Genomic DNA, 132134 nt, shown 5'->3' on the forward strand with positions numbered 1-132134 from the left:
TTAGGAAAATAACTCTTAACAAATTTAAAATAAAACCGCCTAAAAGTACAAAATAAAATAGGATAGAATTCATTAGTATACCTTGATAAAGAAGCTTGTGTAGCTTTGAAACCGGTTGGTACAAAAAAGCAATTGGTTAAAAATAAAGTTGTTTAATATATTTATTTATTTTATCACAATATTATTTGAAAGCATCACGACTATTTGTACCATTCATGGATGAGGATACAAAAATGTGTTTTTAGTAAAAAAAAAAACAAAAATGCCTTTGCCATAAAAAAATGCGGAAGTTCATCCCTACGGAAAATTACATATAAAAATTCGGTAAAAATTAGAGCATTCAATTGTACGGTGAAGTTTCTAAAAAATGTAGGAATAAAATAATAAAAATGAGCTGGTCTGAACGACGGCACTTTATCTTCCGAATCAGCCAATGATAAAAGAGTTGTGATAGATTTCCGGCTTACAGTAAGTCAACTGACCAATTAACAGAACTCCGAATAATTGAAAAAATACGAAACTTTTAAAAATCATAGCGCTGATATTACTCGTATTCGTCTTTTTTTTAAATCGTCTTAGTTTAGTATCGTCCAATGACAAACAATTTTTTTTTTAAATACTGAAATTCTTCACTACACCATGAATTAATAAATAATATTTTTTAAACACGGGGTGGAAATCTTATTACTTTTAATCACACGTCGTATAAAAATTGAACAATGATAGATGTTAAAATACGGTCAACACGTTTGCATATCATGCAACAGATCTTCCGCTTGGTTCTGAACATGGTTGACATGAAATATTGATTTAAAAAGTAATTTCAAAAACCTTTTTTTTTTTTTTTAATAAACTTTATAAAAGGTACATGTTTTTTAAAATTCTATACAGATCTACTTTCATACATCTAGTAAATGTTATTACTGTAACACTCCAGAAAAAAAGACTAACTTTTGTGCTTAGAGAGTAGTTGTACTGTTATAGTAGATGTATATACTCTAAGGTTATAGTTGTTTATTTATAAGAGTTTATATAATTTTGACTATATAAGTATATGAGAAAAAAAACATAGAATATATGAAGAAAAAAACATAAAATAATAATACATTTATACTAATTAACATTTAATACAGTTTTTACACGTCTTTAAATTTACTCAAAATTTATTTATTGATAAATTATTTTTAACAATGCAATATTCCATCGTACCATGACTGGCACTTGAAGCGTAAAACTGATCATATTACTTTCATATAACTCATAAATGACATACGCAGTGATTATTTTACCAATACAATCAATACCCATTGGAATATTAACAGAATGGTGAATATGCGTGGAGTTATCACTTAAGCTGGGTTACACTGATGGGACAATACAATATACAGGACAATCTTATCTTATCTTATCTTAGCTCATTGAACAGTCTCAAATGGACTAGACAGGACAATGAGACAATACAGCAATTTGAAAATGAAACGCGACGACTTCACACGCAGAGTAATTTTTAAATTACAAAACCTTAAAAAATCATAGCCCTGATAAGATACATAAGAATAATAATGTTTTTCTGTAAGCTTAGTTTGATAGTCTACCAACAGAAAAAAAACAGTAAAATATCTAAAGAACTTCCTTATTGTTGTAGGACGAGCTGAATAATAAAATTCGCGGGAGCAACACGCACGCGCGAATCAAGTGGTTTTTGTCCTACTGTCCTATCCATGCGCGGTAGTGGGAGTTATAAATTAACCTGCGGAGATAGTCTACCTGTCTTTCTCTAGGGCAATGTCTTGGTCCATTGTCCTGTCCTATAAATTTCTGTTCCCATAAGGAAAAAATTTTACGATGTTGGGACAGGACAATATTGTCTTGTCCTTAAGTTAACGCTACTTCAAACCAATGACAGGTAAAAAAAACCTATAAATAATTCGGTTTCAATATCTCCTTCTCAGAGAGGTTCTCCATTTAATTGAAATATCTGTTATTGATAAAAAAATATTCTGTGTGAAAACACAAATGTTTATTTTTGTTTTTTATTTACTTTATAAAATATCTGTCACTGAACTTCTAAGCGGCTGGACCGATTTTTGTGAATTTTTTGTGTATGTTTAAGTGAGTCCCTGGATGGTTTAGAATCACACTTGGACCCTGTAGGTGAAATGTTAAACTCAATGTCAAATATCACTTAGTATATAGTTAAGCTAAAATTCGAATATCGAAAAAACGTTTACTGAACCAGCTAATTGCAGTCAAGCCAACGTTTGGGAAGAACGACGTCTGTCGGATCTGTTAGTTGTATATACAAAAGTAATTTAAGATTATACACATAGTTTAAATAACTATAGTAGGGACAATTTAATAGGTCACATTTGACACTTCATAAAAATTCAACAACATAACCTTGTAAGGCGGGAATAATTTTTTTTTCGAATTTAGAACCGCACAATGAGGAATTCCACTGTTTTATATATATTTTTTTCTATTAGCGTACTATTTAACTAAGCGAATTTTTTTTTTTTGTGCGTTATTTAAAAATATATTATTTTTTAAAGTTACATTTATCAAATACCGCGCCAAATGACTGTAATCAGTGTGTCACTTTTCAGTAGTGACGTCATGAAACGGTTGGCGTTCTTTCTTTCACTGACCTGACAAGAATCTATGGAATATTGCTTTGATTACTTCATTTAGTTGATCGTAATTTGCTCATTTCTATGTTATGGTTGTTTTTACGAACGTTTCGATTTAGAAAAACCTAGAAAGTTGACATAATCTCTGGTTGAAATGTCCAATTATACTCTATTTTTCTATGGTCAAAACGTTCCTGACAAAGTGCGGGGGCTTTAAAGCGGAAACCGGAAATACTACACGTAGATATAAGGAGTGACGTCATTATTTACGATTTTAAAATGAATAATATTTTTAACATTTTTTATTTATTTTTGCGTGCGTTTTTTGATATTTCATCCTACTCTAAATTTTTTAAATATTCACGTGTACATGAACACATTTTTAAAATTTAATTTCGGGTTGTGCTGGAATTCCTCATTGCTTAATTTTTTTCAATTACGATTACATATTTATCTTAAGAATGACAAAAGAAGGTAACTTTACGATTTACTTTCACTAATAAACCATTCTGAACATAATTAACCTTTTCTGTTCTAAACGTCGTTACAATGTTGCATCAGTGAACTTTTTTTCCTTTTAAACACTAGGGATGTTACCCAGAAAAATCGAATGTTGATAATTTTGTTAAATTTACTTATCTTATTTTGTTCCTTAAATTTACGATAGAAAATAATACTGGGGTAGGGATTCGACTTATGATTTTTTGATTGAAATTACAGTTCCTATAAGTACTTTTTCATAGTAACTGAATTCAATTCACATATATTATGCTTGAAGTCCGAATCGATGCATTCACTCAATCGATGTTTTTAAGCAGGTACCTCACTATGAAGCTAAAACCGACAAATGTCAAATGAGACCTATTAAATTGGCCCTACAATAAGTCGCAAATCTTCGCATGACGGGCCGGGCCTCCGTAATGAATAAAGGCTCGCCGGTAATCCCGTTCACCGCCAACGGGGGCGTGGGATCATAAATATTATCCAAATAACCGAAGAATGACGCGCCACGCGCACAGTTAGCCCGTCGCGTGCGTCGCTCGCGTCGCCCGAGGTGTAGCGGTGACACCGAATAATAGGTGCATATTTTTTCTGCCATTTCAATATTCTTCCTTGGCGGACTAATCTGGCGCCACGTGTAGATAAACCGACGCGCGCCCGAAGCTTACAAGTCGATAAAAATACATGTCAATTTATTCATTTCGCAACCGCGTTGTTGACATAAATATCGTGGCTGTGCTCTCATTATTATTACATACCATCATTTTTATTTTTTTATTTTAATAGATTTGCGGACCAAGTCCATTTTAAATACATAGTATATCGAAAACAATCATATACAGTAAAACAAAACTAGAAACGCTACAATAAAAAGATAAAACAAAGACAAATCAGTACATTGGACGAGCATTATGAGATCCAGGGCCGCGATTACAAACGCTAACTCAATCGGTACATATCGAGACCGTATAAACTAAAATCAATATTTATGTATCAAAAATTGCATATTTGTCTGAAAATTCTAAGAATCTTCGTCGATAATCTATAATTGAACATTTTGAGAAAAAAAATGTAGATATGTTCTATTTTTCGTTCTTCTAAAACTTAATTATATTTTTTTAGATAAAATTGAAGATATTTTTTTACTTCGCATTAGAATATTGACCCAGGGCCCCGATTACAACGGAAAGTTCTCATTTATCTTCAATTTTATCTACAAGTTAAATTAAGTTTTCTGTATGAAAAGCAGAATATGCATACATCTTTTTCTTTTAAACATGTTCAATTATAGGTTACCGAGGAAGATACTTTAAAATTTTTATGCAAATATACTCATTTTCGTACACAATTATCGGTTTTTCTTTATAGACAGTCGACGATAACTCTGTTAACTTCTCATTGTGATTGGAGCCCAGGGCCGCGATTACAAACGGTATCTTCATCGGTAATCGGACAATATAAACCAACATTGATATTTATGTACGAAAATGTGTATATTTCTAAAAAATTGGAAGTATCTTTATCGGTAATCTGTAATTGAACATGTCTGTTTAAAAAAAAACCCATGCATACAAAACTTAATTTTTCTTTGCAGATAAAATTTAAGATAAATGTTAATTCCCCGGGCTTAGGTTGATTATAGCTTTGAGGAATTTATTGAGCACTATCAATATTTTTAAAAGTTTATTAAAGATTTAATTTACAATCAAAATAATTCAGATCCTAATTTTAGTTAACAAATCTGATCATTCTGTGTAGAGGCGCCTGGAAACCAGAGGTAGTCTTATTGTGAACGAGGAACAGAATTTAATTATTTCTGAGTTTACGCAAAGGAACATTAAGAGGTTTTTGTTGGAAAATAGTTAAAATCGACATCATCATCATTATTTTATTATTATTACTTTTACGTTTAAGATGACATTCGTGACAGTGAAAAAAGCCAGAATTGTATATTAAGTCCTCTCTGCCTACCCTAACGTGAAAATGGCGTGATGGTAATATCAGTGTCCAGAAGTAATAATAAGCTTATTTTAATGAAAGAAGCACAATAAAAAAAGCCAGGGAAAAAAATGTTAATGAATATTTTTGAAGATGCACCTATATAATGTAAGAGGGGCCCAATTTTGATTTTTTATTGTATATTACAAATAACTTAATCATCATATCCCTATTGGTACCCAGTGGCGCATATGGCACTACATTAGCATTCCAATTACAGCGTGTCAAGATCGATTTGATTACAGATAAGGTAAAGTGCCGGTCCAGGGACAATTAAATATTGCACCTACAAAACCAATATTTTACTACTCGCCTGTCGACATTCGAGCCCGAGACCTCAGTACGGTATGCGAACGCGTCAACTACTGCACCACGAGGCGGACTTATCTCCATTCGATTATCTTTTTCGGAATTTTTCTATTCAAAAATACTCGTCCAGGGTGCGAGTTCAATTTCACAATCAGAACTGTATTTTTTATCCGCCCGGAAAATTTATGTGATAATGTTTTCATAATCTACCAACACACATAATACAAATACATGTGATACCTCATGAGTGCCTTGAAAACGTTAATCTGTTTTAAAATTTTAGATTTTAATCTAGGTAAAATGATTTTTTTATGAATTGACACTGACACAAATGATTTGACTTTTACTGCTTGCCTGTGTTTTCACAATCTAGATAAAACTGCCATAGTACGGCAAAAAAACTAATCGTGTAATCACCTCCTTTGTTTATAAGAGCATCCTCGTCGTTACAATATATAAATACATAGGTGCCTCAAAGGTATCTCTGCCGAGTATCACACAAGGTTCGAAATAGTTTAATCGGAACTATCGAGGCGAATTAAGTTGATTGAAACTGATATCCATTTGATGGGGGTCAGGAAAAAATATTAAATCACGTACGGCCCGCTTATGGCAAGGTGCCAAAATCTCAAAGCGGGCACTGCAAGCCGGGAACGCTTCGCTTTCGATAAATTGCGATTTCGATAAAGGGGTAGTATTTTTGTATGCATTAGCGCACCCTTTAAGTTAAACGTTCAGTAGCGATATAATCTTTCGCATTTAGCGCCACGCGACCTGCCGGTGTGTAAATGAAGCTAAATGCAACCATCAGGGGACGATTTATTCGCCAGCAAAATGAATTGTGAAATGCCGCGAGTGTGGGAACGCTCGTAGCTTATAGGAGCACGCTGTCAGGTGGAATATCAACTTTATTGTTTGACTAAGCTGATAGATAGCGACGCCTTAAACCCTGGATTAGGTCATGCGCGGTAGGAAATATTTATATTCATTGTGACGTAAATTTCTTTCCCGAGTACTCTCGAATAACGTGAAAAATAGATTAGTAATATGGATTTTTTAAAGATAATTGCGAGTCAAAAGAAGTACGTGGAACAAAATATTTAGGAACTACAAGGGCATATTGAACTTAAAACTCACGTTTTGTCACAACAGTGAGTTTGTGAACGCCGTATAACAGAAATATCAAGAACAAAATCAGAACAGTGTAAGTATTTTTTTTTAATGCTTTCAACAAAAGCCTGAAAGACATTATGACGGACAGCAAATTTACGACACTGGGCAAAGATAAAAAACAGTACTTCGCGACCAAAGAAAAAAACAAATTACGAACAAAAACACTATAATTTTCTGGCCCTTAGGGGCTTAGGCTTAGGCTATACAACTTTTTGAGTATGGATATATCGGTAAGCAAAATAAAAAACAATGTTTTCAAAACTCTAGTCGATAAATGGATTACTAAAAGGACTAGACAGGAAGCTGAAGAATATGTTTCTTATATCAAAATATATATTTTTCTTAAAGTCCCTTATCATTTTATTAATGTAGGTAAATTTTCAAATCTTTTTTCATATTTCTTTTGAATTTTTACACCTATAATACTTTGATGTGACTTGAGAATTGGTGTGAAAGTATGTACTATTATGTATTAAATAAATAATACACTGACACTCCGGAACGTGCCTGTGGGCCAGTGGAGTGGCTACACCCATAAATAAAATGGAAATGATATTGAATGTATATATTGTGTAAACGTTTTTTTACAAACTACGTGTTTGTATTATATATTGGATAAAATAAAATAAATTTTTAAAACTGAAAAATATTGTAATAATTACAAAATGGTTTTATTGAATAGAGTGGTTTCTAAAATAGTACAAAATTCATTATCAAAGTAATTTTAAAGAAACCCTCAACATTTAATATGGAAAATCTTTATAAATGATTTAAAGTTCACACAGTAGACACTACGTACAAAATAAATTTCATTTTACAAATTTACAAAGAAGAAAATATAAACGAATTTGAGATAAATAGTCACTCAGATACCAAAAGATTACAAAAATTCCTGAATTCCACACAAGTCATGGTCAAAAAAAAAATTGTTTTCAAAAGAATAAAAAATTGTAATAATCTCCCCAATGAATTAAAAACTTTGAAAACCAATATATCTCTTAATAAATTTAAAGATTTTGTTTGAACACAGCATTCTATTATAATGAGTTTCACTGTATTATTCTTTTCTGTTTTCCCCTTTTTTTGTTTTTTTTTCTCAGGTCTCTACACTCGAAATTCTATAATTTCAAATTACTAAATAACTATAACAATTTATGTCATCCTCCAAGCACAAGAGCGAGTCTCTTTTTTGGAAAGTGACAGTCTTCTTCTTCTTCTGCAGCCTTATTCTTTCCACTGCTGGATAAAGGCCTCTTCCAAACGTCTCCATTCCTTCCTATCACCCGCTTTCATCATCCACGTTTTACCGGCAATAGAGGCAATGTCGTCGACCCATCTTTTCTGTGGCCTTCCAACACTTCTTTTGTTTGCCCACGGTCTCCACTTTATTATTCTGGGTGTCCACCTGCCATCATTTTGCCTCACTAAGTGTCCTGCCCACTGCCATTTCAATTTCGCTGCACGATCCATGATATCCACGACTCCAGTTCGGCGACTTACTTCTTCATTTCTTATTTTGTCTCTTAGACATACACCGAGCATCTGTCTTTCCATGGATCGTTGCGTGCATTTTAATTTCTGGATACTTTTTTGTGTTTTAGACATGGTTTCTAGTTCGTATGTTGTCACCGGCAATATGCACGATTCATATACTTCTCTTTTCAAGCATATAGGGACTTGTTTATTTTCAAAAATATATTTAAGTTTGCCGAAAACAGCCCAACTTAGCCCTTTTCTTCTTGGTAACTCCGCTATCTGGTTATCTTTACCAAGTTTGACTTTGTGTCCTAGATAAATATATTCATCAACCACTTCGATTTTATTATCGTTAGTGAAAATGTCTCGTCCTGTTGAACTCATAATCTTCGTTTTATGAATGTTCATTTCCAAACCAATCCTTTTTGAAGCCTCATATAGTTCTATAATCATTACGCCTAGTTCATCCATGTATTTACTTATGACCACTATATCATCTGCGAATCTGAGGTGACTCAGGTACATGCCATCGATCTTTACACCCTTATTTTCCCAATTGTTACAGTAATAAGATTAATTAAATATATAATAGTAGATTGTAATAGAAAAAAACATATATTATTTCATGTAACTATATTAATCAATAATTAAAACAATCTGGGAGAGGGATAGTATAAATATATTAAAAATAAGAAGCGCCACTTAAACGGTTTTATCATGAGAAATAGTTTGATAAAAGAGAATGAGGACCATCAAGATAAACTAAATATAATCAGGTAAATCAAAATTTCTTTTGATCTTCTTAAAGTTTAAGACTATCGAAGGACGTTCATGGTCAAATGAATAAAGGTATAGAAGCTATAGGGTTGAAGGCTTAGATAAACGCGTGTTGCGTTCCATTCTCTTTGCTCTGCCTTATGAGGAAATAAGGGAAGCTGAACTTTTAAAGCTAAGATAAATTTTATATCACCAGTCTCTAAAATAAGTTTTTATGCGTCAACACTTAATTCCCCAAAAAATAAATAGATCTAGCCAAAGTGTACAAGAATATTTTTATTGCAAATCATGGCTAGCGCAGATACATTATTTTTCATAGCTCTAACAACTTATTCCTTGGATATTATGATAGAGATTTATTATTTGAGTTTATTACTTTTTATTAGTTTATTAATTACGGCAAATAAAGCAAATTTGAAAATATGATTTTTTTATTATATTTATGTATTTATACTTTTAGAATATTGTATTATTTTTTTTTATACAGAATAATGTTCCCTCATTGAGGTGTCCCGTGCCGAAGGAAACATTTTGCAATAAATGTAATGAAATATGCCTTAAATTAGTTATTTAACAAAGTTAAGATAATGAGAAAATAAAACGTACTTAACCTAATTATCATAGTAAACCTAAGAAGCAAAATAAAGTAAAATAATCATAAAAAAAACAATAATTTCATATAAACTTGCAGACAAAATTTCATAATCACGAAACAATGTTTTACCTATTTGTCTTGATCCACTCATCGATACGTGTGCAACCCACCTCCACTATCCATTTCTTAATAGCTATTTTATATTTAGAGTACTCACTAATTGTCGTTATGGACAAAGGAAGTAGATTGTACACTTTAACCGAGTAATAGGCCAATTCTCTTTGACCGAAAGTTTTATTCATTTTTAATTGTTTTTGCAGCATCAGGATGGAGTATCTAGTAACTTTTGTATTTGTGCAATGAGTTATGGAAGGTAGAGAATAATGTTTGTGTGCGTACAGTAACGGAGCTTTTACATAAAGTTGTTTTACAGATGAAATGTACCGAGGGAGCTAGTTCTGATTGGGACTAATTATAAACTAAAGATAATTTTTATTAAAGCTTTTTGTGCAATGATTTTTGTTTGATCAATGTGTAATTTGCGCATCCCCACTGTTTATGGCATATACCTAAACATTTTTCCATTTTCAAGAGTCTTGTGGTCTACTAATCTTTACTCGATTTCTTTTCATTTGATTTTCCACCAGAGTAACCGCTAAATAAATTTTAATACAAAATAATATAATAAATGTCAATCCTTCCCAATTTAACGATGTCATATGGAATTGGGCGTTACCGATACGTCTGGAATAGGCCAATCAGTGTGAGAAATAGTACGCAAATTTACGAAATTTAACGTAAAATTGACTAAATGGATAGACAGTATAGACATCCAAGGGGACAAACGCTATTTTCATCGGTATATACTGAGACGATAGACTTAACTTAATTAACTGTACTATCTCTATCTTCCTCGGTATGCTCTACCGATTTGTCATCTCTGACGTCATATGATCAAATTCTACCAATAGGTAAGCGCGGAAACTTTACTCTGGGTTCAATGCTCAATTGAAATTAGAGTATTTCTTTTTTATATTTTTAATAGGCTTTCGTGATGAAAAATAGAATCTTCAAAGCGATTATATACTCAAAAAAATCCAAATCCAAGCAGAAAATGCTCGATTGATCATGATATTCCGATGACTTTTGACAATCACTAAGACGGTATGCTTGATCTTTGTCAGTATTTATCTACTGAGGTATTACAAAGCCAACTCTTTTGATAGCTCGTACACACAGGAAGATAGTACGAGTAAAAAATATAATAACAGTCATATTTTTTTTTTTTGGTTTCAATATTTTTACAGCTAGATGCAGCATCTAGCCACATTACCTCTTTATCTAAACATTCGGATTCGGATTCAACAGTGATGTCTGAATTTAATTCTACTTCAAAATTTACTTATTTTTATATTTTATTTTACATAAGCCTTTCAGAAAAAAATGGGCACCTCAGAACGATTTAAAAATTGAATAAATTACAATGAAAGCTAAAATTGCTCGGTGGAACAAATTTTCGGCACTTTTAATGAGTACATACGTGTACCGTAGGGTACTAGACCTCTCGGTCCATACCGATGTACATACCTCAAAACTTAAAGATAGAGCGTCGGTAGTGTATCTTCGTAATCGCTCGGAAGAAATTATCTTCAACTATGACCTCATAATGAATCTATGTCACTTTAGTACGTAGATATGTGTACCGTGACGTACGCTTCCCATTATTATATATCTATGTACCTACCCAAAATTTGATGATACAGCGTCGGTAGCAACAGCTCGGGAAAATTTATCTTTAACTATGACGTCATGGTGAAAGTATGGTATCTTTATTTTCCTATTGTAATCGCGGCCCAGGTGTACTTATAAAATACTAATGATTTCAACCCAATTCAATTATTTGCATTTCAGAATACAATCTTGTAATTTCAATAAGTCATGTTTGCTTTGGCTCCCGTGCTCATCATAGTTCTGTACTTTTGTGTGTTTGCATATTATATTTAAAAAATGAATAATCACAACTGATTAAACGATTTTTATCGCTGTTTAATATATTTTTCCCGTCTAGCCAATGAATTGCCGAGTAAACAATTGAAGCGACTATGTCCACTGCTCCAGCAACGTAAAAATTCATTACTCGACATACATCGAGTGCTTTAGCAAATATCTGATAATTGAGTTATATTGCAATAAATGTTAGCTGAAGTTCAGTACAAGGAGATAAGCTTTATTGTTTAGACACACGATTTTTTTTGGAGAATATACGTATTTTTTCTATAATTGCAGAACAACACAAGAGTTGACTACTTTACTATGATCATTGATCAATATACTTATTACCTTAGAAATTCACAAAATTTCAACAACACCAACCAATATTGCAATCAGTAATATATTCCATTAATTGCTATTTTTATTTACAGTTTAAAATATAATATAGGCACCTACCACTGAATAGATAATTAACATATCTGTGGTACCTACCAAGAAAATATTTAGAATAAATGTTTCTACAAATCTATTATTTATTTATATTATACTAGCTGAACCCGGCCACGCTTCGCTGTGGCTTTGTCTGATATTAATTATTAGGGGAGTAAATAAAAATAGTTAAGCAACTTTACATTTACCGAGAAAACGCATTGCTTAATTTAATATCTTAATTTTCTGTGCCTATGTTGTAGAATATGAGGAAATACAATGTTCTGTAAAAAAATTGAGTCAATCCATCTATTACTTTCCGAGATTTGCCACAAACATACAGAACCTAAATTTATATAAATACGAGCTGAACTCGGCAATACTTTGCTATTGCTAGATTTGAGTGCTTGCAAATAGCTTAAATGAACACAATCGAATGTTTGGTATCAATTATTGTATTTAGTCGAAATTAGAAATGTACGTATACATTATAATGTTTGTGTTTTGGTTTAGATAAATTATGAGGACAGAGAATTTTGATAAATAGGTGTGCGCATTTTTTTTTAAAACGTTTATAGGAACACGCCAATTGTAAATATCTATAATGTGTAAAAAAAAAGCTCTGCGCTTGTTTGGACATGAAGAGCGAATGGACAACGAAAGAACGGCTAAAAATATTTACAATTCGAATGTTCATGGATCCAGAAATATCGGAATAATCGGCGCGCGTGCTTAAGAAGATCTAGAGGAAGCGAAATCTGAATGCAAATATAGAGTGATGTGGCGTTCTATCCTCTCTGCCTACCCTTACAGGGAAGCAGCGTGATAGTTTGTTGTAAAAAAAAACATTCCTCTAGTGGCATAATTCAGAGAGAAAATACGTGAATACGTTTGTATGAAGAAAAGTCGGACCATGTTTCCTCCTAAGATTAAACATAATTAAGTATACTAAAAATTTACTAAAATATCTTTAGTAAAAACCATTCGGATAAACGTAAAAAAAATGTTGAAACTTTTCATTGGTAAAGTAGGTACTTGTTTATGAGTGATAGGTGATTTGGTTCAGCCAGATGAATCTCACCAACATCATAAAGGTTTCAGCTCCTTTACTTCACAAAAGTCAACGGATGGAAGAGTTGAGGAAATGTGGATGTTCAAACATGGGCAGAATGGTGAATGTTACACAGTGTGTAAAGTGGCCACTTAAACCAGCCAATGACAGGTCATAAGCCCTGTAAATGCCTAGACTTCCATATTCCCTTCTCAAAACGTTTTCCCTCTCTGTTGAAATAAATTTAAATATGAACAACTCCCTAGGGAGAAAGTCCAGCCGGTCTGCAAGCATTTGGACCTCCTCAAACATTGTTCTTTCAAATATCTGAACTTCAGAATATTCTGTCTTTTGCTTTAGGTAACCACGTTTAAATTTTGTTTTAACACAGTCTTTTTAAAGTTAAAGTGTTAATCTGTCGATCATTAAAAAAAAAAATTTACATTTTCAAGAAAACTTTTTTCCAAATGTAACACATTTCTAATAACGTTATAGTACAGTTTATCTAACTAGGTGAAACCTGTTTTAAATCAGTGTTATTTTTTACAGAAAAAAAATATTTACTAAACGAGATCAATAATGTAACAAACTGACGGTTTAAGCTATTTTTCGCAATGCTCCCTTCGTAATTATAATAGCCATTTTTTTACAAATTTAATAAGTTTTAACTACTGAAAAATTTTGCAAACATCGAGTAATATATTAAGATTTTGGGACCTAAAATTTGAAACCTTCTGTAAATATAAATAAATAAATAAAGGTGTGCGATAAATTAAAATATATTATATATGCTATTCAGTCCACCAAGCTTTTGGCTAGGTCGTTGGGTTTCTTTCTTTTTGTAAATACTTGATACCCACTGTAAATACAATGAATGGTTCCGAAATGTATTGGCCACTTCCAAACTACCAAAGTTACCACTTACTGACTCATCTCGCCCTGTCCGTTTAGCAAATATCAAATATTTTATAACATGGGGAGGATGGAATCATGCTGAGTATACAGAATGCATACCCGAAAACAACTGGACGATAGCTGGCACTTGAGCACATGGCATTTTTTATTAATAAATCGATTTGTTTTAAAAACCCAGTTTTTCCCTAAAATGCTGTTTTCTGATATCTAAGCAATATTCGCCTCGTGATACATGGATACCCCAGAGTACATAAAATGAAAGAATGCCAGTTAAAAAATATGTTACAACATCTTTGTATTATAGGGTTGCTACAAAACACGATTTCAATCCGTTTTAAGGTTTTCGTGAATATCAAATAAAAGGCATTCCGACCTCAAGAGCTTTCTAATAAAGGGGTATGTTTACAAACCTTGTAGGAAGGGAAAAAAACAATTCAATCGTACTCGTGGCGAACTCTGCCTTTATGATTTCTAGAACTCTATATTTGTACTTTTGATATTTCAGTTTTGGTTCTCGGCAATTTGATATTTTCTAGTGACCGACTTATGTTTCGGTTTCAGTTCGGTTTTAGTTTGGATTCAGTCAGTTTCAGCCGTAGTTTCAGGTTTTTCTCAAAAATTGGCCGACACTTCGGTGTTACAAACTGTTACGTTTAAATTACATGTACTTATAACATTAAATAGCAATCAAATTTATGCCTTTTATTGCATTGTGTGTTATGGTTAACATTGGGTTTACCAATAAAAACGACTAATTTTGGGGGTTTTGAAGTGCCTTTTAACTTATTTCAATAAGTTTCGGTTACGGTTTTAGCCAAAACTAGAGTAAAAACCAAAATTTACTTGTCAGTTAAAAATCTCGTTTTGGTCGGCCACTTGTTTTTTTTAAATAAAAAAAAAATACGATGATAAAGGTAACGCAGCCTACGTTATATTTAAATATTAATAAAATATCTAAAAGCGCATTCGAAAAAAAATATTCACTCTTTTACACAGTATTGTGCGAACTAATGAAATAAGAGTATTTTTGTCATTTTTTACTTATAACAACACTCAAATGTCAATTTGACAGTTGTTTGGCGCCAAAAAGTATGACTTACAGTTCATTAATCCTTTGGGAGCTCATACTGGTATTTGTTGGTGTACTATCTGTTGTTTTTTTTTCTCAATAAAGGACTAATTTTATAAATTGCTTGCATATTAAACAGTGTTTTTGACTTAATTTAAATCATGGATATCCCGCCGAGGAAAGGGGAAGAGATTATACCTATATATTATATATAAGTGAACATACATCAATAACTCATAAAGAGTTTGCAAATGAATATTTTGTGATTCAGGGAGCAGTGAGAGAAACCGGGTCAGTCGAAGCAAAGATAATTGGGAAATGTGGATGAACCGGAAAACTAGTGTCCGAGATGAAATATCTTTAATCAGAAATAGTAAGCTAAACCCCAGAAAAACAAGTTGCGAACTTCAACGAGATTTGGAAGCCACTAGGGTGATGATACACGACTCAACAGCACGAAGAAGACTCTTTAATTGAGTACTTGTTGTCCTGATGATGGGGCTGTATTTCAACAGAACTTAGCTCCTTGTCACGTTTATGCGTAAGTATTTCAATGATAAAATGATAACTGGTTTAGACTGGCCTGGAAATTCACTTGACCTTAATCCTATAGATAATTTGTGGGTGATTTGTATATCTAGGATAAAAAAGTTGGACTGCACCACCAAGATTAAGATGATAGAAACTGTCGTTCAGATGTGGTTTTGAGATGACAGAATAAAATACAATTGCCGAAATTTAATTGATTTCATGCCAAATCGTGTTCAGGCTGTTATAAAAGCAAAAAGAGGACACACATCCTATTAAATACAACATATTTTATGATTGAACGTCACCTGTAACTCAAAATATGAATAAAAAACGTATTTTATAATTACACGGAATTTTATTCCATTTAATCACACAATTAGAATAAAACTAAAAACAATTTTATTATATATGGTGTCATTCAAATGGAGTACGAATGTACTTAAACTGTTTGAAAATTACGAAACGGGTGATTAATAAATTAATATATACGAGCAGCATGTATATAAAAATAATCATGGCAATAGCGTTTAGTTTTGATTATTATTTTATCTTTTTAATCCGAGTTTTATATTTTTGATATTTTTTGTCAAATGCATACACCAAAATACTTAACAAAATATATTATTTACCACGAATCAGCACCGGGATTAAACTAGATTTACCAGAATTCACTGGAATCGTTACCGCAGCATAACCACTCGCTATTAAAAAAAATATATTTATTATGTCATTGCTTATCTCGAAAGTAAATGAAACGAAAAAAGCATGAAAAAATGGATTTAATAATGAATTAAAATATCATTCGATACCTGCGTTAGAGATATTCTAATCCTGTCATAAATTATACCTGGAAATACGGTCCATTTCACACAGCGGTAAAATTCACACAGCTCAATAATATAACCGAAGGTGAATTGATATTTATGGCATTCTAATTCTTTTTTTAACAAAATTAATTTATTTAATGCCAGGAAAACGCAACGAGGTAACTAATCTCCGCTTGACTTGCTTTTGGAGGATTTTCACCTAAGAGTAGTCCCTGAATAAATTTTAAATAAATACTTAAAAAAATAATAAACGTCAATCCACCCTAAGTTTACCGTGCCGTGTAGATTTTGACGATTCGTGTTAGTTGGGCCTACGTGTTCAATATTGCGCGGTATTGAATTTACACAGACGATATTACCTTATAAAAGATCTTTACAATCTCTGAATCTTTTGAAACAGTTTTCAGCCTAATTAAATTCAGTGAAAAGATTTTTAAATTAGATAAACTAAAATTCACTTAATTTAAATCGAATACTGTTATCGGACCAGCCCCTAGTATTGACAACTTTTTTTAAACTTATTTAACTGAATTGAATCTTTTTAATTTTGAGGTGTTTTTTAACGAGCATTCAGAATAAACGTGTCATAAAATGTGGTCACATTAGTATCAGTGGTCATATTATGTTGCAAAGGATAGGAGTTATCTCCATAGTCGACAGCAACAAGTGAAAATTAAATCCTCATTTTCTTACCCGCACTCCGCTCCCAGTGGCGTTCCTCGGGGATTGTATATTAGGCCGTTTCTTTATACAAAAATGTAAATGATCTAGATGACCATTTAACACTAGGGTGCCGTACCTACTTGACAATTATATACCACTTCATAATATTTTGGATACATATTTTTTATAATAAATATACTTTAAAAACACAATGCTTGTTAACGGTAAGTTCTCAAATTAGCCAATAATGCAGCATTTTACTAATGTAAACAATTAATTTTATATTTTAGACGAAATTTCTGCGCGTTGTCATTACGACTATGGCAGCCTTATTTCGCGTATTCATGATTTATACGTAAATTGAAATGTCTTCGCTCGCTTAAAGCAGTCAATTTATCACATTCCGTAGCAGTTCATAACGGTCGTTTTTCGTTTCCTCAAAAAAGTGAAACAACAAAAATAAAGTGAATAATAAATAATTTAAAAAAATAAACCAACTTTGTTTTAAACCGCTATTTTTTTGTATTTATCTCATATACGTTTCATATCCTTACAAGACGAAAAAACTTGATTTATAAGCTTTATATGTAGCATAATAATTAGTAAATATTGATATAAAAAATAGTTAAGTATTCTTTGATAAAAATGCTTAAATACCTTTGAAACTGGTAGGTAGAAAAAGTGCTTGGGTGAAAAATCGTTGATATGTGTTAATATTTTCGGGGTGAGAAAAAATGCGTTTGCGCAATGATGGCAGATGCGGAAAAGAACAGTATGCCGCCAAACAAACTACAGCAGACAAAAATCCTTAGTTGAAGAAGATAGGAAAGGGAATCAGGGACAGGAATCCGGATGCTATCACCAAGTCCTGGGTGGTTTTTCCCTTTTTGATGAACACAGCATTTTCACCATAGTTATTTGCGGTGCGGCGGTCATAAGATATAAAGGTGTTCAGATGCGGGTAGATGATTATAGGGCGAGCAGATGCGGACAGATGAAATTATGAACATGCGGTAGTTGACAAAAATTATCAAGAAGAAAAAATTTGGTTGTTGATGTTGATTGCTATGGAAATAGAAAATTGTGCTCATAGCAACCGTAGCTACCCATGGCCATAGAGACGAGGAGAATAAACAAACATTGAAAGTTTGGAGATCACAGGATGGGTAGGATCCACCTCCATCCTCTGGCGGTCCATCCAAATACAAACAATTCAATCCCACCAACCACTCGCGCAACCAAATTGGTTGAAAACAAAGTTGTTTTTTTTTAAAAATTGTTTTATGATGAATAACCACAGAGTTAAAACATTTATTGAATAATAATCATTGTTTCATATAACGCGTTTGTGTTTTGACTCCCTTGTCACTATTTGTCAATAAACGAGATCTTCAATTATAATTTAAACTATTACCATTACATTAAAAGCATCTAAAATTGGTTTAATGTCTAGTAGGATTGGTTTGGTATCTTCATTACATGAAAGTGATATTTGTGCAGTTCGAATGAGGGGATTTGCGAGTTTAAAGAGTAATTTTTATTGCGATTAATTTGAAATGTTGCGCGGACAAAGTACATTTTCAAAATCCACTAATTATTTTTTTGGGAGTGTGTATTTACCAATAAAACTATTTCACAATCATCAGCATCATCACCATACCTCTATCTTAACTCAATTGTGCGTAAGGCACTGCATTACTATTTACTATCATTATTCCATAGCCAGCTTATTCGAAAAATTAACCTCGAGCTGTTATTTAAAGTTTGCAAATAATTTAAAAACATTTCATATACAGAAAGTTTGAATCATCTACTGTCTTGGCGTATTAAAAATAAAATATGTCTTCACCAGAAATGACGTTCAATTATTTTCACAGAATTAGTTGCTAATTCCATAAACTTTCCTTATGTAATTGCCGGTAGTGTATTTTGCAGGTCAAATAATGTAAAAAATCCTTTAGTTTGTTTTTGACAAAACGTGTAACTATTGAACACATCCTGAGAGTTAGACAATGTTGATAATAAGGATCTGTCAAAAGACACACCCGTGATTTAAAAAAAATGAACTAATTATAACTCAGTGCGGTTAACGTGTTACCAGTTATTTGGAATTTGCGTTTGTAATCTGGATATCGCACTATCAGGGGTGGTATTTCAAAAGCTCTCGCGGCCGTAAAAAACGCTTTTATAGATAAATATACAACGTTAATTCACATTGTTTATATGAAATATTTTTCTTTTTTAAAATATATTGTCTATGCACTTTTTTTATTCAAACAGCTCAACACGGTTTTAAGTATTTTTCGAGCGTTCGGTATAGCAGCGCTGGTTTAAAATTAATTAATTTAAAAGTGTTCAACATTTATTTATTTAATATACTGCATACAAAATGACCTAAGATGACGTGGTTAAACGAGGTGTGTTCAGAAAATAACGGGATTCGTTTGAGGGTTTGGAGAGTCCAATTGCCATTTTTTTTTAATGTACATGCCTCTAAAGTACATGCCTCTAAAGTATACTAAAATTTTCAGCTGTATTTATTGTTCACTTGGCCTGTGGCAGCCGCTAAAGTTAGACACGTTCGGCGTGCTCGGCGTGCTCAGCGATTTTCGTCTTGGCGATCCAGAATGCCTCCACCGGGACGATTGAGCCTTAGTTTTGACGTCATATCCGTAAACCTATGTTTTGTCGCCAGCTATAACACGTTTTAGTAATTCTCCATCGCCATTGACTTCATTTAGTAACACCTGAGCAACTTCTATTCGCCGCTGTTTTTGTTCAAAATTTAAAAGAGTTGGAACAAATTTTGCTACCACGCGTTTTATACCCAAAACATACGAAAAAATTTCATGGCACAAGCCAATCGAAACGATACGCCAAAATCACCCGTGACTCTCTGATTGTGATCCGGCGATCGTTCATAACCATTTAATTAACTTTTTCCACATTTATATCGGTTGTTGAAGTGCTGGGGCGTCCGGGCCGTTCTCATCTTCAACGTCTTCAAGGCCATCTTGGAAACGCTTATACCACTCGTAAACTCATATCAGACTCTAGCTAGTCCTTTGATAACATTTCACACACTTTGTTTCATTTTTATTCGATACAAATTCTTTTATCCAATTTTTTTAAACAAACGAAAATCGCCGAGCTCGTTAAAACACGTCACACCTTAGCGGCTGCCACAGACAAAGTAAACAATGAATACAGCTAAAAAATAATATAACTAAATATAATAATAGTATACTTCAAGGGTATGTATAGAAACATATTTTTAAAAAGTTGACAATCCGCTGCCCTAGTTCTATATATTTAACAGGCCATTTTACAAATTGTATAAGACACTTTATTTGTAAGTCAAATCAGTAAGTGGAGGAGATTGGCACTCAAAAAATGCTGAAAATACTGTTAAATAACAAAAAAAAGAATGATTGTTTAGGTACATGGACGCGTAATAAGATAATGAACATATTGGCATTCATAACTCAATTTTTAAAAAAGGTCTATTGAACATACAAGAACTAGGGCAGCGAATCGGACTTTCCAAACCCGCAAAATTTTTAAATCCCTGCCATTTTCTGAACACACTTCGTAAATTATGATTTCTCTAATTGTTTAAGGTTTATTTATTTGAGTTTGTTGATTTTATCACTTGTAAAAACCAATGTAGGTACGTAGGTATATTTAATTTTGTGTTACCGTGTATTCTATAAAAGGCGGTTAGCTGTGTACGAGTAAATTATAAAATAAAATTTAAAAATAAACTACACACCATTATTGAATAAAAAGGCGACTTGAAGATATCGATTCTAACACAAACTAATTTTATTACTATTGTTTATTCTATTACATAAGAACATTTTGATGGACTGTTTATTGTTAAGATCATCGTTCGGATACCAAAACGCCGCACTGGAAACTGACTTTAGTCCTAATTTTGCAGTACTGGTTACGTATTTTAATACTTTTGACCGCATACAGATGAATGGTCATTTGATATTCAATGATGTTGATGTATATAACACAAATGCTTATTTGCTCAAGTAGGTATTTAATGTTTTAAATAACGATTTTTAATTTTTCTTTACGTGTCTTTTCGACTTTAACTTTATACCTTATTTTCGTTTCTTTTTCTTTACATCTTTATTTACATATGTCATGTTTATCAAAAATGCCTTTTAGGCGTATGTATATATGTAAATAAATATAAATAATTTAAGCGTAAGACTGATCTGATGTATATTATCCATAGTTATAATAGTTTGTGAACTAAGTATATTTTCTCTAAATTTGTTTTTGTTGGATCTATATTTATTTATTTTGTTTATTTTATTAACATAAACGGCAAATTTGCCTTTTACAAACATTTATAATACTACATATTTGGCGGTTTATATTATGCATGTTTACCTGTTTTAAGATAGAAACGTTTTCGAAGATGTTCCAAGATAGATGCATGTCAAACTAGGTATACCAATGAAGTGCCCTATGCACCACCGGGTGCGGATAGGGATAAGATAATATGATGAATATCAATTTCCCCTTTTTCATTAAAGTTGTATTAAATTCTCCTACGTTCAAGACGGCCTTACATCTCACTCCCGCAGTTAGCGGGGAAGTTTCGGAGTTGGACCGAAATGGGACGGGGGTGGCTGGCTGCGAGCAGAATAATAGCCCCCGCGGGGGAACTAGATAGAGGCAATTAGAAGGATCCCCACTGACAAGCGGAGAGCGCATGTGCCCAGTGCGTGACGTATCTTCCTATCAAAGACTTAGTGAACTGTGATCGAGATTTCACTCTCCAAAGGGCATTTGTTTACCGATTAATCCGTCCATCCTCCCTTGTTTTGAATGACGTTATTGTGTAGAACGGCGTACGTCTGCCGCCTGCCGGCTTTAGACACAGTTACCGCCTCTACCCCCTTTTGCCGTTTGAGATTAAACTTTTCGGCTTCAAACGTGTGAATCAAATATATTTATACAAATCTGAGGGCTTTTTATTTGAGTTTTTTATTTCTGTTTGATTGTCGATTGACTTTCGATTTACTTATGTTTGTTATATTTATTGGGAAAGTTGAAAAAATGATACATGTATTGGCATTATTTTAAGAATGTACAATTCTTCGTAAATATGGTGTATTTTTTAGATTTACAAGTAAGTTATTTTCAAGATTGACAGATATTTCAACCGAAATGGAAAAACTCTTTGAAAAGCAAATATAAAACGCATTAGCTTGCTTTAGTAACACTGTACACACTGTGTAATATTTACTATTGTGCTATGTTTGAATATCCATATTTTGGCAATACTTCCATATGTAGATTTCGGAGAAGTAAAATAGCTGAATTCTGTATCCGGGTGAATGAAGTATACAATTTTATGAGTGAAATAGAACCAGAATCCTGGAAGAGTGTTTTTGACTCGTTAAATATTACAAGTTAAAAATCTTGAAAAGAGAAATCGCGTAGAGTACAGTCCGCCTCGTAGTGTACAGGTTGTTTGATTCCTGGGAGGGTCAACATGGAATATATATTGAACGTAGTTATGCAGAAAGCAGCCAGCCCGCAATTTTAAAATAATGAGATATTTATGTAATCGGGTAAAGTACGGTCAATTCTTTGTTCTACTAAAACAGCCAGATCGCTTTTATACAAAAAAAATTATCACCTTCTGAAAATTCTGTCCATCACAAAAACGGCATTTCTCAATTTGCAGAAAACACCCACAGCACATGAAAAATCTTACGGTCCTTTAAAAATCATAAAAACTGGTAAAATACATATTAAGATTATTGTTTGTAATGTAAAAAAAACTTATATATTTAATGTTTTTCATTTGTCAAAGCCAAAAACTTTTTCACAATGGTGCTATTATCTCAGTTTCACATTTGTATAACTGGCTGCTTTCTGCATACCTACGTTCTATTAGTAAGGTAGTTTACCTGAAGGCCGATATGGAAAAATTGCGGAAAATATGGTTTCACAGTGTATTATTTCACTGTCCTTGGACTAGACGTAAAGCATGAGACTGATCATCTTACCTTCGTGTATCAAACGACAAGATACGCTGCGATCGGAGTTGACCAATCCAATACCTCATGAAGTTCAGGTCTGTATATAATGTAAAAAAATAACCTAATATTGATTTAATGAAAAAAACATAACATTTGAGGGCTGTATTTGAATTTAACATAACTGTTTTCAAACCCGGCTAAATCCATCATTTTTTGTTTTTGAGCAAATCACAAAATGATTCAATAATAGTTTCAACTTTTTTTAATTTCAAATTTTTATTATAAATAGTTAATATGTTTTATGTACAGATCGATTAATAAAGCTGGCGCGTTCATAAAACTAACGCATTCAAAATCGTGATTTTAAAAAGATTGTATTCAATTTTAACCAAATGAAAAATAAAACAATGCTTTAAAAAAATGTAATAAATATACTTACTAATATATTTTTACATTTTTGTTGAATATTTCGTATTCATCATAAATTACAAAAATTAAAACAATGTCATTAAATGTTAACCACAAGTTATATTTTTATGGTAGTTTGTTTAAAGTGTAGGTACAAATAATAATGTTTATTGTTTATCAATAGGTGCGTGTAAACATGTTATCCAATGTACTCTTAAGTTGTACCATGCATTTTATTTTCTCTGTATTAATTATTATTATAATGAACACAAAATATTTAATAAAAAAATTTACTTGTTTAAAAATAAATATGCGACCTTTTATTGATGTATATTATGTTTTTTTTTCCATAAACACAACCCTCTAATGCAAAACATTTTTTTAAAACATAGCACATTTGAATAAAATTTGATATTAAAGTTTTTTAAATCAAGATTCCATTCATTAAAAATTCGTTTGTGTAAGTTTTGCGAACGCACCAACACTAGATAATAAACCTATGCATACGCGGCTAGATTAAATGAGAAAGTATTTTAATAAACCAGTGTTTTTAATCCAAAGCTGAATACCCATACATTTTATATGTACCATTATATTTTTACTATTAAGAATCGCAGCAAAATTCAGACGAGCGCAGGAGCACCTGGTGCATTTTTTTTATCACAATATCATTAACAACAAACAAACCAATAGTTGTCTCTGTCACGCTCATAAGCGCGTCTGAGTGCGAGAGAAACAGATATTATTTTCATAATTCGTATGCCGTGTGATGTCATACCATGAGTTTATTCACAGATACAAGCCCAATGTGTAAATGTAATATTCGCGCCAGCTCTTCCTAACAGACCAGTAATTAGTGATGAAATAATTATGGTTATGTTAAGAAACAATAGTGAAATAATTAATTTAATTAATTTTGGAGATTTCCAACTTTGGAATACTCCGATAATTTGAAATTCAAATTTCCACAATTAAAGCCGTATTTTGTACTGAAAATGTTATAATTACTGTAAACAATTATATTCTAAGTAATGTTTAATACATATCTCACTTTTTAAAGATTTTTTCGATTTTGCAAGTTGACAAGTTAGACTTCAAATATAAAAAAATCCACCTTCTCTAGCCACTTCCAAGAAACGCATGAAACATTACTATATATATTCAGAAACCTAAACTCAAAGTATTTTTATCATTCTAAAAAAATATATTTTATCCCTTTTGTTTCCTTGGTTCTTTTTTCTCTCTCATTCCAAACTAATTATCTTATTCCACATTCCTCGTCCTTTAATATGTAAAACATAATGTACTTTTTTAAAGTTTATATTAATATGCCTTATCTCCCCAGTAAAAAAAGCTGTTTTTTAAAATTAGTTTGTTTTTTTTTCATGGATGTATTTTTTGATTTATATTTTCGTTTTTTAGTACAAATTTTGTACTGTAAGGAATGTAGGTATTTTGTTGGTATCGACAATATATCTACAGTCGTCTGCATACCCACACAGCTTGGCAATTCATTCTAGATTTGTCTCTTCTAGTAAATAGTCGCTCTCTAACCTCAGTAATATTAACTATTTATTATTGACATCAATCAACCGTACCAAGTCTTATTACTGATATTCTGCACCACCATAGGGTATAACATTGACCAACTCTTTTTTTTTGACGTCTGTTTTTTGGTTGGCTGGAAGATATTGCTTTTAGCAATAATTCCGCCGAAGTACTTATTATTTTACCTGGAGTTTTAAATAAATAATAATACCCTCATCTTTTAGTTTGTTACTAGGAGTAGCCATGGAGTCGAAAACACTCGTTCACTGTTTTGGTTCAGTTTCACATTTCACATATAGATTACAGAATCCTGATTAAAATTATTTTATAGGTCGTTAAATTGGTCGAGCGATATTGGCAACTTTTTAGTTGTGGCCGACTTAGGGTGGGGTCTGGAGAGGTGGAGAGGGGAGAGAGCATATTGCCGCCACGTGTCACGAATCGGTCACGTGACCCGTACAAAGGGATCCACACACTCCCATAAAGGGTATTACACGTATATCTGCCTCCATCTGTGAACCAGTATTGAACCTGTACATGCGGACAATATTAAGGTAAGAAAAACCTTCATCGATCGCCATCGATCATTTAGTGCAAGTGGGTACTTTACTTATTTTATTTTCCTAGGAAAACAAACAGTGGTTCGGGTTACGCTACTTAAACACAAAGAATCGGCTTGTGGTCCCGTGGCTAGTGTTGCAAACTCACGGGCCAAAAGTCCGAGGTTCAAATTCCACTATACCCTAACTTGATTTCCATTTTCTAATAGTGAGTTGTTTAAACTCGTTGAATATGGCCACAAATTTTTTAATATTTCGGAAAATTATAAGAACGTTAGTATATATATATATTTTTTAAACAATTTATAAGTGAAATATATGTACAGTATTATTTTTAGAGCACACAAACGTATATATTGATGTGTGCGCTATTTCAAGATTCAAAATAAAAAAATAATAATGCCTGCCGTGCAATGAGGAAGTTCCGCCCTACGGGAAATCGTAAACAAAAAATGTAAATAACAAAATATGTAAAGATTAGAGAATTAACAATGTTTTACGTACATCAAAATGTTTGTAGACAGGCTGGATTTCCTACTTAGGGAGGATATTTAGATCTAAATCTGCTGCAACAGAGAGGGAATAAATTTATTTGGCACCCTGAAGCCTAAGACTGATCTCACATTCTATGAAACAAAATTGATCTAGAAATGCTGTAATTGGAGTGCCCTATGTACCGCTGGATGCGGATAGGAAAGTGACGATGATGAATGTGTCAAATACGTACAAATAGTAAATGAAACTAAAAAATAATGTTTACGTTGAAATCAAATTATAACATAAGAAAGCATAACGATTTTTTTACAAAAAAATGTATCCACTGTAGATTGCAGAAACCTGTTATTTTAATCAACGATTATAAATTGCTTTTCAAGTTAACTCAAATAACTGAAGATGTATACGTATAAAAGTATATTTATTTATTTTGAATACAAACAGATGTACAGGTTAAATGATTATAAATAGGAACTAAAAAAAATGTATACTCGTATATAAAAATAGTAGGGCCTGCCATCCAAAACACGTATTCACTTAATTATACTTAATGAAAGTGACGATGGTTTAAACTGTATTAAAAATAAATATACTAAAAATTAAAATAAAATAAATATGGACAAAACGAAGAGAGTCCCAGTGAGGTCACATTATTTTATTTTTAATCATTGTTTGTAATGGAAAAAAACGAAATAAAAAATAAAAAATTGGGAAGGAAAAGAAGGAGATTGATGAAGAGTGGTGGAGGATGAATAAAGAAATAGGGGATCGGAAAGATGCATTTGATTTGATGATGAGAAATAACGAGAAAAAAAGACAAAACGTCTATTTTCTGTTATTCTGAATCAAGCCCATTAGTTTTTTTTATCTATTATATGGAGTAGTGTCAAATATATCAAGTTGGATAATTTATTTAATTCCATTTTTGTGAAAAATCACCTCAAGGGCGCTGTACAGTTAATATCCTAACATGTCTTGCAGCTACAGAGTGCATGGACGTGAACGGTTGGGATTCTAGCTCCTCGCTTCCAAGTACGATCGACCTTAATAACAACAGATACGAGCTAGATAACAGAGCGCACGGACAATCAGAATTTTAGACCCCAAATACAAAATTTGATGGTTGATAACATTTCGATATGGACATACTGATCGTGTCTTCAATGAAGCGGTTTCAAGCAAAATAAGAAAAGCCCCATACTTTTGTCACATATTCCGCACTTAGAAGTATGGCCTTCTCCAACTTAAAACGGCAGGAAAGAAAGAGGGCAGACCGGGTATGGGACGGAAAAGAGCATCATGGCTCAGAAATCTTAGACAGTGGTTCGATGTACCGGTTGCAGCAGCGCTGATTAGACAGGCCCAGGATTGTGATGAATCCAGAATAATACTCGCTAGCCTCCGGTAGGAGCGACAACAAATGGAAGGTAGATTACCAAACGTCTTGCAGTCACAAAGTGCATGAACGCGGAATTTTAGCAATTGTGAAAAATTGCAAAAACTTTTTTTTCAAATAAATATCTGTCAGAGTGGTAAATTTGTTGAGTGTTAATGATTATAATTAAACAATAAAAACTAAATAAATAAAACACTGTATGTACATTTATACACACATATAAAATAATTTATTAACCAAACAGTATTTCCGACTGCATACAAGAGTAGATTCCATTGTTGTTTTAAAAATCAATAGTCGGTTTTATTTTATTTTATTGCTCGCGTGTTCCTGATTTTTTACAGTAGGTAGGGTACCTTACGAGTTTGAGTGGCACTATTCATAGCGTAGATGAAAAAAGGAATAATATGTGTGTGTAAACAAATATAATGCACATTAGCTCTCTTATTGCTGAAGCGTAAAGCACGCAAAAATATCATCGGAAGTAGAATGCAACCGGCCCTCTATCCTCTTCAAGTACCCCTGCAGCTCGGTGGGATTCATCGTTCAATAAAATGTAGGGAAGCAGTCCAATTGTACCTACTTACATTGTATGGTATTACGTACTTTATTGGTTCATCCTATTCTTATGGTATTTATTGTGGTATATTAAAAAATAGCAATGCTTCAGTTTATTTTTTTAAACAGGAATACTCGTGATATTTTAACTCGTACACCGTTTGTAAATCAATCAGTGTTTATACTTTTACGGATATTTACTATCAAGATTTTTGTAAGAGTAAGTAAATGTATTATCATATTGAAAACATTAACTTTGTGGTCAAAAATTTTACTAAATCTAAATATTTTTATACTACCACTTACCGACTTTTCTATGTCTACCCGTCACTTCAATTAAACACCAATCAAACCAACATGCAAAACCCACCATACACCTTCACCATAGTTGCAAATTAAATCGACGTTTTGAAAGACTCGATAGATTAAGAAAAAGTTTCATGCCAGTAGACTCATAATTGTCTCTTGTGATTTCTAATTTGTAATTTTTCTTATAAATTTAAATAAATTATCGTATCAACCAAATTATCGTAAAAATCTGCTAAATAGCTGATTTGATACGATTTATATGAGTAACATATGACGGAGACCATGATATAATCAAAAAGCAGTAAAGTGTTTTAAGGGTAAATATGTTTTCAAAATCAGATGTAGCTCTGCTAATGAAGCCAAGGAGTTTAAGAGATTTATGATATAATTAATGTGTTGAAAATTAAGTTTGGTGTCTTGAATCACTTCAAGATCTTTTATTGAATTTACAATGGAAAGGATTTTTTTATTAAGTTTATAATCCACGGAAATATTTTTTTTAGTTCTACCGTAAGAAATTACGTTGCATTAGTTGATATTTAATTCAAGAAAATAATCAATATCATCTTAAAGTGTAATTCAGTCACCATAGTTTTAAATTATTAGGCAGAGATATGACAATATAATTAACAAATCAATCAAAAAGAAGGGGGACTAGCTGAGCACCTTGCATTACACTACAAGTAACCATAAAACTCTTTGAGGTGAAATTATCAATCATGACACTTTGTTTTCTTTTGAAGAGGTGGGATTTTAGAAACGATAGGAAAGGGTCTTAAATGTCAAGAGCGTAAAGTTTAGTATGTAAAAATTTATGATCGACTTTGTCAAAGCCTTTAGAGAAGTCAGTATAGAGTGCGTCAAATTGTAGATTATTTTCAAATGCTTCAAAAATTATGTTGGTAAATAAAAGTTGTATTATTAAATTCGTAGTTGTTGAAATAGTAATAACATAGTAAATGGAAGTAGATTAGTATAAATTATAAAATGGTATCAGTACCTACTGCCTAATCCAGGAAAAATGAAGTTAAACAGACATGTAAATGAATAAGAAATGTATTTATTTTTTATGTATTTATCTTAAGAAAAGTCAATAAAGTACTGATTTTTTAATTTGGCTCAAAGTATTTTATACGGTGGCGCCAATTTTCAAAATCAAGCATAAAAAATCAATGGTGTTTTGGTACAGAGTAAACTAAAAGTAACTGTTACCTACATGTCTACTAAAAATAATCCATGTTGGAAAGTATTTTTGATAGATTGAACCTCCGACGTAAGATCATACTTTAGTTGCGTAAATTTACGTTCATAATGCCGAAATATTTTTGTGATAAATTGACAAGTTACCATAGCTAACTATTTATCCTCAGAGTAGTCAAGGTAAATCGATATTTTTTCCTAATATTTGTAGTTTAGGTATAAAATTGCTTACAACAATGTCTGGATTTAGGGCAAAGTAAGTAGGTATACTAGGCAGGCGCAAAATTACCTAAGTTAACCGGACCTAATTTTGTACAAATGTTTGCAAATAAGTAGGGGATTACCCGCTTTTGAGAGTTTATTCAAATGTTTTAAATCAAAGGGATTAAACTCTTTTACCTTACAAAAATCCACGTATCAAAGAATTGAAATAAATATATGTTCAAATATAAGCGGAATTAACCAGTCAATGTATCTACAACTAACCACAGTGCACACTCGCCTATGAGGAGAATTCATATGTTTGCAAACGAATACGCAAATGATATAGATATATTTAATACAACACTTTTGAATTTTTAAAGGCAGTGTATCAATTTATTATCTCCAAATTTAATTACTTAAATAATACTATGTTGTTTTATATGGAATACATTTTATTAACTTATATCGTATTCTTAATTTTTATTTTTCTACACTCTTCTAATTTTAAGATTCTTTTAATATAACCGATGGGAAAAAATGAACTTCTGTTCTCTCTATTGGAATATGTACCATATATAAGATTAGTTTTATATATTTTCTTTTTCTTTTTCTTATTGCTTCATTTTCATTTTTTTGCTACTTTTGTGTGAAATGTGTCTGTTCTTTATATAAATAATATGTAAAACATGTAAAAGCCAACAAGGCGTTTAGATAAAATAAACAAACAAAAATTTCAGATCATAAGCCTCATAAATGCCTCGAATTCAATATTCCCTTTCAAAAGCACGGTAATATTACTTTTTATAAAACCTTGTCATAGTGCTTGATAAATTCAAGTTTTTTTGCATATTCAAACGAGAATGCAGAAACATACCTCATTTCATTTGATTTAAAACCTTTGCGCCCGTGCAATTATTGCTCACGTGTTTAATACTACATGGCTTTACTGAAATAAAGGCTGAAGTCTGTGACCCCCCAAAGTCGATGTCGGATTCGACACACGTGACGGGACGAATGGATGAGGAGTGGGGGCACGGAACGCCTAAGGGCGGAGTCACGCTCGGCGCGACGCCCTCCGCCGCGACGCCGTCATTCTACCGGCAAACTTAGATCGGACGAACGGGCGCCCAATCAGTCATTCAAAAAGCGATTCGAACATCGTATATCGGTCTCACAGTCGATGTTTCACATTCGTAGTGTCTGACGTTTCATATTTCATACTCAATTGCATTAACTCAACGTGGTTTTAATATAATGTGTAATTAATTAATAATTTCTCACCCAATGAGTTAATGGTGTCTTCACAAGTGACAGTTTTGTGGACCAGAGGATTGCGGGCATAAAAGTGACATCTTATATGTGTTAACATGTTGGAGTTTTATCCTAATTTGAATATCAACTTCCTACACGGATCTGCCGGTCCGGCGTCACATCCTGGTGATTTGACAGCAGGTGTGCACATCATTTTTAAATAAATTATTTTAGCAGACAGCCAATATTAATTGTATAACGATGTTCGGTAATTGTATAAAAGATCGAAGTTGTTCACGCACTTAAGTAAAAATAATTGAAGCTCATATTGCCAAAACTGAATTATAAATCGAAAACGATTTTGTTAAAAAAATCAACAATGTCAAATGTTTATTAACCAACAAGCGCATTCGCCTATTTAGTAATTTTTAAGACTGGTTAATCGCTTACAATATTTTAAACTTAAATAAATATTTTTATTTTTATTTATGAATTTATTGCAAAAAATAATATACATACTTAATAACAGGGAATCTATATAAAATCAATTAATGTAAATGTTCTTAATTTTTTAATTGTTTAATTTTTTATTTATTTTATTATTTTGTTTTGCATTTTTTGTTTCTTTTTTATGTTATTTTGTAAACTTGCCAAACACAAAACCCAGACTCTTTTTTGGCAAGTTCAACCTTAAGTGTGCCAATTTTTTTTACTGAATGTTTTGTTTTTTTATGCTTATTTACTTTATATTTATTTTATTTTATTTGGGAAATCAACAGTTCTACATACATATTTATAGTAAACAAACATATATAGTGTATAAACTCAGAATTAATAACAGATTTCCACATAGTATACAAAGTTTGTAAAGAAAATACATTACATATTAAATAAATACATGTACTCGTAAATATTTTTTAATAATCAAAGAATTTTTTATATTTATTTTAAGAACATTAAGTTACTGTAAATTGGGCGGGATTAGGACAAGAATGCTTGAAGAGAGGATAAGGAGGGAAAGGGAGATGTACATATTTATTATTATAATGTCTAATGCTAATATTTAAAAGTTTTAGGATATGATAACACCAGATGAGTATTTTAATACACAGGTATAGGGGTAGAAATTTTCTCTAAATCTAAATATAATTCATTTACCTGATTCGAATTTATTTTCAATTTATTTGTTTACGTATTTGAATAATTATTTATACTAACATATTACAACAGAGATGAAGAACATTTGAGAGAAGGTAATATAGCAGTCTAGGCATATACAGGGCTTATGACCTGTCAATGGCTGGTTTAAGTAGCCACTTTACACACTGTGTAACATTCACCATTCTGTCCATATTTGAACATCTTTATTCCTTCAATTCTTTCATCTGTTGATGTTTGTGAAGTTAAAGAGCTGAAACCTTTATTTATGCGAGTGAGATTCATCTAATTTAATTATTTCACCTACATACTAGGCAATGCCTGAAAATGTGGACAAACTCAAACTATTGTCGAATTATTTAAACCTTAAAGAAAAATAATTATCTCAAATTATACGCGATACGGGAACATTTTATTATTAATTTTTAAATTAGGTACTGTGGTACAAGTAGAACGTATAATTACACCGGTAATAATTATTATTATTTATAAGATTTATATTTGTTTTTTTGACATCATTGAATTCTTTATTAGTTAATTTTGTATGTTCAACAATTGCTAGGTTGATTAATTTATCCTAAGGATAATTATGAGTAAGGCACTGTATTAGTGCCGACACTTAGTAATTCTAATAATTACACAAAAAATATTTTATGGACTATTAATTAATGCCAAACTTAATTTATAAACAGGTACAAATATCTCTACAAGTACAAATAACAATGTACAAATAGCTTATCATCGCAAATATTCGTGTATTTATGCGTAAGGTACTTTGTTTTATTAACACCACGATGTACAAATAGGTACCTAACAAATGATATGTTATTTATTGGCTTTTACCTATATTTTATTCCTAGTTTTGCTATAAAATAGTAAATGCTTTGTTAAAATGCTCCTTAATCTTCGATCTGTTCGTTATTTCAAACCAAAAAAAGTTTTTTATGAAGAAATTAGATTTAAAAAAAATAAAATAAAATAAAACAGTATTTTGTAAATTAAAATTTTATACCTTTGATTTTAAAAATAAATAAAACAAAACCCTGTTTTGTTTATTAAGAGATAATAATAGTGTTGAGAGATATTTTAACAAAGATTGAGAAGGGAACAAAGTTTCGGCATATACAGGGGTTTTTGAAAAAAAGAGAAATATGTTTTTCACTTTTTGATCTGAAATTTTCCTCTTTTTGTTTATGATTTGTTTAAACCAATTAAATTTTTAGTTATACGTCGACCGGTTTTGAGGTCGCTACCGCATCGTTAGGTTTTATACTGACTTAGAATCACTCGCGTTACTTTAAACATATAACGCGATATTTCACTGTCAGTTTTTTTTTTTGAGTTTTTACTTTGTTGGCCGAAGGTACTCGCCAATGGTACCTATAATTTTGAAATACAATGGTTTTTTTTTGTTACATATATGACATTTTACATTTATTTGTTTATAATTTGTACAAAACCACATTTATTTTTCGTTATATGTTGACCGGTCCCAAGAGTACCACCTCATCATCAAGATTTATACTAACTTAGAATCTCTCGAAACCGGTCAACGTGTAATTAAAGGTCAAAGTGGTTTATACAAATTTATAAACAAATAAATGATTTACATGATTGTTTACTGTCAGCGTCTGGCCTAACCCTTTGCTTGCCGACGGTACAATTTTGTCCGCTGTAAAATAACTTATATAATATCTCTTATATGAGAATGCAATTGCTGTAACTAATCACTATTTGTAAATATTTAGTAGTTTTTTAGTAGTTTCAGCCATTTTATTTGGTTGTATAAAATAAGTACTTCTTTACAAACCTCAACATGAAAATTATATTAGCAAGTAATTCCTTTAAAAAAAAAAACTATTTTATGGTTCGGTTATAATGAGGGTTCTTATTTATTTTTGGTCAATAACGTATTGAAAAAATATTAACTTTTTATATTGCAATTCGCTGACAGTACAAATTTGTACCACTTTTTTTTTATATGAGGTGTTTAAAAAAAACAAGAATAACACGTTATTTTTTTACGCTATAAATTACATAATTCAAAAAGAAAAAGTTTAAAAACTCTACTAAATCCAAAATCTATGTTTAGGGATCAAAGGGTTTAGTGATCACTGTAAAACTAACCATTTTGCCTATGTTTGACAATTGATAATTCCTACATTTATTATTTTGTGAAGTAAACAACATACGTTCAGTAACGTGCAACTATAGAATTAGGAATAGTTTAGAAACCGCATACGCGCATCAAATAGAAATCGACTAAACTACCCTTATATAAGTAGTTTTACGTTTTGACCCATTGGTGTATTTTTGTAGACGTCGCTCAGTACGCAACTCGCGATTCGAATTCAACTATGGCGTTTTGTGTCGTTTTAAAGTGTAGAAATACTGCTGGTATCTTAAAGAAACAAAATGGGATCACATTTCATGTATAAATAGCAAATGCATGTGTAAATAGCAAATGCATGTGTAAGTAGCAAATGCATTACTTAAAATTGAATTATTTTTTCATCTGTCAGATTGTCAATGAAAACGAAAAATTTGGTGGAGAATATTTTGAGTATTTCCAAATGTTTGCGGACTGGTTGGATTTCCTCCCTAGGGAGTTATTTTATTTATTTATACTTTTACAATGTTTCTATTCTTTTTTTGTACAGAATATTGTCCCCTCACTAGGGTGTCCCGTGCCGAGGGAAACATTTTACAATAAGTGAAACATGCCTTAAATTAGCTATTTAACAATATTTACATAATAATAAAGTTAAAACGGAATTAATCTAATTAATCTAATTAACCTATTTATCATTAATATAATAAGCGATGTAAACTAAGATAATCATAAAAAACATAACTATATTCAAATAGACTTGTGGATCATATTTCATAAACATTACGCAAATTTTCACCTATTTTGCTTGATCCACTGATCGATCCGTGCGCAACCCACCTCCACTATCCATTTCTTAATAGCAATTTTACATTGTGAGTACTTACTAATTGTCCTTATGTGGATAATGGAAGTAGATTGTACACTTTAACCGAGTAGTAGACCAATCCTCTTTGACCGAAGGTTGTATTAATTTTTCATTGTTTTTTTCAGCATAAGGGTGGAGTATCTAGCTACTCTTGCATTTGTGAAAGTATTGAATTTAGATCTTAATTTGTTGCAACAGCGAGGGAATACCTTTTGAGAAGGAAATATGAGAGTCTAGGCATTTATGACTTGTCATTGGCTGGTTAAAATGGTCACACAAAACACTCACTAACATTCACTATCTGCCCATGTTTAAACATTCACATTTCCTCTACTCTTCCATCTGTCGACTTTTGTGAAGCGAAAAAGCTGAAACCTTTGTCATGTGGGTGAAATTTATCCGGCTGAACTTCTTTAACTACAGCAGGTCATAAGCCCGGTAAATGTTTAGACTTCCATATTTCCCTTACAAAATGTTTTCCTCTCTGTTGCAATAAATTAGTCAATACTGTATTCTTGATATTTGTTTTTTCCTTTATTCCCCGGACTGAACGCGAAAAGAACGACGCGTCGGAAATGCTCGCTTTCGTCTACTTGACATTTGCTATTTTATCTATGGACGATATCTTGTAGAGGAGAAAATTTTCTTTCGGATGACGTTAACCATTTTAGTTAACTTGAGGTGCTCATTTTTTAGTTGAAAAAAAAAACGTACACAACTACTGTCACCACTTAATACATGCAAGCAAGATAGACAATCCATGCCGAAATTTCGATCACCCATCACATCGTCAGACGCAGTGGTTGTAAACCCTTTTATATTTGTAAATGAAGGAAAACTTTTTAAAAATGATTCTCGTACAGCGAGGCGCATTAATTTTAATATTTTTTTTAATCCACTTTATTATATTTGTTTCTTGTTGATTATTTATTTAAACGTTGAACATTTATAAAAACCCTAGAACCCTCATTGCAAATTCAACTTACCAAACAATAACGAAAGTTTCTTGACTATTAGCATTCTATTTTTATTTTTTTCATAGTTTGTTTTTGTTACTGACGTAGGTGCTTACTTTTGAATAATTTTGAACTACGAGTATTTTAGTTTTTTTTTTCTTTGTTTTATAAAACTTATATGGGGTTGCTTCTCAGAGTAATAATGCGTAACCTAGAGAAGAGTCCAAACGTAGGAAAACTATTCTATGACTATTGGGTATTAAGTTAGCTACTCAGGTCGATAATTGCCAAATGGATATTAATTTGTATTGTAAATACTTTTAAATACGTACCTGTGTATTTATTATTGCAGGGTTATTCCAATTTCTTTTTCTGAAATTCACCTATATTTTTTTATAAAACTGTAAATACATGTGTGTGTTTATTTTTTTATTTCTTTATTCATTTTATTCACAATATACTTATGTTACATTTATGGAGAAATAAATCCCACCTCCATGGAACCAAAGTCCTGTGTTGAGTTTGTTTGTTTGTCCGTCACATCTCCGAAACGGTGAGTCGTAGCGGCCTGAAATTTGAACACGTCATTTTAGATGTGATTTAAGGTTAATATTGCTATTTTTGAGTAAAATTTGAATCGACCTCTACTCTATAAAAACTCAAACTTTATATGGATGCCCCAACTGTCATTATCAACAGTAAGCATAATTTAATTCACAACATTATCTCCTGAATTGAGAAAAAATAGTATCTGAAGTAAATATGTTGATGTAAGGAAAGTTTTAAAGCAGCATAATACATGTGTCGAGACAATTAATGCCAAAAATCAATTTAAATCATGGGAAAATATTCGAAATCAATTTACTGTGAAAACTGTCTCCTTTAACTTCTTTGACGCTCCTACTGCTGCATTCAAACATTCTGCAATTCACCATAGTCGATTTTTATTTATTATAAGGTAAATATCCAAGTTATGTATGTACAAACAAAGCCAAGCACAGCTACAAAAGCATCCAATCGAACCGTTATGTTTATGTTGTCAAATAAAAACAAAATGGCCACCAATTGGTTGCTAACCAACAAACCAACATCGCTTGCGTTCTATGAAACATAGTGATAGGGCTTCTTTCTAGGTTACGCATTATTACTCTGAGGGTTGCTCCATTTAAATCTGATGATCTGGTGTTAACTAATTTTATATTTAAAATATACCGACTTTTTCATATCTTTTGTATATTGATATACATATGCGTACATTTATATTTTTCTTTTTATACTCGTGTTTTAATTTTTGTATATCTAACTAACTCATATTTTTTTATTTTATATTGTAAAAGCCACTTGTGCCGTATAATAAATAAATAAATTTGTTCCATAAAACGCAGGTACACACACATAGTTAATTCTATTAAAATCAATAGAAAACTTCTTTTTTTTAACCATATTTTTTTTTCTGCAGACCTAATTGAAGCTTAGCACGTATTCTACACAATTTATAATACAGGAACGTTGTTGAAAAATCACAAAGATAAAGTCCCTAAAAATTATTTAATAAAACTACCAATATCGCAATGATTGCGATTCAACTTACATTGGAAAAAATAAAAGAAACTTTAATATTAAAGTAAAAGAACTGATGGAAATGATATAAATGTAAGATAGTTAGATTATCAATAATAAAAACACTGGATTAAAAGTTCTGAATGTTGGAAAAAAATATCAAAATTAGACAATTTGGAAATCTTAGAAAATAAAAAGGCGGTTCATAATAAGAAAACAATAATAAATAACCAAATAAACAATATTTCCTTTAGTCCACTCCTGTCAAGTATTAAAGATCGTATCCATCTCACTTCACCCTTCCCATCTTCACAAGATCAACATCACTGCAAAGTCTTGACTTATTAGCTCCATATGTGTCGATGTAATATACATATATTATTGATTACTGTTGAAGTAAAGTAGGATGGAATTAATTAGTTGAGTATACCTTGATAAAAAAGCTTGCGTGGCTTTGGAACCGATCGGTAGAAAAATTAATAATAAATAAATAAGACAAGTTTTTATAAACAAAGTTGTTTTATATTTATTTTATTATAATGAATAACCACAAAGTTAGTGATTCAAATATAAATTTTATAATTAATTCTGTTCAAATCAATATGTACACTTTGATACGTTGCGCGTCGTCCTAACCTGACTCGAAAACGTAATACATGTTAAAGTTAATATTACTTGATTGGTACTCGCTCATTATCGAATGAAATTACTATTTCAATCAATATAATATAAAACGTGTGTGCAGAGAAACATTACCCTTAACCGTAACATCTGAATTATATATTTTTATTGAAAAAAAAAAACATTAGTAGTTAGTAGGTATAATATGTGTACTGGAATTAGTGGCATTGTTAAAAACCTGATTTAGCAGATTGAGTTTTTCTGCTGACGTTTCTTGGTGGAACTGCATTTTAATTATAATAATAAAAATACGTACATAGTTTCATTCCACTGCTAAAAAAGTGTAGTAGAACTGTAAAAATATTTTTTAAATTATTATAATTCCTGTTTTAAAGCAATTGTAGTTGCAAGGGGTAAAAAAGGTATTATTATAAGAAAGGTACTTATTAAACTACATTGAAAGCTAAATTATATTAATATTAATATTATCCACGACAATATAAACACCATACAATACAATGATAAGGAGGATAAAATATATGTATAAATATATATGTGTATGTATGTATGTATGTATGTATGTATGTATGTATGTATGTATGTATGTTTATGTAAGGGTGTTCATTTATATGTGTGTGTATATATGTATGAATATGTGTGTATGTGCGTGTATGTATGTGTGTATGTGTATAAATGTTTATAAGGGTGCACACGTGTGTGTATGTATATGGAAATATATAAATAAACATGAATGTTAGTCTGCCTTAGCACGGGTCTTCTTCTACTAGGCATTACTTTATAATATACATGTACAAAAAAAAAAAACAATAATATAAAGATAATTAAAAGAAAATTGTTACCCTTAAGATAATTTTATATTTACATAATTTTACAAAAAAAACGTAAATAAACAGTAATAATAAGTACACCTGTAAAACTTATTTAGTACAAGAAATGTTCTATTGGAATATTACAACAGAGATGGAGAACATTTCAGTGCAAGAAATGCAGAAGTCTAGGCATTTACAGGGCTCACTTTAAACACTGTGTGACTATGTTTAAACATCAATATTTCTTTAATTCTTACATCTGTTGATTTTTGTGATGTTAAAGAGCTAAAGCGACTTCATAATCTCCATCGGTTTTAAAACATACCCGTATCTTAGTCTGGACACTCACTTACACGTGTTAATGTTTCGAGTGTCCTGACGAAGATACGGGTATGTCTCGAAACAGGTTAACATTAAGAAGTCCGTAAATGGTTATAATGCTAATATCTTTAGTAAACTTTTAATTCGTCGGAACATTGAATTAATTACAATTTGTTTTTCATAGACGGCACAGTGAAGAGGGAACTTGGTGTGGATTGCTGTTCAGCATGTGGCCGGCCCATTCAGGACCGCTACATCGTCAGAGTAGGGGAATCCTCCTACCACGAGCGCTGCATGACATGCTGCGCCTGCGGAGTCTTCCTGGAGTATTCTTGTTTCATGAGGGACGACAAACCATACTGCAAGAATGACTATGACAGGTATGACAGGTTACTGCTGATCGAAAATCCTAAGAAGTTAGCATTTTTGTGAAGAAACCTGTCCTGGAGTACTGCAATGCAATTAGAGGCAGTGGTTATATCGACGGGCCCCAACTTCCCGTGAATCGAATTGTTTTTTAATTTAAACGAGAGTGAAAGCGAAAACAATACTTAGTCAAGATTTTCAGCCGAAATTGGATCCAAATTTCGACCGAAACCGAGACTTATTTAAATAAGTTAAAAGTCACTTCAAAACACCCAAAGTTAAGCGTTATTGTTAAACTTTACGAGTTTATTAAAATAAATAAATAAAAGGCATAAATTAAATGAGTAAATATAATTATTTTTGCGTTTTTTGTTTCGGAGTTATATTATACATGTCTCTTTTATTCAACAGTTATTCAATGTACACTATGGAAACATTAACTTATTAACTGTAAATAAATTACAAAAATATAAGTATCAAAGGTCACGCGGCCGAGTCGCGAGCTATAAGATGCACCCGAGTACAGCCGAACGTTATCCGACACATCCCGATCGCAGGTTTCGGCCAATTATAGCTAACTTTATTTGCTGAAACTGGCTGAATCCGAAACTTCGGTCGGTCACTAGTTATTTGTTTTTATCATTAAATCTGACATAAGTTTTTTTTTCTTTTAGGCCTGACCCTGACGCGACGACAAATTTTTAATAATTTATATTACATTTTTCTAGGAATTCCATTTTGTGGAATATGTTAAACTAGATAGGCTCGAAAGTGTCTCACATCGAACCATCTAATTTAACAATTAAATAAGTATATTTTAGTTAAATTTTGGGTAAGAAAATCGAACTGCCAAGTGTCAAACGGCTAATCTCGCTCCAAACTAGATAACATTTGTTTCGAGTCAAATAAAGAAAAGAACCTTTGTTTTGTATTCGCTTAGTTAACCCTTTTAGACCTTAATTAAATCCAGTGAACATAAAAAATATTCTTTTATTCTGTGCTTACTAAAATTAATTGAAAATTTTTCGTATTTTTAATATTTTTTTATCTGTATACCTAAGAAATTATTTAAAGTTCATTTTTATAAACAATGGGTCTTAAACAAATAATCAACCGACAAATTAGTTAAGAATGTGTTATAACATTACAATATATGTTTATTATGTTGAATCAATTTAATTTTACTGAAATTAGTTTAAAACTTCCCGTACATATCATTTATAAAGACGACAGGAATTCGCCCCAAAACAAACAGAGAAATAATTAGATGTAGATAAAAAAAAAATAAAGACATACCTAGGGGTTCCAGGGCCCCGATCACAATGGGAAGTTAACATTTATCTTCAATTAGAAAAGCAAAATATGGATATTTTTTTTTCTCTAAACATGTTCAATTATAGTTTACCGACGAACATACTTTAAATTTTCATGCAAATATACTCATTTTCATTAAAAAATATCAGTTTTTTCTTTATAGACATTCTAATATAACTCTGCTAACTTCCCACTGTAATCAGTGCCCAGTAATTGAAAAAACAAACTCGGCCCTTTTGGACTTTGGTAGGTTTAATTAGTTTTAATTAGATTCCTAACACACCAAATGCAAGCAATGCTTCTGTACCAGTATTCTCACTTCAACTCTCAATAATTGTTGATTGTGCTTTAGGTAATTGACCGAGTATTTTCACAGAATTAGCCTCTCCATACCAATTAAATATGTTTTGGGTTGGTTGTGAAGTATATTTGTTTCCGTCGATTTAACGTCATTGCGTTATTTATTACTTGCTTGTACAGATAGTAGATACTGAGTTTCAAATAATTTTTATGCAATCTGCATTTGATCCCATTTTGGAGCCTCTGTATAATCTGAGAAACATCCTGCGAAACTTCAATTTTTATGATTTGCGTAGGTTGATATGCATATTTTAGTACATCAAATCAATCAATAATGTGTTCCTCCTTCATTATTTTACAACAAATTAGATCAACATAAAAAAACCCCAAAAGGTAAATTCTGTTTATCGTAGGCTTGCGAGTATGTACGTAGATTTATTATTAATAAGTACATATGTATGCATTTTTAATGATATAAGAAGTAAAATAAAAAATAATACAAATAAAACCAAGTCAATAAACATACCCAAAATATTTTAAAAAAGAAATGATGTATATCGTAGGCATGCGAGTATGTGTATTCATCATTAATGAGTATCTAAACATTAAATGTCAACATAAGTTTTGTTTGTTTTTTTTCAAAATGAAGAGTACACAATAAAAAAAAATACAACGAATCAGTCAACAATGTATCCTTCTTCATTATTTTACAATAAATTAGTCAATAACTCAAAGAATCTTATGTAAAATGCAAATATCGCAAGCCGTTTTGTTTTTTCGATTGAACGCGAACAGATAGAGGTGTCGGAAAATGGTCTTAGGCAATAAGTGGCATGACAGGCGGGAAATTCACAAGCCAACAACTCTCTACGGCAAGTCATCTGTTTCACTAAAAAAATCAACTGGTCAACTGTATCAACCATCATGAAAGTTTAGTGTGTTGTTCAGTACAATAAAAATATGGGTTCCGTGGGTAAAGTGGGTGTGATGTTTAGTAATCTGCCGTGCAAAATAAAATTAATAAACTGGTACAGGAAAGTCCCTTTTAATAAAGCTGCTCTATCCTAAACGAACTTTTTTTACCTATATGAATCCGTTACAACAAATGAAGTTCCACTACCAGACTTTATGTTAAAAGTTATTCAATAAATAAAGGCACCTTCCATCTGTTTCTCGATCTGATAACTCAAAAGAGAGTGATAAAAATATAACTATTAAAACATTCACCTAGCACATTAATACATTCTAGACCCTATCGAAGATGCTGAGGTTGTTCGCTGTCACAACATACATATTTCTAAAAAACGAAAAGTGATAATAAAAATGTGTAACGTTTCTCATTGTGTAATGCAATGTTTGTCTTATTACATCACCTAAATTATTATTCATATTTAACTTTGTGGTCAAACATTTTACTAAATGTTATTAAATATTTAACCACTTAGCAACTATTCTATGCCTACCGGTTTCGAGACGTATCCGTCTCTTCAATTAAACACCAATTAAACCAACATGCAAAGCCCACTATACACACCTTCACCATAGCTGTTGCACAAAAATATAAAACCAACAGACTGGCATTTCAAGAAGCAACCATTGAAAGTAAGGTGATCAGTCTAACGCTTCAGGTACCAGTCAAGGAAAAATGACATATTGGAGTTTTTTTTTAATCAAATAAATTAAATCAGTATTTTACATCCACCTTGATTACACGATTACAATGGGGAGTTAACATTTTTTTTCTTCTCACCATGTTTAACTATACGTTACCAACGAAGATACTTTAAATGTTCATGCAAATATAGTCATTTTCGTTCAAAAATGTCGATTTTTCTTTACAGACAGTTGAAGATAACTCTGTTAACTTCTCATTGTATTCGGGGCCCAGGAATCGAACGTGGTAGGCGAATGCGCAAATCACTGCGCTACAAAGCGGACGTATATCCACTCGATTTCCTATTTCAAGATTTTTACCAGAGTGCTGCCATCGTGTCGAAAACTCTCGTCCAGGGTCCTGGTTCTTTTTCACGCACAGAACTGTAATCTTAATCCGTCTAGAAACATTTACTGAATGCTTAACTTAAATCTAATTATCATCTAAAACCAAGGACTTAGTCTTACTAAGGGCGAATGAATTATATAGTAAGATACGAGAGTTCTCGATGGCAATCGATGTGTATAACTTTTTCAACTGTCTACTCTTAAGTCTGCTCTAAGGGGAGAAAATTCACTCGTAGGTCAGCATTTGATTTAGGCATAGGAAAACTTGTCGAAATCCAAAATGTTGATAGTTGTGACGTCAAGATTCGTGACAATGTTCAAAAATTTGAATGGTCAGGAACAAATAAACATAAATCGTGACGTATTAGGGGCGTGGCCAATGGAATGGCCGTTTTTGCGCTAATTCAAAATTACAAATTAAAAAATGGTTTTCGTGCTACTAATGAATAGCAAAAAAAAATTAAAAATTTAAAAAAAAAATTGCCGGGCAGTATTTCATAGACCTTTAATACTACTCTAATGTTTTTTTTTTAAAAGTCATATTTTCCTAATGCGAATCATCGACAGTTCCAATCATTTCAGATCTCAAATAAAATCTCACATCTGTCGTTAATTTTCAATCAGAAAATATATGTCACTTTAGCTTAGTTAGAATGTAAGTTTACGTATAAAATTGTTAAGCGACCTTAGGGTGATTTTTGAGGAGATATAAATCAGGCAAATATTATTATTAACTGTAAAAATTCTAAAGTGTAGGGTGGATACTTATCTTCATAAAATCACCCGGGGAATTCAACTTCAAATATATCGTCCTTATGAAGCCGTGGCTTTCGTATCTTTCGATTGTGACCGCCCGGCCCTCCTGATCGATAGTCCAGACCAGAGGTAAATAATAATTGGCACACGGACTATAATAAACGAATTATGAAATCAGGCGAAAGTGCAAATCTGAGACAGGTATAATTGATTATATTAAGAAAGGGTCACTGAGATGGTTTGGTCTTGTTGAACAAATGGACGAAATGGTAAAACAGATATACATGGCGAGAAAGAACGGTAACCAGATAAACCAAAATCTTAAGTTTGGTTTTGTCAAAAGCAGACACAACCGAATGGCATGTATGACAAGATGTATGCATGTGAAAGAAGCGAGGATTTTATGTCAGGATAGATGTGTGGCGGTCCATCCTCATGTTTGTAGTAGCTACAATACAGTGGTGTTTTAGAGCCCGACCGCGAAACTTCTGAGGAACATTCCTTATGGTAAACTTTTTTTTTAAATCTAGTATTTTAAAGAAAACAAGGTTTTCAGTTTTTTTTTAAATTTGGAAATGGAGTAAATCCAAAATTTCTTAGACTTGCAACCCTTCCACTACCCAGCCGCTTCCCTTGTCCGCGTCCGGTGCGTATCGCCTCGTTTATCAAATACGTTTTTATATTTTTTTTAATGTAGGGGGTGGGTAGGGATTTGTGGAAGAGATGCTAGTCCAAAGAATTGAAGGTTTACTCCATTTCCAAATTATATAAATAAAAAAAAACACGAAAACCATGTATATTCCGACAATATTTTACATTTGAAGTGTACCTACCGATTTGTCGGCCTCGAGGTGTAATGATCAGCGCGTTTGCCTACCATGCAAGTGGTCTCGGGTTTGATCCCGACATGGTTGATAAAAAATATTTATTTAAATGGGTGTTTTTACACAAAAAATATTTCATAGTCCCTGGACTGGTACCCGAAGCGTGAGACTGATCATCTTACCTGAATGTAACAAAAATTAATAAGATAAAAGTAGAGGAGAACAAACGTAGGAAAACCATTATATGACTATTGGGTATTGAGTTAGCTATAGTTTGCAGCAAAACAATGGGCCGTACTCAGGTCGAGAATTGCCAAATAAATATTAATTTACATTGTAATTACTTTTAAATATGTACCTGTGTATTTATCATTGCAGGGTTATTCCAATCTATTTTTCTATGATTCGCCTATATTTATTTTATAAAACTGAAAATACGTGTTTGTGTTTATTTATTTTTTTATTTGTTCATTTTATTCACAATATGTTTATGTTATGTTTATTGAGACATAAATCTCAACTCCATGGGACCAAAGTCCTGTGTTGAGTTTGTTTGTTTGTCCGTCACATCTCCGAAATGGCGAGTCGTAGCGGCCTGAAATTTAGACACGTTATTTAAGATGTGATTTTAAGGTTAACGTTGCCATTTTCGACTAATCGACCTCTAGTCGATAAAAACTCAAAGTTTATATGGATGCCTAGTGCGGTCCTGACATATTTCCCATAAGCAACTATCATATTCAACTGTAAACATACTTTAATTCACAAATGTATCCCCTAACTTGAGAAAAAATAGTATCTGAAGTAAATATGTTGATATAAGGAAAGTTTTTAAGCAACATAATACACGTGTCGTGACAATAAATGCCAAAAATCAATGTAAGTCATGGGAAAATATTCGGAATCAATTACCTGTGAAAACTGACTCCTTTGACACCTTTGACGCTCCTAATGCTGCAACCAAACATACTACAATTTACCATAGTCGATTTTTATTTATTATAAGGTAAATATCCAAATTATTTACAAACAAAACCTAGCACAGCGACAAAAGCATCCGATAGAACCGTTATGCCTATGTTGTCAAACAAACAAAATGGCCGCCAATTTGTTGCTAACCAACATCGCTTGCGTGCATTATTACTCTGAGATATGTACCTACTTTAGATACACTGTCATTATCTCGATATCTGAATATTGATATTTATTATATTCTTCCATTTTTGTTAGGATAATCCGATTTGCTACCCCTGGTCTAGACCTTATTGATCGAAAGCATCTAAGCAACAGTCTCAGTCAACAGCGAACGTATCTTTTACCTATGTATTACGAATATTACATAGGAATATATAAAGTAAACTGGACACCCCACCGTAGGCGTAGGTAAGGTGCACGCGAATATGGGGCCTCGGACGACAAACTAATCAATCCTTATTTATTAGTGGCACATCTCACCTGTGTTGATTGCAAATTTTGTAAAGTCGCACATCATGCTGCAATGCGTTTCCTAGTAGGCGGAATAATTTGGTAGAATCTCCCCACATCAATTTGGGTTTTAGCTTGTGAAAGTACTCTCTCCGCATACTCGAAAACCGTTTTAAAGACCACGGGTCTTCCTATCGGTTTCGCCCATACTGAAATATAATAAACGAGTTTTTAGTTTCAATTGATAAACCGTAATTTATTTATCATCTATATACGCCCAGAAGGCTTTAACACTACGGGTATAAAATTAAAAGTTAAGCGTTTTGTGGAATAACAAGTTGACATGTAGATAATTACCTAATAAAAACCTTTTTTTTATGGAACGAATCTCTTTTGTATAAGGATAAAATGCTGCATAAAAGTAAATAGTTACATGAAAACAGTTTTAGTAAAAAAAAAGTTTACAGTAGGTATTATTTAAGGAAAGGTAATTTTAATTCAATATCTACCGCTTTCATTGCCCCTTTTACTAAAGGTTTTGGCAAATTGTATGAAAGGCTTATTTCAAATATTCTCATTCTTCTTCATGACCATATTGCAATAGAACGTGGTTATGCAGAAAGCTGCCAGCCCACAATTTTGAAAAAATGCCATATTGATGTTATCAGGTACAGTAAGGTCAATTCTGTGTTCTGCTCAAAACAGCTTGACCGCTTTCATACGAAAAATGTACTAATCACCTTCTGAAAATGGTTTTGATAACAAAAACGGCATTTATCAATTTGCAGAAAACATCCACAGCACTAGAAAAATCGTACGGCACTATAAAAATCATGAAAACTCTTTAAATACATAATTAGATTCTTGTTAGTGATAAAAAAAATGTATTCATTTTTGATCATTTGTCAAAGTCAAAAACATTCCAACTGTTGTGTAGATTTAATTACTTACTCTTTTCACAAAGGTGCTTTTATCTCAGTTTCACATATTTATGGCTGGCTGCTTTCTGCATAACTACGTTCAATTACACGAATGGTATCAAAACCGTATTATTTTACTTGTATTAATTTCGGTAACAAAAATCCATTTCCAGCGTGGTATTTTCAATTAATTTAATAACATCAATTTCCTATAAGAAAAATTAACAGACAGAACAATTTAAAAAATACGTATGGGCAAAATAATGTGTGTTGCTCAGTAGGTAAAGTGATTAGTTAAACCTGCCAATGACAGATTCCGTTCTCCATTTCTGTTCAAATATATCCAAATTCATTCTGCAAGTCATTTGTTTTATCATAAATTTTAATACCTATTGTGATTCAAAAAACGAACCGTTTGGGTAAGTGTTATTGACAATAAATTATTGAAACCTTTCAAAAATTATAGTGGAAGTGTTTTTAAAAAAATGTGACTGTCGTGTTTTGACTCTTAAATTAAAATATGAATAAGTATTTGCGTTTGGATATATTAATAATTTATTTAAAATTAATTACTGCGGAATTAATTAAAAAAATTTACATGTACATTTTGAATTGGCGATTTTGTTTTGTGTGTTATTTTTGCCCTTTGTTTTGCGTTTGAGTATACCTTGTATTTTGTATAATTGCGTCATTTCTTGCGAATAGGATAAACTTAATTTTAATTTATTAAAAACTTATATACAATCGATTCATATGTAAAGCGTTAATTTTTTTCCGGCCTTATGCTGTTTTTTAATAAAAAATATTATTTTTACGATTTTATATTGCATCAGACGTTTTTCTTTTTTATATTTTATGTTGCGTTTTTACAATTTTCAAGGCATTGAAATTTAATATATTTTTTTAATTATTTTCAATTTTACATAACTTTATTTTATCTGTCAATTAAAAGTATTCTTTTTTTTTCAAAAAGACGGAATAATACATTTTTTGGATTTTGGTATATTGTGCGTAATTTTATTTATAGTTACATATTTATTACAGCAATTTACATTTAGTTAAATTAACAATAGTTTTTATGGGTAGTAAAAGTATACATACACAATTTTTGTTTTTTGCTGGTGAGTCGTCTAAACTGCCTAACTGGGATAGCTTCCCCGCTCTGACAGTAAATATATTTTTTCAGAATCTGTTATTTTTATCATAAATAACATCCATTTCATTTTTTAATTTTTAGAATAAAGTAAAATAACAGATGTAAAATAATAAATTAGATAAACAGTTAAAAATTTGAAACAAATTATAGCAATAAATTGAACGAAGATTAATTTTATTATGTCAAAATAATTTAAAATCTAAAATTCTAAATTATTTTGTATTAGTCAAGTTATTTCAACATTACATTTTTTTTACTAGTATTATTTTTAATATTTTTATTTATTGTGGTGAATTTTTTTTATAGAAACATTTTTTTTCAGAACATTTATATGTTAGTTATTATTTGATTTTTAAAGCCTTAATTATTATTTAGTGGCCAGTTATTTTTATTGCTAGATTTTTATGTACTATATTTATATTGATTGTGATTTAAATTTTCATTCTCATTTTTGTATTATACCTATTTGACATATAACAACAGAGATGGAGAACGTTTTAGAGAAGGGAGTATAGAAGTCCCTTAGGCATCTACGGGGCTTACGACCTGTCATTTACTGGATTAAGTGGCCGCTTTACACGCTTTGTAACATTCACCATTCTACCCATATTCGAACATCTATATTACTTAAATTCTGCATCTGTTGATGTTTGTGAATTTAAAGAGCTGAAACCTTTATTGATGGGTTTCAGATTTATCGGATTTAATTATTTCACTCACATTCTAGGCAACGCCTGAAAACGTTTTAAAATTGTTTATACTTCTTTTTGGACCAGGTGGATTCATCAACAATATTTTAAGTTTGTCCAAATTTTTGTAGACAAGAACTGGATTGGATTGGAAAACTGGATCTCAAACACATCAATAAAGGATTCAGCTCTTTAACTTCACAATTATAAACAGATGGAAGAATTTAAGGAATACAGATAATAAAATTTGGGCAGAAGGGTAAATGTTACACAGTGTGTAAAGTGACCACTTAAACCAGCCAATGACAGGTCATACGCCCTGTAGATGCTTAGACTTCTATATTCCCTTCTCTAAAATGTTCTTTATCTCTGTTGTAATATGTTAATGTTTACAGCTCCTTAGGGGGTTGAATCCAGTTGTTGTTTACAAAACGAACACAAACTGGACGTTTGGACAAACTGAAAACATTTTTTATTTTATACCTATTTATTTCATTTGAATAATCATTTTTCCTTTGTTTCTTAATTTACGGACTTTTTATTTTAAAGTTATTAGATTTCTTAAATTAATATGGTGGTAGATAACATACGGGAAATTTAAAAAAAGAAGTGTTTTTAGTATTTAAAGGGTACTATTGTCTAAGATTTTTTTGATGTAACATGCAAATAGAACCTGTTTACAAAATATGTCAAAATGTTTTAATAAAACTTATTAATACGTTAATGACACATGACAAATAAATATATTTATACAAAATATAAAGGTTTATTTGTCTACGCGTAATTTGAGGTAATCTGTTTATTTAATGTGATTTATCTTTATTAGATTGTTTGGAGCCAAATGTTTCCGCTGCGGAGACACACCGCTGCCGCAGGAGATGGTAATGCGAGTCCAGCATCACGTGTTCCACATGCCATGCTTCACGTGCGTAGTCTGCTGCCAGCCCCTGCAGAAGGGAGAACTCTTCGTCATGCGTGCCGGCCACCTGTTCTGTCGCCAGGACTTTGAGAAGGAGCTCGTCCTCCAGCAAGGAGACGATGATCTTCTCATCGACGAGACGGGAAGGCCCAGGGACGGAAGGCGAGGGCCGAAGAGACCGAGAACCATCTTGACTTCAGCTCAAAGACGCCAGTTCAAAGCCTCGTTCGAAGTCAGTCCGAAGCCTTGCAGGAAAGTTCGCGAGGCTTTAGCCAAGGAAACCGGCCTCAGCGTGAGAGTTGTTCAGGTTTGGTTTCAAAATCAACGGGCCAAGATGAAAAAGATACAACGGAAGTCCAAACAGGACACTTCGGACAAGGATAAGGACAAAGAAGACAGGATCGCCAAACAGGAGACTTCGTCCGGCGAAAATGGACATTACGCTGGAATAGATTCGCTCACGAGCCAGCCCTTAAATCCTAACATGCCGTTCTCACCGGATGGTAAGTTCTTGATAATATTCCGATAGCTAATGAAGAATAATGAAGAAATTCGGTGGTTTTATTTTATTTGTTAAATGACTATCTAACTAATATAATCGAAATATATTTTGTTATTTATCGTATTATCAGCGCCATATTTTTTTAAGTTTTGTAATTACTCCGCCTATGACGTCGAAAGTTTTCTTCGTTAATTCTCCTGATTGGTGAATTGGCTTCCCGTAAACCGGAAATCTATCACAACACTCCATTGTGGTTGATTTGTTAGAACTTGTGACAAAGTTCAAAGTATAATTCATTTTTTAAAAAAAAACAACTACTTCTGTATTTTTTCATACATTTTCGAGAAACTTTGCCATATCATTCAACTCAACATTTTTTGTATCCAATTTACCATAGCGCTGAACTTCCTCATTAAATAAAATATAAATACAACTTTTATTCGTAAATTATATCAACTATTTAAGTCTTCCCATCTATTTTACTTTTAAAAGTACAAGACAATGACGTTGTGTAAAAATTAAATAAATCTGTTTAGAATTATTTCATAATTAGTAATAAGACAATAAGAATAAAGAAAATGTCACTTTAAACAAACAAACAAACAAATCATCACGCCGTTTCCCCGTAGAGGTAGGCAAAGAGGAAAGAACGCCATACCACTCTATCTTTGTATACAGACCTCGCTTCTTCTGCATTCATACATCTTATCATGCACGCACGCCGATTATTCCTACTCTTAACATGTCCATCTTCAAATATTTAACAGACTTGATCGTGCCATGCCTTTCTCGGTCTTCCTTGTTCTCTGCATCTATCGACATTCGCATCGTAGATCCTTTTAGACGTTCTTTCGCTGTCCATTCGCTCTACATGTTCAAACCAACCCAGCACTCCTTTCTTGATTCTGTCGATAATGCATGTCTTAGCCTTGCGATCTCAGAAGGATCGCACTTCGACAGCATTTAGCCTACTTCGTCATTTTAAGTTTTTATGTAATTATATCTCACTATCCTTGTTTTATCTCCTAAAAAGCAATAAATCTAGACCCGACAACATGATTTTTAACAGTCAATTTTATTTTGCTTTAGTACACTTTGAAGCAAATAAAGTAGGTACTTGTATAAGACGTTACAAATGAACGTCGTTATACAGAAAGGAGCCAGCTATAGAAAAGTGTAACTGAGATAATAGCCATTTTGTGAAAAGAGTGAATTATAAAATCTACAAAACAGTTGGAATGTTTTTGACTTTAACAAACGATAAACAATGAATACATAGGTTTTTTTAATATTACAAACAAGAATCTTATTATATATTTGACCAGTTTAAAAGATTATTAAAGTTCCATAAGATTTTTCTAGTTTTGTGGGTGTTTTCTGCTAATTGAGAAATATCGTTTTTGTGATCGACACCTTTTTCCGAATATGATTAATACAGTTTTTTGTATGAAAGCGGTCTGGCTGTTTTTAGCAAAACATAAAATCGACATCACTGCACATATCTCCTTTTTCCAAAATTGTGGACTGGCTGCTTTCTGCATAACTACGTTCGAATGTTGATGTTGTTTTTTTTCTTTTTAGTGTATCATGGCAACTCCGTGGACAGTTTTGCTAGCTCTGAAATTTCTCTTGATGGCAGCAACTTCGACCAGATTGATGAAGGAACTTCCGACACCATGTCCCAAACCAACATGGATCTACACCACAGTCAGGCCTCACATGGAAACTCCCATCACGAACACGGACATCCGTCTACTTCTGTATCATTCATCAATCCGATCGACAAGCTTTATCTGATGCAAAATTCTTATTTCAGCACCGACAACTAGTCGTTTGCAATGTGTGTATTTTTTATGAGTTACAAATTTATTTACCTTGTTTGTATAAGATTATAGATGTTTTTATGTTGATTTTATTATAAACTTCTTCACAGTAAATAATTTTGATAAGAGATATTAATCAATAAATTGCATTACCAAATTACAACAGGGATGGAGATCATTTAAAAAAGGGAATATGGAAGTCTAGGCATTTACAGGGCTTATGACCTGTCATTGGCAGGTGGCCCTTTCACACCATTTACCTGTGTTTGAACATTCATATTTCTTCAATTCTTTCATCTATTGATTTTAGTAAAGTTAAAGACCTGAAAACTTATTGTGAAGAGATTTATCTAATTGAATTATTTTACATACTAGGCAACGCCTGAAAGCAGTTTTCCATTTTTTAAACTTCTTCTCGGACCAATTGGTTTTAGTACAATATTTTAAATTTGTCCAAATATTTGTAGACTAAATAAAAAGTCCTTTGTCCACAAACATTTGGACGAACTCAAAATGTTGTAATAAATATGGTCAAAATTTTCTTTTTTAATGAGCGTTGATAAAGATGTCAATCCTAGGCGAAATCAGCAGGTGTTATCAATAACTCATTGTTAAAGATAAATAAATCAATGTTTTATTGAATTTCATTGTAATTAAAAAAAAAAAAAAAATAAATCTCAGATTGATAAAAAAACTTTAAGCCATATTTTGATACAAATTAAAACTATCAATAGAAACAAAACTAATTTATTAAATCATACTTCAAAAAAATAATTCAATTAACTATCAAATGATAATAATTAATGGTTACATAAAAATAATAAATGACACATTAGAGTAGATAATTTTTGAAAACAAATATTAATTTTGAATTTATTCATCTCATTTCACAAAGTAAACTCTGAAGTAATAATTACGATTAATTTATAAGGGTAAACAAATTAACATCAAGGGGTTTTTGTATTTTAAATGAACTTAACTAATATTCATAATCATAATTCCTTTACCTCGTACCTAACGGTGTTTAGGGCACTACATCGGTACTCCAATCGTCACGTATCAGCGATCATTTGTAATGTACACGAAGGCAAGATGCATTTTATGCCTTAGGCTCTAGTCCAGGAAATATGAAATATTACCGTGAAAATCACCCATTCAAATTAATATATCACTTCAACCTTGTCAGGAATCGAACTCTCTACCCGATTTCCCTTTTCTGGGTTTTTATCTGAGAGTAGCCATTGAGTCAAAAACACTTTTTCTGTTCTATTATGTTCTGGTTCTATTTCACGTAAAGAAATGTATTTTTCATTATTTATTTAACTGTTTACTTAGTGTAGTTAAAAATGAAATTTAGGGACTGGTTACTCATATATTTCTGAAACAGAAATTTTGTCCAATTTTAGACTAACTATCCAAAGAACGAACTAGTATTTTTTTTTACGTACTCGTAGTATTTTATGGAACTAGTTTTTAAACATGATTTGTTATTGGTTGTTTTTTTTTCACGTGTAACTGATTATAATTATTTATACATGGTTGAATCGATAAAAATGGATTGTTTATTTTTTTACGTATTCAAAAATGTAAAATATTTTTTTTAACATAAAAATATTTGTCAGTTTTTCAAATATTTAGCAACATTTTACATCCATTAAAAGGATGATTAATGTCATAAAATATACTAACCTACACGAGGATATGGCTCTTGTAAATAATTGATATAAGAAAATAACACCAATATTTTTAACGGTTCAACCAAAAAATATGGACTGAAGAGAATAAATTAACTGTAGGTATGTAGTGTGCAAACACATAGGAATTTTACAGATTTATCCAATATTTATGCTTACCATACTTATAATACTAAATGGTTTTTTTTCACTGTTTTAACTCACTGTAATTCATGTCAGAGAAGTCACTATGACTAAATTTACATTAAATCATTCCGATTCAAGATCTCCATTCCTGATGAAGTATTAACTCAGATGAGATAAAGCTTCCTAATTTCCACCAGGGAGTGTCTTGGTTTTTAAATGTTTTTAATATTCAGCATTAATCTTCATTTCTTTTAAAAATATTTCATAATTTCCCAGAGATTAAAAAAAGTAGTCTAGAGTAAATACACCTTTTAAATAAATATTTACATTGACTTTTAAATACTTACGAGTAGTTTATTTATAGGGATAAACTACGATATTCGTAGTTTATTATTACGGATACCTAAACTGCGATATCGCTGGTTAATTGTTACGAATAACCAACGATCGTAGATTATTATTACGAATAAACTATGATATCCCAAGTTTTTGTTACATATTATTAACTATGATATCCATAATTTATTGTTACGAATCCCTAGTTTTTGTTACAGATAAATCATAATATTTGTAGTTTATTGTTACAGGTAAACTATCCGTAGTTGATCGCTAAATTTTTAATCGATTTAATACAATTATTTGATATGAAACGAACTGTTTATTTGTTATATCAAAATAAATATGAAATAAATTCTAATTATTGTAGTTAACGTATTTGAATGCAAACATTCCCATTCATTCCATTTACTTTGTTCCGGAAACATAACTATCACTGTTCATGAATAAAGAATAAAACGAAAAATAAAAACCGGTTAAGGAATAACTGCTTACAAATATATTATGGCTAATTTAAGGCATTTGAAACGTAATAAAATATAAACCATTTGGTGTCAAAACACATGTGTTTATTTATATGTCGTTATCTATTGCTAAGATTGTAATTTTAAATGTTATTTTATAAACGTAGGTACTACGTATACACTGTAGGTATTGTGTAAATGCAAGTCCAATAGAAATTCTTCTGAACTGTATTAGAATATTCATAACCCATAGGAGGGCCAATTTAATAGGTCAAATTTGACAAATCATCAAAATTCAACAACATAACCTTGTAAGGGCTGTAATAAAATATTATTTATATACATATTTATTGTAATAACGACAAAAGAAGGTAATTTTACGATTTACTTTCACTAATAAACCATTCTAAACATAATAAACTTTTTCTGTTCTAAACGTCGTTACAATGTTGCATCAGTGAACCCTTTTTTTTTTTAAACACTAGGGATGTTACCCAGAAAAATCGAATGTTGATAATTTTGTTAAATTATGTACTTATCTTATTTTGTTCTTTAAATTTACGATAGAAAGTAATAATGGGACAGGGATTTGACTTATGGTTTTAAAAATAAAATTACAATACTCATAAGTACTTTTTCATAGTAACTGAATTCAATTCACATATATTATGTTTGAAGTCCGAATCGATTCATTAACTTTAATCGATGTTTTTAAGCAGGTCACCTCACTATGAAGCTAAAACCGACAAATGTCAAATGTGACCTATTAAATTGGCCCTACTATAATGGTTTTAATTAAGTACAGTGCATTCAAATCGTTAATGGACATTGTTTATGTGTACGTGAAAGAAAGTGTTGGTATCTTAAAGTATATAAAATATTATGGTGTGCATACATACACAAACAAACATTTTTTTTAACAATGTTTGATTATTCTCAAAAATTTTTCCCTCTCTGTTGAAATAAATTTAAACATTTTTTTTTGCTTTATTCACCGACAGGCACGAACACATTAATATAAGCCATTTAATATTTTAACGCACTGTACATAGCGACTAACTACTGTACTCATATATTTGCGATAATTATTTAACAATGCCAGATATGTGGAAAAGTAATATATTACTCATTTTTAACTGACCCTTGCAATTCAGAATTGGGATATTAAGTTAGATAGGTTTATTTATTAACAATATTAGTGTCGGTGGCCCAAAACTCGTAAAAATTCATAAAAAAAATACACAAGAGGCTTTTTTGGGGTATTATTATTCAAATACTATCATTTTAGTTAATAGGGGAAATCGGGGTAAATAAATTGCGAATAAAAATACAATAAGTAAAATTGATGTTTGCAGTTCATTCTTAAAATAAAACTACCAACTTTGCCAATTACGTTGATTAAAAAAAATTCAAACATGTAATTTTTTTATGGAAAATCTTAAAAATGCTTTCGCATGAAATTTTCGGCAACACGAAAATGGCGGTTAGCCACGTACAGAGTAATCGACGGTAGTCCAAAAGTTGTTAAGCATTACAAATATCACAATAATGATAAATATCTAGAGCACCTACTTGTATGTATTTTCACTCGCTTTTATTCATATATTTTATTCTAGAATATTTTTTTCAAATTAATTTTTCATCTAGGATAAACACATTTTACATTAAAACCCCGTGTTAACCACTACAAATTTTGGAAAACCTCTCTTCACTCACTGACTCAATTCAAACTAAAAATATAAAGTAATTAAAATATTTAGTTTTTCATTAATAATCGCGTGTATTTAGAGTTTTGGAACGGCATACAAATTTTATTAAATTAAAAATTATGTTTTATAATATAATATTGTAATCTTCGTCATTCGTTTTTGAAGGCCTGAGATTTGATGGGCAGAATGTAAAAATAATATTTTTAGATACAGGGTGCTAAAAAAGCTACAAAAGTTCATTTACAAAAACGCACAGATTGTGATTTTTATAAATTTTCTATGCATGTGCGCATATGATGTTATGAGCATATTTATTGTACCTATGTAATAATATATGTAATGAACAGTCTATAACTTATCATTTTTTTCGTAAGTACGTATACATTAATTATAAATATTTGTAGTAGATAAATGTGAAAACGTAGTTAAAAATATTACATTAATTTTGTAAGAAAAATACGTAGATACCTACACGTTATCTAAAAAAGTATCTGGGTAAATAAAAATAAACAAAAGTGCAAAAATAATACCCTGTTTTATTAAAAGTGTAAATATAAAATATAATGTAAAGTATGATAATTATTATTGTAAATAAATTATTCAATCAAACACATATTTTTTATTGACGTGAATTCTGTGGCATTTGGGTAAAGAGGTACACAAATCACTATTAACTGATTGTGCGGGAACTACTTAAAATCTCTTGCTGATTTATTACTTAAACATACGATTTGGGGTGCCATCTTTTTTTTTTTCATGAAATATGTGTGTTTTTATTATTTACCCAAATATTTCGATTTTTGGAGCCATTTTCAACGAGTTGTAAATAACTCACCATTAGAAAATGGGAATCAAGTTGGGGAATTCTGATTCAAGAGTCCGCAACACTAGACACAGGACCACAACCCGTAAAATCTTAAGATAAACTTTGAATACTGAAGCAATAAAAGTCATAATATTGCTTTTCTTTTCATATTTGATTTTCATTTTTGTCAAAAGCGAATAAGAACCTTAGAGTATATACATCTATATATACTCTTAAGATAAGAAAACAGTTACATGTTAACCTAATAGTACTTTAAATATATAGGGTACTAACCAATTATATTATTAAAATGAATAAATTTTTCCAACTAGTATCTCTTTACCCAACCTTTCCGTAAACCTTATATATTTATTTATTCAATAATTTATTTATACGCCCTACAGGTTTTTACATTTATTAGTAATACATTCAAGCGCAGCAGTGTAATATAAGTATAAACATAGAATTCAAAGTAAAGATAGCATAAGAAAAAATAAAAGGAACAAAAATAAGGAAATGTACCCACATAGGTATATGGGTATGCAGAAAAATATTTAATATATATATATATATATATATATATATATATATGTAAACATACACACATACATGCAAACCCTTATGCACCCTTACACACACACACATATAAACATGTACATACATGCATATACAGGGTGTTCTTTAAACCCTGTCACATCCAAAACCACGATGATCAGAACGGGCAAGAAGACATTTTAGAATTTTTTCAAAAATATTTAAAACGAAGAAGATTAAAAAATATATATCCAAGAAAAAACAAATGGTTGCTTACTTCTGCAGGGGTGAAGCAAGCGTTGACGGTGTATCAGACTGCCCCCCTCCCCCGCCTCGTTTCTCCTCTGCAGAAGTAAGCAACCATTTGTTTTTTTTAATATTTTATTTTTTAAGATTTTAGTCGTTCTAAAAATTTAGTGTAATGTGCTAATATGTCTTCTTGCTCATACTGATAACCGTGGTTTCAGATGTGACAGGGTAAGAAGAACACCCTGTATATATATACAGGGTGTTCATAAAACCATCGTAAGAAGAGTAGTAAGGGTGTTCATAAAACCCTGTCACATCCGAAACAACGATGATCAGTATGAGCGAGAAGACATATTGGCACATTAAAATAAATTTTTAGATGGAATTTTTTTTTTAAATTGTTTTTTTTTAATGGTTGCTCACTTCTGCAGGGATGAAACGGGGAAAGGAGAGGGGGGAGTCTGATACACTGCTAACAGCGCGGCCGCGCCCCCCTCGCTTCTCCTCTGCAGAAGTAAGCAACCATTTGTTTTTTTAATGTATATTTTTTTTAAACTAGATTTGTTGTAAAAACTCATTTTGATGTGCTAATATGTCTTCTTGCCGTGATTTTGGATGTTACAGGGTTTAAAGAACACCTGTATATATGCACATAAATATAAATATTATTATAAAGATACAATAAAAAAATTAGTAAATAAAAAACAGTATTGAGAAATTTTATACATAATTATTTATATTTATATACTTCAGAATACTTAACCTTAAGTTATATAAAAACAGACGAAATATATCAACTTTAGCTTACTCGTTACCTTACCGCTGCGCTGGCCGGTGTAGTCAAAATATTGGTGAATTGTAATAATAATTATGACAGCCAGGAGATTAAAAAGATAAGGTCAGCTGGCGAGTATTTCAAACAGGTATTTTTATGCTGATAATACTAGTTAATTCCGGGACGTCCAATACGCCATTTGCTATTTTACATCAATTAAATTAATAATTAATTATTCACTATAGAGTAGAACTGCATACTTACTTACTATGTCAATTTTAGTGACATGAATAAACTTACGTTTACTTTGCACGTAGAATGTTCAATAGGTTTGACAAGAGTGAACGCCATATCATACGCATACGCTGAAGACATGGTACTGCTAGCTCCGTTCTAAGCAGGACTTCAACAATCAACTTTAATATGTGAGCAGTTTAATAAAAAATATAAAGGTGTTATTATTATTTATGTCAAATATTTTTATTACATTTATAATTATCTAGACCTTGACCGTTAAATTTTTCATAAAATAATAATGTTCCTTCTTTATTATAAAATTATTTTTTTTAGACCCCTCAAAAATATTTATGTTAATTTAAAGAGTTTCTAAATATTACGATTTGATTTCATTCATAAAAAATCTCCATCTAAGAATGGACTTAGCCATGATAAATGGAAACTTACCTGCCCAGAGGACATACTATATTCACGTTGAAATGCTCTAGTGTTAAAAAGATTCTTTGGGAATAAATTAGAAATAATATGTGCAGGTGTGCATTTATATATACATATAATAAATACGATTATAATTGTATATTATTTTGATACACCATTCCAAATTTAACATAGAATCGATTACAATCGCTATAAACAATTTCTATTTGCTTGTAATTTTTTTAGATTTAGTAGTGCGGCCAAGCACACACGAAGTTCTTTAAATAATTACTATTCTCATACAATTTACTGATTACAATATCAAATTGCCCTGTCCATTGAATTCAAGTACTAAGCACCTAGATGTGGCAGAAAGATGCAAACCCCATTTTTTACAAGTAATTCGTTAATCTTTTCGTTTCTATTATATTCTAAATGCAATGGTTGTTTTTTATAAAAAAAATATTAAGATTGATTTTTAATGCATCAATCTACCCCACTTCTCTCTTATCTCGGTATGGTTGGCAACACTGTTTGTAACATGGAAACCATGAACATGAACATAACGAAAATTAGAGATGTTCACTCGAACGAAAAAAATCGAACGCGTTCGATTACCATATTCGATTAGTAATATCATTATAATTTTTTCCCACGAAAGTGACATGTTTTTAGTAAATTTAGTTTGGAAAACTTAACTTTAGTGTTCAAATGTGGTTATATGCATAGCACAGGTACATCACTGTGTAGTCACTGGCCTCAAGCTAAGAGTAGTGTCAAATGGTAAGGTACCCTCAGATGTGGTAACATAAAACTGGGGTCACTAGTCCGGGGTACTGATTACAAACGTAAACCATCTAAACGCCAGCATACCCACCACATACCACACACCATATCCGAGGACTTAAGTTAGTGCCCACATGCAAGAAACAATTGCTCTTTGCCGAACGAAAAAAGCTTCTTGAAGGAACTCTACGTATTTTGATAGCTTTGGCAACTTTGCGCTGAAAGAAGGTAATTCAGAAATATAAAACATCTTATTCAATTGATCATTTAAACAACAAAAGATTCACGCTTCTAGCGCCCGCTGGAAAGAAAACAATTTTAACTAAAAAATGTATTTGAAATATTTTACAAAATAATGTCCATGCATTTTTAAGATACGAGGCAGGGTATTGCGGCAAGTATTTCATAATGAAAGTATTTATATTTAGAAATAATTAGATTACTTTTGTTTGTTACACATTTTAATATCTTTATGTAAAAACATTTCACCGAATCAAAAAAAATATTGCAAAGTTAACGATTACACTAGCGTTTTTGTGATTGAATTGAAAATAGACATTTAATTTACCTTTCAAATTGTTTACAAGAAATATTTACCTAAAACAAATATTGAAAATTGTAGTTAATTATTTTGATATTATTACAATTTTCACACAACATATGCACACAGAACATATGCATATTATCAAGCTTTCACAAATTTTTATGCTTACTTCTAAAACGAATCACTAGTGTATTTAAAAGTAATTGAAATTACTGCGTGGGAGTCTGAATGAAAGACATGAAAAAAGTTTCTCGATAAAAAAGTACTCTCTCTTTTTTACCCAACGACCTAGCTTTTCGTGAAAAAAAAACATAGTTTGTTATCATTTCAAACCACCTAGTGTTGTTTTATTTCATTAATTTTATTTTCTTATAAAACCCCAAATATTTTTTTTCTTCATATTTTAAACAAACAAAAGAAGAGTTAAAACCTTTTCAACTGATTTTGCATCTTTATATGATAAAACATAATTTTTGAAAGTTATGATTTTCTACAGGAACTTTCAGGACAATTCTTTCCAGTTTTCTTCAGCGTTAAAAGTTAACTGTTTTAACCGATTATCAATTTAGTAAACAATTATCGTAACGAATGTTTCACAATAGATTATAAAATTTACTGTTTAATGTTTACTTTAAATAATGTATTTGAAAACAATGCGTTGAGACCATTGCCCTTACCACGCAGTTTTGCTGGAATAAATAAATTAATAATAATTATTAAGATTAACGAACATTTTACAACCGAATGCCAAAAATTGTTTGTGATTAATAAATGGTATATCAAATAAGTCGAATTGTTCGATTATAATAGCTAGTTATCTGCATCCCCATCTCTATTGGGAAGTATAAGGGCGCGGGCGTATGTCAGACGCGACGTCAAATGTTGAAACAAAGTGCATTTTTTGTTTTATTTTAGTGGTTTAGCTAATGTTTTAGTGTGAAACAACTTTAGTTTAAGTGTATCAATTATACATTCAAGATTAGTTAGCCTTCTTTGTAGATTCACATTTGACTTTATCCGTGTGCCATTTTGCTATACCACGCCTGGTCAATTTGTGTAAATTACGTCAAAATGAATTATACAATTTAAGTTCTTTGTGTTTCGAATAGAATTAACAATAATCGTATTATGTGATTCGAGGACTGGAAAACGCTAGGATGAACATTTAAATGTGCAATTACAATGGAGCAGTTTATATTCCTAAAAGTGACTATGAAACTAATCTTGGCATTATCATGCATGACAATTAACAGTTTATGCGATGCCGCGGATAGAGGTGAGATTCTCATATCGTTTGTTCTGTTTGTCTCCCCGAAATAACCCGCTTCGTACGTTCATATTAATTAATGTTTTCACTGTCATATTATTTATCTTGAAGTGGGAGGTACTTAACTCCATTGGAAAAACAACCCTAATGTAATCAATCAAAATAAACATTTTATTTAATACTATGCATCCCCTTTAGAAGTTGACTTATTTTCGACGGTTTTGAGTTTACATTATAGCCCCATTTAAAAAAAATGTGTACAGATAATTGTTTTTTGACATGTATTGTTATACTTACACAAATAACTGACCTCTCCATGATAATACAAACGTTTTATCTCGAACTGGGTTGTGGTTCCTTGGTAGTATTGTGGATTCACAGATCAAAGGTTACATTTTTCTAGCACAAGTTAGTTACGACTTTTAGAAAATGACCTCAAAATGGAAAATATTTTAGTAAATAATAAGAACCCAAATGTTTTTTTAATTCTTAAAAAGAAATTAAATTACTGTATTGATTATTTATTTATTGACTTATTTCAATAACCCAACAAAATAACATACCCTGAGTGTAAAACAGCAGTATGTGCAAATACTATAATTTGAGATGTGGGAAATTAGAAAATTTTATTCGAAAATTCTAGCATTAAAATTATTGACAACTCTGTATTGCGTTAGTAAACATCATTAATCTTTGATAAAATATAAAATTTTACTTTTATTTAACATGATTCTATATTTGTTTATTACATTCTGCTATTAGTTTAGTATCGAAGTTGCCCCCTACATTACTCAACTGCTGTAAGTTGATCCCAGTGAAGGACTACACAACCTGATGCTTTGTAAAGTAGGCGAGCGTGGTTAAGGTTTCCCGAAGGCAAACTCAGTATGCGTCCCATTCAACTGAATTTCCTCCACTTGAAGACAATAACTGTCACGGAGGTTTCAGCATTTAATTAATCATTTCATCTCTACATTCCTGACAAAATCAACCAAAAAGTGTTTTAAAGATCACACAGAGCAACACTTAGAAAATGCTAGATGCATGGGGTGCACATTATGTACATGGGAAAATCCAAAAGAATGCACTCTTCACCTTTTTTTACTCTCATAACTAATTAGCTCTTGTTATCTGACCAGTCGTCTATATTTTGTTTCAGCATCATTTTATGGAGCAAGTTATATTGCTTACCCGCTTCAGGAAGCGAAAGGCTCTACGGATCTAAGCTTTAAGTTTCGTACACAACTCTCTGATGCTCTTCTTCTATTGGCCGCCGGAAAAACAGATTACTGCATGGTAATTATCTCTTAAAATGTTTTAATGTAATGTAAAATTATAGAAATAATATTTAAATAAACGAATCGAGGAGAGAAAATTCACTGACAGCATGTAATCGTTGTAGGATTTAGTACCATATATATCACATGATAAAAAACAACTGCCTGGAATTCAAAGCTTGATTGAGAATTATATATAATTGCATAATTAATAAATCTTTAATTATTCACCTGATTTGTTTAAATATTGACAATTTAAACTCCGCATACCTATTTTAACAGAGGTAATATTTTTATAAACAAAATTTGTAGAAGTATCACTGTATTTCTTTCAAAATATTAGAATTAGTTTCAACCTAGAACATCACTATTCATTCATTTTAATACATTCTTAAAAAATGGTAGTAAGTATTTTGTAGAAAGTATAATATTATGTTTCTATATTTTTCAAATAGATTCGACTTGAAGGGGGTCGTCTTAAACTACATATCAATCTTGGCGCAGGTGAATCAGAAATCTCATCACCAAGAGGCCTTTACCTTAATGACACCAAGTGGCATCACTTAAGTGTTGTTAGACGGGAGGCGAATTTATCTATAAAGGTAACGTAATTTATCTATACAGATATTTTTTTCTTCATATTTTTTCCATTTTAAACTATAATTAATAATAAATATAATGTGACCTCACTGGGGTTACCCGTGCCGAGGACACATACGGAGATGGACATTGCCACCCTCCTGCGCAGAGACATGAATATAAAACAAGGGCAAGAAATAATATTACTGTCAATATTTAACATTTGAACAAAGGTGCAAGGATTATTTTTCTGACAAAGTATTTAATGTGCTTCCACATAAAATTTAGATAATTCATGAAAAACAATATTTTAAAAGAGAAATCAAAATTTGGCTGAAGAAAATTAGGATAGAAGAAAAAAAATTTTTTGAAAGGTACGTGAAATATGTAAAAAATAAATAAATCGATAACTGTACATTCCTCCTCAGAACAGGTTTTCCTTGTGAGGAAGACTCTTAAATTACCTTTGTGTATAAAGTATTTTACATAATAAATAAAAATAAAATAATATACACTACATCTAAATATTCTCATTTACTATTGGAGATGAAATTAAAATATTTAGAACAATAATGTTATCTAGAATAATTATGTTTGTGAAAGCAAATGATTCTACCAAATCCCAAAAGAAACACTCCCACACTACCAGATGTCAAACTAAAGAATGGGTCATGGGGTCTACCACAAATTCTGAATTCGGGCAAAGAAATTTCAGGTTTCTGGGCCCCAAAATATTAAATATGTTACCCGAACATTACATAACCATGACCCGAATTCTGTTAAACAAATTTGTAATAAAATGGTTTCTGGATTTAGGTAGAGAAAAATCGGAAAACTTACTAAAAAACATTCTAAAATAATAAATGGTAAATATATTGTAAAACTTTATAATAAATTAACTAATAGGTAGTCATGTGATTGTTTATTTTTGCATAAAAATGTCTGCCTTAAAACAGGTTGTACCTAGTTAGGCAGACTAGACATAATCCAGAGAAATCTGTGACCTAAGTTTTTATGTAGTAGATAAAGCCATTGTATTTTTTGTTAATAAACCATCATTATTATTATTATTCTCAAAGCTAATTAGAATCCAAATTAGAATCATTCAATAAATTAGAAAACACATTTTCTGTTTTGATAATAATATGGATTACAAATATTAGAAATGTGTAGTCTAATAGTCAACTTCAATGGACCAGGGTGTCAGCAATTTTCTTTTATAAAAGATTAAATCGTTAAAAAGTTAGGCAGTATATTTACATTATTATATTGTATCTGATTCGTTATTCTACTCAAAACAAAAAACGTTTTTAATAATATCTATTTATAATTTAATTTTACTAAGGGCCGGTTGCATCAAAGTTGGTATAAATTTAGTTTAAAGTTAAATATTTAAACTTAGTTAAGGCTCAAAATCTGGTAACTGAAAAATTCCGTTGCATCAACATTATTTTAGTTAAGTTAAAGTTAAGAATGTTGCTACTGTAAAGGTTCAAGTTTCACCCTAAAAATTGTTGGGATTTTTGCGCAAGCACGTACTTGTTTATTTACATGTAGCAATACACATGCCCCCCGACGCGTCTTTGGGCACAAAAGTTTTAATTTCGTTCCAATTTTCAGTGTGTGCGAAAGGGCGAAGCAACACTGCGCATTCGGAGAAGAAAAGAACAAAAGGGACATCGTCCTTTTTGAACTAGATAAATAATTAAAAGAGCAAAAGCTAAAACAATATGATGAACTTTTTACTCTAGAAATAGAGCAAAAAAAAGACATTTTTCGGGCAACTATGGCAGCCTTAAATGCCCAGAAAGAGTTAGCTGAGCTCAATCTAGCTCTATTTAAAAATAAATAAACAGCATTTCAATACAGTGATGATTTAGATTTATTTTACACCACGCCACTGATGATCAAGTCCTGTGTTTTGAAAAATAATTAACAATTAAATATTTAAATAATTATTAGTTCTTCACTTTTTTGACATTCGAAATCTTGCGATAAAGTCGGACTCTTCCCACAAAAAATTTTGCAACTTTTCACAGATCGATCAATAGATTTAAACACTCACGACGCATTTTTGACAGATGGCAGATCGCATTTAACTTTAAACTTAACTTTAAACGGTCCCCTGGCGGCCGGTCAAATAAAAGTAACTTTTTTGTTAATATTTAGTTAACTTTTTTTGATGCAACGCATTTTGGCATAAAAGTAATTTTTATTTGACTTTAGCCCTGACTTTAACTTAACTTATGACGTATAATTTTTAAAATTGTATTTATTTTGCAGATTGATGATTCTGTTGTGAAGAAGCGGTTACCGGGCAGATTTTTCGAGTTAAATATTCACTATGGAATCTTTCTCGGTGGTCAGGGAGACTTTTCTGAACTATTTCTTGGCCATATGGAAAATCTTAGAGGATGTATGGAAGATGTAAGTTAATCCAGTTATTAATCCATGACTATTTATTTCTAAACTTTTTTTTTTACGAACGATTTTATTTTTTGCTATGCATTTTATCTTCCAAAGTTATTGTCAAACTTTAGGCCAAATTATACCTAGAAGTCCATTACAGCACCAAACACATGAAAAATATCTCAAAAAGTTGTTTTTAAAATTGTTATTTTTATTTAATAAAGTTATTATTGTGTACATTATGTTAATAAAATAAAGAGAACACTATTTTGAGTATGTTCAAATGTTTTTAGATATGGCTTTTACTTTACCAAAGTCAACAATTAGAAACGTTGGGGAAATGTAGATGCTCAAATCACAATCAGAACGGTAAAGCAGCTAATGACAGGTCATAAATCCTGTAAATGCCCCGACTTCCATATTTTTTTTGAATATTTTTTATTTGAAATGTTTAAAAAGTACAAAATTTTTACAGAGTAAATACATAATATGGTGAAAGTACACATGAAGATAACGAAATTAATACCACATAAAAAAGAGGAAACGTTTAGTGTGGTGTCCATATTTTCTTCTTTAAAATGTTTCCTCATTGTTGCATTCAACAATAGAGAGTAACAAAATAATAAATCAGACATGATATATTATCTGTCTTCATAAGATTACAAAATTATATTTTTACATTACTTTTAATGATACATTTATTTAATAATTTATATTTTAAATTATCCTGTCTGGATAGTAAAAATCGGAATTAAAAGGTATGAATAATGAATTGAACCAAATGTAATAACTCTTTACTCACATACTCTTCTATTTTTTCATCGTTGCCTATATATATTATAGTACTACTAACTACAAAATGTGAACCTATTCCATAATATTTTGATTTACAGGTTCAATATAATGGAGTGAAGATTATAGAGAAAGCACGCAGTCGAACTGGTGCTGTGCGTGTGGAAGGTGTTACATGGAATTGTGCTCCAGAGTTTGATGCTGACTATACTGCTGCAATTAGTTTTATTGAAGAAGGCTCCTATCTTGTCTTGCCTAAAATCAATTCTCGTGCAGGTGGAAGGTATGCATGTTATATATTATGTTTTTTAGGTGGGAGTTACTCATTTTTTGCCTTGTTTATTATGTATAAGGCTTATATTTACTTCAAAATGTCTGTTCCATCTATTTGCTCTAACTATTGTGTGAGGGTCTGGCGGGAAAGTTGGCTGAGGCCTTGTCAAAGAATTTCTTCGCATTTGCTTTATGAAGTGGAGACCGCAAAACATTATTTCAGGATAAGCCAGGCCATTGACGTAAATCAGCAGACCTTCCGTCGCACTTGGAATTATTCAGCATTTTGTGTCCTTTTATTTATTCTAATAATGTATGATATTACCTCTCTGATTATTAGATAGTGACAGATTTCCATATTCCCTTCTTCTCCACCTCTGTTGTTAAATAACAATAAACTCTGTGTGCTGATATATTTTACTTGTCCTTATCATTTGTGTTTGTTAATTTTCAGATGGCAAATTGAATTGAAAACAATATCACTTGATTGCATTGTTCTTTACAATGGAGGAGGTAGTCGAGGTTCCGACTTTTTATCGGTGGAGGTTCTGGAAGGGATGATTCGCGTTAAAATGGCACGAGGTCAAATAAAACACACTGTTCGTGTAAATGACGGACAGTGGCACAAGCTACACTTGTTATTCAACCCTTCATTGATAGAGGTATTGATTATAAATAATGTTTATTATGTATCAAACATTTATACAGTAATTTCAGGTAACGTTGGATAACTTTTTATGGGGGAATAATCAGCTGCAACTTTTTAGATTGTTTAGTGTTCTTAAAACATAATATAGTTAAATTTGACCATAAAATTTGTGAAAATATTCGAAATGACTAAAATTATGTTTTTGCGTGGTTCCATGTTATATTGATACTTTGGACACTTTGACACTGGACATAAATTTGTTGTTTTTTTTTTACTATATAATCTCTGTGCTCTGTGCTCTGTGCTCTGTGCTCTGTGTACATTTCAACATAATAATGTTTAATAAAGCTTTATTTTTAAACAATACGTCAATACTAGACGATGAATTGCAAATGACACTCAATAACAAAACATCATTCTTGATAAAAACATTTCATTATCGTGATTACTGGAAATCAAACCTGTTACTCCTGTGCATGTGGCAAGCATCTGAGTTGGAGGGAGTTATTATTATTTTTTAAATCTTTTATTTTTATTCTAAAATAATTGTTAAACCCTCAATCTTGTAGCTTTCAGTTGATGGTGTTGCAATGAGTACTCGTGTGGAGAATACCGGTGCTCGTTACTTGGATCTTTCCGATTCTTTTTACCTTGGGGGCATCGAACCTGACAAAAGGCAAAGAGCTCTTATAAAAGGAATCAAAGCTGCTGACTCCAGTATCATGGTAAGATTTTATTTCTTATGTAGTATTATAGTAAATTTTACCAAAATTATTTGTTTAAAAATGACAAGACGGAAGTATGTTTAACCTTAGTATGTCTTGAAAATAAGACTCTGATTACAGCTTTGAATTTGAATTTTAATAGGGCATTTTTGTAGCGAAAAACAATATTGCTGTCGAACTCATATACACTATGATCAAAATGTTCCAGGAATTTTATTTTAAATTATGTGCGCTTTACCGATTTGAAAAAAAAAATCCTCACGTTGGTAAGTCTTTTCCCGGCACTTTTGTCAAACATGAATGCCATCTGTATAATTAATAGTTGTTTGGCGTCTGTTAACATCAGTCCAGTTTTGCACATCGTCGCATTTGAAAATGGAAGAAATTATTGAATGAGTTTGTTTGAAATTTCTTGTGCTAATGTATTGAAAATGCTACAAAAAGCCTATGGAGACTCTGCTCTCTTGAAAACACAAGCATACGAGTAGTATTCGGTATTCAAAAAAGGTCTCGAAGATGTTGAAGATGCATCGCAAAGTGGACGCTCTTTGACTAAGACAACCGATGAAATTCGAAAAAGTTGAGGAAATCGTGATAAAAAATTATCATGCATGCCTCAGCTGGTGAGCTCAACATCAAAATCAGCACATCACATTGTGGTGGATATTTTGGGCATGAAACGCGTTGCAGCACGACTTGTGCCAAAAGACTCATTCAAAAACAGTTACAAAAGGCAGTGGCCCAGGAGATAATTTCTGAGGTAATAAATGATCCATCCATAATGAAACGCATAATTACTGGTGACGAAACATAGGTTTATGGGCACAAATATGATGTTTTGAACTAGCCAACAATTATCCGAGTGGCGCTATGAAAATTAATTAAAACCGAAGAAAGCGCGTCAAAGTTGATCAATAACCAAGGTTATGCCCACAGTTTTCTTTAATTATCAAAGCGTAGTTCATTATGAGTACATGCCAACGGGTCAAACAGTCAATAAGGAGTATTACTTAGCCGTAATGAGGCATTTGAGAAATGCTGTGTGTAGAAAATGACCGGAATCATGAAAAAACAACTCTTGGATTTTGCAACATTATAACACTCCCCTCTCACAAAGCTCGCACTCTGGCCGACCAACCATAACCAATACCATCCAACAAGCCCCGTATTCTCCGGATATGGCATCCTGTGACTTTTTCCTGTTCTCATAACTTAAATTACCGCTTCGTTGAAAGACATTTTCGAGCATAAATGAAATAAATGAAAATGCGACGAAGGAATTGAAAGCTTTTTCTTCATCGGACTATAAAAATTGTATGGATGAATGGGTTGAGCGTTGGCATATGTGCATCACTTCAGATGGATCCCATTTGAAGGCGATAAAATAAATTTACCTAAAAATTAAAAAAAAAACTTTTTTATTTACAAATTCCTGAAACTTTTGGATCATTTATCATTTGGACCGGATTGTGGTCCTGTATCTAGTGTCGCGGACACATAGATCAGAGGTCCGAGGTTCGAACCCCACTCTCCCACAAGTTGATTACCATTTTCTAATAGTGAATTATTTACAACTCATTGAAACATGAAAAATTTAAATATTTCAGTAAAACAAACAATTTTTTTTATACCAATCATAGTATTAAAATAAATAATTTAAAGCGCTAACTTTATGAGTGACTGTGTAACAATCTATATATTATATGATGATATACAAATATTATGAACTTAATGAAGTTCTCTACATTTCTAGAAATTTTAAATCTACAATATGAATCAAAATATTTCAAATTGGTTTAAACTGCCAATATTGATATTGTTAAATATCTATGTGCTTATTTAAAAGAAAAGTTTGTTTACATGGTTTAAATTAATTATGAAATGTTTGATCCACTTAAATAGCAGATTTACACAATTACAAAAAAATTACATATCTTTGTAACCATAGGAGATATAAGTCTAAGGATTTGCTGTATTTATATTTTGATTTTACCTTCATAAAAAAAAACAGTTTTGCAAAAACTGCAGATTCACAACTTTCTGAATTGAATTTTTCAGGGTTGTATTCGCAGCATTGAAGTAGATGATAAGCTCTTGGGATTGCCATCCGCCGTAGTGACTAGAGGTGTACTGCCTAATTGTGTTTGGTCCTACCCGTGCCAAGATACACCTGCAAATCCTCCTTGCATCGCTCATGCCACCTGTGAACAACATGGTGTTGATCATTTCACATGCCGGTGTGAATCTGCTCTTTGCATCAATCCAGATTATGCCGAGAAATACAAAGTTTGTATATTTTTTTAATTCCCATATCCAATTGCCACACTGTAAAATGTTCACAAAATGACACAGAAAAAATAAATATAATGAACCATTCAAATATTAAGTGAAGTGACGATTCATCTCTTTGTACTTGCTTTAATTCGCTAGAAATTCAGTTTAATAACAAAATAAAAATCCGCATTGACTCGGAAAGTACATTATTTCTAACTGTCGCATTTGTTTGCACACAATTAGAATTAGTAATGTATCTACAAAATATGTGCTTATTCCACATGACATTTTCTCTTTTTCTTAACACTTATTCAGAGTGAACAGATCATCAAACAAAAAACAATATTCCGGCTCTATAACTAAAATATAATTACTTTTCGACCGGCAGAATACGCCTCTTAATATTTAGAGTAAACTTAGGTACATCGGTACTTATATAAAGTCACAGTATTTCATATAAATTTGTTTAAAGATTTGAAGATATGCAATGGGTTGATCAGAAAAGGTATTGAATCAAATTTTTATTTTTGAAAAAAAATATTTACTAGCATTTTAAATCACACACATTTAGTGGCATTTTTCTTAAATTCCAAGTTAATATCCAAAAAATTTATTTACCTAAAATATTTTAGTTCAAATCTTTTTTTATGAAATTTTACATACACATGTTTTTGTTATATTTGATTTAGTTAGTGGCTTTAAGCCACACGTAAAAACAATGTATTCACTAAATGTATGTGTAATTATCAAAATAAAAAACGTGTCGACCGGTTAATGATTTTTGTATGAAATTCCTCGGTGTTTTACCATGTTTAATTTGACTAACTAGCGCTTTCACGTAAGTAGTCATCTTCAGTACGAAAGGGCTCATTGGTGAAATTATATAAAGTAAAACTTAACCGAGGAATTTTATTCATATTTTTGTCAAAATTCTTAACTATGGAGATTCATCAAAAAATATTAACAAAAATCATCGATATTGTCAACAGGTGTTTTCAAAACTAGCCAATCAGTTGGAGTTGATCTCTCTCTATCCTCTGGTGGTACAAGAAGGGGGTGTGGCCCTGATAACTGCCCAGAACATCGACGTTGTATTGGACCACCACAAGTATGGAGTCCGGCCGTCTGGAGTGCTTCTGCATGTTGTGCAGCCACCCCAGTATGGTAGGATCGCCATAGACCTCCAGAGGGCACTCGCCTCCCAAACTGCCATGATCGAGGGGGAAGGCAAGAAACAGGTCTTCACTCTGCTTGATCTCACCAGGGATAAGGTATTTGAAAGGATTTGCAGTGTTTTTTTAGGAGGAATATTTGCATTATAATTATTAAAAGCATTTATTTGTGAAATTTCTAAAGGAAAGTTTAAAATTCCATGGTTGTCATCTGAAAGTCTTAAATAACCGCTATAAAATGCATATCTACTGTCTGTTCATTATTACTAGAATTTCCAAATAAACAAACCAGCCGCGTGATACCTGACACAGACTGGCTCATTTCACACGATCATCCAAATCCACACGGCAAGGTAAAATTAGGATGGATTGACATTTATTATACTCTTTTATATTTATATAAGTTTATTCAGCGGCTACTTTCAGGTAAAAATCTTACGAAAAGAAATCGAGTAGAGATTATTAGGCCTCTCGGTGTACTGGTAATTGCGTTTGCCTGGCATTAAATAAATAAGTATATTTTTAAAAATATTATATTTCAATAAACATCAATCCACTCATGTTGATTTTTGGCATGGTGTGAAATGGGCCAATTATGTGATATCACGCTATATCACGGATCACTAATCCTGAGTGCAATATAAACACGAAATTATATGCCGGTTCAATATACAATATATATGTACTGTAACCAAAATAAACCACAGGAATTCATTCAGGTCTGATAGGGTTAAAAAACTAGAAAAGTATAAATAGGTTTTAAATTGGCGAATTTCATTTCCAAAGCTTATTACCTGCTATCGGCTGGATTAAGTATTTTTATTACATTCTGTTAATTTTTGTGAAGTTGTAAAGCTTAAACCTTTATCGATGTAGGTTCGAATCTAGTAAATTATTTCACATTTTAGGAAACTCACAAAAATAATTTGTAATTTATATATTTCTTCTTTCTATTTGTCTGAGCTGTCATCTTCATCATCATACAGTTCTTGACATCTGTATTTTAAATATAATAATTTATACATTTAAATATTGTTAACAATTTTTTCGTTCTGTATTTTGTATTTTTTTAATTTTTTATTTATTTCTTTATTCTTTAGGTTCGATATGTTCATGATGGATCAGAAAACCACCAAGATCGCTTGGTGTTAGATATGGAGCTCATACCTGATGCTCGCTTCACTCTTCCTAGCTACTTACAGGGGAAAAACACTTTTGTACTCCATGTGAATATAACACCCATAAACGACGCTCCAGTCTTGAACATTCTTCAAGTTTTGAGGATAATCCAGGTTTCATAATATTAAACATTATTTAAAAATATAATTGAGTGAACAGTTTACATAACCAATTGATCTTTTTAAAGCATGTCAAGTTTTAATTTTATTATTTTTATTTTGTAGTGAATTTTAAGTGCATTAATATTGTTTTACATTTGTACTACTAATTTAGAAAAGTCAATTCGATAACAACATAAATATGTATGTACAAACATAATTCACAAACTCATTTTACTTTATAATATGGTTGTAAAATTTATTTAGTACCGAGCGAGCTTTTAATGTTTTATTTGTGAATCTTTATTTTTATTTTATTATTTCAACTAAGCTTATTTTTCATTTGTTAATGATAACAAACATAATAAGCTAGTCGATAAATCATTTGTGTTTTTTTCTTTCTGCAACCATTCCTTTAAAAAAATAATTTAATGTTTTGATGCCCAAACTTGTCCTACATTAAATAAGGAAATTTCTATGTTTTTCAATACACATTTTTTTAAAACTATACAAACTATTTAAAATGTCCAAAAGCTTTAAAAAAATGTTTTGGGAATAACACTTTTTTAATGTTATTCGTATCGGGACATGTTTTTTATTTTGTTAAGTTTGCGACGTAAAACAAATTCAAACTGATCAGTTATTCATATCGGGACATGTTTGTCGGGACAGAACTGACAAAAACTGATGAGAAATTGTCATATAATATGTTTGTTTGATACACATTTCTAACTGTGTTCCTTTAGACACATAATATTATGTAACACTTGAATTTGAATGATGTTTCGCAATACAATAAAAAAATATATTGTTATGTCGAAGAAAACATTTTTAAATTTTAAATTTAAAGATGCACTAAACCTCATTATCTAAAGAACCAAGTCTTGCTACTGCACCGCAGAATCAAGATATTTGTCACTTACATTAACATGTTTATTAAAATTAAATTATCAGAGCATCAACTATTAACAATTTTATGTTGAATAATCTCACAGTATAGCTACATTTAAAACATAATGAAAAATGTCACGTACATGTTTTTTATTTATTCTTCTTATATTCATCTAAAGTTTTATTTATTTCTTTGATTTGTTTTTTAGGATTATTTGAAATTATTGTTTATTAATTATTTTTATTTTTGCTATGTTTCTATTTACCTAGGCATGTTCCAACGACCTATTGAATAACATGTGTGATTATGGCATGCAGGTTATCAAAACTAACTTGAGTTTACAAAGCAGGTACGTTTAACCATACTCAGCTAGTTTAAAAAATACATTAATATGTAGTTATTTTTACTTTACACAATAATAGTCTTGAAAATAAATAGATCTCAGATATCAACTGCATCATAATATTTTTAATTCATGCTAAATCTTTAAACAAATTATGGTGAACTTACTAACACATAATCTTAGTGAATAAAATATTATTTAAAAATCCATGCACACTTTGAACTTATTTTACTTTACTTACAAATATTGTTGTAATAAATTAAAGTAATTTTGAACGTTCAACTTTACAATCTAAACCGATACTGGAAATTAAAAAGTGATCTTGAAATGTTACTACTTATGTAATAATTTTTTTTTACAAATAATAAGTAATTAAAAATAAAAAATCATACAAATATTAATTCCAGGGTAACAGAATTTCTACTTGAGTTTTTCATTAATTTTCAAAGATTTGATAAATCTTTACAATAGATTGTGCTTGTTATATCTTTGACCAGTAATATTTATCATTATAATGTTAATGCTAAAATATCAAAAAATGTAGGTTTAAAAATAAAAAAAAACATGTTTTAAGGGAACAATTTAAGGAGCCCAATATAATTTTACAAAGTAAATTTTTTTTATGTACTGGTTTATTTTCTATGATATTTAATTTTTTCAATCAGGGGGTAATTAATTAAGTAAATTAAAATTTATCAAAACATAAAAAGAATAAGACTACCTTTACATGTCGCTACCCAAAAAAAAATCCAGATTAAATCAATTAATTTTTATATTAGATTAAAAATAATGCAATAAAAAATTGATAGAAAAATGAAAGGAAAATTACGATCATGAATTTAGTTGTCATTATTATCAAAAACATTATGTTATAATAAGATTGTTGGATATATTAAGAGGTTAGGCAGTGTCTGAGAATTTTCATGAATATGTATTTGAACGTTGTTTTTATCACTCTCTCGCAAATGGCTTCCCCCAATACTGTGCAAAAAAGACAACTGCACATCAGACTAATTTTGACTAACTAAGACCGACGTTTCGCTGTCCCGTTTTCTGCACCTCAAAACTGAACCGATTTAGTTGGTTTTTTTTAAGAAAGAGTATCAGAATGAAATTTTCTGTGCCGGTACCTTTTTTGTTTTTCAAAATTATCATATTTGTATACCATACGTCTGAAAACGGCAGATAAAACTGGGCGTTTTTTTGGGTTTTTGAATGCTCCTAGCTTCTATAAGAAATGATTTATGGTAGATATCCATAGTGTGTAAAAAATCACTGCTCCAGTGCCATAATCCAGGGATAAAATACAGGAATTCGTTTGTATGAAGAAAAGTCGTACCCTCTTTCCTCTTAAATATATTATCTCAATTCTTCAATAAAACATTTATTTTCAGTTGTTAAAATGTTTGACTTCCCCTCTTTTGACATATCAGGGTACTGTAAATTGCAGTATTTTTAAAATATGCAAAAATCAAATGGGATAGCAATAATAAAAATATATTTTTAAAAAAGTATGTTAAAGTAAATGCTGAATTGTTTAACTGTGCTTACTTTCCTCAAATATTGACATTTAGTTGATGCATACTAATTAATCCATTTTACAGGGTACACGTGGGGTGATTACCTCTGATATTTTGAAAGCTGAGGATCCTGATACATCATCTGAAGATCTTTTATATACCGTTCTTCCTGGAAAAAATGAACAGATCAGGTATGAGCCATAATTGTATACATAAATTGAAATTGCTTCAAAAGGTTTTTATTTACTAGTAAAAATTTACATGAGTTCACAAAAGTACAAAAATACTTTGGTTGTTAATATCATTGTAATGGTCACTAAACCAGTTCACATAGTTATGTATGAGTTGATAAATATCAAACGCCAGTATGTCCACCCAATTTTTTTTTTACATTTGTTCTACAAAATGTAGTGAAAAAAACATTATCATTTCACTACAACAGTAGAACCCCGTTTTTACGTTTTTCAAAGCAGCAAGAAAAAAATGTGTAAAACTGAGGAAAACGGTTAAGTGAGGAAATGAAAAATGTATGGAAAAAATTGGAATTACATAAAAATAAGATTAATTTGCTACACCATAGTGTACATATACTTCCAGAAAAGCTGTAAAAACGGTGATAATTGGGGATTATTAATATTTTTTTTACTATTATCAATGATTTTACAAATAAAATATATATTTTGTAATGTGTTTTTTATTTGATTTGAAGATAGCACGTTTAAATTATTTTCTGTGTAAATAAAAAATAACCAAAATAAAATTTTGAATTTGCATAAAATAACATACAATATTTTTTTCCCTAAATGTTGGGAAATTTTATTTATACGGTATCACTTTTTTTTCTTCTATGGCATCACTAAAAACAACTGTCATATAGATTGCTGCAAAATTGTTTCACACTTTTATGACAACTTTTTAAACCATCTTTTTTATAACTTTAAATACCTATTTCTATTATAAACTGTTTTAAACATCACAATTTATTGATATTAAAACTTAATTGTTCCTAAACGTTTGTCAATATCATGATTTGTACAAGGCAATATGACGTTTTTGTTCAAATGAAAATTATTACAACATAATTTTGGCTTTTCTGACACATTAAATGAACTCTGAAAATTTTTAAACATATAACCGGGATGTGGAAAAATGTAAAAAACGTTAATTGGGGGGAATATTTGTATGAGAATGTATGAAAGAAAATGGGTCCTGAACATTTCATTGTAAAAAGCGGGAAAATGTAAAAACAAGGTTTTACTGTATTCAAATTAAAACATGTTCTCATTATTTCAGTGAAAACACTGTTAAAAAACTGTTTCAATTCAAAAGCTAGTAGGTTCATATGGACATTGTGGTAGATTGTTGTGGACGTACTGGCGTTTGATATTTATCAACTCAATATGGTCTTACTACACAATTTTCGTATCTTGGTGGTGTGTAGTATTGTTTAATTTTTTGCTGTATATTTATCTTAAAACTGTCCCATTAAGATTTGCAACTTTGGTCACTGGCCAGATGTTATGGATTACTATTTATGCATACAACTTTAATTACCAAATTGTTTTGTTGTCATTGTTCCCTTAAACCATTCCTTTAGTAAATTTTCCCCTTTAGCACGTGGATTAAAAATCCTTGCCTGATTTTGTTATCAGGGATTTAAGCATTTGTTTTTTTCAAGTGGTCATATTGAGATGTCAGGCCAGCCCGTGGATTCCTTTACCCAGCAGGATGTAGATTCTGGACTTATATCCTATGTCCATTTTACTGGGAGTGATAAGGCTTCCAATAAATCATCAGCCCGATTGACATTACAGGTAACCATATGATTAACCCTCTGAAACCTGAATTAAATTTGGCAGTTGTAAAAAACATTTGATAAAAGAGAATTATTTGAAAATTTTTACTGTTTTTTTTTTCTTATAGTTTAGAAATTATTGCTGTTAAACATACCTATATTAGGTTTCAAATAATTACCAGTTGCTAAAATCCGTTTTATTAAATAAAAAATAACAATTATAATGAAAACATTTATAAAAAATACATAAATTCAAACATATTTGGTCACAGGACAGTTGTCATTTAACCTTAAATAATGCAAATAATAACGGATTTAATCAGATGCTTTAACGAGTTGAACTGTCGAGAGTACGTATTGCTAGGGGAAGGTGAGGAAGGAAGATGCTAGGCTAGATTATTAGGGGAAAAATATAACTGCAAAGTAAGTGTTCGTTTGGACATACATATGGTCTCAAAGGGTTAACGTCAATATTTGATAAGGACTTATGCATATACAACTACGCAGAGTCATCTATGGATATTATTACTATTGTCTACAAGACAATAGGGTTTTAAAAACAAGAAAAACCTTTCAATATTCATTCACCGCTCTAATTTTTTTGCCTCCTTTCACAGTAGTGGTAAATTTAACTTTAATGAAATATGTATGTTCTTTATTAATTTAAATATAACGTCGGTGGTACTGCAATACCGCAAATGATTTGCTGAATTAAATTCATTATTGGGACTGAGAGCCGTTAGTTTTTAATTATTGATATTTTTACTCCAAATGATGATACTTTTTCTGATATTTCAGGGCCTCAATTACAGTGGGAAGTTAACAGAGCTATCTTCGACTGTATAAAAAAAACGATATTTGCATATGAAAATGAGTATATTTGCATGAACATTTAAAGTATTTTTGTCGGTAACCTATAATTGATCAAATTTAGAAAAAAAAATGTTATTCAAAAATAAATGTTAGAAAAAAAAAATGGTATGCATATTTTGCTTTTCATACAGAAAACTTAATTTCAATTTGTCAATAAAATTGAAGATAAATGTTAACTTCTCATTGTAATCGGGGCCTAGAGTTATTTTTGGTTAAAATTGTAAGTAATACATTAACAGAGCACTTTTTAGGATCACCTGCCAAAAAAATTGTGTTGATAGCGCGTTGCAGTATCACGGATGATAATATTTTATGTAAATGAAATAATTCTATTAGTTTTCAAGGCATTATGAACTAAATTAATAAACCCCTTTTATGTATTAGCTGTTTTCTTATTTTTGTAACTAATTATTGTTTTTTTTTTTTTGTATTTCTACATAAAAGGTGTCTGATGGGATTGAAACCAGCGGTCCAGCAACATTGCGCATTGTAATAGTCCCTCTACAAGTTCGTCTTGTTAATAATACTGGTCGTACTCTGGTACATAATTCTTATGCAATAATTACACCAGATAATTTGACATTTGCAACTAATTCTGATGACACAACTGTTGAAGTCAGGTATGTTACATTGAACACTTAAGTATATTTGAAATAAAGAAGTGTCAATTGTCCCGCAAACAAAAAATGCAGATAAAGATAGAAAATTATTTATTGAACATCTCATTGTTTTCATTTGTTGATATCTAAAGGAACAGATTTTACATATTATTTTAAAAATAGATATTTATTTCGGTGCACAGTTTAAAAAATAATTTTAATGTTATTCTCACTCCCAAGTTGAGTTGGTCCAAAATTTAAGGTGAAATAATCGAGACTCTTATCCCAATAATTTAAGGTGGGATGATCGAGACTCTTATCCTAATAAAATCTAGTCAATATTATAATTATTATTATCAATTTAATCTGAATATAAATACAAAATGAATAAATATTTTTTCTCCAACCATATATTTTTTTGGTGTGTATGTTTTCTTGCAATGCGAATGTTTAAAAATGTGGTTGGTGTAAATATGAAATACTGTAGGAGACAGAGTGTAAATTGTTGAAGAGAGGGAAAGGAAAATTAAAAAATATTTTATTTCTTGCTTTTATGTGAAAACCAATATTCCTTGTATAATATTTGTTCTAGTGTGTTATACATCGACAAAAAAGTAAATACAATTTATTTTTAATTTTCCCTTACCCTAACAAACAATTAAGACTTTGTTCCTTACAGCTTTTCAAATTTCCGCCAACGATATTGTATTGAGAATGTTTATAGACAACTCAAATTACTTGTATTTGTAATGCGAATTATAAAAGACATGCGTAAGTTAGTTGATGCGAGTGATAAAAACCATTTTTACTGCTGAGTAATTAATGTTAATAAACTATGTTTTTTTAGTTGCGAATAAAAAATATACAAAAAACTTACACATCTTAGGTACCAAATAGAGGCTTGTTTCAAGTTTTATTGTGATTAAACATTAAAATTAGATATGAAATGGAGATAATAATTTTAATGTTTCTCTTCATCAGAGTGATGTTTCAAAGAAAGTAATTCAAATTTTTTAATGAATTTTTCCAATTGATAACTATTAATTCATTTTAATGAAATACTTTTGAACTTAGTTATAACGCTCATAGAAATAGCGAGATCTCAAACATAACGAGGAAACATTAATTAACAAGTAAGTTTATTATTTTCTCCATACATTCACTTTTATAATGACCTACTTCTCAGACATATTAAACAAAAATACTGTCAACATTTGCGCAAAAAAAACTTCAATTATTTCAAACATCATTTTTGAAATAAGAACCTAAGTAATAAAAACCAAACCGACAGATTGACCTATGCCGCTGGACGTCTGAATCGAATTACGTTTATAGTACTATGCAAGTGTCTTAAGTACCTAATTGGTATTTCGACATTGAAAAAGTATCACACATATGTTTGAAATTTCTAAGCTTTCTAAGAAAAAATCTAAGCTTTTTGTGAACTCTGTAAGTATCAGGTACCGGCTCTCGGCACATCATTACAATTTACAACTTCTTTTGTAGTTTATCAATGACATGCTTGTTTGGGAATATTTTTCAGGTTTTTTAATGTTCAATGGTCAATGCATAATAAACATTATGGATGGGTGATGTTGGATCAGTTCTAGAGCAACAAGAGGAAGTGTCTCAATTCGTGAAAAGGGGACAATTATTCATGAAATAAGAGTGGCGTGGAAAATGTTAAAATGTGTGAAAAGTTATATCTATCTTCATCTATTAGTGTCTGCATTATTTATCCTTTTTTTCATAAAATTTAAAAAATCTATGTTCTTTTAAGAACGCCACAGACATGAAAAAATGTAGATGTTTTAAATTTGATGAAAAAAAAGGATTTTCTGAAAAATATGTGTAGAGGAATTCTAGTTATGTATTTTTGTTTGAATTATGACTTTCAGTGTCATGTGACAGATACATTGTGTCCATGTGATGGGTATGATAAAGTCGCAATTGGGATGGAACAATTTATCCCAAAAGGAAATTTTATTCAACCTAAGTTTCCAAAATGGTTTAGCTCTGATTTAAAGACTCTGATTTTGAAAAAGAAAAGGATCCACAAACTTTATAAACAAACTGGGAATCTCAAATTTTATCAACAATTTTCTCAACTAAGAGAACTTGCGAAGTCTGAATCATCCAATTGTTATAGATCATACATCAATGAAACTGAAACAATGTTGTCCATAAATCCCAAAAAGTTTTGGAGTTTTGTTTCTAATAAGCGTTTCAATAACGATCTGCCAATAAGTATGTTTCTTAAAGATAAACACGCATCTAATGGTACCGACATAGCTAATCTTTTTGCAACGCATTTTTCTTCAGTATATGTTAATAATTCTTCCAATGTTAATTCCTTATTTAGCTATACTAATACTGTAGACCTGAATAATTGTGAAGTGTCAGCTGAGGATGTCAGAATCGCTCTAAGTAAACTTGGTAATGGTAAATGTATTGGTCCAGATGGTATTCCTGAAATACTACTATCAAATTGTAAATCTAGTCTTGCCAAGCCTCTGTCTTTACTGTTTAATATGTCTTTAACAACGAGTGTATTTCCTGATATTTGGAAAATTTCTATAATAAGACCGATATTCAAATCTGGTGATAAATCTAACGTAACTAACTATAGACCCATTTCAATGATATCTCCTGTACCTAAACTATTCGAATCAATTATTACAAAAAAAATAACACCTATATTTAAAAATGTGCTGATTGAGGAGCAGCATGGATTTAGGACAGCCAAATCAACGACGACCAATTTGCTTTCTTTTACTGATACTATTTTTACAGCGTTCGAGAATAATCTTCAAGCTGATGTACTGTATACAGACTTCTCCAAGGCCTTTGACAAAGTTGATCACAACATTTTATGTGCTAAACTTCGTGCTGTAGGCATTAGAGATCCCTTTTTATCGTTTTTAAAATCCTACCTCTCACATAGAAAACAAAGTGTAAAAATCAATAACTTCATATCAAATAGCTTCCTAGTAACTTCTGGTGTACCACAGGGTGCCCACTTGGCCCCTCTTCTATTTAATCTGTTTGTTAATGATGCTGCTAATGTTTTTTCTTTTACAAAATTCTGGCTTTTTGCTGACGATAACAAGATACTTAAGCTAATTAAAAATATTGATGACTGTGTCAGACTCCAAGAAGACATAAATGCATTTCATACTTGGTGCAAAACTAATAACATGGAACTTAACATCGATAAATGCAAAATTATTTCATACCATAAATGTAAACATCCTTTTATTTTTGATTATAAACTTAATGGCCAAGTTCTTTCGATTGTCACCTCTATAAGAGATCTTGGAGTGATCCTAGATAATAAACTAACTTTTCTGGAACACTTTGATAATATAGTAAACAGATCCTTAAAAATTTTAGGCTTTATTAATAGAACTACGTCTGATTTCCAAAGTATGCTTACACTTAAAACACTTTATTGCTCTTTAGTTCGCCCTATTCTTGAATATGCATCTGTAATCTGGTCCCCTCATTATGCTGTTCATATCAAGCGCCTTGAATCAGTTCAACATCGTTTTATAAGAAAAATTGCATGGAAGATGGGATTGGAAAGAGGAGACTATTCATATTCTGATATGGAGAGGTTTTTAAGCATATCAAGTCTTGAAAAACGCAGATGCATTGCAGATATAATCTGCATGTATAAAATTATGAACTGTCTCATTGATGCCCCTGAAATTTTGCAAAAGATTCTTTTTAACGTTCCCACCCGTAGACTAAGAAATAATGAAATGCTTTTCCTCGGTCACTACAGGACCAATTATGGTGCACAGTCGCCTTTGCCCAGAATGATCAGGCGGGTGAACGATCATCGAGATCTTGATTATTATGGTGTAAGGATGTCTTTCTTTACAAATCAGCTAAAGAATCTGTATAGTTAGCCTATGCTTTTTACTTAATCTAAAAAATCTATCATCTGTCTTTGCTGCTTATTTCTGTTCCTTATATTTTTTTATTCCTTTGTAAAAATTTCTTTTAATTGTAATGTTTATAATGGACTTTGTCCGTAAATAAATAAATAAATAAATAAATAATAAATAAATAAATGATTGTGAGTGTTCTTTAACTTTTAGCCATATCTGACTTGAAGTATAAAAGTAAATATGTATTTTTTCTCTATTCTCATGAAAAAGCTATCGTTTAAGCATGTTATAAGTGCATGAGGTGCCAAATACTTTGGGTTTTTAATCCATTTAAGGCTAATTATGGCCCAATGAATTTTGCTTCACATTTCTTTAAAAAATGTAAATATTTAAAAAAATAAATTTTTCCTAGATTTTATAAAAATATTTATTTTATAAAATTTTATTGAAAATATATTTTCATTTTCAAACTGAAAAAATCATGCAGTAAGGGGGTTTAAAGTGAAAAAATATCTGTATGAATTACATATATTATGTATATTTATTTGTTTGCGAATGTCGATTGTATTTAAAAATAAAAAAATCTCTGGTATAACGAATAATGCTTATAACAAGTAAATTCAGTCAGTCCCATCTTCCTCGTAATTACCAAGTTCAACTGTATATAGTTACATTTATCTATTTTTACAACTAATGATTTATTTTAATAGACTGAAATAATTCATTTGATTATTTAAATCTTAAGAATAATTTTGCTTAATTATTAATGAAAGAAAATTGGATTAATTTTTTTTTAAATCAATGGAGGTTTATATCCTTAAAACAAAGCCAATAATTATTTTGTTTTTTTGTTAGATACACATATTATGTGTTATTTAATTATTTATTATATATACCGCCTAAGCCAATTACAACAGTTACATGAAGAAACACATATACAAGAAACTGAACAAAAATAATATAAAACGTATTATTAAAATTATTTATCTATTTTTATTTTATTTATTTATTTAAACGCCTTGTAGGCTTTTACATGTTTAACATATATTTATATATAAAGAACAGACATGTATTTTACACAAAAGTAAAAAAAAATTGAAATGAAGTAATAAGAATAAGAAAATAAAAAATATATAAAAACTAATCTTACATATAGTACATACATAAATTTATTCCAGTTGTTCATTTTTTCCCATCGGTTATATAAAAAAATCTTAAAATTAGAAGGAGTTAGAAAAAAAAATTAAGACAGACAGACAGAATAAAGATATAAGTTAATAAAAGGTATACAATTTAAAACAATAGTATTATTTATGTATTTAAATTTGGGAATAATAAATTGATACACTGCCTTTTAAAATTCAAAAGTGTTATATTTAATATATCTATATCATTTGCGTATTTATTTACAAACACATGAATTCTCCTCATAGGCGCACTGTAGTTTGTTGTAGATACATTTAATAGAAGAGTTTATTAAATCGAGTAATCCGGCCGGACACTCGCAAGTTTCTTAATTTTAACAGTTAACAACGGAACAGTCAAATACTGAATTTAATATTTTAAATAAAAATAACAAATCATTTAATTTTCTTCTAGTTTCTAATGTGTGTAAATTTAAATATTTATTTAAGTATGTATAATTAATATTTTCAACTGGAATACCCAATTTAAACTTATCGAAATGTAAAAATTTATGTTGAACTCTTTCGATATTATTTATATGCACTTTGTAATATGGTGACCATATGACCGAGTTGTATTCAAGTTGGCTACGTACTAAAGAAACATATACAGTTTTCATTACATAGACCGAGTCAAAGTCATCATTCGCAACAGAAATCCGAGAGTTTTCATGTTTTTATTAGTTATGCTCTGTATATGTTTAATGAAGTTAAATTTTTCATCAAATATTATACCAAGATCAGTCATTTCTGTCACTGGCTCTAAATTTATAGAGTAATTGAAAGCAATTGGGTTCTTATTTCGACAAAAAGTCAGAACTTTGCATTTGTCAACATTAAGGAATAAATTATTATTTTCACATCATACATTCACACACTTTAAGTTAGATTGCAGAGTTACACAATGACCTATGTTTTTTACCTCTCTATATATTTTAATATTATCAGCAAACAGCAAAACTTCAGCATCTCGGAAACATGATGTTATGTCGTTTACGAAAATCAAAAACAATATAGGACCCAGATGACTGCCTTGCGGAAGACCGCTGGTTGCACAGAAGCAATCAGATAAAGAATTTTTAATTTTAACATACAACAATAATCAACAACAATCTATCTGACAGGTAGGCCCGAAACTATTCGAAAAACGCTCCACGGAATCCCAAACCATATAATTTGCTAAGGATCACCTTATGTGAAACCTAATCAAACGCCTTGCTGAAGTCATTATACATACTGTCAACCTGATGATTCTTGGTAAGAGCTTCACCAATAAAATTCTGATAAAGCATTAAGTTTGTGGCAGTTGATCTTCCTTTAACGAAGACATGCTTTTTACAATCAATTATTTCTAATATTTGACGTTGAATTTGATCAAGAATAAGTGACTCAAACAATTTAGGAATGACAGACTGATTGCAAATACGATGGTAGTTTTTTACATCGGTATCATCGCCCTTTTTGAAAATAGGCGTGACATAGCAGGACTTCCACTTAGAAGGAGAGTGTCCCAGAGATAATAATTTATTAAATAACAAAGTAATAGGTTCAGCCAGCTCTGAGGCACAATGTTTAAGAAAAATAGGAGGGACTTTATAAGGACCAGCTGATTTATTGATATCCAACGAAAGAAGGCCCTTTTTGCAAGATATGGTAGTAAATTTACAGTTGGATAGTGCAATAGTTTTGACAAAATTATAGGTAGGAACTTTGTGGTCTGGAAGAGGTTCATCATAAACTTCCTTAAAAAAAACTTGCAAAAAGGTTTACACTCTCTGTCGAACTCGCTATTTTACCGTTGAAATGCATATTTGTGGGAAATTCGACATGTACATTGTTTATTTTTTAAATATAATTCCAAAGATTATTAGATTACAAAGCAGAGTTTTTAATGCTCTTAATATAAGATTCATAACAAATTTTAGTAAGTATTTTACATTCTTTCCTTGTTTTGGAAAATCCATTGTAGTCATTGATACTTTGGCTTCGCTTAAATATCTTATGTAGATTTTTTTTAATTCAATAAAATTTTAAGTTCTGTGGTGAACCTCAGTGGATAAAATTGATTTTTTGGCTGACTCTGGGGAACAAATTTATGTATAGCTTGAAAGAGCACATCATAGAACTTACAGATAGACAGGTCCGTATCATCGTTATTCAAAAACACATTCCCGCCCTTTTGCCAATCTATGCATCTAGTAAAAAATATTGAACCATAGTGTGGTATTTGTGGATCTAAATGTCAGCAGGTAAATGTTTTATTAAAATGAATAATTTATCAGGAATTATTTGAAAACTTTCAGCAATATTTTATGTCAGGTAAACTGTTAAGGAGTTGAAAAATATTTTTATAAAATAAAGCAAATGTGATAATAAAAAACCTTTTCTGATTTAATAGATAATTTTTCCTCAATCGATTTGACTAAAAATGTAGTGTTATTACTATTATTGCATCTTAGTTTTGGAAATGAATCAGAAAAGTTTACCACGAACCTCAATCAACTTTAGTGTTTATATGTAAATATAGCTGGGTGCACATGGCAATGACTCAAAAGTTTTTGATGTGCACGTACATTCAGTCCATTATTTTTATTACCCTCTTTTTTATGTGTGCGTAACAGTATGTTTCTATGCAAATCACTCTAGTGTGCCTGCACACAAATGAAATTTGCGTGTTTACTTTGTTCATTGATAGGCACCAACACATTAACAAAGGATTGTTAAACATTTGAACGCACTGTACATAGCTAAAATGGTATAAGACATTATTTTTTAATTTCATGCTTTAAAAGTCTCACAATAGGATGATACTTTGTTTTAGTGATTAGTTCTTGTGCAGTAAGTCCCCATGTTTGGTGTCCACTACTGAAAGGAATAACATTTATTACAAATATTAATACACGTCATATCTCCATGCGACTATAAAATTGATTAATTATTTGTATGTGCTTTTCAGATATTTTGTGCGTTCTGTATTTTTCAAAATAAAATGCGATTTGTTATATTTATAGATACGTATAAAAAAAACATTCTTAATTTACATCCAGATTATAGGTCATTATGCCTATAAACATGGTGTCAATACCATTTTATGGTATCTTTTCAGATATGATATCATCAAACCCCCTCAGTTTGGAGTTGTGGAAAGGTTGAGGGTACTAGATGGCACTTGGCAAAATGTGGATTCCTTCACTAGTCAGATGGTAGCTTTCGGGAGAGTTCGCTATATGCATTTAGTTGGGCAGCCCGTACATGATGAATTCAAGGTTACTAAGTTTATTCTATTGATGATTTACTCTCCCGCATGAATTGTTGATAGATACATATTTTTAACCAATTTGCTTTTTTACAGTTTAAAGCATCAGTCGGCGAAATACGGACCAACACGCTTTATGACTTTCGACTAACGTTTATAAAATTAGAAATATACCAAACAGTCAACAACGAACTAGTTCTAAATAACAGTAGAGAAGCATTTATAACATCACATCATCTTAAGTTCCAAACTAAACCTCTGATGTTATCCGGAGAACGAATCCAATATACATTATTACGTCCACCCAAGTATGGTATGCTGCATTTATCTACTGGTAAACACCACCTACAGGCGCATGATGTGTTCACTCAAAGTCACGTCGATTCAGATCAATTCTGGTACAGGCTTCATAGGAAAGCTTATTCACATGTTCAAGATGAGTTTTTCTTCGTTGTGAGTGCATCGGAATGTGAGAATGCAACAGGAATGTTATCCATCAGACATATTCCGGGCCCCCCTACCAATGACCACCAGCTGTCTCATATACACACTACGCTGGAGAGGTTGCAGGTGATTGAAGGATCTCGAATGGCTATTCCTAGCTCACATTTGAATTTTAAAACAGAGTCCATTACAAATTTAGTATACAATATTACTCATATGCCCAAACATGGTAAATTAGAAGTCGTAGATCAGCTTCAAAAGGTGGTAAGGGACAATGCAACATATTTTACATCTCAAGAACTAAATAGTGACTTTGTGTATTACTGTCACGATGATTCCGAAAGCCGCCATGATTCATTCCATTTTATGGCATTAAGTCCAGAGCCTGAGGATTTTCAATATGTGGGTGTGTTTCATATTGATATTCTATTGAAGAATGACAACAGCCCGGTTCGTGTGTCCGAAGGGATATTCCACGTAGTGCACGGAGGGTCGAGACTCATCACTGGGCGGGAACTCCGCTATGTTGATGCCGATATTGATACTAAACCTTCCGACATTATATATACTGCTAGAAGTATTCCCAATGGAGGCATTTATAGAGCGGACAGTCAATTCGAACCCCTCGCTCAATTTTCCCAAGAAGATTTAGATAAGAATCGAGTGCTTTTTAAACACCAAGGAGATGAGTATGGAAAAGTTTCTCTCTGGATATCAGACGGAATGTATGATTCTAACGGAATTCTAGAGATCCAAGCCTCTCCACCATTTATTAGATTACTTCCATCGAATGGCTCAATTGTAGAAAATGGGAAGACAGTCATTATTATGCCTAATGATCTACAAGTATGTATTCTTTTATTTAATTACTTAGGTAATAGTGTGTTAGTTCATCATTAATTAAATAACTTTAACCGGTCAATGCCTAGACTTCCATATTGCCTAACGATTCCCTCATCTTTGTTGAGATATATGTCTACTCAAATCATTTAGCCTTATCAATCTTATTTCTAGGTGGACACTAATATGAATTGTGCTGAAAAAGATGTGAGGTTCGAAGTAAATGCCGGCCCTTCTAGGGGAATAGTAGAAGTAGGAGGTGCCGTGGGAGCGACTGCTTTTACCCTTTTAGATATTACAGCCGGTAGAGTTGCTTATAAGCACCGAGAAATTGGTTCATCTCTTGATCAGTTTGGGTAAATGCATTTCATATTCTCATATAATTTTTGTTTGTTAAGTATAATGTTATTTTGTTTTCTTTGTGTTCACTTTGCTCGGTGATCGACATGATCAATTTGTATACAGGTTCAAGGTAACATGTGATGAAACAAGTGGCGAGGGATTGTATCAAATCAGAATATTCCCATCAAGTTACTGGGAACCACTAAGGGTTTTATCCAACAGGGCCCTTGTGGTCGAAGAATCTACAAGTGTGATTGTTACTCGGAAATGCTTGGAGGTAATCATTTTGGATTCTTTTTTATAAAATGTAATATTTGTGTATTTAGCTAATTTGAAATGGTTAAATATACTATATGTAACATTTTCAGGTTATGCATCCTCAAATTGAACCTAGTAATATAATATACAAAGTAACAGATGGTCCTCACTTTGGATGGCTGGAAGTGGTCTTGTCTCCTATCCCAATGGAAAATGAAAATAACAAAGAGGAACCTAAACCATCTCGGGTCTTCGATCAAGCCATAATCAATGCTAAGCGTCTCAATTATGTTCAGTCTGGTGTTAACCAAACTCGAGATAGAATTACCGTTGACGTTACCAATGGTATTGTATGGCTCAAAGGGATCGAACTCTCCATAGTAATTGTACCTGAATTTTTATACATGCAATCTAGAAACCTCACCGTTGTGGAGGGAGGTCATGTTACTTTCAAATCTGATAAGTTTACCATTTTAACTGATTATTATAAAGGGAAAATTGTAGAATATCGTGTTGATGTTCCGCCTCGTCATGGAAAACTGTGGAGTGGAAAGATAACCCACAAATTTTCAATCAAGGAGCTTGATATTGATGGCATTAAGGTATTAAAAATTATGTATGCATACAAAAAAAAAAAAATTATCCTTTATCCTTCTTCTTTCCTTCCCATCCCCTCTCCTCTCTTCATAGTATAGTGTTAATTTTTTATGTATTTTTATTTTCTTAGTCTTTGTTTTTAATTTTTGTCTAAAATTGTAAGATTCAATATGTCCATGTAGGTACTTGTAATTTTCTCAAACTGAACGGTTTGGGTAGGTAGGAAGAAATTGCCTTCAGGCAATATGCCCGACCTTAAATGTATATCAACTGAATATGTATATAAAGTGTTAAAATAAATAAAAAAATATATTTATGTAGATAAAATAAAATATTTGAATCATTCCAAAATATTTTAATTATTCCAAAATATTTTATAACATATTTATGCTTTCAGTATGAGCACGATGGATCTGAGGAAAGTTATGATAGTTTCGAGTTGGTTGCCATTACTGGGACCAATAAAGAGAGTGTTCCATTTAGAGTAACAGTGAATATTATGAGTGTTAATGATGAACCCCCAATTATTGTGGCCAATACTGGACTTTGCTCCTTTGAAGGGGGTCGATTCACTTTTACGAGAAGAGAACTTTGTAAGTGATATAATTTTATGCAATATTCTGTCACGCTTGTCCGGGATATCTTTGTGTTTATGTGTGAAATTAATATTTTAATTTAATATTTACTTCTAGATGTGACTGATGTAGACACACCACTAGATAATATAACATTTACAGTATTAGAGATGAGCGGCGGGTATATTGCATTGAAAAATACTACAAATGTAGCTCATAGACAATTCACGCAAGGTAATATCGACAGAGGGGAAGTGATCTTCATGCATACAAGTAAGAAAACAATCTCGAATCCGATTGTAAATCAAATTTTCTCAGAGTATAATAATTTTTGCCGCTACTAAATTAACATTTTTATTTCAGATGGTACCAAGGGAAAGATAATATTTAACATTTCTGACGGTATTCATGTTTTACCTAGAGTAACATTTTTGATTACTACTCGCCCAGTTCAAATAAAACTTGTGAAGAAACAAAATTTACATGTTTTCCCACTTCTAAAGAAGCCGATCACAAGTGATATTTTGTTTAGCACATGTCCCGATTTGAATAGAGAAATTCGTTATGAATTACGAACTTTACCCTCCCTTGGAAGAATATTATTTGATACGGGAGATAATCACCATAGAACAATAAAAGAGTTTACCCAAAGAGATGTAAATAACTCTGTTGTTTATTATGAACACACACATCCGTTTTCTGACCTGTATACTAACGATTCATTCATATTTGATGTGATTGGAACGTTGACTAAGCCGGTCCTTGGTGTTATATTCAATATAGAAATATCAGTTTCATCTGGCGGACTAGCAAAGTATGTTCATATACCGAAATTGGAAGTAGAGGAGGGAGGACATACAGATGTGAGACTTAACTTGACAGGTGTTGTTAGTTTCCTGGAAGCCCACGCAGGGTTGAGGCAACCCCTTGTGGAAGCGCAGTTGTACCAACCGAGACATGGAACTCTACAGCCGCACATTGCGAGCTACACACAAGCTCAACTACAAAGTGGCGCTTTATCTTACCACCACGATCATTCTGACACACTCAATGATACTATCAAAGTTTCTGTGTTTCTCATTCCTGACTATGTTTTGCTCTGTAACATATCGTTACCAATCACAATTATTCCTATAAATGATCAACCATTTAAACTGTTGAGTGAAAGGCCTCAAATATCAGTAGTTCAAGGTGAAAATTACACTATTACTCAAAAGGATCTCTTGACTGAGGACGTAGACACCCCCTCAACCGATATAGTCTACGACATAATAAGTGGGCCCACTCAGGGGAGGATTCTCTACCTGCCTGGTGTCCAGGGTTCTGAAGAACTTTCCTCAATAAACAAGTTCACTCAGGATGATATCAACAAAAGAAAGATAATGTATGAACATTCTGGATTGTTACAGACTACCACATTTTATTTTAGAGTTTGGGATGGTAAATTTAAACCTACCTATACAGTTTTCAATATTTTAATTTTACCGATTGTGCTAAATGTGAGTACGGGTGCACCTGTGTACTTACAGCAGGGCTCTAATGTTGTATCACTTTCCAAAGAACAAGTTCACCTTACCACTAATGTAAAGAGGGGTAAAGTCAACTACAACATCACCAGACAACCATCTCACGGCATGGTTTATGTAAGCGACAATCCGACATCTATATTTAGTCAGAGAGACTTGGAGACCAGCAATGTAATGTATATGCAGAATGACATGACAACTGCTAACGATAGTTTCGAAATAACAGCGTCTGTTCCTCCCGCGACTGTATCAACGCCTGTAGAAATCTTTATAATTGTACAGCCATTCATGACTCTGGGAGTCTTGAAAGTCGGAACCTCTGACAAGAGCAAATTAACCTTAAGCACTTTAGATGCTACACTTTTAGCTAAACTTACTGGAAGCAATCCGGTGTATACTATCATACATCGACCGAGATTTGGAAAGATTAAAAAAATTATTAGAAGTTCTGGAGAGCATCGAAACGCGAGAGAAAGAGAAGTTAACACCTTCAGCCATGAAGACATCAAAAGCGGAGTTATATATTTCGTCCCTAAAAAAGTTACAAGTGATATTAAAGAATTAGATGATATGTTTAAATTTATGTTAGCAGCAACAATATTCCAACCAGCTGTTGGAGAAGTTAGAATCCATATTAGTAAAAGATCAAAAGACCTCCCTGGACCTAATGATCCTGAGAGCCACGAAGGAATACAGGTTGGTTAATAAGTATTGCTATTCTGATTATATTTTAACCCTTATATTGTATCAATACATTACTGCTTTTTGTCAATGCTCTACGATGCAATTTAGGTATACGTTTACTGCGAAACTTCAGAGGAACATTCCTCATGGTAAACTTTAAAAAAAAAATAGTTTTTTTTCCAAAAATCCATTTTTTTTTTTAAATTTGAAAATGGAGTAAATATTTAATTTCTCGGACTAGCATCCCTTCCACAAACCCCTACCCATCCCCTACCCAGCTGCTTCCCTTGTCCGCATCTGGTGCATATAGTGTCGTTAGTCAAATAAGTTTTTTTATCTCAAAGTAATAGTATTATTTTATGTAGAAAAATAAGAAAGTTACCACATTTTTACATGACGATTTATTTGGGTAGGTGGCTCCCGCCAATAAGAGTTCTAAGGGCTAAACCTCTTTTCAGTTAGTATTTCTTTTCTATCTTAATGTAATGATTTGTATTTTTTTTTAAAAATCTGTTCTTATTTCAGGTTGGCAGTTCTCCGATAAATGGGGACTATTTGATCATAGTGATAGTGGTGTCTGTGATTGTATCAGTGATTGTGACAGTGGTGGGAGTGATCAAGTGCCGTGGCCGGACCTCGAGCCGCAAGGAGCAGAATATGTCGGAGAAGATGCACGGCCAGGGAGTGAGTGGTGCCGTGGCCCCTCTTCCCCGCCCTCCTGACCACCTTATGCCTTCACCGGTGCAAGGAACTCCGTCCATCAAAAGGTACTAACCACTGCACTGCTGCAGAAATTCAATTATCAGATTTGAAATTGCACACAGTTTGTGCTACAACAAATGGTTGCAGAAAAACATTTTGATTGGCCTAATTCAAAAGCTGTAATTTTGTTATTGGATAAATAAATAAAAAAAAACCTCGAAAGAGTAGAATAAATAGCCTTCGACGTTATCCTCTTGAGACCTGAGACAGACTTAAAGCTAGAAAATCTCATTTTTCTCTATGAATGATGATGGTAAATGATGGTTGTAAATATAAATCAAAATATATTTAAAAAAAATATTGTTTACTAAAAAATGGGAATCAAGTTGGGGTAGAGTGGGATTCAAACCGCAGACTTTTGAGCCATGAGTTCTAGACACTAGCCAAGGGACCGCAACCCGATTCAATGTTATGAAAGCCAATTTAATAATAAATATTCTTCATACTTAAATCCACAATATTATTTCATAAAAAAAGCATCGTTACTAAATACAGAAAAGTTGCATAACTGGACGCCATTTTGAATAATTTACATTTGAGGATTTTTAACCGAAACAATAACCGTTAAAATCTGCCGAAAGAGTGCTATATGCTGCTTTTGCGGTCAAGAATACACTAGAGAATTGTTTAAAAGTGTTGCCAGTGTAAAATATAATTTAAACCCAGGGTTGTTAGAGGATAAAGGTGAAATACATAATTTTATAGTTTTTAAAAATAAAATTTTCATAGCAATTTCTTCAGTCTTGTAAATTTTTTTTCTTATAATTAAAAAAAAAAAAAGATGTTTTGGTTTGCAGGTACTGTGTTCATTATTGTTGCCTACACGTCATCATTTTTCCGCATGTGCATTTCCTACATGCACAGTACGTTATAATTTTTCATAGTGCTGAAAATAACAACATATTTAAAACATAATTTTAACAAAATAAATTGTACAAGAAATGGTATACCTAAAAGTACCATTTCTTGCACCATGTAATCTGGTCATTATTCACTTGACTCTCAAACAGAAGCTACTCATTGAATGTGTCCGAAACTTTGGAGAAGGGTGCGTAGTATGCTGTGTGTATTATGTAGTATACACATGAATCGGTCATTCTTTTCCAGATATGTGTCCTCTGATAACTCGATGCACACTGGAACTAATACTCCAATACCTTCTGTGGGAAGTATTCCACAGTGTAAGGTGACTCCCTTGCGTGCAGTGGATGCAGTTCCTCTCCCCCCAGCCGACCTGAACACTCGCTACCCATACGGGGCCGCTGATGACCACACTGATGTAACTATTACAATTTATTGTTTTTTTTTACATATTTCTAATAGTCTCCTGGATACGGTCTTCACCGAAAACATTGATAGACTGCACTCCAATCAACTATATATTCCTTTGACGTATATAGTATAGAGTAAAGTGAGGTGTATAGTTTGGCATATAATATAATTAGGATATGATAGTAAAGCAGCAGAAAAAGAAAAAAAACAGGGACTGTTTCTCTAAGGCATTTTGCCCTATCCAAGAGCTGCAAAATGCTGCAAAAAGCTGGAAAATGTATTATTACATATTTTTTAAATTGCAGTAATTATTTAACAGCAATATTTTTTCTGTTTTTATTTTAATTGAAGTAAAGTTATATTATGTAAACTGATTCATTATACCCCCACTTACCACTACACATAATTTATTTTCTCCACTTAATATTTATTTTTCCCGTATCCTTGAAAAACGGTTAATTGATATTTCACTGTTATTTTTCTAATATTAATATCCTGGGTTTTCTTGAAGATGCTTACTTAAGCGAAAGCTTTTAATGCTCTATGGAGAAAAATTAAACTTTGTCAAGTTCGTTTTATCATCATCATTACCTTTCCACACCTGATGGTGCTTAGGGCACTGCATTGGTACACCAATCGCAGCATATCTTGATCATTTTTGCCACACGAAAGTAAGATGATCAGTCTTACGCTCGGTAAAAAACAAATAAGTAAAATGATCTCTCCAGTCTTTGTATGTCAGAATAGATAACTCTGCGTTTTTCAGGCTGAGGAATGGAGCAGCTACGACGCCAGCGAAGCCGCCTACCCGATACGCAGTGCCAGCACCAACCCTATGTTGAGACGCAACCAGTACTGGGTCTGACACCAGCCAACTCTTGTGTCCAACAAAAATGTCGATTTTGTACCAACACCATTTTTGCTGAGCAACTATAACAAGAGTGGTAAACCTTCAACTATAATAAGCCAAAGAAATAAAGATAAAGAAATAAATCTGTGAGGTGAGACTGAGAATTTCTAATAAAATATTTCGAGCATTATTTTGGTTCAATCGGAAATGCCCGAGATTTTGCATAGACCTTATAGTTTCCTCTACACATGCCTGTTTGAATTTCCGGTTACATATCAATGGGTCAACTCTGAAATCACGAGAATCTGCAACACATCTTTTTGAGATTGAGGTTTAAAGTCCAAAACGAGTATTAGGAATCTAGGATCCTCTTAGAATATCTACACTCTTATATTCACAGTGTACGAGTATATTCCGTTAAAAATTCTTTCATTACTTTCGAGGTATGTCTCAAATTTGGCCAAAATGCAGATTTTTGACTTTGGCATTGGCCTGATGATATTAGATAATACAATGAGGAAGTTCAGTGATTTTTTTTATTTGTTAATGGACTGTTGAAGTACGTCGATTTAAAAACAAAAAAAATAAAGTATCTATTATATTAGCAACCCTATGATTTTTTTAGTTTTTGTATTCCTGAAATTACTCCGCGTATAACATCTCAAATTCTCTTCCACTTTTTCTCGGTCAGTTCTTCCGATTGGACGTCATTCAAAATATTTTTTATTATTTTATTCATACATTTTAAAGAAACTTTGCCCTACAATTTAATGCTCTAGTTTTTACCGCGCGTAAGAAAACATTTTTTATATCCAATTTCATGTCGCGCTGAACTTTCTCATTCCATAAAATTAAATACAATGACAAATCAGAGCTTAACTTTTGCATTCCCAGTAACTAACTGGGATTTAAAAAAATTCTTTCTAGAAAATAAATTGAACTTCCAATTTTTTTTCTTTTTCAAAATATAGAAAAGTTAGTTTTAATAACATATTATCGGATGTCCAAAAATTTTTTTTTTAAAAATGAATGTCTAATTTTACAATATATTATATGTATCGACCTAAAATATTTTCTTGTTATAAGTTTATGTATGTAAATATAGAGTTAGTGTCTGATTATTCTTACTAAATTACTGGATTAAAAAATAAAATAATAAACTCTTTAATCAGATTGTATTAAAAACAGACAGTTATGGGTTATTTCCAGCACATAGGTTTCATTTTATTTGTTTGTCTAATATCTCATATATTGACGTGTAAAACCACCGATCTAAATAAGAGGTTGTAAAACTCACCTAAACCTGTTTTGTTCAAATCAATTTTATATTTTGAAACAGTCATTCTATGTCAACAGCCTCCAGGCCTCTCTGACTTTTGCGAACTCCTGTGCGTCCTGTGCCAGCTCCATGTCCTATAGTTCTAACATGAACTCCCAATAAACTGTTAGCGGTGGACGTCCAGGGATAGAGATACTTGTAAAGTAGGCAAGTGTGTTTAAGGCTCTTGAGAGGCATCTACATAATATATGTGGCCCAGACAACCATATTGCATTGCACTTAATCAGGAAAAATGTCATTTATATGAATTCATTTCAAGTTTGTAAAAAATGATTATTAAAAACTTGTTTCATTGATTGGTGGCATGTAATGCATGCTAAATGATTATATGATATTTAGGTATTTGAACATCGATTAATTAATACAATTTAATGAATTCACCAAATATAAATAGATTCAATGCATTTATGGCAATTTAGATTAAAGTTATTTACTAATGCATTCTAACGCATTTAATTTATTTTTGTACAATTTTTACAACACTTTTTTTTAATGTTATTTATTCATTGACTGATTCAAATTTAAATGCCAGTACAATATTTTAAATATATTTAGAGTTTGAGTCTAATCATAGGTAATTTTTTAAAATATTATATTTTAATCAATAAAAATTAGAAAGATTTTATCTATGTTTATACATCAGAGCTGCAATCCTAAATTGTTAACAGCACGTGTATGTATTCAGTCAACTCTAATTTTATATGGATAACTAAATGGATACATGTGTCGAAACTCATTCAAGATTGCAGGATGAATCAATGTTGATTATATGTGCCAAAACATGAATATGGAATGCGTTAAACGAATCAAGCAATTATTATTATTGTTCTTACACACATTGATAGTATTTTTCCCAACTCACACATTATTGTGACATGTAATTGCACGTGTGTGATTAGAATTGAGTAGTGTTGAGGAGTACCTAGTTAATCAGTATTATTATAATTATTAACCAACTCATTAAGTCGAGAGATTGAAAATAAAATAATTTTCAAGATATTAGAGGACTTTCTTTAAAATGATTTACATGTGTACTCTATGAAAATAAGAGATTACGAAAAATTCAAACGCTTTAATTATAGTAATTAAACTCTTTAGGTCCTTGTATTTCAAAATTCAATAGACTAAATCCACACATTTTTTTTTTAAAGATTGCGTGTTGTATTACGTACATTTATATTTTTATAATTTTACCTTTTCAGTTAATTTCAATATTCTCTTTTATTAGTTTAAATGGCAATTATACTTAAACACAATTTTTTTAATAATCAATGTAATATTATAAAATAGTAGATATTATATTGTGTATACTATGTATCATCATCATCATCATCATCCCCCTGTCCATACCTTATGGTGCGTAGGACACTATATTACACCAAATGCAACACATCTCGATCATTTGTTATACAAATGTAAAATGATCTTTAGGTGTAAGTCCAGGGATTACGAAATATTGCAGTGTAAAACCGCCTTAGAAATGCCTAAATATTTTTTGTCGACCTTGCCGGAAATCGAACCAGGTACCTCAGGTGTGATAGGCTAACATGCTAATCACTAGACCTCGAGGCGGACTAATTCTATTTCCTTTTTCTGGATTTTTACCTGACAGTGGAAAATACTCGTCCTGGTTTCTGGTTCTATTTTGCACACATAACTGCATTCTTTATTTATTTATTCTTGTGTGTATTATGTAAAAATCTAAAATATACCTTGGTTTTTTGTTTTTATTCTTAACTCTTAAGTTTTTTTTACGATGTAAATAAAATCATATATATTTGTTTATCTATTTGAATATGTACATAATATCTTAGATAGATCCCTTAGATTTCTAAGATTTTTAATGGTTCGGAACATTTTTTTTAGAATGTAATTTTAAAACTGTTAAATGATAAAAAATATAACAACTTTAATATCAACACCTTTTAACTGAATTTTTTTTTGTTTGAAATTCTGATTAGTTGAAGTTTTTCAAGATAATTTGTATGATTTGTTGAATATAAAGTAAATTAAAATTACTGTTGCATTACACATTCCATAGAAAGTTGACTAAACAGTCAAATTGTCATTTTAGAGATGTTTTAAAATCGTTCAGAGTTTCCCTTTCTTAATTTGTTTCTCCAAGGGAAATTCAGGCATTTATTTCAATGTTAATCAATGTTTTGAACTTTGCTATGGAATGTGTGGTAGTTTAAATTATTTACTTTTATCCTTATTATTAACATAAACTCTTAAGTGTGCCGTACTTATTTGAAATTTTTAAATACCAAATATTATATTAATTCTAATATAGTTAAATATTATGAAAAATTATAGTTTTTAGTAACAAATTTATATATTTAACAAAATATACATTTACGTATTCAGCTGACAACTCGATATTCTCCTGAAATATTCTATTGTGCCATAAATTAAATTTTGACAAAGTCAATCTTCTGTGATTAACCATTTTGTTCTAAATGTTTTTCTTAAACTGTTGAATTCTTAAACTAGATTTTCTGAAGATTATGAAAATAATAATATAGGTACATTCTTAATTCAATTTTCTTGTTGATTATTGTTCCATTATTTCAAAATTCTACACAAGAGTAACTACTTGTTTTTAATTATTTTTTTGCAAACATCTAATTAAATTAATTGTAACATGTTTTGTTTAAATAAATGTTGTATTTATATCAACGGTTTTTACAATTGTTCAAATTATGAATTATAGAAAAATAATTGACGTTTTTTTCATTGATTATTTACCCACTTCATTTGGTTTTTGTTTCATATTTCCAGTTTGATTTTTTAAAATCAGTATGAAATAAATTTATGTACTTAGTCTTATATTAATAAGTGGTTGAGAAAATGAAAACTTTATCAACCCTAAAAAGTCCAATCATTATTTGATAATTTTTGTGGTCATCTAAAATAATATAGAACATTCTATTTAAATGTTAATATTATAATGAGTCCAGAATTAAAGTAAACTCAATAAGCAAAAATATAGTAATGGGTAGTATTTTTCGATTATAAATTCATTTTATGCCTGTCCCATGTTTGATTATTGTCCACGATTTTCAATATTCCGTCCAGTTTCAATTTTTTATTTTTTTTACAATCATTTCAAATAGATTATTAGTGTGCACGGTATTGATGCTCCCAACAAATTTTGTAACACTTAATCGGAAACATTGCATATTGAATTTGTAATAAGAATTTCATCCTTATGGTTTGGTATATTATTTTCAATCCACATAAGAGTTATGTGTTGGTTAATGATATGAAGTAATTCATTAATAATTTTTTAAACTGCTGTAATCATTTTTCATTAAACTGTAGTGGTATTCTACGCATGACTGTTTTATAGTCATTTCAGCTTAAGAATAGATAATGATTTCACAATAGGGAATACTGAATGGGCAAAGTAAGAAGCATATATGCATCTAAATTGAAAAATCTTTTTCCAGGGATGATGTTTTTTTTTAATTAACCTCGTTAAACAAAACGTCATTACAGGTGGGCAATGTCTTTGAATATTGCACCTCATTTTGTCATAAACCAATACATATTTTAAATTGCAACTTGAAACTCATTTTCCAGAAAGAAAATGGTTTGAGTTAAGATTAATTAAGTTCCCATCTAGCAGTCAAATCACAAAACAAAAATAAATAAAACTGGATGTTCAATGTATTTTAGTTATTAAAGTAAATTATTTAAAGTTGGTTAATGTTGAAAATTATTTAGTATAACATCTGAAATTATTTCAACCGGGAGCGTTGATACTATGAGAGGTACATGAATCAATTTTTTAAATAATTATGTGTGATTCAAACTTTTAAGTAAACATTACTTTTTGTTACTTAATATGTCTACTGAAATAGAGTGGACACCAAGTTCTAAAATACATAGTTGTGGCCCTTTATATTTATATGATTTAAATTATTCCATGATTCAATTTTAAACTAGTGATTATAATGGATTTGTAGATTATTTCGTCTTTACTTTATGAACATCAAAGTGTTCACCAGTTACCTGTTACGACACTAATCTTGACTGCCAGGCCGATTATAAATATTCTGAAAATTAATTAGAATTATTTGTTCCTCGATTATTTTATTTTTATTTGTTTATCTAATTTACATTACAAATGGAAACAAATATTGACCATATAACATTCAACAATTGTTAAGCAATATGTACATATTGTGGGGTAATTACTACAACGTAACTTTGAAATCAGCATTTGTGAATTACGCACTAAAAACATTTTTTTGTCCTCCATGAATGCTACAAATAGACGAGGCATGCATTCAAATCATTATAATATGATTTGAATGCATCACAACTTGCCTATTTGTAGCATTGATGGCGGAAGATATTAAATATGTATGTGCTTTTAGGGGGTGGGTAACTTAAAAATGCTGATTTCGAAGTTACCTAGTTGTAGTAATTACCCCAAGATATTATATTTTGAATTTTAGCTGTTGAATATTTAGTGTCAATGGGTTATATTTTAACAATCACAATATAATACTGTTTTGCAATTTATGCATACTTGTGTTAGATTTATATTTCAAGTAATAGATTTTAAGTACAGTATAGTCTCTATAATCCAAACGATTCAACACCGAGCCTGTTCGGTTTAACGAATTTTAGGATTACTGGAGTCTTAAAAAATTAAAGAAAATTTTTGCAGTGAAATGCAGATATTATAAGGCATGGTAGGTATATTATAAGTGTTAATTATGTATCCGATATTAAAAAAACCTGGATTTTTTTTCTGACAAGCACTTAGCACAAACCTATAATCTGGTGGGCTTCCATACAGTTTTCGACTGCCCACTCCAAACAAGTGTTAAAAGTTGAAATGGTATATTTAGATTTGACAGTGTTAGGTGTTAGTTATTCTTCTGCAATGCTCTCATTTTCTTTTAGTGCATTCTCAACACTTTAATTATTAGTCTTTATCACTGTTTTCCTTCATGTCCTTTCCAGTAACCTATTCTTGAACATTATCGTTTATTCATTTACGAAATTAAGCATTCGCATATGATGCATCAATGGATAGTAAATAAAATAAAGCTGCCTCCGAACAAGGCTTTCCGAGGCAGCTTGAGTTCTTTCATTCCCCCACCTTTCACCTGATGCTATGGTTCGGATTACTGGAGGTTCGGTTTAGTGGGTTCGGATTATAGAGACTACTGTATTGTATATATTATTATTTTTCTGAGTTAAAGTACCTAAGGAAATATAAAATACGTAATGGAATTGCTCTGTTGACTTAACAGTAGCTTGACACTATCAAATGTTAGGAATCAAGTTGTGAAAATACCATTAGTTATATCCAACCGATATATTTTTATTACGTGTGTGTTTGTATACCATAATGTAAAACAAAACATTAAAATATGTTGCGGGTGTTTTTATGCTGTAATTTTTATAGAATTAATTAAGGTTTGTAAGACTGTAGAGAAGTTAAATAAATGTGAATGAATATAAAATGTGCTAAATTTGTGTGATTAATACAGTTTCTATTTATTCATGCATTTGATGTAAATTGCACTTTGAATTGTCATTTTGCTTAAGTATAATAAGGGAATTAAATAGGAATCATGCCATCTAAAGAATTTTATCCTAAAATGAACAATAAAGGAAATTAAAACATTATATATAAGCCGTTTTTTTCCAACTCATCTGAAATAAATAATTCATTTGGTCCTTTACTAGAAAAAAGGAAAAGAAACTCTTGCCAGTATAAAATAATAATTTTGATATTATTGTCAAATGAAAAACACTTCATGCTGAAATGCGATACACTTTCTAATTATTCTCCTTTAAGGGGATAATTCAAGTATATTATCGTCTTCGTGGCGAAAATATCTGAACCACTATCATAGTTTTATGAAAAATGACTTATGTTGATTAGTTTAAGAAAAACATTTCTGTTGTGGAACTGACTGTTATTCTCCTAGTGGTGGTATTCTGGATTTTCTCTACCACCTAGAGAGTGATTAATTTAAAGATTTTTTATTTTTTTTAATGCGACAACACTTTGCTTCATATAATGGCCACACTGATGATTAAACGTCAAATGGTGGATAAAACTGCTTCAAAAACGGAAATAAAACTTATAGTATTTGGTCAATTCAACCTAATTAAGTGTTTTGGGTAATGCTTAAGGCAAGGTCGCAATAATGTTCTAAATGAAAATCATCATGTTTGATTTCACAAGTTCACATTTTTTGACATTTAATCATCAATGTGGCCATATATGAAGGAAAAATTAGTCGCATGAACTAAATAAATATATACCCAAATTAACCACTCTCTAGAGTAGAGAAGATTCAGAATACCACCGCTGGTCAACGAAAATAAATCAAAAGTTTATTACAAAAGAGATATGACGTATATTTTACTCGGGTCTTTTTATCACCACAACGACGATATTGATACGCGATAAGTTAATGTATGAAGTACCACCATATTCCCGTAGACAAAACTGTAATAAACTGCTTTGTGGTCCCGTAGTAGTGTCGCAGATTAGAGATCCGAGGTTCAAATCCCACTCTTGGTTCCCCTTCACCCTCTGCATAGAGAGTGGACTTGTCTGCCTTCGCATTGTCAATATTATAGTCTATGGGAAATATGCTAATTTTAAACATGCCGAGTGTGTTTCATTGGGTGCCATTACTCTTCTCACGTATCTCAGATCTCGTATCGATGTATAGGAAAATTACTATAAAAAATAACTATGTACTCTCGCAGACTTGAATTTGAAACTGCCATATACTGTAGTTATTTTATTTTGTTTTTATAAGAAAAACCGCAGATAAATAAATAATTATAAAATATAGTATAGATATACTAATAATATCTTTATTGTGCATTAAGAAAAAAAATTACGTTAACATATTAAAAATAATATTAATACAATGCGTACTTACATTAAAAAATATTTGTATAATATAATCCCTAAGATTACAATGTTGTCTATGCATTTACATTTTTTTGTTGTTTTGTCATTCTATCTATGTAGGTAAACCCGTACCAAGATAGATGCAAGTTGTAACATTATGGTGTGGTAACGGTAAGGTATCGCAACCGCAGGCAGCTCAGTAAGAAGCGACAGCAAGGCGATATACATCCAGTTATGGTTTTAAAGCTGCAAAATCAATAGTACAGCCCATAAAAAGAGCACAAAGAGCAGTATTGAGTCTTGCGTCTTACTACAGGCCGCGAACTAACACTACATACAACACTTTCACTCTTTTCTTGCACCTAAAATATTCAGCGCCAAGACACTTACTACAAACTTGTGACAATTTACACAACATCCTAATTCAGCTAGGCGGAATACCCACTGACAAATGTGTTATAGTTATAAATATTATATTTATTTTTTGTGTATTTTAGTGTGTTTTGCATGTTAGTGAAATTAGTCCTGACGAAGAGACGGGCATGTCTCGAAACTGGCAGATATAAAGTCGGTAAGTGGTTATATACTATTAATTACTAACATTAATCTAAGAACCACTTTATTTTAACCCTTTAAGTGAAATGCCAGATTCATGAGTTAAAAATTGTTATCAGCTAATTTTTCTCTTCACATTCCATAAATACATTTTTTTACTGAGGTTATAATATTTACATTTCATGATGAGACATACCGAATGTCGACACTTGGGACACCCTATTTATACAGTACATTACTAAGATAAAAGAAAATCAAGTGATGTTTAAATTATTCTGTATTATTAATCCAACATTTTCCACTTCCATAATTGACTTCACATAGATAAATGCAATGGGCATTGGTGGGATAAGGAACTTGGATATTGTTTTCTGGAATATTTTTACAATACTTTTTTGGTCTTGGTAATTTCTCCTGAGGAAAATTGATAACTTGTGCGTGGTGATTATAATCGGTTCGGAGTAAAGATCTTTGGTTTCTCGCTGTTTCGTAATGATGACACGCTTTCGTGACATTAGATTTTTGTAAATTTGGCTTCTTTCGTGTCAATTTATACTGAAGCCACCGATTTCTGACTATTGGGTCTACGGGACCCCATTTTCTCGAAGGTTTGATGGCTGATATCAGTTTCTACAAAAATACACATAGTAAATTACAAGTGCATAATATGCATTCGCCATTCGATGCATAGAAATTAAGGTACCTAAGTAGGCGTAAATAATGAATTTACAATTAAAACAGGGATGGTTATTTTTATTTTGATCTGTGGTCGAAACTTATGAATGTCAAAATATTTTCTAACCGATTTTCTATCAAACAAATAACTTATATCATACCTGAATAATTCCATAACCTTCTTTATGCCATGTTACCCAAGTGGCCCATACTAAGATATTCATTCCGGCTAGAGTATACATTCCAATAATGAGCCAAAACGACCAATTTTTATGTGTCCATTCTCTCACATAAACTGCGATTCTGGCCATGATAAGTAACAATAAACCAATGGGAATTAATCCCCATAAACCAAACCACAAATATGTTATTTTGGACTTGGATATAAATTCAATGTCTTGTTTTATCGATTTGAATCCTGCAACAAAAAATATACCAATATTATATTGTATGTACCTGCCTAAAAGGATACCTCCAACGCTTAAACAGTAGGTACTTAGTTGCTATTTGTTTCCCTATACATATGGGAATTCTGCTGAAGATGACATACTTTTTTAAGTAAAAAAATCGTATTTCTGTTGATTATGTTTAATTACAAAATACAATATTACGCTTAATATTTATTTGGTTTTATAAAAAAAATGTATTTACATTAAATTTCATTACAGTAATTATAAAAAAAGAAGATTTTCTGTTCTTAAGATGACATACAGCCGTCTAAGATGACATACATGTATTACTCTTCTTTCCACAATTCGCAGATAAATATTTTTGCTTTAGATGGTATCTCAGTACACGATGTGTGACACCACTTTGCACATAATTGACAGAGAACCCGGTAACCTTCTGGGTTTTCCTTTGCCATACAAATCAATGCATGATGGGCATCTTGGGTCATATCTTTACTGGAAACAGAAGCAGAATCAGAATTTAGGGGATCTTCAAATATGATTTTCTTCGTATTTTTTTTCGTGATATTTTTTTAGATATTTTTGTCTATTCTTCATATATTTTTTCGTATGTCATTTTAAACCGTGTTACCCTACGTTGTTTTATCCAGGAGCTTATATAAACAAAACGTATATTATGTTAATCTAAAAATCTTGACACGATCCTTATTTCCTCATTTCACTCCATGAATAAGACTCACTGAAGTTGATAATGTAATAAAACTTAAAGAATCACAAACCTGCCATTAAAAAGTAATAAGAAAAATATATATTTTCTGTGCGATTTTGACAAACACCCAACCAACATAACGCATCTGCGCGCACTATCCGCCGTGTATATTTATACTATTAGCGCTATCTGCGCGCGTTGCTTAAACTATATTTCAAGGTTCTTAAAATAATGGTTTAATGTATATTACCGGTATGTCATCTTATGCAGAACTCCCCTACATATAAAATATAAAACCTCCATAATAAGTTACATATATATGTGTATCAGTTCATATATTGTAATTATAAAACATGTACACATACAACACAAAAAAATACATTATTTCTCACTAGCTAAGAATAAACATTGCCCTTCTTATTTTAATAAAATATAATATTATTATTGGTGAACTATAGCAGAAAAAATCCTTGAGAAAAAATACACTTGATTGTTGTGACCTCACCTGCAGTGCGGTTCTGAACACTCTCTAGGGGATAGAGAGCGTTCAGTGACCTTGTTCTGTAACTATTTTATTTCGTAAATTCATTCGTATCGTACGAGAGAAAACGAGATCGAAATACGTTTTTGATTGCGTTAAAGTGAGATGGATATATGACAAACGAACGAACCTACGAAACGAAATTGTGGCAGAATGAAGCCTGCAAAAGCGCACTGCTGTGCTAGAATCGAATCCGGAACCCGCGTCTTAGCCATTACAACACGAGGGTCGTTCCATCGACATTTTAAAAATAATGTTTGCGTTAATAAAAGTTTATATTGCTTAAAATTTTGGAGCATTTTCTTCTCTGAACAAATACAAACTTAATAGATGTGTGGTCATAGATTGAAAGCACACATACGTGCTTAATAAGTTCATTTAAAATATAGAGCAATAACTCCAAGAAGAAACTCAGCGTTTTCTATTGAATACAATACATTATATTCTGCAAGACTAACAGTGTTGTACAAAAAACGTCTGTCTAGATATGAGCAACATCCTGCAGTACATTCACGCATTACAGACATGAAGAACAAAGGAACGTGGCCTATAAAGAGACCACAGGGCGTGGTAACGCCCAGTTAGCCCAAGCAGTCAGCCCAAGCAAGTCAGCCCGAGTACGTCAACCCAGTTGTGCACAGAATTAGTTCTAGCACGTAGTCCAAGTGCAGTCAGTTCTCATCTCATATCATCATTGCCATTACTCTCGTGTTCCGTAAAAGTTCCTCCCCGTCTCTTCCGTCAACGTCCAACTGGGGGAGAAAAAACCCCCACAACGAGCGAAATCCTACAGACGATTTAAAATATTTTGTTAGATATTTTATTTCTGTGGATTTCTGTCATTGGTTTTGTTCTCTGTATATTTTGTTTGTTATATTTTTTTTACGTGTATTACTGTAAATAAAATAAAATATTTATTTTGAGAATCGAACTTCGGATATCAGGCAATTCTTAATATTTCAATCAGTGTTTTTAAATTCTTATGAATATATTTAATTGATCAATATATCAAAGAAATTGAGATTTTGGTTTGTTAGTTACCAGGGCATATTATAATTTAGAAAATGTAGATTATAGTGATTTTCTTACCATATAAAAAAAGAAGTCCCAGCAATTCCAAAAACAATGACACCGTCAGATACATCGGGATAACATCATCATCCAAAAGGGTTATGATATCGAGGCCAAAAATAAAAATCAATAAAGACATAAACCCTCCGAAAATAACTACAAACCCACCAAGCGTCGTTTTCTTGCACCGGCCTTCTGTATTTAGGCAAGAGATTATTGGGTAGAGGAGAATAAGCTAGAAAAATTAAAGAAATGTCAACCATTAGTGATAAAATAACTATAATATTATAAAGTACGATACGATTATAAACTTGTAAAATGTATTCCTTGGCACGGAATATCCCAGTGAGGAATTCATTATAACCAAGAATTTTTCGAGTATGTCCGACTGTTTGTAGACAGGCTGGATTTCCTCCCATGGGAGTTATTTAGATCTCAATTTGTTGCAACAGAGAGAAAAAAAAAATGAGAAGAAATATGGAGGTCTAGGCAATTACAAAGCTTATTACCTGTCATTGGCTGGTTTGAGTGACCACTTTACACATTGTGTAAGCATTGAATAATTAAATTTATGTTAAGGAGAAAATATGTTTTCCTTCGAATGGCCGATAAATATTTTCTATAATATACTGTTTAAATGAAATATTTACTACGAAAACATTGTTTTTAACTAATATTCAGGATAATATATTATTTCTTGCATAAAATTGAATGCATTTAATATTATTAATAAATGTGAAATTTTTATGTTAAGTATTATTATTATTATTATGGATAACTTATATAGCGCCATTTTCGTAATATAATACCTCAAGGGCCGCTTTACAAAGATATAATTTTAATTTTAACTTTTTAATTTAAGAAAAATAATGCACTTTGTCACCACATGCATTTTTGATTACTGAAAATTAACACAATGTATTAGATTAATAGTTTTTTTTAACATTCGACGTATTTTAATTTTTTATTTTATACTTATTTTAATTTAAATGAAAGCGACGGGTAATATGTACATTTATACAAATATTAACATTTAATTTAATCACTTTTAAATTTCTTTAAAAAATAAAAATCTTAATTCCTTATAGAAGAGTTTGAAAAAAACATGTTTTAAGTACGTATTTAAATTCTAGAAACGATTATTGAAGGCATAATCTAACTCGGAATTTAAGAAAAATAGCTCAAAATAAAAAAAAATACATATTTCAGTAATAAAAATAGGTATGCAAGTATATATTATATTATAAATTAAATAAAATAATTTAATATGCCGATCCAAAGTCAATATACAAAATTCACTATTCATTCGCGGTGTCAAGAAGTCGTTACAAATATGACAATGTGGCATGTGGCACTCTGAATAAGATAAGATTTAATCGAGAAAAAATTGAGGATTTGTTATTAACATCACTAAAAAGTGGATTAATTAATCAAGTTTGTGATTCTGCGGGCATAAAATATGGTTACACATTATACAATACATTATACATACCGCACTGGTGATTCCGGAGAACATGACTAGTGCGTAGGAAATAGACGGTAACGGAGACTTGACATCTTTAGCCACTGAAGAGTCGTAAATTAACACCAGAACCATGATTACGGAAGGTTCGCAACTCCGGATGGGGCCGCCTATGCCGTGCCACAGCAGTACACTGAACCATCCAAATACCAAGTTAAACACAACGAGAAAAACAGCACTCCTGAAAATTGAAAAAAAAAAAGAAAATGTAGTTTTGTCTTTATTTATTGAATTAACAAAAATAATAAAATAAACGCAAAACACATTACAATAATAATAAAAAAACCTAAAAAGACTTGTTCGTGGGCATCCCTTCATAAAACTAAAAAAGAACTGAAGGCATCATTATCATAAAACCCTTCTCGCGAACGATGGTGCATAAAACACTGAATTGTAAACTAAATTATGGACAATATTTGAGTTTGTCCAAATGTTCATAGACAAAAGACTGGATTTCACCCCCTCGGGGGTCATTAAGATTAACAAATTACAACAGGTCATAAGCCCTGTAAATGCCTTGACTACCATATTCCCTTATTTAAGGTATTCTCCATCCCTGTTGTAATTTGTTAAATTATGGACCTTTTATATTTTTTTTAAAGTGTAAATTCAATGCCCTGAACTGTTATCTCTCATCAACTTCAGGGTACCTGGAAGAATGACTAGACACTAGACAGGTGCCACCGTTTTGTAGCAACAATTCACGGATAGTGTATACTTGTAATGCCGTATCGAACAGACTTCATGAACTCGGCAATCGGATATATTTAGTGTACGGTATCGTTCCTTTAGAACAAACCTTTGAACTTTTTCAAAGATGGTGAGTGGTAATTATATTTATTTATTTATGATTTTTATAATATATAATTTTTTTTGTATGAAAGAGTACTTATGATTTTCTTGTAATATTACTTTAAAAAAATTATTATCCAATTTGTTTTTTACATCTATTCTTGAATTGGTTAAACTTTCTACTGAATACGTTGTATAATTTTTTTATAACTCTTGGGTAAAGGGAAATTTATGTTCTAAAAAAAAATATGAAGCCAAATATGTTATTATATTATATTTTTTTTGTAAAAGGCAGATTTGCCGTTTATGTTAATAAAATAAAACAAAATAAAATAAACCAATAAAATAAAATGCGGCGTATCTCGATCATCTGTTACAGGAAGGTAAGGTGATCGGACTGACGCTTCAGGTGCCAGACAAAGAACAATGAAATACTTTAGTGTAAAATTACTTTAAAAAAACAAATATTTTCACTCTACCTTTCCGGGAATCAAACCCGAGACCTCAAGCATGCTAGGTGAATGCGCTAACCACTAGAATACCAGGTGGACTTTTCTCTACTCAGGATTTTTACCTGAGAGCAGCCATCGAGTCGAAAACACTCGTCCAGGATTCTGATTCTATTTCACACACAAAACTGTATCCTTAATCCGCCCGAACATAGACCAAGAAATACAAGTGGAACTCAAATTAAAAATATATACATAACTTTATACCTAAGCATAATATTACGGAAATATTGAAAATAATAATAAATAATACCGTTCAATATGTCAGTTTTGGCTAACCAATTTAATTTTGCCCACCGCCGAAATCCTTAACAAAATAATGTTTTAAAGTTAGAAAAATTTAGTACCACGGCAAAACCAAATACCCAGAGTACCGCCAGTTTTAGTTGATCACTTGAAATTTGAAGTTGAACTTGAAGGTCTGTTTGTGTATTTCTAGAAATGGTGTTAAAACATTCGTTGTAGCGGAGTTTGTGTTGAAACGAGGCAAGTAAGTTTTGTATATTTCATTGCATAAATTATAATAACGCTATAGAAAGTATTTCTAGATAGCTATTTTAACAAATACAGTAGATATTTAAGTGGGAAAAATTCCCCTTGATATCTAAGCTAGTGTTTTGACCATTTTACCCACGTCTAGGGCTGTCACTACACATTGCTTTGAAAAAACATTATCCAAGACAAAAACCCGACTACAAAAAAAGAATACAGTCCCTTAGTATCGTAATACATCAGTCTTCCTCTCAATTTTTCAAATGCAATTTTACTAGGTTTGCAAGACGTAATACAACACAAAACACGTGTCCTATAAAGGGTTAATGCACATTTATCCGTAAAAAAAATATTTTACATGGTTTGTATAATATTATTAAATTCATTGTATGTTCGAATCACGTATCATTTTATGACATTTTCTGACTAAAGGTCTTTTTTCCGCCCATGAAAGTTATATAGGACTTAACTAAGTCTCCTGGCCGGTCTCCATATATGTAGTGAAGTAGTGACATTCATTGACGCTAGATGTCGCTACTAGGCTAGCCATGTGACGCGGGAGTGGTTGGAGCCATCTGTGTTGTAACGTAGCAATCGGCAAAGTTACTCAGATTCAGACCTTCATAGTTAGAAGACGTATTCTTTATAATAAACCAGTATCTCTATTTTGGATAGTATTTTCTTTTCTGACTATCATGTAATAAGACTCTTCTTCTTCAGCCTTATTCTCTCCACTGCTGGATAAAGGCCTCTTCCAACCGTCTTTATTTCTTCCTATCACCCGCTTTCATCATCCACGTTTTACCAGCAATAGAGGCAAAGTCGTCGACCCATCTTTTCTGTGGCCTTCCAACACTTCTTTTGTTTGCTTATGGTCTCCACTTTATTATTCTGAGTGTCCACCTGCCATCATTTTGCCTCGCCAAGTATCCTGCCCACTGCCATTTCAATTTCGTTGCACGATCCATGATATCCACGACTCCGGTTCGGCGCCTTATTTCTTCATTTTTTACTCTTTCTCTTAGACATACACCGAGAATCTGTCTTTCTATGGATCGTTGCGCGCAGTTGAATTTCTGGCTACTTTTTTGTGTTACAGACACGGTTTCAAGTCCGCGTGTTGTCACCGGCAATATGCACGATTCATATACTTGTCTTTTTAAGCATATAGGGACTTCTTTATTTTCAAAAAAATTTTTTCGTTTGTTGAAAGCATCCCAACTTAGCCCTATTCTTCTTGGTAACTCGGCTGTTTGGTTATCTTTACGAAGTTTGACTTTGTGTCCTAGATATATGTATTCATCAACCACTTCGATTTTGTAATTGTAAATGAAAATGTCTCTCCCTGTTGGACTCATAATCTTTGTTTTATGAATATTCATTTCCAAAATATTTGCTACCGAACGAGATGGAAGTAAAAAATATAAGGGCGTTGGTATCAAAATCAGAACAGAGTACTTTACAGTGTTGGTTGTTGCATTGTTTTAAGGAGAGCGAATACTTACCACAGTACATTACTTTTTGAGTAAAATGTAGAGGCTGCAGTAGTGATGTACCCAAAGCCAATATGAGTGGAGAACATGAGTTGTACAAAAGTTGAGTACCAGAACCTTAAGGTCAGCATTACTTCCCAATCGGCCTCACTCCACAGCTGGCCAATGTCTCCCCTCTCTCCCAAGGTGGCCGCCGCTACACACAGTACCAGTGTTCCTCCGCCGAAAAAATACAAAGATTTTTGAAAGGACTGCGGGATTTTGATTAAACTGAAAACAATATTTTAAAATAAACATAACGGAAATCAAAGAATAAAATTATGCAAATAAGTTACCAAAATTAATTATCCAATCTTTGGTTCATAATACTGAATAGAGTACCTACTGAATTAGTGCAACAATTTTTATTTTTATTTAGTGCTGGTGAGACATCTAAACTGCCTAACTAGGGATAGCTTCCCCGTTTTAGGACAGTAAATATATACTTTTTAGAATCTGTTATTTGTATCGTAAATATTAACCACTTTAATTTGTTTCCTTTGTGCTAGTTTTCCCATTTTCATATTAATATTCAAAAGGAGATTAAATTAATGCATAGTGAAAAAAAAAAAGGATTTAAAGTTAAGACCCATTTGCGCTAAGCAATTTACAAATGAGACTTGTGTTTTTACCAGTCTAATATTATTATTATTAGAGCACACATAAGAATATGCTCATTGTTTGCAGTGTTTTATAAAATTTAGTAAAAAATACAATTAAAATTATAGTTACCATAGTGGAATGAGGAGCCAAAATGTAAACATGACTGCTGCAATAATTCCGTACCAAATTGGTTCTTCAAAAACTGGCTTCAAAAAAGTTTTACTAAAAAACGATAAGGTAGCGGTATTTATTTGTTATTGTATTTATATAAAACAGGTTTATGTTTTGTAGAAGTCCAGAACATTTATTTCAATAAATTATACTCACTTAATACACTTTTGTCCAGATGTCCCATTGAGATGATATCCATCCTGAGATAAACATTATTAGAATGTAAATACAATTTGAAAATAACAGAAAACATAATTTTTTGAATTGGCGGCTTTTGCAGGTAAATTGTTTTTTTTTTTACTAGAACAATCTTTGAAACTCAACCGGATGCAACATGAGGCTCAATCAAGTGCCAGAGATCTTGAATATTTTTTTATATTTTAATTATAGTACGTCTCGAAATCGGTAGACATAAAAAAGTCGATACATTGAAATATTTAATAAAATTTTGTAAAATGTTCGACCACAAAGTTAATGCTCTAAATGTTAATAATATATTATTCCTGTTGACTTATGGGCTTAAATAGGTGCGAAGGTTTTCACGGTCACTGTTATCAATATTATGTATCTTTTTTGGGTGATACCGTGTATGTTGGATTTGATCCGACGTTTCGGCTACCATTGCAGGAGCCATCTTCAGGGAAAACTGTGTGTTTTATAGAGAAATGTATGTGTTTATGTACTAGTAATTTGTACCGTGTCACAGTCAGCAGTAGGCACATTTCTGTGAGAAAGACTTATGGGCTTGTTAATATGTTTTATACTTGTAAGTACCTACTGGCGTGAAAAGACTTCCTCCACATACCCGAAAACTCTTTTGAAGACTAAGGGATTCCTATCGGTTTCGCTCTTTCTAAAAAACATTTTGTTTATAATAATCAATAAAATAGTTACTTTTTCCAAATGTCAATTTAGTAAACTATGATTTTCATTGAATTTAACACTGCTACTTTCATCGCTCCATTCACTGTGAGTTTGGCATAATGTATTAAAGGCTTATGTCTTAGTGCTCGGGTTAAGTACTTCGTGTTTACAGCTGACCCAATACTGAATAAATAAATAAAAGGAACATAAGACCCTTTTCATGTGATCGTAAAAATTCACACGCCACTACAAAACATAACGTGGTTTGGTATGTACTGTATTATATATATTTGTTAATTATTTTATATTTATTTAAAAGTAGACAAACGCATTAAAAAGTACACCACAAGGCCGACTAATCTCCAATCGTTTTGTTTCTGCTGATTTTTTATTTGAGAGTAGCCGCTGAATAAATAAATAATGTAGTAAATGTAAATTTTCCCATGCTGTATGAATTTAGAGGAGACTTGTGAAACGGCTCCATGTGATGGTCGAATATGGTATTGATATACGAGGACTAGGTAGTTTCTGAGGGGAGAGATGTATTTCATTTACTTACTAAATCTCTGTGCAACTCTGTGCACTCGACAAGAGGTACTGGTCCCTTTGCTGTCCATATAAGAAGAGCGCACGATAAACTGACGTAGATCATATAATACACTGCCACGAAGAAAGCAGCCAACAGCTTAACGTATCCAAGGCCTGAAAATGTATGTAGAAAATGGAAAAAAAGGGCAAATTGAGGAAACACGTGAACGATGTTTTGATTAGGTAATTAATAATAGGTATTTTCGTCGCAGTTATCAATATCCCTGAATTTTTAAACGTCTGTAAGTTTTAAATATTATACTCATAGGTTGTGGTCACATGGTTATCACAGACTCAACTAGTCAACCGCACTACCGCAACGAGTTTCCCATTTTTCAATATAGTTATAGAAAATTGTTTGTTTTGAAGAATGTTTTGATAAATCCTAAGAATAACAGCATTTATTAGTTATTTCAACATTAGAAAAAGAAAACATTGAATTATGCAAAGCACAGGAATAACATATACATTGACGCTTGTAAACCAGTAAGGTAAATTATATACATAATGCAATGTAGGAAACGTACAGTAGCCGGCAGTAAATAAAGGACATCGGGCTTAAGAAAGAGACTGCCGGCCTAATCGGCTAACTTCGGCTCTGTAGGGCGTCGTCTTGGTCATTCATGCAGATCATTCGGATACCGGACTCGTGTGATAGAGACGACCTCCTACAAAGTCGAAGTTAGTCGATTATGGCCGGTAGTCTCTTTCGTAAGCCCGATGTCTTTTATGTACTGCCAGCTCCTGTAAACATAATACACCTTTGTTATACGCAATGGAAATATACCTTCAAGAGTGTAGACAAAAAAGATAGGTTTATAAAATAATCAGTAAGTTTAGTTTATACTCGTAACGCATGCATTTAATAATAATAACACTTAATTTTGATTAGATTACCGGGGCCGCGATTACAAACGCTTCATCGGACGGTCTAAACTAACAAAATGTGTATATTTGTATGAAAATTCAAAGTATCTTGTTAATAAAACAAATTGTAAACTTAATTTTATTTTGTAGATAAATTTTTATTCCCCATTAGAATACGAATCCAGGACTCAAGCACGCCTAAAATCGTCAAGTAAAAAAATACTTATATTTGCATTACCTTCATTGAACTACACAGATGATTGAGTTTTTTTACGCGTCGCGGTTTTGCAGAAAAGCTTGGGTGATTGGGCGGGCGATCTTACGATTTCAAACATGCGAAAAGTCCCGATTTTCACTTACAAATTAGGTAGACATATTTATTTTTATTTATTCATTTATAAACACAAATATATTTATTGAGTAGAGAGATACAGCTAGTACTGACAACTAGAAACGATGCATGCCTTTGAATTTGGCCCGATATTCTATACATAACGCAGGTGAATATTATTATAATTTTATTTATTTTACCCAAATCTGAATTCTTTCATCGATAAATAATATCTATGACATTTTAATTTAAATGTACCAAAAGTTAAATGTGACAGAAAGCGGTAGGAGATAAATATAAAAATGGATGCACTTAAATTCATGAGACAGAAAAAAAAAACATTTCTTGTTTTTTGTTGTCGGTATACATGCTGGAGAGTATTTATTTTAGTATTATTAAACATTTATACATAAACAAAAATAAAAACTACACCCTGTTCGTTTTCCATTTTCTTCCCCTCTCCTGAACAGTTTACACTTTGTCCCTACCCCGATGATTATAAATTGACAAAATATATTTAATAATAAATTTAAACATAAAATATGAACGCAAGGAACACGTTACACATGTTAAGGTAAAGATGTGTTCAAATGATTAGACTCAAGAGAAAAAAAGTATGATATGTTTAGCCATCTCTTCTTTTGGCTGATATTATTTTAATTTGCTTTTGTAATTTAATTTCATAAAATGTCGTTTTAATTCTACTTTTTTATGTAGTGGCAACATCCTAGTGTGTTTATTTAAACAAACAGACAGCTAAAAATGTCATTTGCAAAAAAAAACTTTTAATTTTTTTTTTGTTTTACAGAAGGCATTTTTTGTATTTTACTATTAATTTAAGCCGGTTTAAGTTGTTTAAATCATTTTAAAGATTCAATTTTATTTTTTAAAATAGTACTCGATGATATTTTGCAAATGAGTCGGAAAAGTGACATTTCTCTAAGGAATGTTGCAGAGATAAAGACATTATTGAATGAAAATGAATAAACTCAACAGGAAATAGCCAACACGTTTTGCAAAAAACAGAAACAATGGTTATTTCACAAAAGTGACGATTGTTAATGGTACCTCGTTACTATGTACGAGTATAACATACCATTTTAGGTTGAAATAATACCTTTTTTAGTATGTATGATACATGCCCTTCTACGTGGGCACAATTTAATTTTAGAAAAAAAAAACTACCGAATATCATTTTCAAATATTAGGAACATAATTCTTTATTGAAATTTTTTTATAATAAAAATTATTAAATAAACATTCGCAAACCATTGATATACATGTATAGGTATACACCAGATACATTACTAAGCATCCGACTTGTGTTCCATTCAACATAGGTTCTGGAGCTTATATTGTATTTGGTAGGAAATAGTGTTTTTCCTTGTATCCACTTAGCAAATGTGAAGCAGTGAGAAAGGGCGCGACGAAGAGCTTTGAATTCAGAGTAAGCGGCATAAACAATTAGTCTTTTTTACTCTACTACGCGTTTTGCAGGGCAACTTTAAAATTTGCGTTATTTGAATCACCAACCTTTTTTTAATTATACCTCAGTGTCGCAAACATAAAATAAAAATCGGTTCGCTAGAGAAAATAAACATTTTTTAATATTTTGAATAAATAGACTTCCATGTTCTCCAACTCTCTACAATTTATGTACCTTTCAGAAATGGCACCGCCCTCCATATCTTGATGGCCCCCTGCTCGCTGAACGTGCTGAGGCCCAGCTTGAGGTACACCAGCGGGAGGGCGGCCACCGCCGTCAGCAGGGAGAGCGCGGTCAGGAAGGGCGCGGCGCCGCCCTGCGCAGCCTCGCGCGGCAGGCGCAGAGTGTTGGCCGCCCCGGCCGCCAGGGCGACGGAGCACAGCGTACCCCGCCAGCCAGAACACCGACCGCCACTGTTTTCACCCTGAAAAAAATACACGCATTACCAAAAAGGTAGAAAAATTTCTACGTAATTCATTTCTGGGGTGCTATTCTGAATTTTCTCTACCCCAGAAAGTAATTTAGAGATTATAATTTTTCGCACACGTTTATACTTTCCTTAATCAGCTACGCTGATGATTAACCGTCAAATAAATATGAACACGTGATATAAAAAATGATTTCCTAAATTTGTTGCAACAGAGGGAAAACATTTTTGGAAGGGAATAATAAATAATAATAAAATATGGAAGTCTAGGGATTTACAAGGCTTATGGCCTGTCGTTGGCTGGTTTAAGTGGCCACTTTCCACACTGTGTAATATTCACCATTTTGCCTATGCTTGAACATTCATATTTCTTCAATTCTTCCATCGATTGATTTTAGTAAAGTAAATGAGCTGAAACATTTATTGTTGCGAAGAGATTCATCTTATTAAATTATTTCACATTCTACGCAGGGCCTCAAAACGATTTTTCAATTTTCTAAACTGCTTCATTAGATCTGAATAACTCCTTAGGGATGAAATCCAGTCTGTCTGCAAACATTTGGACATACTCAAAACTCAAAACAAAATTGACGATGATTTTCATTTAGAATATTATTTCGAACTATAGCATTGCTCAAAACACTTAATTATGTTGAATTGACCAAACTGTATTTGTTTTTGTCCCTTTTTTAAACAGTTTACAAAAAATATATATAAAAAAAATTATGTATTCATTACCCAAATTTTTAATTTATTTTGTTAAAAAACATATGTAAGTAACAAGCACTGATTTATTACTTATTTTTTTTTTATTTTGTCTCATTTTATAAATTTTAAAATCGATGTTATATTTGAAACATTTTTTATAACAGTTAAATTGAAATAAATAAACTGTTTGAACATGTAATTTTGTCTAAAAGTAATTTTAGTTCCATATACAACACCTGTATATAGGCAGTATAGGCACATAATATTATGTTTTTGTAAGCAAAAGTAAAATAAATAACTAGAGCGAGAATGTTAAAAGCAAATTAAAGTTCTTTTGTATTTTTATTAATTAGAAAGGTGCTCAAATGAACTATTTATTCGTACACCTTCAAAGTGCTACAGATAACTGAAACCTTCCTTAAAACTGTCGTCCTATGATTGAATGAATTTAAACAATTTACAAGTAAATATGAGTAAGTCCATTACAATAGTAAAACAGTTCCCACTTAGAGGAGGGCAGAGAGAACAGAATGCCATAACACATTATCTTCGTAAACAAATATTTTTCGTAAAATAATCAATCATCTTATCATGCATTCTTTTCGATAATTTTATCTTTTTACTAACATTGTTATTTTTAATCGATTTTGCTTCATAAATTTTCATGATAAAATAAAAGACTGTGTTAAATTTTTAGTTTCTTTATTTTTCACATTTAATTTATAGTTTAAATTTGGTGAATAATTTTAATAAATAAAAAATAAACATCAAAAAGCATTCCTCTTCTTACCACGAGAACCTCTTTCTTTCAAATAGAGTAAGATAACAAAGTACACATTTCATTATAATTACGTACGTTGGAAATCTTTTTTTTTAAAGAGTATGAATTACTCTTTCCAAAAAAAGTTGCTACATTTTATAAAAACCAAACAGTACAATCCTTAAATTTAACTTTAAATTTGTAATTATTCTTAAATTAAATTATAAATACGTTTTTATTCAAATCACACTTTTCAACGATTAACTTGGTATATTAAACACCTAATTCTAAAATATAAGAATACAAAATTAAAAATCACTCGCAAATGAGTAGAGGTGTGTTATTTTTTTTTTATCATTAAATTAATCAGCCAAAAATCTGAAAGCTTATATCAACGCTATGAAAAAAAATAACTTTATAATGTTTATTTCAATGGTTTAAAAATAGTAAAAATAATATTTCAAGAAAAACGGTGTTGATTATCTGGCTCATAATAAACTTGTGTTTACTTAAAAACTGTTAGGTATGTAAATAAATATACATGTTTTATTAAAATTGATTTCAACAGAGAGGGAAAACATTTTTGAGAAGGTAATATGGAAGTCTAGGTATTTACAGGGTTTATGACCTGTCATTGGCTGGTTTAAGTGGCCATTTTACACACTGTGTAACATTCACCATTCTGCCCATGTTTGAACATCCACATTTTCTTAACTCTTTTATCTGTAGACTTTTGTAAAGTAAAGGAGCTGAAACCTTTATTATGTTGGTGAGATTCATCCGGCTGAACCAAACCACCTACTAGGCAACAAACTAAATTTAAATATGAATAACTCCCTAGGGATGAAATCCAGCCAGTCTGCAAGCATACGGACATACTCAAAACATTGTTGAATGAATTAACTACCCGGTAAAAGAAGAAGTATAAAAATTAGAAAATTGTTTTCAGGGGTTGCCTAGTAGGTGAATCGGTTCGGCCGGATTAATCTCACCTCTTTTTAGCTCTTTTACTTCACAAAAGTCAACAGATGGAAGAATTGAGGAAATGTGGATGTTTAAACATAGGCAGAACGGCGAATGTTACACAGTGTGTGAAGTGGCCACTTAAAACAGCCAATGACAGGTCATAAGCTCTGTAAATGCCTAGACTTCCATATTACCTTCTCAAAAATATTTTCCTCCTCTGTTGCAACAAATTCAAATATGATTTAACTTACCCAATCATGTTCGTCACTTCCACAATTCCAAAACGTCATATATTTAAATCGGTGGTTCAAATCCTTCAACTTGCATTTAATCCAGTCAACGATACCCGTGTCCTGAGTAGTTCTCATAGCAGTCGCAATGTTCACACATCACAGTCACCGCATGGTCAACATATTGCACAAAACATCCTCACTCTTCGTCTGTCATTCGTCACCACTGCAACAGTCTATTATAAGTTATAGCCAATACGATTATGAACGACGTTTATGGTAACTGATCCCATACTGCCTGAAAAAGTTCTCAACCTGGATTAGTGATGGAAATTAAAGTTATTTTTTTAATTTGCTAGCATGCTAATAAAAATAGCGTTGTATATAAATGCTATTACTAACGTTACGTTAATAGCATTTCAAAAAATTTCCCTTAAAAAAAGTGTTTTTTTTTAATGAGAGATACAAATCTTTCGGAAGTATTCCACCCGAAAAAAAAGTTGCAACTATACCCTGTTCAACGAAACTGGCCCTCGTTACACGTGCTTGCCACGAGCCAAATGCGTGAAATATGGTCCGTCTAGGCATTCGAGGATCCGTTTTACCGATTTTGCTAAGTGTGTCAAATCGAAATAAAAAATATTTTAATGACTGGAAGTAAAATAAAAGATTAAAACTTTACCTATCAAATAATCAGTTAACATTATTTTTTTCTCACTGTTTATGTTTGCAGTAACTGCATACTTACATTTCCGTTTATTAAAAAATACCAATATTTAATAATACCTACGAATATATACCATTAACAATAAGGCTCTAACAACTTATTAAGTATATTGCCATCACAATGTTTCTACAAAAGAGTAGGCAGAGAGGATAGAACGAGACATCGTAAAAAATTTTTTTATCATTGATGCATATTTTCTACATATACACTTGAAATTAGAAATCACTGACAAACTGTTGATTTCGAACCTAGTTTTAAAATAAAAAATATCATCTTTAAAGCCTTATGGATTATGAGGTGCTGTAAGATTAAATCAAATGCAGCTTACCGCAACTTTTTCCTATAAAGTAAAGCTATCGATCTTACGCTTCAGGTGCTAGTTAATTATTGATAAAATATTACAGTGTGATAACACCCATTAAGCTATAGTTTTATGTTGACTATTCCAGAAATTCAACCCGGGGCTTCTATCTAATGGCGAACGGTCCATATAAGCGATTACGCACAGCTTCCTATTATATTTTATTATCGACATTAATGTTTTATTGTAATAGTATTTATGGAAAAAGAAAATGCCAGCGATTGTATTTCACTTGAAAAATAAATATAAATATCTATAAAGCGTAGCCAGCCCGTTCCCAGTAAAATAAGAAACTAGCCGATTACAACAAGTACTCGTATCATATACAAGTCACTTTATTTTATATTTTTAACATTTGAATATTATTTAAATACTTAGTCAAGCATATTTAATTATTTAAAACATTATGCATTGTACGTGTACCTACTAACTTAAATCAACAAATAATTTTATATGTTTGTTTCTTTTACATGGTATTTATTGGAAAATATTCGGTGTAAAAGTTTTTTAAAAGGAGAGCAAAAGATATTAATAATCTGGATTGAAAAACTGGCTCTTACCGATCACGTATTTCGAGTGTTTATTTGGAGGATCTTTTCAAAATGTATTAACTTTATTTATATTGTCATCACTCGTCTATGCGCTTTGTAGATGCAAGACGTTTGGTAATCTAACTCCCATATGTAAATGTTACTTACTTTAACATTATCTCATACCTATTTTTTTAAATACCGTCTAGAATTTCAACATTTTATGCGTTTTGTAATCTGGCTTCTATTTAGGTAAATGATTAATTTTTATTTTTTAAAAACATTTTATATTTAATGAAAAAAATAATATTATTGGAGGGCTAGATTTTTTGCCGTTCTTGCGCTCTGTAGCTACAAGACGTGCTGTAATTTGGCTCCCATCTTTTATAAAAAAAGATCATACCTTAATCGAGGAAATAAAATTTCAACCGTTGATGCGCTCTGTAGCTGCAAGACGTGTTGAGATATAAATATTTCACTATTAGGTAATTTTCACAGAAAAAGCGCTTTATAAATTATTTAACTATATAGCCCCAGCCCTTTCAGTGAGTTTCCCCTAATTACTTTTTTCTTTTCCTTAAAAAAATAGAAATTTTAAAAAAATATATCTCATTCCATTTCCATATTTTACTTCCTCTAGAAAGGCTTGGGAGGTTTGTTAAGTCTTTAAATACTCCGAATTGATAAATACGAATGCTAACTGCTGTGTTACTAAAAAATACTTTATGCTCCATGCCATTGGCTAAATTTAATATTAAATCGTCTCAATCCACTAACTATAAAATATCACTATTTGTATTTTTTTTGTTATTTATAAAGTAACAGCGGTTGACATTTCATTGGCAATTCACGAAATTCAGCAGCGCAGTTTAAAATTTCATGCTAATTTAAGTTGCTTAGTTTTGCTAATGCTTATAATTTTTATTTACAAATTCACAATGCTATTGCTAATTATTCCACCACTAGCCTAGACGTTGGTTGGGCCGTATTCCTTCATGCATGCTTGTTCTTATAGTTAACGTACGTTATAATTACAAAAACATTTTAATTGGCCAATCGCAGCTTCGAAATGAATCTTTCGGTCTTGTGATTGTTGCTTGTACGACCGACATTTTAAGTATTTTCGAAATGCGAGGTAAATTAAATAATAATTTAATGCATCGCATTATTTTCATAATAATTCATCGTTGATGGCAACTTAGCAAAATGTAATTAAACATGGTAAAATTCAGTGTGCGGCTTTGTATTTAACCAAAACGCATTAATTTTTATTAATAATGTTCGTTGTTCTAGTTTCGTCGATATTTCTTTTGTTTTAATTTTTATCTAGAATGTTGTCTTCGCGACTTAATATTTAATTTTTATATCATTTAAACCGCCGCGCAGATGTTGCTTTATTTTGTAAAATTAAAGTGAACATGAAATTTAATTGGATGGTGGAGCCTGTTATGCATTACTTTTTTAATATTTTTACTTCTGTAAATATAAGCATTTTCAGTAAAATAAATAAATAGAATTTATTTCAACAGAGAGGAAAAACATTTTAGAGAAGGAATATGGTGGTCTAGGCATTTACAGGGCTTATGACCTGTCATTGGCTGGTTTAAGTGGCCACTTTACACACTGTGTAACATTCACCATTCTGCCCATGTTTCAACATCCACATTTCCTCAACTCTTCCATCTGTTGACTTTTGTGAAGTAAAAAAGCTGAAACCTTCCCTCTCTGTTGAATTAAATTTGAATATGAATAACTCCCTGGGGAGGAAATCCAGCCAGTCTGCAAGCATTTGGGTATAGGCAAACATTGTTAAATAAATAATTGTTCAGTCAGTTTACGGGCAGTATGAAGAATACAGTTCAGCGAGTGAGTAGAACCGAAACCCTGGATGAGCGTTTTTAACTCGATGGATACTCTTACGTAAAAATCCTCAAAAAGGAAATTGAGTGAAGATTAGTCCGCCCCGTGGTGTATTGGTTATGGTTAATGCATTATCCTACCGGTCACGGGTTTGATTCCTTTAATGAGAGTTGATGTAAAATATTGATATAATAGGTGATGTTTTCCCTCAATATTTTCTAGTTGACGCGATTGAAAGGCTAATCATCTTGTTTTCATGTAAATATTACAAAAATATCACTGATATGCTGCGATAGTGTACCAATGAAGTGCCCTATGTACTATTAGGTGCAGATAAGGTAATGGTGGTGATTAATAACAGTAATACAATGTGTAGTTTACTGATTAATGTTTATTTTTGTTATTGTCTTTACGTGGTACTTGCATGTAAATAATATAAAGTATGCCTGTCCATTGGCGTACTAAAAACAGTAAAAACAGTTATTTTTACATGCTCACGTTAATCTAGTTTTCACAGTGGAAACATGGGATCCGAAAAATGGATCTATAACTCTAAACATTTTACAATATTTGAGTTTCTCCAAATGTTTGTAGACAAAATACTGGATTTCACCCCCTCAGGAGTCACTAAGATTAACAAATTACAACAGGGACGGAAAATTCCTTAAATAAGGGAATATAGAAATATAGTTTTTTGTCTACAAAAATTTGGACAAACTCAACGATTGCAATAAAACCGACTGGTCGAAGAAGTTTATAAATTGGAAAATTGTTTTCAGGCGTTGCATAGTGTGTGAAATAATTCAGTCAAATGAATCTCTTCACAACTGTAAAGGTTTCACCTCTTTAACTTCACTAAAATAAACAAATGGAAGAATTGAAGAAATATAAATGTTTAAACATAGGCAAAATGGTGAATGTTATACCTTGTGTAAAGTGGCCAATGACAGGTCATTAGCCCTATAAATGCCTAGACTTATATTTTCCGTTATTTAAGGTAAATGCCTAGACTTATATTCTCCATCCCTGTTGTAATTTGCTAAACATTTTATGTCAAATTTTAGTTTTGATTACTTTTCTTGGTGGAAGTCTCCCACCAGTCTGACGATGTCGCTCACAATGAAACCCGGTCACTGGTAAAATAATTATAAAATAATTATAAATAAAAGTGGAATAAAACTGTAAAGTATTTTTATTATTATAATTTTATTTCTTTGTCTTAGTACACAGGAAAAAAGCCACTTTCATAAATCCATGAATAAAAGTAAATTGAAAATTCCATTGCCGAAACAAACATTTATACAAAAGAAGGCTCATATGCATGGCAGTAAAAAAATTATAATAAGCTTCCCAAAAAAATAAGGAAATAAATTGTATTAAAAATTTGCAAAAGTGTTTTCAATAATTAAATGTTTCCATAGTACAAATGAAAATTTGGAAGGTGCAATTAAATAAATTGAAATGTAAATAATGTAAGCAATAGACACCATAACTTATATAATGTTTTTACTGTTTGGGTTTTCTTTACTTTTTATTTATAGATATCGGTATATTATAAAGTTTATTTAGAACTGCATAATTGCCTTCAACATTTTGTAAATGAACTGAATACGCCGGGCACTTTATGCACAAAAAACTACGTCATTGGCATTACGCTCTGACAGCTTTTGCCTCCATATAAGCGTGAATTATGCTTCTGGGCGCACGTTCGGAAAAAATATTCTTATAACGGTACACAAACCATAAGGAACTGAACACATCCGATGTCATGACCTAATTACCTTCCTTTCCGGTCCAAAACGACATTGGAATATTTCACGGCTAACGCAGTGCCAACAAGAATTATATAATAACACGTAATGTTATCTTATACCAATTTATACTGCAGTTAAAGGATCATTCCTGATAACTTTCCAATTCCTTTTACGATATAATAAAATTAATCTGCCCTTAATACTGTGTTTTCTACATTCATTTGACAGCGATAATACCAAAATGTAGGTAGAAAATTTAATTGCAAGATGTCCATATCATAAGTAAGAATAGGTCACATACTGACTGATGATGGTAAAGTTGACCAGCAGCACAATCACAAATGACCATCGACGTGCTAATTAGCGGCGTGATAACAATTTTTCACCGTGGTTGTTTATCGTACGCGCGGTCACAATGAAACATCCGTGGAAGTTATCGATCGGGATTATTATATATTTTTAAATATTGTCATACTTCAACTTGATGCTTGGCAACACCTAATATTAAATGTCAAAATTCAAAATATTTTCGTTTTGCAACGCATAATCAATCACATATTTGAATTTTACCCTTGTAAATATGGAGAATATTCCTAAATTGTAAGTAAAATAATTTAGTTTTATTTTTTGTTCACAATTTATCATGCTATTTATTTGTTTTGAATCAAATTGAGAAAGCTATTAAACTAAACAATTATTGAAGGCGTTTGGCGTTTTGCAACCCAACCACGATAACTTCAGCGTGTTCATAATTGTTCGTTGTAATCGCTCAAATATTTAACACGTTTTTTAGCACGTCGATAGTCATTTGTGATTGAGCCCCAGGGCCTCAATTAAGAACGCTATCTTCATATGTACATATCGAGACGGTATACTTAACTTCTGTACTATCTGTATCTTACCTCGGTATGTTCTACCTAATTGTCATATCTACATCATATGATCGAAACAAGCCAATGAATGACCGCAAACAATTAATCCGCGTTCCTTACGTCATAAATGTTTAAAATAGTTCCCATTTTTATTTTAAATACGCTTCTGTAATAAAAAGTGCTCACTTCAAAGCGATTATGAATTCCAATAAATCCCAATTCAAGTAAAAAATGCTCGCTTGAACATGAATTTTGCATGATTTTTGGAAATCTTTTAAGAAAAAAAGTGCAAACCTTAAAACGATTATTTTTTTTAATAAATCATAATTATAGGAAAAATTGCTCGGTGGAGCAAAATTTTTGACACTTTTAATGCGTAGAGAACGCATCGAGGGGTTCTAGACTCGTCGGTATTAAATTATGTACTTACATCAAAACTTAATGGTGGGAGTATCGATACTATACCTTTGTAGTTGGTCGGGAGACTTCAACTTCAACTATGACGTCATACTGAAGCTATGTCATTTTAGAGCATAGATATGTGTACCGTGACATACGATTCTCCTTGATTCATATAGATGTACCTACTCAGAACTTAAAGGTGTTGGTAGTATATCTTTATAATCACGAGAGGGAATTTATCTTCAACTATACCGTCAAGGTAAAGAAATTCCCATCATAATCGAGGCCCGGCTCCTTTAACGTCTCGATATGTACATTCCGGAAGATAGTAAAACAGACAGGAAAAATATAATAACAACTTTCTTACGCCTAGACACTCTTATATGATAGGGCAGAATCAAACGACATTATTTTTGCATCTAGCTACTCGTTTCGGAAACTGACAGTTATGTCAGAATTGAATTCGAGTTTTAAAAATTTACTTATTTCTCTCTTATATTTTGAATAGGCTTTTAAAAAAAAAGTGCCAGCCTCAAAACGATAAAAAAATTAAGTAAATTGTAATTAAAGGAAAAATTGCTCGGTGGAGCAAAAATTTTGTCACTTTGAATGCGTAGATAAACGTTTCGAGGGGTTCTAAACCCGTGGTATAAACCAATATACTTACATCGAAACTTGATGGTGGGGGGATCAGTAGTGTATCTTAGTAGTCGGTCGGGAGACTTTTATCTTCAACTATAACGTCATACTGAAGCTATGTCTTTTCAGTGCGTAGAAATGTGTATCGTGGCATACGCTATGCCTTGTTTCATATCGATGTATCTATCCAAAATTTTGGTGCTATTCTAAACCGCTCTCGCGGCCGTAGAAAACACTTTTATTTTGTAGGTAAATACGCGAGATAAAAATATTTTCTACTGCCGCGAGCGTGTTTGAAATATCACCCCTGGGCTTCTATGCTAACAAGACGCTTCTTTCATTGCAGTGACGAAGTTAAGATAATCCTCTATACATAGTACTTGACTTCCATTAATTACCCGCAATAAGGGTCACCCTATAACAATGCATATAGTTTGGACTTCTATATCTAGGTATTGTTGTGCCTCCAACATGTTTTTGGCTAGACGGGTAAACTCATTTGCTGCCCTACTTCGCCAAAGATCCTAGAGCCTATGGCAACTCCTAAAAAGCTCCAACAATACGCCTCTCCAAGCCACTGCAGGGTGGATCCACTCTCCCCTGATCAAGCGGTGGCTATAAATGCTGAGACTGCCATAAGGACGTAATGAATTTTATTTAATTTATTTCTTGTAAAAAATAATTCCTTTTTTTTCATTACCTTGGTGTTGATTTTTATTCATTATAATTGTTATATTTTAGGAACACTTATTAAAAAAAAAAAAAAAAACCTATTTTATGCTTGTTATTTCTATATTGTTTCATGAAGCTAAATTTTTATTGTGTTATATGGAGTTGCAGAACTTCTGATATTTCTGTGAGGCGAATTCCACAACTCCACTTTAATCCTTCAAGTCGGCTTTGGTGCAATAACTCACCCACACGATATTGCTACTCGGCCAAATGCATCCTTTTTGTGTATGTTTGTTTTGGTATTCATGTAATATTGCTGGTATTTTATTATTAAAGGTCATCATTGTTTACGAAATCACTCGCGGGATATCGGGATGCTTTATTTAGAATCAGTCTCATTCTATTTTTCAGCTGAGTGGAGTCGAGTTTGGTATTAATTAATGTGATTTTAGTTTATTTTCATACAAAACCAAACTTCCCATAGTCAAAAAGACTTCGATAAATCAAATTTAGATAAGGGCAAGACTATAAGTTTCCTTTAAGTGTATATTACGGTCAGTTGAGGTGCCCATGGCAATTCAGTTTTTTTGTAATTATTAACACAGTATTGATAAGAAAGTAATTTTATTATAAACTAATTAACACGTAAGATTTCAATTAAAATAAAAAAACGCCTTATGCTAATTACAATAGTTGTAACAACATTTTTGAGTTACTAATATTTTTTACGATAGACGTAGAATATATTTAATGGTGGTGAGATTAATATTTAATTATTATTATTCAAAACTAAACGAATTAATGAATGAGTTGATCTTAATTATCAAAAAACTTATTTATTTTAATATTTAAAATTATCTTGTCTAGCTAAATCAAATTACAATAACGTTTTGTAGTACAACAATATCACATAAAATACATTTATATTTTAAAACTTAAAAATATTTTATATACGTTTATCAATATTTTTTTGAACAATTTGAATCTCGATTTTTTAAACTTTTGAATAAGTTAAAATTAATTTTCTAACTAAGCAAGACACTTTTGCAATCAAATTTATTACGGTTTAATAAATGTATGAATTATTATTGTCTTTTATTCTTAGCCGCTTTTCAGATCAGAGTGTAATTGTTCAAAGTTATGATAAGTAAAGTATTGAGTTGAATAACAAATATCTTAAATCTACACATTTAAAAATACACAGGAAAGTCATTTAAATAGATAAAGAAGATAAGAAAAAATGAAGTTTTTAAAGTTTTTATGATTTAGTAAAATAGGCAATATAATTTTCGAGGTTTGAAATATGAAGTAAACTCAAGATAAATTTTATTTAAGCACGAAAAAGATAGATAATTTATATTGAAGAATAAAAACATGTTTGTTATTTTGCTTATAGGTATCATGAATATATACATAATATTTATTAATTCGGTGCATTATTTGCATTATGTTTAATTTTTGTTTGTGCTTGTATATTCAATATTCATATTTTTTCCAAATTGGACACAGGTTCTATAGAATTGGAATATGTGTATAAAAGTAAAAGTTAAAAAGAAGAAAAATAATTAAAAATAAATAAAACGGTACGAAAATATATGTGAATAAATTTTAAAGAGGGTGAATCAGAAAAAGTAATAGAAAAAGTAGAAGAAAGTACGAGTATTATAAAAAAATAAACATTATTTTGTATAAAGGTACTTATGCAGCGAATTAAAGTTAAATTGTTTTCTAAAAACTTGGTGACATGGTTGAGTATTTAAGCAAATATTTCTCAGACAGAAATCACAAATTAGTTACTTCATAATATGCAAAAGTTGTATTTAGTTATGATAACTTCATTACAAAAGTGCATCATTTTTAAATTTTAAACTCAATATTTTTTTATCGTGGTGTATTCGTTTAGAATATGTAGTTCACTCTTTACGAATTCTCCATACCACTTAAAATAAAGAAACAAAATGCGGCACCATGTTGTTGAGATCCAATATCTAATTTGAAGGAAACCTATTCATTGTGTTTGCCCCATGTGCGCGCATCAGGCTACCGTAAATGTAGTCTTAAGTTCAATCCCCGATTGAATATTTGTTTTAAAATTTATTTATTTTGAAAAAACAGCAGCATCAGTATCGTGGATTGGTATTTGGTATCTAAAGTAAATAACTGACCATCCTTCATTAACAGATGATCGAGATATGTTGCAATGCAATTAGTTGATCAAAGTGAATACAGTTTTTTTATGCAGTCGCTGTCGGTAAAAATAAAGTTACTAAGTATTTGCGTTGCAAAGAAAACTTTTAGTAGTAATTTCCATTTTATGACGACCCAAAGGCTATTGGAAAAAAACACGAAAATCTATTGCCTTTGGTGGGTATTATTCGTGTTGTGTCAAAAAATCGTAATAGTTCTTAAACATTTAGAAGTAACTTGTGCATTATGCGGGCTTTATGTTTGTTTAGTCGACTTCTAGCTTGCGGAAATTGCCAGTTACTCCTCGCAAGGGATCTCCAGCACCAGCGCATCCCATGGAAGTGGACCCCGACCGCAGAGCTGACACAGCACCTTCCCTCGCTGCCTCAGTGAACAACTCCAAACGGACGCTCATCTTGTCGTTCAGAAGTATAAGTTCTCGATTTTTTTCAAGTTCATCCTTCCACAATTCTGAAAATTAAAAAAGGCGTAATTTAATATTTATTTCAACCTGTTGAAGTATTTATTTTTCTCGCAAAATATATTCGGGACTCTTCTCTTCTCGCAGTAACCGCACTATCTACGTATTAACCGGTGTTATAGGTAATCTATTAATTTTCTACTGTAATTTACCAAGATCTTGTATCAATAATTAAAGGTATCATTGTAAGTAATATGTTACGTTTGCTATACATGGTAGTCGATATTTAGCAGCAGATTTCCTTCGTTACACATGATTCAAATTTAATTTAATCTAGCAAAGACAAAACTTCATTGTTTCTGGACTGGCACCTGAAGCGTGAGAAGCTGATTATCGAAATATGCTGCATTTGGTTTATCAATGCGGGTTTCGATGCACCATTGGGTGTGGCAAAGGGAATGATGAAATTTCATAGGTACCTACA

At 31.4% G+C, this 132134-nt stretch overlaps 3 protein-coding genes across 4 annotated transcripts; 2 read left to right on the forward strand and 1 right to left on the reverse strand.

The window, feature by feature from the left end:
* The first annotated feature begins 30883 nt into the window (after positions 1-30883).
* Positions 30884-52304, forward strand: Lmx1a (LIM homeobox transcription factor 1 alpha). The gene is made up of 4 exons (XM_088237134.1): positions 30884-31080; positions 39488-39683; positions 49881-50476; positions 52057-52304. The coding sequence occupies exons 1-4, from the start codon at positions 30996-30998 to the stop codon at positions 52302-52304; spliced, it is 1125 nt and encodes a 374-aa protein (XP_088093260.1). The 5' UTR covers positions 30884-30995.
* A 9498-nt stretch (positions 52305-61802) lies between these two features.
* On the forward strand, positions 61803-97665 carry kon (chondroitin sulfate proteoglycan 4-like protein). 2 transcript variants are annotated; one of them, XR_015824302.1, is made up of 25 exons: positions 61803-62250; positions 63401-63537; positions 63974-64120; positions 66381-66524; positions 67400-67581; positions 68026-68233; positions 68790-68945; positions 71004-71231; positions 72209-72490; positions 73492-73683; positions 76508-76614; positions 78102-78237; positions 79536-79711; positions 87877-88036; positions 88123-89316; positions 89485-89666; positions 89776-89929; positions 90021-90512; positions 90905-91100; positions 91200-91355; positions 91446-93304; positions 93818-94059; positions 95162-95333; positions 96093-96270; positions 97533-97665. XR_015824302.1 is itself a non-coding variant. In XM_088237133.1 (24 exons), the coding sequence occupies exons 1-24, from the start codon at positions 62157-62159 to the stop codon at positions 96189-96191; spliced, it is 7095 nt and encodes a 2364-aa protein (XP_088093259.1). In that variant the 5' UTR covers positions 61803-62156; the 3' UTR covers positions 96192-96765. The 2 variants fall into 2 exon arrangements, 1 of the variants encoding a protein (XP_088093259.1); XM_088237133.1 differs by lacking the exon at positions 97533-97665 and having other exon boundaries at positions 96093-96765.
* A 7565-nt stretch (positions 97666-105230) lies between these two features.
* Positions 105231-121550, reverse strand: blot (solute carrier family member bloated tubules). Its single transcript, XM_088237132.1, has 10 exons — positions 121247-121550; positions 118309-118558; positions 115422-115564; positions 114155-114198; positions 113957-114049; positions 113198-113455; positions 109870-110080; positions 108396-108612; positions 105808-106064; positions 105231-105601 (listed from the first exon to the last, which is right to left on the reverse strand). Exons 1-10 carry the CDS (start codon positions 121361-121363, stop codon positions 105242-105244), a joined length of 1950 nt encoding a protein of 649 aa, XP_088093258.1. The 5' UTR covers positions 121364-121550; the 3' UTR covers positions 105231-105241.
* Between the last annotated feature and the right edge of the window lie 10584 nt (positions 121551-132134).

Source organism: Micrasema longulum, unplaced genomic scaffold, assembly GCF_059751315.1.
Source record: "Micrasema longulum isolate JH-2025_06_02 unplaced genomic scaffold, ASM5975131v1 h1tg001651l, whole genome shotgun sequence".
NCBI lineage: Eukaryota > Metazoa > Arthropoda > Insecta > Trichoptera > Brachycentridae > Micrasema > Micrasema longulum.

What these genes read in the sequence shown, in the direction of transcription:
- kon (XM_088237133.1), top strand. Translation starts at nt 62,157, where the DNA reads ATGGAGCAGTTTATATTCCTAAAAGTGACTATGAAACTAATCTTGGCA. An exon ending in AGGCGAATTTATCTATAAAG is followed by an intron (nt 64,121 to 66,380) that starts GTAACGTAATTT and finishes TTTATTTTGCAG; the next exon opens with ATTGATGATTCTGTTGTGAA. An exon ending in TCAACCCTTCATTGATAGAG is followed by an intron (nt 68,234 to 68,789) that starts GTATTGATTATA and finishes TCAATCTTGTAG; the next exon opens with CTTTCAGTTGATGGTGTTGC.
- blot (XM_088237132.1), bottom strand. Translation starts at nt 121,363, where the DNA reads ATGAGAACTACTCAGGACACGGGTATCGTTGACTGGATTAAATGCAAG. An exon ending in TCTGGACAAAAGTGTATTAA is followed by an intron (nt 114,050 to 114,154) that starts GTGAGTATAATT and finishes ATCGTTTTTTAG; the next exon opens with TAAAACTTTTTTGAAGCCAG. An exon ending in TCTCCGGAATCACCAGTGCG is followed by an intron (nt 108,613 to 109,869) that starts GTATGTATAATG and finishes TAATTTTTCTAG; the next exon opens with CTTATTCTCCTCTACCCAAT.
- Lmx1a (XM_088237134.1), top strand. Translation starts at nt 30,996, where the DNA reads ATGTTGGAGTTTTATCCTAATTTGAATATCAACTTCCTACACGGATCT. An exon ending in TCCTGGTGATTTGACAGCAG is followed by an intron (nt 31,081 to 39,487) that starts GTGTGCACATCA and finishes TGTTTTTCATAG; the next exon opens with ACGGCACAGTGAAGAGGGAA. An exon ending in CATGCCGTTCTCACCGGATG is followed by an intron (nt 50,477 to 52,056) that starts GTAAGTTCTTGA and finishes TTTTCTTTTTAG; the next exon opens with TGTATCATGGCAACTCCGTG.